Below are 144,179 nucleotides of genomic sequence, written 5' to 3' on the forward strand. Positions count from 1 at the left end.
TTTTTGAACTAAAGAGCTGCATCTGGGTCCTACCTTTCCACATCCCTGACAGTGTTCAAATTTGGCAAGTGCCTCTCACATCAATATCTTTAAGACTTTAAGATTTTTTTCTCCCTTTGTCTCAGTGATTGGTCAGTAAAAGGCATCGTAACCTTGTGTGGGATTTTCCACGCATTTGTTTGATAATTTTTGGGCTTCTAACACAGGAATCCTTAAAATACATGTTCCACATACAAACAGTTCCACTGCCTTTATTTGGAATTTGAATCCCACAACCACATACATATTACATGACATCACAGTAACTTTGGATCAGAAGATTATCTCAATGTTCTTGTATTTTCTTCATTTGACCTTTTTTCAGCCTTTTTGTTCTCAGACTTGCTGGGGTTCATTTAAAGTTGAAGATTCTACTGCTCTGTTATTGTGAGACCATTTCTTCACATGCTACCTATGCCCCACTACACTAAAGAAGCACTTTAGAAACAACCGATTAGACAACCCTGCACAAGCCAAACACTTTTGCCAACCAAAAAGGACTAAAAGAACTCCAGGTGGTGTTTTTTTAATTACTACAAAATGAGCAATGGAAAATAATAACCAACTGATGTACAATGACTTCCCCAAGTGGAGGAGTTCAAGTATCTCTGGGTCTTGTTCACGAGTGAGGGACGAATGGAGCGGGAGATTGACGGGCGGATCGGTGCGGCGTCTGCAGTGTTGCGGGCTCTGCACCGACCCGTCGTTGTGAAGAAGGAGCTGAGCCAGAAGGCGAAGCTCTCTATTTACTGGTCAATCTACATTCCCATCCTCACCTATGGTCACGATTTGTAGGTAGTGACCGAAAGAACGAGATCGCGAATACAAAGGGCCGGAATGGGTTTCCTCCGCACGGTGTCTGGGCTCTCCCTTAGAGATAGGGTGAGAAGCTCAGTCATCCGGGAAGGGCTCGGAGTAGAGCCACTGCTCCTCGCAATGAGATGAGTCAGATGAGGTGGCTCGGGCATCTGGTTAGGATACCCCTGGACGCCTCCCTGGGGAGGTGTTCCGGGCACGTCCCACTGGGAGGAGACCCCGGGGAAGACCCAGGACATGTTGGAGAGACTATGTCTCTCGGCTGGCCTGGGAACGCCCTGGGGTCCCCCCGAAGAGTTGGAGGAAGTGGCCGGGGACGTGTGGGTTTCTCTGTTAAAGCTGCTGCCCCCGCGACCCGACCCCCGGATAAGCGGTAGATGATGGATGATATACAATGCACAACAAAGACCTAAAGTAATAGCTCCAAGATAAAGTTAAAAATTATTTGTGTTATAACAGCAGCACACTTCAAAACTCTTAGTAAGTCTGACCCATGTAAAAAAAAAATAATAAACAGGTGAAAGTATCAAGCTTTAACAGGATTCCCTACATTGTTATGAGAAGAGATATGAACCATTTTCATCACCGTGTGACAACAATCTTCACGTCTAAACAGCAGTGAGAATACGGTGATCAAAGTGACATATTGACATGGATGAAAACCCATCACCTCCAACTAAACCTCTATAAAAAATAACTGAACTGCTTGTCTTCCCACCCAAACCAACCATACACCACAGCATCTGCATCCAAACTGAATCCCTATCACTTGCTCCGTCAAAGGTAGCTAGACACGTGGGTGTCATGATTGATGACCAACTGACTTTTAAAGATCATGTTACCCCCGTCGCTCGATCGTGCCACTTCGCATTGTTAAACATAAGAAAGATCAGGCCGAACCTAACCCAACACGCCACCCAGTTCCGGGTCCAATCTATGGTCATCTCCCGCCTTGACTACCGCAACACACTCCTAACTGGTCTCCCAGCTTGTGCTGTAAAACCTCTGCAGATGGTCCAGAACACGGTGGCTCGTCTGGTCCTCAATCACCCTAAAGGCTACCCTTAGCTGCCTGCATCAAATTCAAGGCACTGATGTTAGCCTACAAAGTGCTTAATGGAACGGCTCCCATCTACTCACTCCGGTCATCAAAGGATTGTCGTCTAGCAGTGCCTACACAATGCTCAAGACAGCCCAGACAATTCATGTGTCGTTCCACGATGGTGGAAAACAAACATTTATTTGTTGTAATAAAATTTCTTTGGGAACCAATAAGATATCATTAAATTGCATTTCTTTTTGAAGATATTTGGTCAAAGTGAAGCACTTGATAAATAAAAAAGATTAGTTCGTATATTAGTAGTGCTGAGGGGGTCACAAACAGTTGCACAATTCACAGCTATCTATGCAATATTTGAAGCAACATATTTGTCCATAAAGAGTGTGGTTTGTCTAATTTGATACATAACAACTGACTAAGTACTTGTGAATTTGCTTAAATTGAATGGAAACATTTGCCATTTCTTCTAGTGCAATATACTGTAAACAATGGATGGATATCAACCCAGCCCTAATGCTAGAAATGCAAGGGGGAAAAAGGGAAACAAAACTGTATTCGCAGGCGTGTCAATGTGCCGTGGACAGGGCGCCATCTTCATTGACTTCATGGTTGTTTAGCTATAACTAGAAATACTTTTTTTCCCTCTAAGATGGATGTAAGCAAATACTTGTAAAGATATGATTTACCTGAGTTTGATTTTTAATCAAGTTTAGAATAAACAATCACATTTCTCTTAGTGTCTTGGTTTTGTCATGGTTTTGTCATGTCATGGTTTTGTTTTGGCCAGTCTACTGGGTACGAAGCGTGTCATAATGTTTTGGTGCCCATATCAGCCGATTAATGATTATGTCACTTCTGTCACCAATACTCAGGTCCCAGCAGTACTCAGGGGAGAGTAGCTTGCTTGGTTTATAAAGCCAAAAGTACTTGTTTAGATGACTCTCGTCATGCCACAGAGCCTCCACGTCATTCAATTTATCCTCCATGATGTTCAGATAGCAGAAATCTGCCAAAGCCTTTACCTTTTCCAATGAACCTCCAAAGATGGCAGCATGGTAGTAGTAATCTCCTTCCTTCAGGTAAGCTTTGGATTTGGGGTTTCTGTCATAGGTGAACCTGTGCTTTGGAAGTTTGTAATAGTGGGCATGGAGCAGAGCCACAGACTCGCCAAGGGCCTCAGAGCCAAATCTCCCCTTGAATTCCTGATCGACATCAAAGCAGAAGACATAATGGAATCTTTCATGGAGCTCAGTCTCTATTAATTCGGATATAATCTTCATTCGCATCATGGAGATGTCCTGCCATCTGCTGTACTTCTCCACTGGGATGACTTTCATGTCTCGCTGAGGAGCAGGTTCAATTTTTGCTACCTTGTCTGGTAAATCAGTAAACACGTAATATGTCACAGGTAATCCCATCATAAAATGTTTCTCTGCTGAGATTAGGAAAGTATTGAGATAGGCATCCAGGTATCTAATTTAGAGAAAAACGAGATGTTAGATGAGAATTTCATTTTCTGTGCTTTACATCATTCTGACAGTAAAGCTAAGTTCCAAGAAGTTTGTAAATTTATTTGATTTACTGATCTGAATTCAAGAAAAACAGATAAAAGCAGCTAAGCTCAGAGTATACTAGTCCATTCACAACATTTATGGAGACAAACCTGCCCACAGCAAACACAGTGAGGGCCACGGTTGTATTTCCTTCTTTGTGCTTTTTGTCATAACGATTGGGGTCAAACATTGCCTCCCAGATGATAGGAGCATTCCAGGAAGTGCGTGTCTGAACTGCTGGCCTGGATCTGAAATACAGGAAAAAAAGATAGTAATTATCAAAAAGGATTCAAAACTTAAAATCTTCAGACCTAACAAACACTTTCTGTCACTGTAGATAACTTCAAGCTCTCCTCGACCAACCTCTTGCAGATCTTAAAAAAAAAAAACGATTGTTCATTTTGAAGGAAAGGTTGCATTTAATACTTAGGAAATAAGGAACTTATAAGGTTCATATTTACACGTGCATGTTAAACTCTAATCTTTATATCGTTTCCACTTGAAATTCTTTTTAATTTTACATATGAACCTCTATCTCTTTCTAAACCACAAATTCAAGATTGACTGACTGAATCCAAAGGGAACTCTGGATCGCACACCGACAGTCAGCACTGCCTTGTTGACAACCTGTCTGAGTTTTTTTTATACTCATTTAGTCAGTTTGGCTAGGCAATCAGATCTTGGAAATCCATTGGTGGGTGTTTATTTTTAAATTCAGACACTTTAATAACCATTTTGCAGGTTTATACACAATCCTCCTGATCTCATCGCTTGTTTGTCATTCTGATGAACATCAGAACATAAAACCCTTTGACAACTTATATAGACAGGTGTGTGCCTTTCCTTTATAGATGTGTGGACTTCAATCAGGATGTGGAAGCCCTGCAATGTCCACTGATGAAAGTTCAGTTGAAAGAGGATGAGCAAAAAGCTGAAAAACCTTTGTAAATGGAATATTTGTTTTAAATAGCTCTCGCCTATCTCGTGTATGTACAGCATGCACATCCTAAAGATACAAGCAAGTTCAAGGCTGCCCTGCAGACTAGCTGTCTGCCACCCATTTCTAGTAAAGATTATCAAAAATCAAGCAGATCACACAACATAGTCATAAGGAAGATGGACGTGTTGGATGGCACCTGTGCAGCCCTTTCAGAGGCAGAATCAAAACTTGACACCACAATACAATAACACTTCTTTCACCACTTTGTTTTGATAAATTACCTCTATCTTTGGTTTGTCTACATTGTCTGAAGCAATGCTGTTAGGCACTAAAAGTACCAAGGTAAAGAACTGAACCAAAACTACCTGGTTAGGGTTAGAAGAAGAATAGAATTCAAAATCCTCCTGAACACATTCAAAGCCACCCACAACCTTGCCCCTCCATATCTGTCAGCTCTCCTGCACACTGCCACCTCCTCCCTTTCCCTCAGGTCATCTTCCTTGATCCACATCACTGTGCCCTCCAGTCGTCTTAGCACCGTGGGGAAGAGAGCATTCAGCCGCCCTGCTCCACAACTACAGAATTCCCTCCCACCAGACACTTGTAATATTGACTGTCTCCCTCTGTTTATATCAAGACTCAAAACCCACCTGCTCAAGAAAACATGCTGTCTGTAATTACACTGCCCCATGTTTTCCCGCGACCCGACCGACAGATTAAGCGGGTATAGAAAAAGGATGGATGGATGGGCCCGCACTGACGCTATGGCAATTTTAGATACACCCACAGGAAATAATTGTAACCCAAATAGTGGTCAGCACAGTATCAAAGTTCTCACTTTTACAATAAACAAAATTTCATGAAAATCAGTTAAGAACTAAGCATGTCACAGTCGACACTGTGCTTTACCTTTACTCTTCACCTTAACTGATAAACCTCCTTTGTCTATGCGTGGAATGCTTTGTCAGGTAATTTGCAAGTGGAAATTGCATGTGGTAATATCTGTATGTCTTGGTCTGTGTTTTGGTTTATTAGTTTCTATGTCATGATATGGGTTGTATTCTAGTTATTTTTCATTTAGTTATTTAAATTAATCTTATATCTCAGTTTTCCCTCTTGTGTATTCTGATGAGTTCACTTCTGCTCTTCTTTCTCACCGAGTCTTAATTAGCAGAGTGCCACACCTGATCCTTGTTATTTCATCCCTCAGTATTTATCCTTTTCAGTATCTATCCTTCCTTTGTTCAGTGCCAAATCATTGTAGGTTACCCTTGCCTCCTTCCTAGTAATCCTGCATATCAGCCCTCTACGTCCCTCTACTCAATGTCCTTTGACAGTATTTGTCAAAACCAGCTTGTTAACGTTCCACTTCAAGATAATATCTTGCTCCTTCCTCTTATCTTCGTATCCTTGGAAAAGCACATTTCCAACACATCTGTCCTAAATATCAGTAAAATGTTATAAAAGACTTGTACCATAAAAAGTTAAACATTTACAGACTATATAGTACCTCTTTCTGCTATCTGAAAAAGTAGACAAAAGATAATATAAATGTTCTCAGGATCTTTTTCCCTTATCATGCAGCCTGTCCTCTCAGGACTAAAAAAACAAACAACCATAAAATAATTTTTGCTCCAAAATGTGAGCTTCTAGGGCACAAAAGCTCTGAGGCCTTCCCCCCATATTCTATTCATATTCTCCCTCTGTTTAAATCAAAATTCAAAATACATCTGTTCAAGAAAACATACTCTCTGTAATTGAACTGTCCCATGTTTTCCCAACTGTATTTTATTTGTTGCTTTATTGTGTCTTCTTGTCTCTGTTTTTATTATACAGTGTCCTTAAGTGACCTGAAAGGCACTTAAAGAGAATTAAATAATTATAATTATTATTATTAAAACCTTTATCAAACCATCATTCTGCGCAGTTGTTTTTTCCACTTTATGTGTGCAGCTTGCCTGGGTACCTGCATAGTTTGTTTTTTTTTCTTTCATGACCCCTCGTTGGTGTGCTGTGTGTATACACTTGTGTCTTCTGTTGATTTACTTATTTTTTAAGTATTGACTAACTTACAATAAACCTCTCATAAGTCCATTTTAACATCCTGGTATTTTTTACGTTACCTTCTGATGTCCATAGCAGAGCTGAATCATAACAAATATAGGAAGTAAGCAGGGGCTTCATGTACAAAGGGTGCGTATGCACAAAAAAGTGGCTTACGCACTTTTTCACGTCAACGATCAGATGTATCAAGAGCGAAATGACCATGGAAATGTGCTGTGCCTCATGCCTACTTCAGGGCTGACGTATGCACTTTTCTACAGCTGTTGATTCTTTGGCGACACTTAGAGATGATGTTGGGAAACTGTTAATTCCACATTGATTGGGATGTACACAGGAAACGTGCTTGGATTCAAGCGCACGCACAGATTCATACATCGAATATGTTTGTGCGTGGGAGGGCATTTGGGTTTGAGTGTACGCCGTGTTTCAGTAGGAAATCCACTCAAGTCTTTGTACATGAGGCCCCAGGTGATCAAAGATTCTACATATTTGGAGATATCACAGAGGCCGATATAAATAATCAGATGGGTCCAGATGACCCTCTGGCTATTTAAGATAGTGGTCCGAATAGTGGTCAGCACAATATCAAAGTTCTCACTTTTACAATAAACTAAATTTCATGAAAATCAGTTAAGAATTAAGCATGTTACAGTCGATTTTGGAGACCAGTTATATTGTGACAATGTACATGATAAAAGGTGATGTCTAGTTATTTTAAGTTATATTATAACTATATACTAGTATAACTCTGACATGAATCAAACTCTCTCAAATACCAGGACTAAAGTGTAGATTGAGAAGGACTGATTTTCCCCTTTTGCATGACCTTATAGATGGGAGAAAGACTATATTTTTTGTGAATGATCAATAAGTGACAGTTTAGTAAATAAATAAAAGTAAATAATGTTACAACATGCAAGCTACTGAAACCATAAAAGGTAAGCTGTAACCCCAGTTTCTAAATTTCTGATAAAAGGCTGATATTTACTGTCACATCTGTTAGTTTTGTTATGTTTTTAGTTCCTGGTTTAGTCTTTAGTTTGGCCATGTTTTCCTTAGTTTCTCTTGCCCTGCCATCAAGTTCATCCACATCACCTGTGTTTCTTTCCTCAGCTGCACTCCATCACCAATCACCCATCTCATTATTTAGTTTCCAGGTTTTCCATGTTTCTTTGCCAGATCCTCCCCGTCATCCATGCCATTGTCACTCATGTTATCAGGTTTGTCCTTGTCATCCATGTCAAGTTTTCAGTTTAAATATCTGCATCCGGGTCCTACTTCCACCATGCCACGCTCCCAACCACACCTTACCTGACATTTACCTCACTTAGAAATGAGGTTGTTAAATAATTAAAAAGTAATGCAATAGGAAACATTTAAGAAATCTTGACAAACATAAAAAAAAATGTTTGTAAATGCATCTGTGAATAAAATTAATAACAAAAATGAAATACAAAATGGATAATAAAATCAAAATAAAAAAATTAATTAATTAAAAGATTGAGGGATCTTTTAGGGTTTAGCCTGACAAATACTTAAGGTTGGGGAACATAGCTTCCTGGTCAGGTTTAGACACCAAAAAAAGTGTTTAATTCAAAGTTAACAGATTTAGGTTTAATTTCAACATATTCATACACTAGACTAGGTTCAAGAATAAAAAATAACTGGTTAGCACTTATCAGGGATTAGACTTATTTTTTGTGTATATGAACTTTATGAAAATGTCATCACCTGACAACACAAGCATCCCAAGAGCCTGTGTAGCATCTGTTTATTCAATTTCTTCACTCATTCCGGGAAGACAGAAGAAAAGGAGGGATGAAAAAGGAAAACACAACCTCATGCGTGCCTCTTGCTATTTTGCAGTGGGTCCACAAACCAGAGCAACAACAATGACAACTTTAAACTACTCTGACTATTCTTGTTTGTGAAGCCCTCACTGCAACATGTGATTTCATGCAGAGGAAGACTTCAGGGCGTAAGCAAATATTGCCAATATAATAGTGTCTTTCGGAATTAACTACAATGGAAGCCTACGAGCAGTAAGCAAACACTGAGAACAATATCTGTCTCTGCAAGGATGTTTTTTTACATGTGTCCCTCTGAGATTTTCTGCAGACAAATTAATTGCCAATTTATTCATCTATCTCACTCTCCTAACAGTGCAGATTTAGTTTACTGCAGAGGTAAGTCAGAATTAAAAGACCGTTATTTTACCCAAAGTCAAGCATGTCATCCAAGCTAACAACCGATCTTGTTGCTTCAGTGGTCACCAGCACACTCTCTGCATTGGAAATGTTCTTTAATTGCCTTAAATGGAAGAAGAAAAAACAAATCACCACCATGGAAAGGGAATAGAAAGATTTGAGATATGTTCTTGCGTAACTAAAATTGGCTTTTATGCTACTAATGAACTCCAAAACAGAAAATGAAATACCTGGTACTCACCTTACATACAAAGCAGTGAAACCTATGAGGAGTAGCACAATGCAACTGATGATTCCAGCATGTCTTGTCGCATTATTACATCCACTGGAGAGAAGCCAAAGTGAAGCAAAAATAATTTCACACACATAGTTTTATGAATGACTCATTTAGTTTATAACTTAGATGACTGAGAATGTATGATGTTTATGATGGAGAAGCATAATCGATCTGTATCTTGGAGACAGACTTTACTGAATGATAGCAAATTAACTTTGTCTGAAGTCTTTAGTGCCCTCAACTTGTAAGTTTCTCACATTTTGTTGGTGAGATTACATTAAAACTTTACAGCCATGTAATAAAGGATAAGTCCACAGCCATCTCAGTTTTGAATAGAAGACAAACAAATTAGACCAATCTTGTCCCCTGTCACATATTATTTTTGCCATTTTTTTTTAGATATGTATCTACTATTTCAATCTACTGCAAAACGTGTTTACTGTGAGAACAAATCTGGTATTGTTTCTACCTTGTAAGTCTGTTGTTTGTCTCTGAGTATGTTGCAGAAAAATGTGGTTTGGCAATACTGACAGTTACCACACATTGTAATATCAAAGGCTTTGGAAGAAGTAATCACAGGGAATGTTAAACAGACCAAATGGATCACATTTCTGAATTCTTTTTTTCAAGTATCATCACCCTGTGTCAAAGATAGTGTTACATTATCCACTTTTTTTGTTTAAATAATTTGTAACACCTTTGTTCGTGTCACTACGGGTCCATGTAGGTTAAATGATATTATGAACATAACAACTTCACATCTGTGACAGATTAAATCACAAAGCTTTGCATGTGTGAAGACGTCAGCGTCACCGCCCCTTCATTTGCATAATGAAGCAGAAATGCATACAGGGATGTATAAATAGAGACAAGGAAATGTAAGTAGAGAACAAAGAAATTAATGGAAATAACTAGGAATTGAATATGCAAATAAGATAAAGAAATTAATATTTTGGAGGGAATAAGTATCAGTATGATGTAAAGGAATGTAATCCATAAATGAAATACAGGAGTACCACATAAAGAAAGTAAAACATAAATATAATTGAATTCAATTGAAAACTGAGTGGCACAATAAATAAATAGCAATGCAAACACAGGCTTAAATGAATACAGTTTAAGATTAAAGCAGAAAAAATAATGTACTTCACATTCTGTATGATTATGTTTCCATAAACAATTTTAAATGTAGTTTCAGTTACATCCACCATCATACAAACATATATATAATTCTTTTTTTTTTTTCGGATTAGTCTTAGTCCCCCATAATGTGATCATCTTGCGCCTTCCCCTTATTCACTGTTAAGCCACACACTTTTGGAAAAAAAAATGGTCAAATACCTCATGGCTGAGAGACAACGAGTTTTCAGTTTTCCAAATCAAAATCTCAAAAGGTGAAGGCTCAGAGTGGCTGTGGACACACTGCACCTTTAAGGAAACAACGTTCATTTTCAAGTCTTTCTTTACTGCGTCAACCACTCCAGTCATTGAAATGTGTGGTAGATGACAGATGATGAAATTCCATTTATGCAATAATAAGTAATGAGCACAACCAAAAAAAAACTACTGCTTGCCACTGTGTAGACTTTATGGTCAAGAGTAGGCTGGTAACTGTACTATTACAAATTAAACTACAACTCTCATAATAAGCAGAAAAAAGATGTGGTCAAATTTTCAACATTCAAAAACATTCAAAAATGTGTTACAATCCCTAAAAAAAGTCGACAGGACTGGAAATAAACAACTCTGTGCGTGTTGACGGCAAAATTACAAAATGGAGACAGGCGCAACAATCGCCATCATAGTCGCAGTTTCTTGCTCTCTATAAAACAGAATAAAATGTTTCTGGCAATAAATAATCTATTCTCAGAGTATCGCCGTTGGTTGGGATTTATACCAGTTTTTGTACCCGATTTTACACAAATACACTGGCCGTGGCTTTCATATCAGTTTTTACTGTGTTCGTCTCTTCCACATGCAAACGGACATTGTGCGAGCATCTGAGTCTTCCTTCTTACATTACAGTTCCGATAATCTACACTAGTTTTAAATTAATTATATATTTCATAATGAAATTCATGAAATATCTATAACGCAGCAAATTTAACAATCGATAGCAAGCGCTATCTTTATCATTATCATTATTATTATTGTTGCATAGGCAGGTAATCCTTTGTGCCAGCTGAACAGTTCCGCACTAGTTACAAAACAGTTTAAGAGCAAACATAGTTATTCTGTCTGTCTTTGAAAAATCAATCTCTAAAGCCAGACAATTATATCTTTTGCAACATATTTTCAACAAAATACGAACGTTTTATATATATATATATATATATAAAACCAAATAACGAAAAAAAAAAACCAGTTAAAATAAGCTTAATTTTTTTTCTGGTAGAAGAGTTATTGATACCTCACCTTTGGGGTTTTCTCGCCCCCAGCAAAGTCAAACATTAACGGGAGAAATGCCTTTAAGGAGAACGCCTTGTCCCTTCTGGAAAGCTCAAAGCAAATTCAACTTCCCAAAAAACGCTTATACTTCTGGGAGGGGCTACCGCTGTGAGCTCTCACTTGACAAGTAAGTAAGTAAGTTTCAGTTGCACATTTATTAAAATAAAGTCTGCCTACACTCGACTTATCACATTTATGGTTTCCGTGCTTTGTTACACGAATAGCACAAATGCTAGTGATTATGGGTGAGTAACCGTGTAAAGAATATGTATATACATATATATTATGTCAAAATAATTATTATTAAGAATTTTGGCCAAATGAAATCAAATGTTTTATTTATTCAAACCCCTTAATTTTATACCTCCATCGTCTAACTTTTTTAAGGGACTGTCTCTTCGGAGCTCATAGAATACTCAAATGAAAAGGTATAATGATAGGATATTATATAGCGCTAAGTGAAATACAACAGACGGAACACTTCGCTTTTAGAGATTATGTAAACATCCTTTGATAGATGGTTAAAAAAGCATAAATTCATAAAAATTGGCATGTCGCTGCCTTACATTTTGATTAAATGTTTAGAACCAACTATTGAAAGGATACTGATAGCACTAAAGTCGTTTATTGTACGCAGGTACGCTGCATATAACCTTCAAGATCACGTTTTACGGTAGGATCACGTCTTAGTCAATTTCTACTTCACATAGCAAAACGATTAACTAAATTAGGTTCTGCCTCTGACAAAGAATGTTAAGGAACTGCGACACGCTATGTTTGACTTTAGACTTTTTGCCATATCATACCCTGTGTCCGTTGGACCCATCTGCTCCATTGCTCTTTATTGCTCATAAAAAGGACATGTGACCAAAACACGCGCGACCCATCCAACCGTCCTCCAGTCCAATTTAAATGAGACTAATCTGAACCAGATATTGCTGACAAGTCCGTAACTACCATTGAGGACACCGAGGTCGTGTCCTCGGTATTTTTAATTATTTTTTTTGCTTAACCCTTCTAGAGTATTGGTGACAAAAACGTGCACTAGGGGTAATTTTCCCTCTTAATTTGACATAACTTTCACAGTATTGCAGCAAATGGCATGATTTTTGGTAAGGAACAAAAATTTTCGCTAGGTCAATAATACACAGGAGACAAATTTACTACCCTTTCACTTCGTTAGTGGCTGTTTTCACTTTGACTGCTATAAAAATTTATCAGATAAATATTTTTCTCAATTTCTTTGTATAAATCTACTAATCAACCTCAGTTCTAATCAACACTACTAAATATTTTTTTAAAAATTCAAAATTTTGAATGCCAGTTCAAAAAATAAAGTCACTGATATAGGAAAAATACGCACAAAATGACCATTATATCCACATTTTTCTAACACTATGTAAATACAATTTTTACAGTCAAGGTGGTTAACCCTGTTCAGAAGGGCTCAAATTAGGTTAATTTCCTGTTGACCACCTGATTTACCCATATACCCATTACATAGGCCTAGTTTCTGTATTTACATAATGGAGTTTATGAGCATATTACTGTGTGTGTGTGTGTGTGTGTGTAGCAGTTTAAGTGGTAGATGACTGTGAGAAAAAAATGCATTTTCATGTGGAAATGTTTTTATTGCAGCTCAGTGTACTACTTAGATAGCAAGGAAACATGTTTAATTTAAGTTAACTCTGTCAGTACCGGTCGTCAATCAATTTCCACCGGTTGAGTCAACATTCCTTTTGCGATTGAAATTTCAGCGACGTTGTCTTCTATTGAAAATTAAACGTTTATTCTGTGTTGATTTCTCAATGTTGGATGCTGAACCTGTTATATATTTCTACCGGATGCCGGAGCACAACACAGCAACATGGCACAGTGGCACAGAGCAGATCGTGCGGGACAGGAAGTCGTGCAAGGAAACAAAATAAAACACCCGGTTCATTTTCATAATAATAATAATAATAATGATAATAAATCATTTTCTGTGGTAACTTGCCTTACTTCATGAGTCACCATAATGGTCCTTCAAAAAGCCTCAGAATGCTAAATTTTTACCATTTCAAAAGCTCTGCACCGCCCTAAAATTTTTTTTTAAAGATTTCTGACACATCTGAAAACATGATGTTGAAATGGCGTATTGTTTTAATTTCTATCAGTTTAGTATCTGACTGTGTTTATATTCTTCACTAAAGGGAAAACAGGATAGGGAGGAAAAGGCTGAGCCAAACCAAGCTCATCTTTGGGCCAAGCAGCAAGAAGAGGACCAGTGAAGAGACAGATAGAGGGAGAGCAGGCACTATAAAAGGAGGAGACTATATGCCAGAGCTGTATGCGTTTTAAAAGTCAGATGTATAATGCATGATAATTGAAGTGTTGTGTAAGATTACAACAGAAATGTGTTCAAAATCTGGTTTTCCTAACCAAGGCACTAACATCAATATGATGATAGTGCCTAATGGGGTATCTATTTTAAATACTGAAGGAAATATGAAGCATTTGTATATATTATCCCTCTGTCCCGGGACAGTTCATTCCTTTTTATTCCTAATCCATGACTTGATGAAATTCATTCTCCAGTTTTACAATGTAAGTCATTTGCAAATCATTTAGGATGAGGGTGATGTTCTCTGATAACAAACAAAACAAATAAGCCTAAAAGTCATTATGATGTTGTTTTTGCTCCTTAAGACTCTGAAAACGGCCAGATTTAAATAACGAAATTAAAAAAATTTCCGGGGGAGCATGCCCCCGAATCCGCCTAGAAGTTATGACTGATGACCTCAGTATTTTTTGGGCCCTGGTACGACACTATATTGCCAAAAATATTCAGTCACCCATCCAAATAATTAAATTCAGGTGTTCCAATCAATTCCACGGCCAAAGGTGTATAAATTGCAGCACCTCAGCATGCAGACTGCTCCTACAAACATTTGTGAAAGAATGGGTCGCTCTCAGGAGCTGAATTCCAGCGTGGTACTGTGATGGTATGCCACCTCTGCAACAAGTAAAGTCATGAAATTTCCTCGCTACAAAATATTCCACAGTCAACTGTAAGTGGTATTATAACAAAGGTGAAGCGATTGGGAACGACAGCAACTCAGTCACGTAAAATGACAGAGCGGGGTCAGCGGGCGCATAGTGTGCATGTGGTCGCCAACTTTCTGCAGAGTCAGTCACTACAGAGCTCCAAAATTCATGTGACCTTCAGATTAGCTCAAGAACAGTGCGTAGAGAGCATCATGGAATGGGTTTCCATGGCCGAATGATCAAAAATTCCCATAAACACACACCTGTGGGGTCATATTATGTCACTTAAGTTCATATGCGTAAAGCATGGGCGCACATGGCACTGGACATGTCCCCCCCAAGATTCATAGTGACCCTGATCCGTCCCCCCATCCCGTCTTAAGGCAGCAAACGTCGCCCAAACATTGACATTGTTCCCCCAGTTCAAAAATCCCATCTGTGCCAGTAAATGAGCTAATACTTTTGGCAATATATTGAAACCAAAACAGTCATTAATCATCACATCCAGTGGCGGTTTTTGGTAATGGCGAACCGGGAAGCCACCTCCACATAATATTCATAATATTCAATATTCATCTCCTCTATCAGACAACTAAGCCAGTCACCAAGGGAAACCTTCATCTGGCTTCATCTTCTGGATATATTGTACCTTATTATGAATAAATCACTTACCATTTTTACTTATCTGCCCCCCTCAGTCTTCTGTTGGATCCTACTAAAACACAAAACATTAGCAGATCTTCAAATTGACCTGCAACTTCCTGTCTTTTAATCAAATAATTTACAGTCTACTTACTTACTGCTTAGTTTGATCGTCTCAATTTGCACACACAATTATAATAGGGCTTCATGTGGTCTCACAGCAGATTGTTCAAGCACTTCAGTTTCCTCCCACTGTCCAAATAATCATGCAAGTAAGGTTAATTGGTTATAGCAAATTGACCCAGCATTTGACTGAATATTGATGGATGGATCGGTACAAAGCTAAAAAGTCAATTATAAGTCTATAATGTAACTGCTCACACACTTGCCCGTGTAGCACATGTGTTATTGGAGGCCTTCGTGAGGGTGCCGACTTGACCACTCAGACAGGAAGCTGCTGCCGGATTTACAGAAGCTCTCTGATAAATGGTAAATAGTTGAAGGTTATCATTTGACCTTAAGATCATGACAGGAAAAGCGACAGCTGCAGTATAATAGATGGTATGTGAGGCATCTCAATGAAGCATGGCAGAGAAAGTAAAGACATCCTTCGATCAAACTAATTTGACAGGTGACCTTTGACCTCATATGATCGATCAAACTATTTTTGACAGGTGACCTTTGATCTACACCCGGTTGTTGACATCTGGTCATGTGAGCTTTGACATAGATCTGGTTGGTCACATCTGGTCATGTGGCCTTTGACATCTAAGGAAGGGGGAGTTTATGGGTAGGGTTAAGATTGATTACAGCTAAGGTCAGGAGGTTGTGAGAAATATATTTGTTGAATGTTTAAATAAGAGAAAGGGTTAGGTTTACATTTGGTTATATCAGACTGACCAACTCATACCGTGAGGGGTCACAAGAATGCACCATACTGTGACACTGAAGGGAGGGTATTTATAGCAAATAGGGGTAGGTTTAAATTACACAAAAAGGTTTCCCTCTTAGTTTGCACCCATGATGCATTTGGTATTAAGGGCTGATCTACAGAGAATTCATTGTTACCTGTTCATTAATAGACCAGACTGCCCATAAAGTTTACATCTGGCTATAACAGACTGAATGAGGAGTGAATGAGAAGCCTGAGGCCCTATGAATGCATATCGAGAGCAATGGTGGGGGTGAAACAGATAAGTAAGAGACAGGGCATTCTGTTAGGGTTTACATCTGGCTGCAACTGATTGAATGGCTCATGCTGTGATGAGGAGCCTGGGGCCCTGTGAATGCAGTATAGTGTCAGAAACAGATTAATATAGGGGGATACTGTCTTGGCAATCATGTATTGTTACCTGTTCACAGACAGACCAGGCTGCCCATATGGTTTTCATATGGTTCTATCAGACTGCCTCAAGGGTCACAGGAATACACCATACAATGGCAGTCTGTGAACAGTTAACAATACATGATTGCCAAGACAGTATCACCCTATATTAATCTGTTTCCCCAGGCTCCTCATCACAGCATGAGCCATTCAATCAGTTGCAGCCAGATGATTTTATACATTTTCTATTACAGTGTTGCAGACATTGCAGTTCCCTGCCTAACCCATAGCAAGTTTTATGCTTTTCTCCCTCGTACTCAGCAAGTAGCTGCTTCTACAGTTATATAATCTAGGACAGGGATGTCAAACTCTGGTCAGATGAAATGGATCCCTTCAAAAGATTGTTAAGTTCTGCACAAGCCTGCTAATGAGGCATCGATCTGAATCAGGTGTGTTGGAGCAGGGAAACATCTAAAACCCGCAGGACAGCGGCCCTCGAGGACCGGAGTTTGACATCCCTGGTCTAGGAGCTGCTTACCAGGCTTACTGGCTAGCTAATTTAGCCACTGTAAGCCAACAATACATAACATTTGAATTAGATGGACTGTAAAAATGTCACTTTTACACAGCAATTACACTTACATGATCTTGCTTCATGCGAAGGAGACAGTCTTCTGACCACAACCTCGAAGATATATGGACAGTTGAGCATCCGCATTTTGAGACATGTTTATGTTTATGTATTTATCAGACGCTTTTATCCAAAGCGACTTACAAATGAAGATATAACAAGCTATATAAAAAGTTACCAATAAACTACATAGAAGGAACCCACTCGTCCGACTCTGTCAGAGGTGACAGAGTAGAGATAGGCTGCAGGCATAGAAGGAAGTGCAGAAAGATAAAGTGCAGAGATAGAGGGGGTAGGTAAGTACAAGGTAAGTGCTGGGATAGGAGATGCTCTCTGAAGAGCTGGGTTTTCAAGAGTTTCTTGAAGATAGACAGGGACGTCCCTGTTCTGGTAGCGAACATGACGACGGGTCATGCGGCGCCAAGTTTACTGGGAGAAGCATGAAAATAGGCCGCATCTTAAAATCATACTCTTGCATTATTTTGATACATTTTCACGTTATAATGTGAAAAGATCGTATCTTTTTTAGAAAAACGTTATGATATCAGTGAAAATGTCATATCTTGAAATAACGCAATCATTTCATGTTATGACGTGATAAATTTATTGTTAAAACGTGAAAAAGATATTATGATGATAAACTTTTCACACAATTACGTGATACTGAGCCTATTTTTTTTTCGTAGTGTGGCAGCAATAAGCTTCCGTAATACATGCACAGGTAAGCTTACCTGTCCTCCATGACAGATGTATGGTGGTGCTTTGTCTTATTTGCCGTCTGCACTCACTGGTCATCTCACTGATTCCTTTGCGCTGCGAGCCGTCCTTTTTGTTGATGCTGAGAGGCTGATAATAGGTCCTGTATATTTGTATGATGCACTGATGCTCATAGAAGCACAGATATCAACGTATTTAATAAGAAACACACAAAAGTTACTGGTGGCTTTCCAATTACACGCGCACATAAGATGGAAGAACGTGTACACTGTTTGCGTATGTATCACAGCAATCAAACTAAACAAAAAATGGTCAACAAAAATTACGGCTACCCAACTCGCCTCTCGTCTGCCATAGTGCAGGTGATTCAGCCCCTATTATAACCTACGGCTGTCATCTATTCCCATTTGTGACTCAATTCAAACCCCACATGTCACTGTGGCAACCAGACCAAACAAATCAAACCTGGTAAAATCATTAGGAATTATCATAGATCACACACTATCATGGGATATGCATATTAGGAGAATAATAACCAAAATTGGAAAGTATATGTTTTCTTATTTATTTTTGGTGCCATGTAATAAGTATGTATTATTTGTAAATGGTTTGTATTTGTCACAAATGGGTTTGAAAAGACCCCAGGAAGAATAGCTTTTGCTTGGCAAAAAGCTAATGGGGATCTTAATAAACAAACAAACAAACAAACCCCAAATAATGATGAGCAAAACAATATATGGCTCCTATAATATTCATATTGATAAACCCAAAGATGATTGTGATTTGGGCTTTTCTAGGAATATTTTATACCTAATTTCAAAGACCAACATATTTTCAAGGTTATGATGACTGGCCCTGCCCTTTATGATTATTTCATTTAAATATGACCATCCCTGCAGTTCTCAGCTCTTCCACCTGTCAATGATCTTGCAATGTTGTAATTCTAGATCTTTGGATGTTTGTAATGTCATTGTTCACATGGGGATTGAAGTTACCTTCACTGAGCAAAAAAAATCCCATGGAAGAATGTCTCACTGGTAAATGATCAACTGTTAGAAAAGCACGGAAGTACAAAAGTGACAAAGACCAAACTCCAGGTTAATTATGACTTTTTCAATTGTGACCAAACATCAGAGCAGTACATGCAGTTGAGTAACACATCAATAAACACACCCTTCTTTATCAGACACTTCTGACTAAACTGCATTGCATCAGTTTAACTACAAGTAATGATTCTCTTCAGTTTGGCCTTTATCTGAGGGGAAAGGGCCCTATTTTAAGCCTTTTTTTTCCTTTTTTTTATGTTTATGAAAGCTTAAAGTGGATGCCACTATAATACATAACCACAGGTTAATATCAAACTTATTTGCGGAACAAAGATTGAACAGTTGTTCTCCATCTACCTAATTAACTATTTATCCCTGGGGGGTACTTGAGGAAGCACGTAGAGCAGACATACAATACAAGACATTCAATGTCAAATAAAATAAGAATAATAAGATAAAATAAGTAGTAAACAAAAAACATTGAGGTAGGTACACTCAAAAAAAATAGCTCTTTGAATGAACTTAAAAAAATCATGGAAAGTATTTTGACATGATTAAATGGCTTTCTTTCAGCATTAATCAATTTTGTTAGTCCAACTCGATGCACTTGCATGGGTTCAACTTCAATTATAAGGGTTGATTGAACTCATTTACTAGGTTTGGGTCCAACTCAATTTAAATGTGTTGGGTCAATTAATTTATTAGGGTTGATTTAACTTGTTTCCTGGGGCTGGGACTAAATATAATAGTATTGGACCCACTAATTTGACAGTAGTAAAATTACATCAGTATATTAAGTTGATCCAACCCAAATAAAACAAGTTGGCCCAACAGAATTGCTTATTGCTGAAAAAAGCCTTTTAATCACATGGAAATACTTTCCGTGATTTAATTAAGGTCATTCAAAGAATACAATTTCAGTGTCAGCACTTTAAGGTTTGCAGTGAATATTTACTGTAAGTTTCAACAAGGTCTACACAGGCTGCTTGGTGTCAAGGGTAGAAAGAAACATAAGACAAACGGTAGATATTGCCATAAAATTGTATTTTCCAAATTAGTCTATGACTAACAATGCACTGGTAGTAACACAAATGGAATGACAGTACAACAATGTTTTACACAAGCAACAACACAAAAATTGTTTCTGTCAAACTGGTAAAACTGGACTCTACTAAAATTAATGCGATGAGCATTCCATGTCTTAAAAGTATGGGCACTTTGTGTGTGGGCATGGGTAGCGTTGCCTACGACGGTGCTGTAGTGTAATATGTTTTAGTAGCTCAAATCTACCGGATAGAGATACATTACACTCCTTACAACTCCACATCTCCTCACCTAAAGACATTCCCTCTCCACACCAGAGAAAGAGTTCTGTTTCTGTTACTTTGCTTTCTCACAAGACACAGAATTAATGACAAACATTTGTAAGTTAACCACGCCTCCGCAGATACTCAGTTCATTGGGAACTGCTGGGACCGCTGAAGAGGTGCGTTAAGTTTGTGCACCTGAATAGCTGCAACACACTCCTGGCCGATGAGAGTCTAATTGTATATATATTATTAGATACAATTTGATACAGTTTTTTTTTATCCAGCATATACCAGCAGTGTCTATCACAACTCAAAACTTCTGTTTAAATTAGTCTTCTCTCCTTAATCTGTGTCCCATTTATGCTGGATTTTAATTATACTATTTTTTTTAAATGTTTTTTTTCAGTATTTCATTATTACTACTTGTATTGTGAATTTCCAGTTGAAGAACCTGTTCAACTTTAAAAATATGTCTTAGCCCTATGGGGTCTGCTGACGTGCCTAATCATCCATGACTGAATATAAATGTAAAAGCTGCAAGAAGAAGACTTGCAGAATCTTTGTTTCAACATGTCTAAAAAGTCTGGACTTCAAATAGAAGTTGTGCATTTACAGAAATATATGTCATCGCGTGGTGTGGAGGGAGGATCCAGATGCAGAATTCAAAAAGCAAAACTAGATTTATTTTCAAAACGAGAACAAAAGGCAAATTCAAATGAATGGCTCCTTATCAGGCCACTGCAGAGCTTGATGACGAACTGATCATTTGAATCAGGTGTGGTGGAGGAGGGAAACATCGAAAACATGCAGGGCAGTGGGTCATGAGGACCGAAATTGAGAAACACTGACCTAATGTGACAGGGGAAAAAACATGACAATAAATAAACCTAAAACCTGAAAACAAGACAAGAGGAAAAACAAAACTCAAAATGTGACATGACAATATATATGTAAGGGATACAACCATGCTAATGGCTCTGCTAATCTGGGGCTGAGTCAGTATTTTATCTAAAACCTCAGCATTATTAGTTTGCTTACCTCAAATTTCACAAAGGGTTGGAAAAATGCTAAGGATATAATAGAGTACTACTGTTTATTACTCCTGCTCAACCGTCACTGTGGTGGGGGTAGTGCATGGGTGGAGCCAATCCTGATGACGTTGTAAAATGATTAGTGACTTAGCTGACATTGCCATCTAAAGCACATTTCTTTAAATGAGAAAAAAATCTTTTCCATAATCTTTATTAAGAAATAAAGTGAAAAACAATATAAGAAGGCACACATTTTACAACAGTGGATAACAGAATTTAACTTAAAAGAAAAATACGAAATTAATAACTTCTTGCTTTGTGACCGTAGCGCAGACCGTAGACGTCATCAATTTAGCTCGTCAGTGATGGCCTGAAAGCAAATTGTATATCTCCGAAAAGAAAGCAGCACAAACGTGTTTCAACGGCGCAAACCTGCACAAACGAAGCACTAAAAAAGTAGACCACTTTGGTTTGTTTTGAAGCAAGATGGGATATGGTGACCTTAGGATGACCTAAAAAATAATTCATATCTCAGAAACGAAAGCAGCACAAACGACCATTTTAACGGCACAAACCTGTACAAACGGAGCACTCACCATTCAGTCTATTTGCTGGATTTTTTTACGTGGGTGGGGTGTCAGCTTCACGTCACGTGTGAAATACAATCTGTACGTAACAACGCATGAACCCATATTAAGCTTTAATCAAAATAATAACACACGTTGCTGCGTATCTCTATGGTTGGTTTGACATCGATATCACCTCCTATAGACACACTCGTCGGGGACACACCGTCACGTATGAGACGCGTTACCGTAGAATAAAAAACAAACAGCTCCGCGTTTTCTCCGCCGGTGCGAGGTTTCAAACACGTGACCACCCGACACAAGCGAATGCTACTGGTGAAAGCCTTCTCCCTACTCATTTGCCACCGGAAGCCAAAACTCCTTATCAGCCTTACATCAGAGATGCATTCTTACAAAAACAGAGTGTGATGAAGTAGAATCAAGCCATTTCCTCCAATGTGGAGAAAGGTCCACCAGCCAAAAACATGTTGAACAATAAACAAACAAAAAATATATACCAAATACACTCTTTTGGATTCTTTAAATGTTTTCTGCGAACAAGACTGCAGCCAATTGAAAAACAGCAACTCTTAAGTATCAAATGAAAAAATGTAGAATGTTTTGAGCAACACTGCTATATTTTAACATCTTGGTAACTGGACTAAGTCATTGATCACATTAATTTATAGTATTCTTTTTATTCCATATTCATTAAATTGATCATTTTTAGATAACCACCCTAAAACAATACCTTCTTCTCTTACTTTTGGAAGACGTAACACCACACTTAGTCATAAAGCCTATGCTGGATTCACTAAGCTGTGTACAGTCACCCAACAAGTGTTAGAGCTTCGATAACAGCAGAAAAGTTGGCAGGTGCTGGTCTGGAACATTAGAGTCTGTCTCAAGAACCTTTTTTTAAAAGCTTTTTCAACTGGCATCTTCCCCACATCACTTTTCTTATCAGAGATAAGTTTGATCTTTTTGGGGACAACGGCATCACAATCCTCCTACCTCAGTCACTGAGTAATCTTGGCTTTAACACATGTGCACTTGTTTTTATTGAGTATGAGCCTATTTAAGTGCTAAGTCTGTTACATACTGGCACAGCATTAAGTGAAGAAGGGGAAAGGAAACCTATTTTTTGTGATGCTCATTGTGGAATAAAAACAATACTCTAGCAATGGAACCTGTAGTGTTGTAAATGTCATAATGGAATATGAACAAGAAACAAAGAGTGTATCAGCTCACACAAGGACAATATCAGTGCTATGGGGGAAACAATTCCTCATAGGTTTTTTTTTGTCCTGCAAACGGTAATCCTCCTTCTTTCACCTTGTCTACTTTAAATCCTCTGACAGGATGAATGAAGCCTTCCTCAAGTCTGGGTTTGGCCCCTTAGTTCCAGTGAAATTAACTCTGAATGCTTCAGCATACCAAGAGATTTTGGATAATTTCATGCTCCCAACTTTGTGGAAACAGTTTGTGGATGGCCATTCCTGTTCCTACATTAACTGTCAATTTGAAAGTTAGCAGGCGACATTATCACTGGAGTTTGATCCAGGCAGTAGGGGCATTACAGTGTTTTGGATGTTTTTTGTGTACGAATGTGTGCAAATGACACCAGCATAATAATGACAGGACACCAGTAAATCTGCATTAAAAATGTTTAAATTAAGAATAGTTCACAACTAAAAAAATTCAAAACAAAGAGAAATTTCACATACTACACACTGAATCAATACAATGTAATATCTATAATTACAGATATTAAATTATTATTCATATATGGCATATCTGTACACTCTTTGTATAGCCCCCACTGTAGCACATCTTCTCCTGTCGGCATATCCGGCTCTTGAGGAGATAATTCCTATAAAAGTATGTTTTTATCTTTTGATGCAAACACAATGGCTTTTTTTTTTTTAACAACAGCAGAAGAACGTTTCCTGTTTTAAGGTCAAAATGTGAGAACTGTAACAGGTGAGATGGCTAAATAGAAAATTACATTTCCTTTCATCAGCTCATCTCTCTTTTACAGACATTTAACCTTCTGGTAAATATACATCAGATAAATCATTCTGTTAGAAATCTGTGTTAGTGATACACGATGTCGGTAGTTTTTCACTGCAGAACAACTGTGCTGTACCCATGCTGAAATGCATAATTCTCTGTGTGTTGTGCACATTCACTGTCTTGGTGCCATCTCCATACTTTCTTTTTAAGTTAAAAACAGTAGCCTTGAATTAAACAGCATGAGTACAGCTCAGCACACAGAATGTAGTGGAATAAAGAGCAAATCACAGCAAAAAACATTCCTGCATCTTCATCTGCATTCAAACTCATTAAATGTAACACAAACCCAACGGCAATCCCTATAAATCTTGCGATGATACTCACTGAGGAAGGTTACAACGATTTGATGAAAAAGAGGCACTACTAGTGAAGATCTGAAGACACCAGAGTTTTGTCTTTGCTCTCTTGTTAGCACCAGTGTCTCCAATACCAAGAATCAGTCTCATTGAATTATCACTGCTACAAAGAAAGCATTTAATATTTCTGATGTGAAAACTGATGAGTTATTCTCTAAAACAGCTTGTGAAGGAGATTCTGTACATCAGACCTCACCCTCTGCCACTACGCAGCCTAACAGATGTTTTCCCACCCCCATTTAACATCTTTGTGACTGATTTAACATCTAGCTAGACCACACAATATAGAAGCAAAGTGTGTCTGGGATTACACTTGGCACATGGTGGGGGCTTCTTAGCCTACATTGCACTGCAGTGCCAGCAGAAGCAGCTGAAACGTTTGAGAAGAATAAGCCACACTTTTGTTTTTAGCATGGACAAGTGATGCACATTGCACTTCAGGAGTTTTAAATCTTTTTATTCTACCACAACGTTTCTACATCTACAATAACTGTGATACTTGGTAGCATGGGAAGTGTGACGCTGGATGTTGAAATTGGCTTAATCAAATAAACAACTATTAAAATAGTTTCAGACTAGCCAGCTGGCATCTACTTGATGAATCATCTAAAATTGAGATTAATGGCAGTCAGTTCACAGGGGTGTATTGCAGCATAAACCTAAGCTGTTCTTGTTTTTCCTACCCTGCATTTTGCGTTGTGCACAGCCCATACTGCTGTCAAACAGTACAATAGACCCCAAAATTAGAAAGACATCTTTATCTGGATTCAAAGCTGTGTCTTAAAGTGTCCAAATATGTGGATATCACCTTTAAATCAGGTGTGCTAAAATGATGTGTATTTCACTTGTATATACATCTTTAGTGTGAGGATGTTATCTCTGTAAATATACATCTCCTTCATGCTCAGACTAGGTATCTAAAGTCAAAGTCAACTCAACAGTTGTTCATTTCCCCAAACCTTTGCTGTTGTTTTCCTTCACTCAGATACCAGATACCAGATAAAGTACCAGATAAAGCAATCAAGTATGCCTTCAGTGTTGCAAAACCGGAAATAAATACACAAGCCAAGATAAGAGTTACCAAGGTTCCAGACACGTTTGTACTCGTTTGTACAACCGTTTCTACATTGCATATTGCATTTTCCTTCCAAAAACTCTCCTCCTTTGGTTCATTTTCCTTCTTTCTGCACAAAGCTTTCACAAAAGGGCCCCACACTGTCTTCGCTTGTTTGCCAAATGTGTTACGTTTTTGTCTTTTAAATTTAAATATGCCTGTCCTTCAGGCAACATTATGTTATGATACAGTGTACTTTACAGGGCTGTGGTTAAAGGCAGGGTCATTCGAGATAGATGTCCTCTGTAGGGCACGAGAACTCCACAAACTCTTTGTAGTACAACTGGAAGGCTTTCCTGAAATAAACAAAGGCACAAAATGCAGTCATTTTTCGACCTTAGTTGTATAAGTTACTTGTACTACTACACACATTTTTCTCCTAAACAAAAGCCAACTTTGAAATACAGTCGACATGCCATATTTGGCTGTAAAAACAACTGCTGAGAGTCAATAATCCAGCCAGTATTGAGCTGTGTTAAAGTCATAACGTAATAGATCCTTTGTCAATATACAAAAGAACCTGTTAAAAATGCCTTTTTCCATAAGATGATCCATCAACAGAAGCAAACACAGCACACCAACAATAGGAGCAAGCTACAAATGCAGATGGACAAACTGTAGAAAACACCAACAGATACAACAACTAAAGCGACTTCACGTAGCTATTGGAACAACTAGCGTGTTTCAGTCATGTCCAACACTTTAAATGACCAACTTACCCTATAGACTCTGCCAGAGGTTTTGTGGAGTTTTCAGACACAAACACATGGCAGGCAAATCTCTGGTCTGCTGGGTGCTTAGTAATAAAACCAAAATACCTGTAGAGAAAAAAAGACTGCACTCAGAACAACAAGTACAACACTTAATTCTGTCTGTCACATATCAATTACATCTGTAGTTTTGCTTTGCAATATCTTTAAATTCTGGACATTTTGGATCTCTGCAGCTGGACAATAGGGAGAAAGTAAAAGCTGTTTTCTTTCTGCTTTTACTTACTTGCTGTTTTTGGGATGATAACCGCAGAAGGAGACATTTTTTAACTGGAAGAAGTGGCTGCACTCGTTACTCTGTCAACAGAATGCAGAAAGCAGGGGCAGAATTTGAATTGTTTAGACAGAAATCTAGATTATTATTATCATTGAGATTCCAGTGAGCATTTTTGATAACTCTTACTATATCTAACTGCTGATTTTAAAATGATAACTACCGTAAATTCCAGACTATGGAACGCACCTGAATATAAGAGGCACCCTCTAATATTAAAAATAAAATCCATTTTGTACTTGTATAGGCCGCACCGGATTTTTAGCCGCAGGTGTCCACATTGTAACATGAGATATTTACACAGAAAGATGTTACACGTGAGGATTTTTAAACTTGTAATTAAATGCGTATGGTAACATAGACAAATACATACTGCAAATGCTTTTTCATCCTGAACAGTGCCAGTAACACCAATGGTTTTAACTTAAATACCTACCGGTAACGCAAAAATACTATCTATCTATAAAATCTATCTTAGTTGTCGCTCTTACAATCTCTTTAATCCTTTCATTTAAAAGCTGCATCATATGCATTTCTTCGTTTGTTTTCCATGTTGAGGGTGAGTACAAATGACCGATTTACAATAATTTAGCAGTGTATTTAGTGTGTTTGATTTATCGTACAATTTCATTGGATCACTGTGAACTATTCATTAATTTCATTGGTCTAATGTTACAAGGCAAAATGTTTTTGGCGGCATGAAAAAAAAAAAGAAAGAAACATATCAGCCGCACCGTATTATAAGCTGCGGTGCTCAAAGCCTGGGAAAAAAGTAGCGGCTTATCGTCCAGAATTTACGGTGCTAAAACTATACTGGTGGCCATCAGCTCACTCAAGTTGTTTTCTATACTACATATGCTGCTGTAGTTTAGAACTCTTCACTTTTATCCCTTTACCATGCACATGTAGGTTGCTAAAGTTGTGATCAAATATCCTCTTCTGTTTCTACTTCAAATTATATGTTTCTAATTTAATATTAGGTGTAATCTGAGTCTTACTCTGTCACAGGCATAGTAATCCTCTTGAACTGCAAGCTTGATGCCTTTGACACTGATCTCCAGGATGCAGGAGGATGGTGGGTTGTACTTCACTGTCATCCTTCTGTTGGTGGCGATCTGGAAAACAAATTTTCTAGATGATTACTAACATGCAAAAAGCTTGAAACTCTTAAGAAATTACCTTTGAACTATAATACAGTTAGTGTATATCCAGATCCATCCATTCTTTTTCAACTCAGGGTTGCAGGGGCTGGAGCCTATCCCAGCTGTCATTGGGCAGCCCATGTATAACTAGACGATAACATACTACATTATGTCTTCTGCAAAATTTTTCTGCGATACAGATTGTTTATGTTCTTGTGGCATCTGTTTGTCCTTTTGCATAAAAAGGTTCTACAGAGTCAAACATACACAAATGTGCACAACATTTGGGGATTCTACCTTCTGCATAGCTGCACACAGAACATCATTTCCCTTGTGGTAGGGTACTTGAACCGATCCCAGGAACTTCAGGCGGTATCTGTCCATCCATTCACTGCTCTTCACTGCAATAAGAAGATGGAAAAATAAGTTATGAGCAAAAACAAGAAATAACAGTCTAAAGCGACAAACAACACGACAATCTACAGTACATAGTAGTTATTTATTGAAACATTTAAACTAAAGTGAGATTTAAGCGGCTCCTTAATAGAGACACAAAAGGGTTGAAAATGCATTTCATTTTTAATTTTCACCCTAATTTTTTTAAGCATTTTTTATTTATATCCCTTTTACGTTATTAGACAAAGGACTTTCAGTAGTATGGCCCTTCAGGTTCACGTTAACTGCACACATCAGTGATCAGGCCAGATCATTGCTTGCACCGAGGGACATACGAGCCCTCTCAGGCTCTGACATACACAAAAATGACCAACTGTGTTTGTGAGAAAGCACAAAAATACCAGAGGTACTGCTTCGGGGAACTAAGCCTAGAAAATCTAGATCTACGTGGTTTCGATCTGAAAGTTATTCCTACTGCAAAAACCCTCTCGACTTCCACAACCTTTGCCAGATTGCCAAATTGAAAAGAACGAATGCACTTAAACTTATACTCAGAAATTGGATTTATTTCTACCACTTTAGTAGCTCATTTAACTAATCCATTTGGCCTATAAAAAGTGCTTAAAGCATTAACAGCCTAAATAAAACAGTAAACAGGTCTTCTAGGAGTACTCCAGGACTTCACTTTGCAAAAAAGACAGAGCCATATTTCCATATTTTAGCATTTCAAATACTTTATAGGGACAAAAACATTTCTGGTAGCGGTCGGTAGGTCATTCCACCATCGGACAAGAGTCCGAGCTCTGTTGAGCCATGTATTCCTTTAACTCTCAGCAGTGATGAATTCATGAGATTCTTCATCAATAAAATTGTTTCTATCAGGGAGAAGATTAATGGAATCCTTCCTACTATTATCACTGATGTATCATCAAGTAGAGCAGCTTTAGAAGTATCTTTCGAACCCGATTTGTATTTAGACAGCTTCTGCCCAGTTGATCTTTCTGAGCTAACAACAGCAATAGTCTCTTCTAAACCATCAACTTGTATGTTAGACCCAATCCCAACCAGACTGTTCAAGTTCTTAATTGACACTTCCATATTGGATTTGATCAATCAGTCTTTGTTGACAGGATATGTACCTCAGACTTTTAAGGTTGCTGTAATTAAACCTTTACTTAAAAAACCTACTCTTGATTCAGAAGTGTTGGCTAATTATCGACCTATATCCAATCTCCCTTTTTTGTCTAAAGTTCTTGAAAAAAATAGTTGCAGTTCAACTTTGTGATCATTTACATAGAAATAATCTGTTTGAAGAGTTTCAGTCAGGATTCAGAGTGCATCATAGCACAGAAACAGTACTGGTGAAAGTTGCCAATGATCTCCTCTTAGCCTCTGATAGCGGACTTGTTTCTGTGCTTGTCCTGTCGGATCTCAGTGCTGCATTTGATACGATCGATTACAGCATTCTGTTACAGAGACTTGAACATGTTATTGGGATTAAAGGAACTGCATTAGGCTGGTTTAAGTCATATTTATCTGATAGATTCCAGTTTGTTCTTGTAAATGAAGAATCTTCCTCACACATTGGAGTAAGTCATGGAGTTCCTCAGGGTTCTGTGCTTGGACCGATTCTTTTTACTTTATACATGCTTCCATTAGGTAACATTATTAGACAGCATGGCATAAATTTCCATTGTTATGCTGATGATACTCAGCTGTACCTATCTATGAAACCAGATGAAACCAATAGGTTGGTCAGACTGCAAGCCTGTCTTAAAGACATAAATACCTGGATGACTCAGAACTGTCTGCTTTTAAAACTGAAGTTGTTCTCTTTGGACCTGAGCGCTTCAGGGAGAAATTGTCTAGTTATGTAGTTACTCTAGATGGTATTTCCTTGGGTTCTAGTTCTACAGTGAGGAACCTTGGAGTTGACCAGAGTTGACCAGAATTTATAATTTGACGCACAAAACTGGTTTCTTCTTTCACCTTTGTAATATTGCTAAAATCAGGAACATCCTGTCTCAGGGCGATGCAGAGAAACTAGTTCATGCATTTGTTACTTCAAGATTGGACTACTGTAATTCCTTATTATTGGGCTGTCCCACATATTCTCTGAAAAGCCTCCAGCTGATCCAAAATGCTGTAGCCAGAGTTCTGATGAGAACTAACAGCAGAGATCATGTTTCTACAGTTTTAGCTTCTCTTCACTGGCTCCCTGTTAAATTCAGAATAGAATTTAAGATTCTTCTCCTCACATATAAAGCTCTTAATGACCGAGCTCCATCATATCTTAAAGATCTCATTGTAAGATATTTTCCTAACAGAGCACTTCGCTCCCAAACTGCAGGTTTAGCTGTTGTTCCCAGAGTTTCTAAAAGTAGAATGGGAGGTAGAGCCTTCAGTTATCAGGCCCCTCTCTTGTGGAGTAAGCTGCCAGTAAATGTCTGGGAAGCAGACACCCTTTCCACTTTTAAGATTAGGCTTAAAACTTTCCTTTTTGATAAAGCTTATAGTTCGGGATGGCTCAGGTAATCCTGAAACATCCCATAGTTAAGCTGCTATAGGCTTAGACTGCTGGGGGACCTCATCTGTCACACCTTTTCTCACTTTGCTCTCTTTTTCCCCCTGTTTAATTTCTCAATTGATTTTATGTACATGTGACATTATTGTGGTTATTAACTTGTTTTTCCCTGTTCCAACAGATATCCTTTTTGAATGGCGTTATGGTGTTTTTCCCCCCTCTTTTCCCTCTTTTCCGTCTTCTCAAACCCCAGCTGGTCGAGGCGGATGGCCACCCTTCCTGAGTCTGGTTCTGCCAGAGGTTTCTTCCTGTTAAAAGGGAGTCGTTCCTTTCCACAGTCGCCACAGGCACGCTCAGGATGGGAGGTTGGACTGAAGACAAGTTTCGGTGCAATCTGTTGGTTTCCTTAGCTAGGATATTATTTTTTGAATTGGCTCTATATGAATTAATTGGATTATGATTACAATGAATTGAATTCCAATTGGCTTGAATTGGACTATATTACTTAAGTGCCTTGAGATGACAATTGTTGTAATCTGGCGCTAGATAAATAAAATTGAATTGAATTGAATTGAATTGAATTGAATCGTTGAACGACACATGATAAGAGTCTGGATTATTTTGAGCGTGGACTAGGCACTGCTAGACGACAATCCTTTGATGACCGGCGTGACCGAGTCGTGTCATAAGCCTTTGCGAGAGCATTCGAGTAGATGGGTAACGTTCCATTAAGCACTTAGTAGGTTAACATCAGTGGCTTGAATTTGATGTGGACAGCTAAGGGTAGCCAGTGGAGCTCAACCAACAGAGGGGTGACGTGTGCTCTTTTAGGCTGATTAAAGACCAGACGCGCCACCGCGTTCTGGACCATCTGCAGAGGTTTTACAGCACAGCCTGGGAGACCAGTTAGAAGTGCATTGCATCAGTCAAGGTACAAGATAACCATAGACTGCACCAGGAGCCGGGTGGCATGTTGGGTTAGGTACGGCCATATCTTTCTTATGTTTAACAATGCAAAGTGGCACGATTGAGTGACGGAGGCAACGTGATCTTTAAAGGTCGCAATAGATAGACCTCTGTCCAGGATGCAACGAAGCAAGAGATAGGGATTCAGTTTGGATGCTGTGGTGTATGATCAGTTATGCCGGGAAATCAAGCGGTACAGTTTTTGACAGGTTCAGTTGGAGGTGATGGGCTTTCATCCATGTCGATATGTCAGAGAGACAGTCTGAGAGTCGTGCTGAGATCGTGTAGTCATCAGGTGGGAATGACAGATACACCTGGGCGTCAGCAGTGCTCCTCCGACAGCAGTGGTATGAGAAGGCATGTGATCGGATGATCTGGCCCCGTGAAGTTGTGTATATGGCAAAGAGAAGAGGTCCCAGTACTAAGCCTTGGGGGACCCCTGTGGCGAGGTGGTGTGCTGCAGAAGTGTGACCAAGCCAGGATACATTGAATGACCAGTGAGGTACGATTCAAACCAGGAGTGTGCTCTCCCTGTGATGCCCATGCAGCCGATAATTCGAGCAGGATAAGTACTGAAGACTTAGCTGTCGCTCTGGCTTTGTTTAAGGCTTCTGTCACAGCCAACAGAGCCGTTTCAGTCAGTTTTTCAGTTTTCAGGCCACTTTTAAACCCAAATTGATTAGGGTCAAGGAGCTTGTTTTGTGAGAGGTATTCTGTGAACTGTTTGAAGACCGCCCTTTCAATGGTTTTAGACAGAAATGGGAGGAGAGAGACCGACTGACAGTTCTCCACTTGAGTCGGAAAGAGGGAAGGTTTCTTCAGCAGCAATATATGAGCAGTATATTACAAGTGTCTGACATCAGGAATAGAATTCTTACTAAGAAAAGAATGAGTATTAAGTAAAGTCTTGCTCAAGGAAATGTCTTGATCTGAAATCTTGTGGAAAGGGAGTTGTTGCAAGAGAGCCGAGTTGTAAATATGAGTGGGAACAGAGAGACACATCCCGTGGAGTAATGTTAGAGAGCCTCTCTATTTGCTACATAACATCTGTAAAACTCCATACATAGTGCCTTGCACACTATTGTGTTTGCTGTGAACAGTTTGACAGGGATGACTACTGCCAGGAAAATAATTATATTACTGTGGACAAATATGTCTCCGAGAACAGTGAGACTGGCTGTAGAAAGTGTGGATTTAATTTAATTGGCTGCAGAAAAGTTCTTTTTTTGAAGATCTGATACCAGCACACACAAAAGGATGGCGGGATCATGAGAAAAACAAGCATTTTACCTCAGATTTTACAAATAATGCGTTTCACATACATACAGCCAAATCTCTTAGTATGTGAGCTGAAAATATAAATGATCATTTGTCAGCCTTTTTAGGCACAAAAAGTGCTTTACAAAAAAAAAAGAAAGATACTTATAGACACTTATATTACAGTTATATACACCTTGCTTTTATAATTTGAACAGGAAGAAAACCGAAATTGTAAATGTTTCAGTTTTTTTCAGCATCTTAACAAACATTTTCACCAAACAAAACCCTGGAAGTGTCAGTACCTTTATAGCTCTCAGTGTCCTTGGTCACCTCGACAGCATAGTAGGCAGGAAAAATTCCACGAGCACTGGTTCGCATGTTGTAACCCTCATACCAGTAATCCTCTCCTTGGACCTCCACCAACAATGGGTCATCCACCTCCAACTCCAGCTCATCATCGTGTCGAGGGACAAACCTGTTGAGTCATATGTTGGGAGTTTTTTTATGAGTCGGAAATTTAAAGTAGTTATCCTCTAGAATCTGGGAGGTTATAAATGTTATAAATATCACATCTTCACACTCATCACTCAAAAAACAATTCACCAGTGTCTGCTTTCAATAGAAAATTATCTTATACTCAGGCAGAACATTAAAGGTGAGGTTTAAAATGGATTCACAAATCAGTGTCTCCAGAATCCAACTTTTGGTTCAAAAGTTAAACAGAAAACAATCAATACAATCTGGTTTATTGTCCTGGTGCTGTCCATTCATATTTGTTACTGAAACACACTGTAACCTTCCTTCTACTTTCAGCTATGCGTGGATAACATCCCAAAACATCATATGATCCTGTTCTCATGACTGCCCTGCTCTTCTTTCTGTCCCTGCACCCACATGCATCTAACAGTCTGAAGTCTTTGGTAGCAGTTGGAAGTCCTCACTGCCAACTGGAGTGTGGCTGTTACCAAGGAAAGATGAGGAAAAAATGAAAGGGTTCAAGGTGGATACAAAGGCTGCATTTAAGTGGTATTCAAAGTTTAGAATGAATGGTGTTCGGGTGCAACATATTTTTTATTGCTAAAAAAAGAACAAAAAGTCTGATGCAACAATAAGATTAATCTTCGAGAGAAAGCTTAAGAATGCTTAAAGCTTTAAGCCTTAAATGAGTGTTTCAACTGTTAAAAGCCATGTTTCCATAAACTGTATTTAATGGGAAACAAAAAAGCATTAACAGGAACAATAAGTCATTGCATAGCAAACTGAGGAAAATCTGCAACACCACTGCTGAGTAATGTGACAACGACACGGATGTCATAGAATAATGCTGAAGCGTCTTTCTGCGTTTTCAAACATAAATATAAACAAACAGACAAACCAAAACCTGCTTTCCGGAAAGTCTTTTGCAATGTGTTGCACATGCTCAAGTATAAAAACATGATTTATACTGTAAATAAGCTCCAGCTATGTGGTTGGAGTGTGGATGGAGGGTTCACGGGGGTGTAGTTCTTCACCTGTATACGGCTCTGTGGGTCTGATCCTTCTCCTCCCCATTTATGACACAGGAGTACAAGCCAAAGGACTCTGCACCTTCAGTAACACAAAAGAGAACAAAAGATGGGAAAAACTGAAATAAAAAAGATAAACTGCGCTAAATGTCAGCTTCTGTATCAGGTTGATACAGAAGATAAAAGATTAATGAAGTTGAATTCAAATTACAACAAAGGCTCAACAGATTCAAACAATTGAGACATAGCTGGTTTATTTGAAAGTATAAAGGCACTCTTTAGGTCGCATTAATCACCCTTTAGTTATATGTGAAACAGAGGAGCATTGCGCATTTCTACCAACATTCCCGTGAGATCCCCGACTCCCCTCTGCACCATGCAGATAAACTGCTGTGGTGCTTCTAACAAGTCTGGAAAAAAAGGGAAAGACACTAAAGAGAACTGCTCATTCTCCGTGTCTTTTATGTAAATACTCCAAATGTCCAATACTGAATCATGCTTTATAAACATGTACAATATACAGCACGATATGGATTAGCGTTTGAATTATGCCACTTCCTGTAGTTTTTCTGAGCTATGATCTCTCAAATGAAGGTACGTCCTACAATGTGCCATCAAAGGACTCTCCTCTGCTTAGTGTCTATCAGCAGAAGCTCTTGCCTGTTGTATGTGACCACACCCAATGAAATATTAAAGTTACCAGAGGAGCTCTAATTTTGCTGACTGACTGATCTTTGAAACGGTTTGAATGTCCGAGGGTTGTTTTAAAGGGGATCCTGCTGATTCTGCATAGTTATTTTACAGACTTTGAGTGCTAATATGGATTTTACGCACATTCAATAAGGCATATATGTGCCCTAGATTTTCCTCTGCTACTCTTCACAACTTCCTATCTGCTCTTCTTCTTGTCTACTAGTCTTTGAGCCAATGAATATGCTGCTTGTCATTTTAAATCTTATTTCTTTTTATCTCTCTGTAAGACTCAATCGCAAATAACCAGCCTCCTCCCCAGCTCCACCTCTTTCTTTGGAAATCATTTCCTAACTCTACTCATCTACCACCATCGTCTAGGCTTTGGGAGTCCCATCCCATCCTTTTTTTTCCATCATGTCATGCTCCAAAATTATACTAAATCAGATGAGTCTAATCAACAAAAAAATAGCAATCCACTTCTCTGCACATCAATACATGTTGCACCATACTTTCAGTTGATCTCTGTAGCTCACTCCACACCTCTGCTTGAAGCTAATTCCTCCAGATTGCATTTATTACAACTCCAACAATAAACCCTATTTGATGTCAGCAGTGCATTTGTGGGTGCTGAATAGAATAAAGAAGGTGACCCAAGGTTCTGCTACATCCGTGTTTGCATATTTACAACATATTTTGCATAATCACATTCCCATTACCAGGCTGAAATGGCTCGAATCAAATTCTTTCCATTGATGCATTATTTTTTATATGTATGAGTGTATGAACACAAAAATCGATGATCAATTGTTATTTTCATATCCGATTAGTGTAACTTTCAGTATGCGGTACTAGGCTGATGTGTGGCTATGCATCATAATAGACTATGCTCATATTCGATTCCATGTGGCCTTTTGCTTGCACCCATGCGCTCAGCATTGCAGGACTACCGAAACCTTCAGGACTACTACTACCACTAGTAAAATCTGATTTACTTAAACTCCTCAGGATTATAACTTTAATCAACTAAAACATGCACAGCAGTGCTAATATTTACATGGTTCATCAATGTGGAAATGAAGAAAAATATTAAGAAATCTACTTGCTGCTTGTGTCATTGCCTCTTTTTCTCCTCAGTACTTCCATATACCATCTCCAGAACTGCAAATGCCAAGAGAAAAACTTATTTACGGTTCTTTGAATGTGGAGAGGAGAGGGTGAGAAGGCAACTCTAAGAAACGACAAGCTGTTTTTGGCTCAGAGTCCTTTCACTCAGCAGGCTCTTTGAATGTCCAGCTGGGTTTGTGCCCTGAATGCGGTGCTGTCAGAATGATGATAACAACATAAAAAAGGCAGCAAATACCCAGCTTTTATTGACCAGCATTAAGAGCAGACATGACCCTGCAACAAAATTCAAATACTGATCTAGAAAGTATATAAAAAAAAGATAAATTATTGCACAAGTCATCCTTGGTTCCTCCATTTGTAGTTTTAAGCTGAATCTAAGCCTGTCGTTAACCTACAGAACCTCAAAATATTAAAGTTAAAGCAGCCATGTAGATGATTATCTGTGCCGCATGAGCAAAATCTAATCCCTGAATAATATCTCTGTGGCTCTGGCGAGAACACCATCAGTACTATTCACTGTGGTGGTATTGTAGTTTAAGAAAATTAACAACATTTACTTCCTGGTTGTTACATGCATTATTAAATTCAAAATCTTCTCCTCAAGAAATAGAATCAAGTTTCAGAATTGTTCTAAATGAGTAAAAAAGGAAATACTTTAAAGCCAGCTGTAAAAATTTTATGTAATATGAAGCTACTCTATAAGCAAACTAGTGTCTTTGCATCCTTTGTCAAATGAAAGTCCCAACTAAGACTAAACACTTTGCAGCCCAATCATTTAGTTGAAAATGTTTATTTTGCAGCTGACTACAAACTTTGAAGAATTTGTGTTGTCATGGAAGAGACTTACTAGAGGAGCGAGAGCGACCATTCAGGAAGACGTTAAGGAACTTCTTGGAGAAGTGCAGGTCTGCCTCAGGTGTGGAGTCCTCTGAGAGACAAGCTGTGGCCTCCCTCCGTACTCCTCCTAACCGAGCATCATGCTCCTCGTCCTCATCCTCTTCTTCATACTCCTCCCCAATGGCTGACTCGTAGGGAGAGGAGACGCAGTTGTCGTAGACAGTTGCTGAGTCGCTGTCATCGCTGTAGCCTTGGTAACACTGTCTGAGACTAACAAGTTCTAGCTGAGCGTGCTCATCCACCACTAGTGTGTATTTGACCGAGTCGTATGAGAGGCCGCTGGCCTCTGAGCTCATGGAAGTCCTGAGTGGGACAGATTTGCTACCACCCCCATCTCCCTTCCGTTCCCCCTTTACCATCCTTCTGTCCATTATTATTCTGTCCACATCCTCATCCTCCCCACAGAAGCTTTCATCTGTGGCATCCACATACTCTACAGATGAACCGGCTCTCAGCATGGCCCCTGCCCCTGTCCCCGACCCCTTAAGGCTGAGGTCTAGCACAAGAGATGAGCAACCTGAGGCAGCCGTGCTTGGTGGTGTGATGAGAGACTCCACGCAAGAAGCATATGAAGGTGGGGGCACATAAACTTCGTCCTCTTCATAGATTGAGGGGTTGGTCCGATCTGGAAGGGGCTGATAAGGAGGTGGTCCTTCTGTATCAGAGCTTATGGACATGCGGCCTTGCTCAGTCTGCTGGGAGAGGAACGGCCGATCCTGCACATTGGGGAGTTCCAGAGGGTCAGCAGAACGCTGCACAGGAGTCAGATAAATCTCCTCCGTAGGCTCTAAACGAACATCCGTGTGGTATCGAATCCTCTCCCTGTGGTGCCCACTGCCATCTGCCTTACCTGTCGGGTACAGAGGAGCTGGTGTATAGTTCTGGGGTGGTGGGGGTGCAGGAGGCTTCTCCTGTTGCTTTGAGCGTGTCACAGTCCCTGCACATGAGCTGTGCGAATGGCCCGAGGTCTGGCTGTGTCTGCAGGGGGCGTCAGTCGAAGTTCCGCGGTCTTTGGTATGCGCTCCACCACCATGCACCTTGTCCTCATCGCTCAGACAGCTGTGCTCACGTGGAGGGGTGAGGTCACCTACAGGAGGAGCGGAGGCGAGCAAAACCATGCAGGCAGCAACACAAACAAACATACAGACACAGAAGCACAAAGAAAGGCCAGACACACACACAGAGTAAATGTACATGATGCAGATGTGGCCAGTACAGAAATGCACAGAAGACAGACATGAAGACGAATATCACGGCAAATGCACAGATCCATAAAGTAAAGCACAAAACAGGAAGAGAGACAAGTAGAAATGGTTAGGTAATGTCAGGATTACACAGTTAAATCCCCATTACTCATCAAAATTCTGAGTGCAGTCAGGGTGAGGTGACTGCTGAGTTATGTCATGTGTTGCATCATAATCCATTGCTAGAAAAGAAAGCCATCATATTATTTTTTAGGGTTCTTACACATTTCCCATTTCAATAAGCTGTACTTTTCCAGACTTAAATTCACAGATTCTACAGTTGATTATTTCATTTTTGACATCTGAGGTTCTTGTAGATGTTTTATAAAATGGTTCTGAAATCTAATGGTAAACATGTATGCTTTATTCTGACCTTGTATGCATTTTTATTGCCAAATATATGCTAAAAGATTAAAGCTCTACATGTTCGCATTTGCATATTCTCCCTGTGCATATGTGGGTTCTCTCTAGGTACTCCAGCTTCCTCCCACCATCCAAAAACATGCATGATAGGTTAATTTGTGGTTCTAAATTAATCCTAGGAGTGAGTGTGAATGTGCATGATTATTTGTCTCTGTGAGGTCCTGTGATGGACGGGGCACCTGTTCATCGTGTGCCTCGCCTCTTTCCCAGTGGCAGCTGGGATAGGCTCCAGCCCCCTGTGACTACGGTGACCAGATTCCAATTCACCATATGTGGGACAAAGACTATGTTTGTGTGGGATAATGTGGGATACTAATGCATCGAGGTAGTCTAAAATAACTAACAATAAACCTCTCTATTCTACCCCTTAGCTTGTAACATTACTATGCTTTGCCGTCTGGTTAATTCAGTAGCACATAACAGAATGCAAATAAAAACTTAACAAATATGTCTTATTTAAATACAACTTTTCCAAGTTCTCTCACATAAAAAAAAAACACAGTAAGCATGGAGCTTCCATACTATTTCACAGTGCCGTTCTGACCTGATTGCCATTGTTTTCTGCTGGTGGTTGTGCTCTTAACCTGCATCTGCGTTCCCGTTTGATTGACATGATCAAACTGATCAATGCCTGCCTAAACTCTCATTGCTTTCTCCACACAGCTATTTGATAAATGCCAGATTATAAAGCAAGCATTTCAAAACAATAACGGGACAACGTCTCAATTTGCACAACATGTGAAAAGTAATGAAAATGTGTGAGACACAAAGTGGGACATGTGGGCACTTTACCTGTGACCAGGAATTGGATTATGCGGGTGGTAGCTGTAGCGCAAAGAAATCAATAATAGCCAAACCATTGCACAGCATTTTATTCAAGATGCAATGGTAAAACAATGGGCACCATGGAAAAATTAATTGGATTTTATCTTTTAAAAAATAGAATAGGGAAAGCAGTCTGTAAACACATGTTTTTGTCATACTTTCGTTTTTCATTGCTATCCAGGCCTGGAAAATACCAAAAAGTATTCCATATTTTTCCATACTTTTCCAGATGGCATGGGATATATTTTACTGTGAATGATGCGGGTCTTGTATCTGCAGCCACAAGGCAGCAACCGATAGGTCATTGTTCAGACTGTTTTAGGGAGCAGACACATGAGACACATTGAGACAATGTAGTCCAATCTATTCCGAAAAGGAATTAAAGTCTAACTTAGAAAGTTACTCCCACAGACAGTATTTCCTACAAACTAATTCTTTCATATTCAGAGATTCCTTGTGGAGATGAACAGAGAAGAAAAGATTATCATTAGATAACACGTCTGCACTTGAAGCACCCCTGAATCATGCTCCTTGTTTAAAAGCCTCCCAGTACAGGTTTTTTCCATTTAATTCCCCAAACAGAAAAACAATAGCAGACACAGGTGCTGAACAGATGTTGTTATCTTTTTACATGACTCTGAATCTGAGACATCACCTGGCAAAATGGCTACAAAGCTACCATTCACAACTAAATGAGATCAAAACTATTGCTTTGCATTTTACTTAATCTTAATGAAGTGGTACAAATAGAAGGCTAGCAATGGTGTCACAGTTTCAGAGTAGGCAAAGTAAGTTTCAGAAAACTGATTAGTTAAAAAAAAAGTAGAGATAAGCAATAATTCACTTTTGCCAAATGTTGACGGTGAGGTCAGTTGTGTTTCACATGGGTCTCTAAAAAGAGTCGCAGCAATGTGCTATGCATCAACAGCAGCCTGCCAGCTACTATCCACAACACATTGCATTGGCTCAGCTAGCTCCCTTCTCCTCATTACCTAATCCAAGCCACAACCCTGTTCCTAAAGATCAGAGATACACACAGCCTGCCATATTGAATGTGAATCACAGCAGTATTTTGCAACTATGTCAGCCACACAATGACGACCAAGATCAGAAACTAGATTCTGGCTTGTAAAACACAGTTATCATCAACTAAACTTAAACATTCAGACAGTTGAAGCTAAAAATGTATCTGGTGTGAGAGAAAAGCTCACCTGTTTTAAGAGGCGATGATGAGCCCGAAACCTTATCCTGCCAGCTGTATTTTTTCCCAAATGAGTTGTTGTTTAATGTATCCTGATAAAAATAGGAAGAGAAAGAAAAGGAAGTGGTCAGAAGGAACAGAGATGGGGGGGTGGGTGGAGAAGAAAAAAAAGGGGAAGATCAGGGAGAAGTTTAGTTACTGAATTCTGGATCCTGACAAAAAGCAGACAATGTGTGTATGTGTCTCCCTCTCACTCTTTCTCTCTCTCACACACACAAACACACAAAAACCTTTTATTCTGATGAATGAGCAGGGTTTTCTTTTGTCTGTGCTCCGTGGTGTGCATTTAAAGGGACCAGACCTTTTATGCAAGCTGCTGGGAGTGCACACTCACAGTCGCAATCCCTTTAGCCTCATTTGGTGTAGTTGGTCATGATCGTGATATCATAATCATGGAGTTATTAAGCAGTGAGGTATAAGTGTGGGATAGGGTGTGGTCAGTACATTTCTGACAACACCCAACCACATCCAGTGTGAGCTTGGTGTAAAGTGATTCTTTGTTTATGTACGTTACGATTACAACTTTTTAAATGAGTCATATTTAAAATGAAATAATCTTAAGTGGGTTGTTCGTAATCATCAAAAGAAAAGAAAAACAGCAAATTGTGCCACATTGTAATACAATCATGTGAAAAATAATATACACTTCTAAGGTTTTAAGCATCATGACACAATAAAAAAAAAAACTGGTCCTGGTCCTTACCAGGTCTTAAAATGAAGTAAATACAACCTTAAATCAACAACACATGACATATTACCCGGTTTCTTTATCTTTAAATAAACTAAACCAAAACACAAAAGCAGTGTGTGAATCCTAACTGTCAAACAAGATGATAAATCTAAGTGCCATTTGAGAGTATCTGTCTGTAACCAACACTTTGTGTGACTTAGTGATTCAGTTAGTAAAACTGGAAGAGTGTGTTTTGATCTCCAGCTTTAGATAAGAGAAGATTTTAACAATTTGGAGGAGAACAGGAACTCCTGTGACGACAATGTGCTCCAAATAAGATCAAGTCTCCCTCCTCGCTCGACCCACCACACATGATTCACTTCCCATCCACATGCACCAGACTGAACTGTTGCCGTGGTAACGAGTGATCAGCATGTGGGAAAATATTCCACCATAGTGACAAGCAGATTGTTGCTCAGGGCAGTGACTCAGATATATTTAAATATTCTGTAGTTTGGGTTTGTGTGTGTGTGTGTGTGTGTGTGTGTGTGTGTGTGTGTGTGTGTGTGTGTGTGTGTGTGTGTGTGTGTGTGTGTGTGTGTGTGTGTGTGTGTGTGTGTGTTAATAACCACGATCTGCACGGACATGACTCTGATAACACATGACCTCATATAGACACGTCCCCAGATTTTGGTATAAAAAATGTTGAGTGTTGTTATATCTGATAATAAACTTGGTGGATTAATGTCTTTAAGTGAGAGATGTCTAAAGAGTATGAAACTCAGCCGTGATGGCAGTTCCTTGCTTGTCTAACCTCAGCTCCAACCAATGAACATAGCCAATTTGAATTTTCCTTAAGCAGCAAATATATTAAAAAGGAGGTGAAAGATAAACAAAGAATACAATTCGAAAACCCCTCGAAAGAAGGTAAATCACCCAGCAAATAATAAGTAAAAAGCATGTGTGCAGTTATAAGTTAGCGCCTGTGAAGTATGGACACAATCATTCATGCAACTTAATCTGTTTTATTTGGTCTGAGGAAGAAATTATGAGAACATATTAGACATGTTATTCTTAATTGAAGAATAAACAAATAATTATTTTCCCTCTTTATTCTCAACCCCACTTCTGTTGCTGGAATGCACTGTCCACATTGTCATCCACGTTGTCCTCAGTTCTGAGGTTACATGGAGGAAGATGCATGGGTGTGTAAATGGTCGGGGGCTCTCTTAAGGAGGTTTCAAGCTAATGAAGGTTTATGTTATAATCACTCTTCCCTTTCCAAAAAAGCAGCCATTACAAAAAACAAAAAGTAACGGCTACAGTGACAGTCAGTTATTGGTTCACTCCTGTATTACGCTGTCCTGTACAGTTGTGGATCAAACGATCTTGCTCTAGCCCTGATTAGGGCTGCTTTTATTCAACGAGAGAACTCTTGCTTGCTGCCAGTTGATGCAGAGCTAAGTGTGCATTTTGCATTTTTACAGATCCGCTGACCTGGAAACAGTCCAAGCCAGCGTGCCGTATCCCTCTATCTCTTTCTTTACAGCAGTCATTGTGAGGAAATCTGCCTGGACATCATCAGGAATCATCTCTTTTGAGTTTGTCTGCACTGTCAGCACTGTTTGAATCATTGTAGCTTCTCAATTTTAAATGTACTGGAGAAAATAAGGCACTATAAAAGGTTATCTTTGTGAAACCTTATTCACTTATTTGACTAATCTATCTGTCTGTATCAGGGTACGACAGAAGGAATAGACACAGAGCCGGGGCCCACTAATTTGCCATACACTTGATTCTTTAAAAATGATTTAATTCTTAGCTTCACTATTTTCATCATCTCAGAAAGTAATCAGAGAATATGGACACAAGCCTACCTAAGGAGACAAAAACATCAAACTGAAAAGGAGGCAGGTAAAAATCAAAAAGTTAAGGTGGCCTCTAAAATTCTAGTCTATTGCCTTTTCAATCCAAATATATCACGTTGGACACAGATAAGATCTTCTGAATCTATTAATTTTGCTATCATACTTAATGTACAAAATATATTTTGTACTTCAGTTGATTTAATCTCATTGTCCCATTTTATACCAGTAATTGCTCAGCAGATGTGGTTTGCTTCTTAATGTCTTCACAGTTTGTCTGCAGATATTTATCACAGACATCTTCACACATTTTACGCCAATAATCTGTATCTGGTTTGTTTGTTTCTTCTAGTATTTGCTGGATAAGATGAAAGAACAATAACCTGGATAATAAGAGACAGGAAGACCCAAAAGTAAAAAAAAGAAATGTTTGAATGCTGTCATTACAGTTATACAATATAGTTCTGAAAGCTAAAACAACACACACTAATCGACAAAGGAACACAAGCAAAAACAACAAGCTTATTTATAGCTCATGGAAACCAGACAAAGATCAAAGCACACAAATTTAGCTTCGTTGGTTGATCATACTGACAACCTACATTGTGAGAGAGTGTATGTGCGTCAGAGTGATGGGAAAACTCTTCATCGCATAAATTAATGTCTATGTCACAAAGCAAAAGTACCACTATAAGACCATTTACATTCCAATACAACCTGAAAGTATCAAAGGACAATTCTAGTGCCTTAAAATTATTGAATGTATTCTCTTGAATTAAATCTTCATGCGCTGAGAATTGAATCTCTCAATAAAATTCCCTTAAGGGGTGATGTAAGCAAACTAAGAGTTCAGTTTTAGTTTGACTGTAATCTGACTGAATGGATTCTCTTAATCTAATATTCATAAAGTTTTCACTATTAGAAGGTAAAACAACTACAAGTAATATGAAAGTGATTAAAAAACACAGAATTATCACAGACTATTTTATCTCATGGTTTAAATTACATAGCACATTAATGGCTCGATTCACTCACCACTTACAATTACTGATCTCTGCAACAATGCATATAACTTTTGAGCTAACAAGGTCTAATAAATCCACTTTATATCACCTGCCCAGCAAAAAGGACAAAGTTAGTAAAGTGTGACTGAAAGGGGAACATCCCAGGAGATCCAATCACAATGATAATCGCCTCACTTAGTGGGTAAATGTGACCAAACCTTTGACTCACTGTACCTTTATAGTGGATTTTTAGCCTTTGCATGGTTGTATGAAGCTCTTTGCTCTATATTTTTCATTCACCCATTCAAACGCACTCTCACACACCAATGGTAGAGCTGTTAAGTGCAAGCCTTCCATTGGAAGCAACTGGCGGGGTCATTGTCTTGCTCTAGGAAACTTTGACAGGTTGATGCGCTGGGGATTGAACCCTTGCAGCCCCAGTTGGCGGACAGCCGTTTTAACTGATCTTAGCAAAGCACCTGTGTTAACATAAACAGGATGGCGTTGGAGCCTGAACATCATCAGAGCAAAACTGATCTCTAAAACATTGCATTGATCTTTCATGTTTGTAGACACAAATTTATCCAGAAAGGAGAGAATACTTCAAGGTGTTGTTCTACTAGAACCGACATTTTTCATGCATACCTACTCTACATTGTCTCAATTCCAAGAACCCTTTAAAACACTCCACATTCGGCAGCATGTAACCCCAAGCCTAAACTGAAACTTAAAAATTCACCTCAAATAGCATTTCTGAGACAACATATCCTCCCTCTTGAGACTGGTTCTCACAAAGATTGACAAACTGGACAAACACACACACAGTCACGAGCTTGAGCAGCATCCAAGCACAAACAGAGACGGGCACCAAGGGAGTAGAAAAATGTGTCTTGACAATTGAAGCCCTTGTTCAATCCAGAAAACACATTCTTTCAGAGAACCAATTGTCGTAAATTCAGCAGTCATGTCAAGCAACATGTTCATTCCTATTACCATTTCCAAATGTAATTTTTGCAAGTGAGGAGAAACCCAGACAGATATACTCTTATCCACTGAAGCAATCTTATCAATATTCGGCTATATGCCAGACTATGTGTATATATGTGTGTGTGTGTGTGTGTGTGTAGATAAGGTTAATTCAGGCTCTACCTGCGTGCGTGGCACAATTGGAAAGAGGTTAAGGGTCGTGGGTCTCTTGGGTCGGTAAGTATCCATGGTAACAGGTGCTGCGGAGTCCTTGGTGACTGGCGGGATTGCGATGGCGGACGCCTTCGAGGACTCTTTATCACTGAGGTAACCGTCAGCACCGTCGATAAGGTCCAAATGCAGCATCTCTGCCTGAAGCTGGCTGACTGCTCCCAGTTCCGCCCTCCCCGATGTGCTATTGGTTCCTCGCTTCATACGGCCCTGCAGGGATTGGAGCGAGCACGCCGTCAGTCAAAGCAGGGTAAGAGAAAGCAAGACAGACACAGAGTGTGTGTGTGTGTGTGTGCATGGGATGAGGAGATTGAGCCGGCCAATTAGAAGCAGCTCTGTCTTCAGCAACAACACTGTCACTGCTAACAGTTGGCTGCTTAAAGAAGAGAACAGACAGACTATTTATGGGATTTGCTTCTCTACATGATAGTATTTACCTGGAATAATGAAGTGAGAATTAGAGCTCCCTCTGCTTCTCAGGTTTCATTGTCTTGGCTTTTTAACTCAGTTTCTTTCTGTTGGAGTTCTCGCCTTTCCTGATAATAAAACTGCCTTTACAATATTATTTTATTGCGGAGTCAGATATTTTTCATTCATGTTAACCAGTTTACTTAACCAATCAGTAATGACAGACACGCATCAGGCATGATATTCATTTTTGACGCAGTATCAGCAGCAGGGGTTTGTTGCTAGGAGCAGTAAACCAAATGTTCGTCATGTTAGACTAATTGTAGTAAGTGCGTTTATCTTATCAGTGTGTACTGCCATTTCTGCCCATTTCAGTCCTAAAGATGTTTGTCCTTCTGACTTTGGTGAACTCTAATCTCTTCATTAAAGAAAACTACGGCCACTACGTAGACCAGGGTGTCCATCTGTCAACTCACTATGAGGTAATGGCCTTTTTTGTTTTTCTCTCCTTATGTATTCAGTAAAACATCTTCAGTAGAGAGAAGCAAAATACTTTTCTTCATGCATTAATGGTTGCATAACTGCACGAATCCTACTGACTTTAGCATTCCCTTGGCTTTTACTCTACCAACATTTCATTTCATTTATAACATTTAACACTCTCTAAAACAAACACAATACTAAAAATGCTCTCATCTTTCCCACTTTGGGATCATGTTAATTATTCAACACATTCGCCCAACAAAATGCTAAGAAGTGCAACAATAAATTGCCGAGATATTTTGACAAAAACTCTGCAGAGTTCTTGTTTTTTTTTTTTAAAGTATAGTGATGAGACTCACTTTGATTGTCTTGGACATTTCTGCCCAAAACAAAAGAATCAACAGGCATGAGCATCATGTGAGAGACAGTAGCTCAAAGAGCAAAGAGCTAGTAAAGTCTGCCTCACTTACCATCACTATTCCTGCAGCACACACACCGCCAAATCCTTCTGCCGGCTTTGACATCAACACCAGAGTCACTGGTAAGCCTATTATAGTCTAACTGTCTTTTTACTTCACAAGCTCTGGATAACATTATGGTTACAGAGCACAAATAACATCTGCAATGTGCACAAGTCTTCATAACCACAACTGATGCATACTGTGAAATGAATGAAGAAAACAATGGTTACAGTCACTTGGAATAAGAAGCATATCAATATTACATTTTCTAAAGAACGTTTGAGAACATTAGCCTTCAAAACCATTGATTATTGCATCTGAAACCCATGAAGGCATTAATGTACTTATATATATCCATGGCAATATCAACATATAAACAGTTTATGACAATATAATATGAAATTCATGTATATTTTAAGACATTTTCTTGTACCAGTCCTAATCAAGAAACAGGAGGAGAAAATCCATGATAGTAAATCTATAAGGTAAACAAAAGCAAAGCTTAGTGGTCATCAACATATGTGTGCACAGCTGCAGAAAGTGGGTGAATGGAATGGGGGTTAATCCACTTCTATTGGCTAAGTGTTGCCTTCAAGCCTATTTGTATGCAGTGAGACACTCTTCCCAGATATCCAAGTGTCTTTCTTTATCTAAAGAAAGAAGGAAGCCTGTGTGTATGACAGAAGGAGTTATGAGTTAGGAGGTAAGAGTTATTCGCTCCTGTTACAAACTGGTGTGTTATCTTGCTTTTTTGATGATGATTATGTAAGAAGGTAGGCATTTTTGCATCAGTGCATTAAGCAATATATTTACTATGAAGATAAAATACTTGCATAAATACACTGCCATGATCTTGGGTTTTACTAAATTCAAAATGTCAATCCCCTTTGAGGTCATTTAGCAATTTCTTTACTATTTTTTTAATAATTTTTTCCACCAAACATTCTTGTATTCAACCATCTATCCCTGTCTATCCCATCATCCAACGGTCTACTTAGAATCCATCCATCTTGGCCATTGAATGCATCCATCCATTTTTGGATGCAACGTTCATCCCTGTGTGCACCCTTTCATCCACAAATAAATCCATCTCCATTTCCTTCCTACCTGGTAAACTAGCCATTCACATGGCTAATCATCCAGCTCTCAAAATGTCAATCAGCCATCTATTTGTTCGTTCAACCATCCATCCATCCATCCTGCCCACGCTGTTCATCAAGGGTTCATCCAACCATTAATTTACTATCATTTATGATCCTAGATTCATCTGTCTGTCCATCCATCCATTCATCCATCCATCCATTTGTCTATTAATTTGTCTATCAATCTTGCTTACATCTGTTCATTTATCCGTCTGTCCTGCTCATCTTGTCTATCAGTCATCCATCCATCCATATATCTGTCACATCTAATCATTCCATCCCTAAAACCCTACACCTAAATGTACCCTTATGTAACTAACCTATGTGATGAGCTGAGATTATTCTGTCAATCTTTCTTTGTTCTGCTGTATTTTCAGCTCCGCCACCACAAACTTCGGTCCGTGTTCCAAATCGCAGCCATCCTCCCACCTTTAAGTTTCTCCTTTTGTCTCCCCTCTGCTTCTCTGTTCACCTTTTCACCCATTAAGGAAATCAATACCTGTTAATGCAGTGGCCTCCTCTGTCACACACATAGAAACAAATTATGGCAGGCCCCTTTAAGAGAGCCCTGCCCCCGTTGCTAGGAGACAAGAGGCTCAGTGACGAAGAAGATGTTGCTGCCCTGAAGATGCTGTGACGCTCGAGTCTCTTCCAATCACAGCAGTCTAAACAGGGAAAATGTAGCCAACAGGCCAAAGAGAACACCACAAGAGAAGGTTGAAACTGTGTAAACACTCAAAACCTGCTGCTGAGCTGGAGAGACATGTCTAAAAATATCAATTGTAATAATGTGGTGTAAATTGGTGACGTTATGAAATCTCAATCATATACACAAACAATTTAAAACAAAGTTTTTTGTCCAAAATCGATATCCTCTAAAGTCAGAGTGATGCTAATTCTGGGATTTGCGTGAAAAACATGTTATGTGTTAAACAATAGTTTATTTAAACATGCTGAAAGGCCCAGAACTGCGTTTCCTTTTAAATAGATTTTCTGGCCAGAATGTTTACGGCAGGTCTAAAAATCACAATACCATGATGGAGTGGGATTGAGCGAGTAAAAGCTGACCCCACTCCTAGTTCTCAAACGTCATAAACAGGCCTATTGTGATGCATTAGCCTCAGACCAGCGACTAGCTAGCTAACTGTTCTGCCTTCATCACATAAACAGGCCTTCCAGATGCCAAGACTTGCAAAATTTAGGCTGCCTTAAACTGATGAGGAATAATGAGAATAAGCTAAACTGGATTAATTTTGTGAACAGCGAAGCAAAAAATGCAGTACCATCATGGACCTCACAACACGCCAGCTCATAGGCCAGTCTCGGTGTCACAGCTCTGGGAATCTCATTAATGCTCGGTGGACTGAAGAGCCAAGCTAATCATCTTGTAGTGCAGTTGTTATGGACTGTATTTGTATGTAATGGAGTTTCACACTGTGGATTTACGTTTTGAAGAGCATCATTAGCATGCAAAGAAGAAGCAAGAAACACCGAAAAAAAGATACCCTGATACTAATATCATAATACATGTTGAGAGGACACAACCCAACTGAATGCTAGTGTTGTTCTAAATCTGTTGTGTAAGTGTTGTTTAAAATGAATAAATATATTAATACTTTTTTTTTCAATTTAGCTTTCAGTGACTCTAAGGAAATACCAAATCATACAACTAGGCTTAGCTTTACTGCTAATCAAATCAATCAGTCTCAGTATTATGAGTTTTGGCATTTGTGGAAATTAATAAATGGAAATGACTGAATATCTATAAACAACAGCCTAAATTATTTTGTGATCTAAATAGGACCCTAGATAGAAAGGGCTTCTCCTGTGTCCATATGTGGTGACGAAGCAGCTTCCTCTCCACTGTTACCATGTGTGGAGGAGGTGGCGAGTGCAGTATCTATGGGGGTCGTGTGTATGTGTGTGTGTGTGTGTGTGTGTGTGTGTGTGGGTGGGGGGGGGGGGGGTGTGTGTGCTCAAACACTGCATGTATTTTAAGCTTTGACACGTCCAGTGGGTGAAAGAAACACTGTTGCTATGGAAATAGATCTCCTTTCCTCTAGTCAGCAATGTCATATATGCTTTCAAGAGTTCTACGACACATTTATGACTATGTTTAAATAAAATCTATCATCCCTACGGGCTCAAAGTTTTTAAAACAACATTGCAAAATGTGCATAGTGCATAAGAAATACCTGTTAATTCAATCTTAGGACTCTGTCAGAAAGTTCATAAGCTAATTTTCAGACAACAAATAAAGAAAACAAAGGTTTGCATACAATGATATTTATATATTTCAATTGGATATATTCTGGTTAATGGGTCAAAAACTGTTATAGACCACAGGACTACATGTTGGATAAAATAAGCAGAAAACAGCTTCCAAATGCAAGATGATGATAATACAAAGAAACATTTTAGTTAACATGGAGACAGTGGCTCATTTTCAATCCTTCCCTTAAGTGAAGTGACAACAGAGGACACTCTATAGATAGAATAGAAAGTCTCGATCCTTCTCACATATTAAATCTGTGTGTAGATGCTGTAGTTATATGTGTCTATGCAATCACTTAAATGTAATACTCATTCTCTCTGACCCCACCATAACATGTTCTCGCCAACCTTTCACACTCAACAATTGAATGCTCATTGAATCCATTCACCCATACACACATGTACATGCAAGCACTCTCCTCTCCCTCCCTGCCCCTGAGTGGTTTTGATGATGATGCATGTTGTCATTTCATGTCTCTGAGGAACATCAAATCTCTTTATGTTTTGTCTGGACTAGAGCAGCTACACATTAACCCTTCATGACAACAGCCACTGATTCAATTTGTTTTAGGTTTCTAACCACAAAAACTAATTTTTACCACATCTGAGAAATATCCAATTCAGTTATACTGAAATGAATGTGCCTTGTTTCCAATATATGAAAATATATAACGAGCTTCAACATCAAGTTCATGATTAAATGTATTTATCATTGCACAACCTTTTGTTGCATTGTGATATAAACTTTTTTATGAAAATAGTAAAAGAATAAAAAGAAAACAAGAAAAAAAAGAAGAGTAATCTGGATGAAGAAGCCAGTAAATATGGCCCAAGAGATCATAATGTAGGAGGGGTTTGAAGCTTCCAGGGATGCCCAGACTGTTTTTCTCCTGGAAGGGACATTGACAAGCATGTGGAAGTCGGGTGAAAGGGCTCTAGGTGTGTTCGTGTATGTTTGAACAAATAATAATTGCAAAAATCACTGGATACAATACAACATGACCCTGCTGCTTTGTCATGTGACTGCTGATGGCATCATATAATTCCCTTTGAGGACTTTTTTCTTTTTTTATTGGCATCAGGAGGAATGTAAATTGTATCAACATACACATTATTGAATCTGATGACCCATTGTGTGGTGACCAGATCACTGCAGAGATCAAGGCAAAAAGTCTCCTGTTAACTGTAGCTAAACCTCATCTTTTTCATCTCATCCATTACATTCTCCAATGGACAATGGAATAGCCACAGGTAAAGGCTAACTAAGCTTAACTCTTTTCCTGGCTGTCTTCCTTGTCTTGCAGGGTCAGTTGCTCCACTTGTATTGATATTGAGCTGATATGTCTGGCTGATATGAGGGTATGTTGCATTTAATACAATGCCTGAACTACCTTTTCTGGTGGTGATAAGTGTATCTATTGCTTAAGAAATCATTCTTAGATGAAAAATCTGATAATATGGCAAAATATAGGAAAATATGGAACATTTAGCTTCCGCATTTGCATGCAACACTGTGGCCATATTCTTTAGGTGTTTTAATGAACAATAATTGTTGAATAAGTAAGTGAAGCTCAGAACAGCCAATTCTAGATCTAAAATAGCTAACTCTAGAGTTAGCTAACTCTATATAGCTAACTCTAGAGTTAGCTAACTCTATATAGCTAACTCTAGAGTTAGCTATTTTTGTGAGCTATGAACTAAATTTGCTCACTTCTTTTATTAGAAATTCTAAATAACATTATATCTAAATAACATTTTCCAGCACAAAGAAAGAAGCATAGAAAAGTTTTTCTCACTCTTAAGAAAAAGCAGTGTAGATTTTAGGAAGTGTGCCTTGAATATCAAGTGTTTTTTCTTTTCAATAACCTGGTGGTTGAAATCAAGTTTTGCTTTTGACCACCTTAAGACAATTTTGGAAACATGTTTTGTGACTGAAAAAGTCCACAAGTAGTAGTCCCAGTTGAAAACTAATACTTTCACTATCCTTGAAAAGAAGTTAGACGGCCTAAAAATTGGAGTGACTACAACTTACAGATTCTTTAGAGCTTTAGTTCTGCTTCAGCAGCTCCTTACAAAGGTGTTTGTCATACAAACATCCCCCCAATGAGGCAGGCACAGCACCTGTCTGCACTGTGTGATCCTCTATCCATGTAAATTCATTATTAATACAAGATACATCCTGCAACTCCCCCCAGATGATGAACTCACACATGAGGTCGCCACTGGCTGCTGGTACATAAACTAGGGGCTAATTCCCAGTGCTCTGCATTTCAACTGACTTTTCATACATTTTTAATCATGCATGGCTTCATTCAAACAGTGTACATTGTTAAATAGGAGACTCTAAGGCAGGGAATTATGGCTGGATTTTGACAGAGAAGCAAACTAAGAAGCCAACTAATGAAAGCCCAACCCGAATTTTCATACATAGCCTAAATTTGCATGACAAAACTCAGATGGCAGCTGCACTGGACAGTCTTCATGACTGTATTTTAAAACGTAGTTTCACCCCATTACAAAGCAGATAGTGGTTAACGAAGCTAATGCACAACCGAGATGACATCATCCAATGAGTAACTGCATTAGACGCATTGGTTACCACTCAGGTTGAATGATTTGTTGCAATCTCATTTGCCACCACAGGTAACTGGTTGCTCACTGACCAGTACCAGCTTAATATTGGTCGGATCAGTAGCTGCAGGAATGTAGGCTACAAGTTTATGCCTCTACCGAGAGGCCAATGGCCTTATACTTGGCTCTTTTACAGCGCTATACTTGAGTGGCATCAAAATGTAGTACCAAAGTATGCTTTCTTATTTAGACAGGTTGACAATAATTGTTTGAGAACTGGTACCATGTTAGCATCATGTCTCTGTACCCATGGCTTTCATTACCAGGTGTCTACTGTACTCATCCTCTGCCCATTGTTTACACCCAAAAAACAACAAGAAAACAAGAAAATGAAGATAATCACTGCGGAGAAATACACCACCCCACACCTCTAACGGTCCATAAAATAAAATCAAAAGAATTAACATTTTTATGAGTAGGATTTGATTTCCGGTTTTTCAGTAAGACTTTATAATACACACCGTTGGATCACAGCATCTCTAGAAACACCACAACTGCTCACCCTACTCAGCTGTCACATCTAAAATGTGATGGGCAATGAAACAAGAAGGATACAATTTACAACAAACACACAAGATATGAAAGTTAAACAAACTATTAAAACCAACCAGCAGAGCTTGCTCTTTGCCTGCAAACCACCATTTCAAAAACCCTGAAAGATTCCTCTCGCCACAAATACAAAAGCCAGATGGATAGTTTTGAGACACTTAATAAAAGGTTTGTTTGTCTTATTTTTTTGCCATTCAAGGTCCCTTTTCAGATTCTGGTCTCTGTAAGGTCCCTGTGGATGAGTCATCACTGTTTAAACACATATACACCTCCAGCTGACAATCCTCACGTTTAGTAATCTGAACTATAACTAGCTCTTGAAAAACAAAAAGAGAACTAGCTTCTGAGCTTCAAAATATTCCCAGTCATCTTCAATATCAGTGATATACAACAATCAGGCCTATGCCTCACAAAATGATCAGATAATATTCACACATACATACAAGAGAAAGAGAAAAAAGCCACAGAAAAAAGACCCTCACCCCTCCTGTTGCCTAGGATACTGCAGCAAAGCTGACTGGAGTAGGAGGAGATGACGGTTGCACTGGGAACAGAGCAGGAGAGATCTGACAGAATAATAAATGTACCGCTGCCTATTTTCTCCCACCATACCACTCCACATCTCTCCTTGATAAATGCCTTTCTCACTTACTTCAGTTCTAACAACAACCCAATCATTTCAACACTAACATTGCTGATAGGTGCATATATATATAAAAAAAGGAATTCAACTAACAGTAAACCCCTAAGACTGAATTATTTCATTAGCTGTGACAGAGCACAGCAATAATATGCGCTCACAACAAGATATGGAGCTATTATGGAATATTTCTATGTCTGTCAGGCCTCTCTGTCTCTGGTCCGTTACCTCTGAAGAGAGGACAATAAAGAGAGGAAACTTCCACCCTCCTCACAAAAATGTATGCAATGAGGATTAACCACTACGACTGGAAATAATGTGCGCAACTTACATGGTATTGCAGTAATAGCACAAGAGGACAACAATAATTATAAAATTCAAAAGATGGAGCCCACTGCAGCTGGATAAAACAACTGTTGTGTGCAAGCATATATGACCAGTTTGTGTTCTTGTACTTTTCCTATGGCCAGAGTGTAGATGCTACACTTTGTAGCAACACAACCTGACCTAGTTTCCCAAATGCATGCAAATTGAAGTACTAATTGAAACTATTATCTATAGATGTAGATGTCTTATAGGTTTGTGTTTTTTTTTACAAAATTATATTTTCTTTTGTGCTTGTTTGCAGTTCTTTCAGTTTAAGGACCAACACTCTTTTGTTGGGTTTAGGTTTGCAGTGAATTTCTGCAGTTATATGAATGCAGATGAAAAATCCTCAGCCTTTTCACAAAAGTGATGATGCAGTCACAATCAGGGGCTCGTTTACCTTGTTAGCCAAGACAGTAGTGGAGAAGCTTGCTGCTTCATGTGGTACAGACATGTTAATGTTAAACTTTACATAAGTATGCCACATGATGAAGTGAAAATCACACATATACCTATACTAAAGGGCCACAGCATCTTCACATAACTGAGGAGGGAGAACAGAGACTTTGTAAAAGATAACACAGAGCTGCTATGTGGAGCACTTTGATAACATAAGACCCCAAAACTCAAGATCTATACAATTTTTTTGTGGACTTTAATCAGTTGAATCTAACACTAAAGCTATGGCTGAAGAGCTGTTCCATTTAATACACACTCCATCATTAGTTACAGGGAAAGACTTCCTCGTGTATTTCAGATATGAATAGAGCTAGTCTTTGTGGGGCCATCTTACCTTTATATCTGGGCCATTGCAGTTGAGACTCATTCCGCGTTCATCAGTGATCTCTGTAATCTCAGACAGGTCGTCATCCTCAAACTCATCCAGACTGATGTCATGAGTCAACCTGGTGAAAGGGGAGGATTAGGGTGAGGAGGGGAATGAGAGAGATGATGTGAAAAAAAAGACTGTTAATCCCTCGTCACTTCTCTGTAGCCACATCATAACTCAAAATGTCTTGTTTGCAAAATGATTTGAGTCATTTTTGACAGAATCTGTGTTCTTTGTTTTCTTCTGACATTTGAGTGAGAAAGATTTTTGCTCTTCACGTCAGCAATAAAGCTTTCTTCTTCTTCCTGTTGTATTTTGTTTGCCAATTCTGTTTGTACCTCCTCCTGCTGTGTGTAGACAACATTGTTTCACTGGAATCATTTCCTTCATCCCAAGTAGGATCAAAATTAAAACCAATAGTAAAACATTTCAGGTTTCCTTCCAGAGTTAGTGACAACAAAAAGGCACCCGGCCTAGTACCAGCATGCATGAAGAAACACACCAACAGAAGAAAATAAAGAATCATTGTAGAGTAGAAAGAGAAGGTAGGAAATTTCAATGAGACACAGATGCAGTAAGTAAGATGACAACAGCTATGACAGTTTTACACTCTCACCACTCTAACACAAACAGGTAAAGTTAAATGTGCAACTTTGTAAATGCTGTTACAAATAAATGCATCACAATAAACCGGGCTGCTTTAAAAAGGTGCAGTGGTACTAGAAAATTAAAAACGATGACTAAATCAGTTGCACTAATAATCTGGTACTATGTATACCCACTTCACCGTAGAGCCAATCAGGGCTGAAAATGTTTCTGTTAATAAACCAGCAGAAACATAACTTCAGAGTGGAGTGCAAAGTTTTGTCCAAGCTGAAACAACCCATTTGTTAAAAAGCATCACTATCAAACAAGAGCCCAGGCCATCGACTATCAGTGGGATAAATGCATTGATAAACATTTTATATTACTTTAGATATAAAAGTTATTCTTCTCCAATTACCTCTTCCATCCTAATATTTTTAAGGACAATTTTTTAAAAAAGGAATACGAAAAATGTATATTTAGCAGAGAGGAAATTTAGGTCTCATTGCTGTTGCATTAACAACCTTTAACATCCCTGTGTTGTCAGGCAGTGAGATTCAATTAACTTTCAGTAAACAATGCTTCAATTTTCCTCATCTACAATTACGACTGCATGTTATCTCTTCACCCTGCAGGGTTCTGGGCATAATAGAGCCTGATCAGGGAAATGTTATTAGAAAGAGAAAAGAGAAGATGGCAGAGATCATGAGGAGCACAAGAGAGAGCAATCAAAAAAACCTGCTGAACCTGGAGAGCTGCGATGTCCCTGCTGATGCATGACAGTACTGTCTTTTGTGGCTACAAGAACATTGCAACTTCCTCATCATACAAATTATACGCACAGCTGCGACAGTCTTTGGCCATCACGTGTCAGGGGATGTGTATGGGAGCTAAATAGCCTGAATAAAAGCATCTGTTTCCCTCCATAATGAGGTTAAAAAAGAGATAGTTGAGGATGGCAAAGAGGAAGGAAGAAAGTGAAAGAAAGAAAACCAAATCATCGCCATTTAACTGCTCACATCCAGTGAGCTCCAAACAAATGACCTAATCAGGCTTGAATGGTTTTCTAAAGAAAATTAAATAAAGTACAACTGAGTCAGGGTGTGTGATATCTGAGCAAATTTACAGCATAAGTTTTTTTTTAATGAAAAAAAATCTATTACCCGTTTTTGTAAAGAAATAATGTATCAGGTGTACCAATGTGCTGAGGAGAACAGGATCATTGATAGCTCGTTTTGGACCCTCTTAATAAAAAAAGTCAAAGATTATCATGACAAATTTTTTTAAATGCTTATATCAATCTCTCTTTCAGGTTTAGAATAAGGTGCAGTTTTCTCTTTAGTGACAGATGTCACTGCTAAGCAAGATATACCATTTTATCATTTCTTCTACTAGTAGTAGAAGAAATGATGCACCGGGAGCACAAAGTCATTGCAGAAGTTGTTTTACCAGCTAACTGCAGAGTTCCTCTCCATCTAATTTGTCTAAAGGCTTCAGTAATTTACCACTGTGCCATCTTGGAATTCCTACGCTCCTGCATTGATTGGTTATAGAAGTGACTGGATGGAGCAGGGAAGTGCTGTGCTTTCAACAATGGATCTTTGTGTGACATGGGATCAAGACCAAAGGAACACGAGTTCTATCAATAACACGACTAGTATTAACTAAACCACCTGTGTCACTTTCTGGCCTGGTCTGGTTCAGGTGACGATAACTTTACTTGGTTAAATTGCCTTGATGCACATAAGCACAACAAGTGTACTCTTTGAATGTAGTTATTGGCTGTATATATCCTTTAAGGAGGGTGGTTTCTAGTACAAATAACTATAAGCATGGCTTTTGTTGACTTACATAATTGCTTTACATCTTTGAAAGTTTTTTTTCTCTTTGTCTTAACTACTAGATTGCAAATAGATTTAGAAACACACCAAGCCATCATCTGACATATTGATTAATATTTTACCCACATTATACCTGCCTATTCAAGATTCAAGAAGCTTTAGTTATCCCGAGGGAAATTGCTGTGCAACAGTTATGATACAATAAAATAAAGCTAACATAAAATAACAAATCTGTGCTGATGATCTGTGCAGTGTGCAATTTAGCAGCCTCAATAAATTAAAATACAATATATAAAAACATACAAACAAGTTTTTGGCCCTGATTCTGGTCCTGATTTTTTTTCCATTAACTGCAACAAATGAGGTTGAGTTGATGACTTAAAACAAGTAATTAAATTTTTTTTTAATTAGTGTTACTGCATTTTCTCTCAACATTCAAAAGAGAGCTTAATGCATGACCATTATAGATTATTTTCCCATTACAGAACACATGCTTTAACTATGTGAACTGACATCATTGGACGTTTACAGAAGGAGGAATCTAAAATTTCCAGTTATTCTAATCTAATTCTGTACAGCCTAATCTTTCATTATTCGAGTCAGTATGTCTTCATGTACTTACCCACCAGACATGCCTGCCCTTGAGAAATGACATGTGGATCGCAGCACCATTTGAACTTATTTTTGGCTTGACCGAATTGCAGTTGACGGGCTTTGGTTTCGGGACACTCTTTACAAAACTGAATGCTTAATGATCCATTACAACAATGTAAAAGGAATATATCACTATCACCTAATCTACGAGAACAAGGGAAAGGATAGATGGGAGAAACATCGTCAGTCATAATGAAAGAATGCCAATCAGACACAGAGTGACATATATTTTTGACCCCTTAATTCTAGATTGTAACTGATAACTGGGTCTTCACAAGGACAAAAAATAAGCTACAGCGATGAACAAGAGACAAAATACATCTATGTCGTGACTGTAAATCAGTCCCTAAGACAAGCGCAAATAGAGGCAGCGGACGGTGAAAGGATGGAGAGAGTCATGAGGACAAAATCCATTGGTGGGTGAAGAAAATTAAGTAAAGAAGATAAACCACATGGACCGGACAGTGTGACCCCTTTGCTGCAGTGAATTGTGGGTAAGGTGGATGCAGGCATCAGAAAAAAAAAAAGCAACAGAGTGTATAATACAGAGGAAATTACACTGTCAGACATCAAACAGGCTGCACATTCACATTACTGTTTCAGTGCGAAATGTCTCGTAAAACTAACGTGACTATCCAGTGTTCCTGGGTCAAGGGTATAAATGAAAGTACAAAATAACAGAATCGCCTGCCAGTCTATCACAATAAAATCTCTAAAACGAGATCCATAGATTGTAGATTAACAAAATGTTTTCTGGTGAAATCTATGATATGCATTATTCTTACAAATATAGAAAGCAAATGCCAAATGCATTTAGCATAAGTGCTGGCTCCTCTTTGGACTGCTGGTCTATGGGGGTAGCCAACAGAATGCCAGATATGACGCCAACAGTACCGTCTCCTTGTATGTGCAACTTTATTTCACAGCAGATAATAGAAGTAACACCTTCATTGATTTAATTGAATCTAATTTAACTGGATTCTAATAAATTAGATTACACGAAATGTGTTTAGAACTGAACTCTCTCTGTTAAGTACTCTGGGACTGCTTATATTGTGAGTTGGCACTACATTCTTCAAACTGAAATAAAATGAGCAGAACAATCCCAGAGCAAAAGTTTCAAGCACACAATAGACTGAGAAGAAGGAGAAGGGCGAAGTAACTGGTAATCTGGGTGTAGAAACACTATTTAGAAGTAAAGTAGAGCATACTCATAGGCAAGCAAGGCATTTTGAATGTGGTTATGAAGGAGAGCAGATCATTAAGAACAATATCTAATCCAGAAAACAAAGAATGCTGTTGTCAACATACAAAAGTGATACATTCTCACTTTGGAAGGGAAAATAAAACATACAAAAAGTAAAAATAATCCCAAAAATCTGCAATGACACCAACAGTTAAGGCGCACCAGATCTATAACAAAAAAGTTACAGATGGCAAGAAAAAGTTCAATAACCCAAACATGAAAAACCTGTCACATATATCTCTTAGAAACACTCAGTCCCTGTACACACAAACACAGCATTTTAATAGCTTTAAATTTTTCTATGGGTTAGCACTTACTGACCACGTGCAAACACAGCACTGAAATCGAATTTTGTGGATAATGTCTTTGAAGGAGAAGATTTTCATTGGCTCTGACTGCAACATTTATACGTGGACTGGAACACCAGGGTTTTTGGCTCAGATTGTGTACCCCTATCTCCTTTGTATTATGCCAGAATATGTGTTAATATCCCCTTTATTTACATGGCAAAGGCAGACCTAGCCAAAATGGCATTGGTGCAAATGTTGCACATCGAGGCACAGTCCCTTATTGAGGAACAGAGGCATCAGAACTTGTTATAGAGTACACTTCCACACAAAATAAGACTCCAAAGACACAGAACCCAATTCCAAAGTTGCTGGTTTTGGATCAGACATGGTCGGACTCCGAGTTGGTGGAACCATTTTGAGAACAGGGTTGTTTTTTGGCTGAAGAATGTCGTAATTATTTTCATATGCATCACCTATTAGTCCTGTTAAACTGCATTACTCTGCTATTTTCTGCTCACATCACAGCTCATCACAGCCAAATAAAAACACTAAGCATAGTAGTAGCAGGTGGCACGTTCAATCTGTCGTATTTTATTAAAAAATTAATTTTTTTGTAGGAGCAGCTTTGACAACCACTGCTGATCCCCGTTTTGGCTGTTGTTTGGCTTTGGAATTTCAACGTATAATGCCAATGTCAATAGACAGTCATAAGAAAAACAGGATTTTCCACCCAGGTGCAACTAAACTCCAGCAGAAGAAGGGGTTTAAATAAATAACATTAACAGAGTGCCAGGCTAATCTCAAATGGTGGAAAAAAGAACAGGGAAATGCTAATGGAATGTGACATTTCATATGTGATTAGTCAGATAATGACAATAAGTGACAATGATAATAAATTATGCAAAATCTTTTAAATTACCCCAAATAATCACAATCAGGCAGTTATATACCAACTATGGCAGCCAAATATACAACAAAAAGAGATTTGAGGTAAAACCATCTTGATTTTCCCTGAAGAACACTGGATGGTTCTATCAATATTCTAGGAAGAGAGTTCCTCATTAGTTTCCTTTGGGATTGTTTTCCTGTACTACATATAGCCATCAACTCCCTAACACACTCAGAACACTCGCAGTGATCGATGAAAGCTGACACAGCAGACTGACTGGGCTGTCCAGTTCAGCGATCCCTGTGACACATTTTCAGTGTCATCATACACGCTGGTGAACTGAAAATGTCTAACACATAAAAAAAACTGCAGGAGATTTCCATATTGCTAAAGATGGGCATTGTGTGATACATTCCAACCTTACCCCAAAAGTCAATCCCTGCTGAACAAGAAAGTATGTCCAACCAATAGAGTGGCTGTACTGCAGAACTATGCAGAGGATATTGTGCACAAGATTGCCAAGAAAGGTAAGTATATAATAAGGACCACTTAGAGACATTGTTCACTCGGGTCATGCCACAATGCTCTGCTCTGAAGCAGGTTGTGAATTAGGTTGTTGTCCTGCAACCCTGAGTGCGTGTAGTGAAACAATGCTGACGTTGCCCTGAAACCTAATTTGAGAACAAAGTCACAAAAACTTTTTTAAGCAGTTTTTATCGTGCTGATACATGTGGTTCTTATGGCCTATCGACTGAAACTGCAGGTACCGTTCATTCCCCCATTTATGAAGATAATCACCTGGTCTTGTCCTGAAATTGCTGGAATAGCTGACGGGTTGGAAGACTTGTTTCTGTTAGGACTAAGGTAAGAATAATTGCTTAAAGCTCAATTTAATTCAGAGTCATGTTTTAATGAGGGATACATTTGAATGTACTGGCCATTACTTTCAAAATGTTCTGTCTGGTTTATGTTGTGAAAGACATCAGATGAAAACATCTCAGCAGGATTGATGTTTTACTTGTATCACTGAGGATTTGGGATAAGCTGGTGCATTATTCTGACAGCGGGAGGTGACAGGGCAGCCTGCTGACATTTTTGTGTCTTCCTGGCCTGCCTTTCTGCTTGTGTTGGTGAAGGACAGCACGACCTCACACTCAAACCACGATGGGCCTGAACGCCTCTTTAGTATCTCTCTGCATCCCGCTTTGACCCCTATGATATCAGCAGAACTGTATTCATCTAAAGCTTATGGAAAAAAATTGAAGTTTTTATTCACAAATACCTCACAAGGTCAAATTTATGTTCTACCCCGTAAATAAGGGTCACTATTTTAACTTAAACTGAGTTGTCATGACAAGCTATGATATGACTTCCTGTTAAAAATAGAAAGTTTTGCAGTAAGTGGAAACATGTCACGCAGACAATATTTTTGGCAACAATTTTGATTGAAAAAAAATCATGCAGAAAAAAAAGGGAAAAGAGAAAACTGAGCCTGACTATTAAATATTTGTCTGATTTAACACATTATTTGGTTAATTTTAGCCACACTACCGTGTGATGTTGTATTACGATTGCAATCAACACATCTTAACCAGCATTTACTTGTCACAGGCAGATGCAAATACATTCCCTTATTATCCCAACCCTATCTCTTCCCAGTAGTTCCCACATTTATGCTTCTGCTAGGTTTACAAGAGCTTAGATTACAAGAGTGCACAGTGTCATTCATTCATCAGCTTCGCCCTCCTGCAAGGGCAGGATGAAGACAAGCATCAGGATCAGGACTGTCCTGTCCTGTCAGATTCAACACATCCAGGTAAAATAACCCCCTCTCAATCAGCCATAACCAGAGCACAGTCTCATCCACATACTGCTTCTCCAGGAAAAACATTGCTAAAATAATATACTAACACTATACTGTAGGACGTTATGTGCATTTTCGCTTCTGTGGCTTCTCTGCTGCCAATTCTGGTCGATATAACCCTCTGCTGCATGCTCCATCTCTCCTCAAGCATAAACATACACACAGCCATATGCATCCTGTCTCCTTCAAGGGCATGCCTGCCAAAGCTTTACGATGCATAAAGAGATGGCATAGAACAAGAAAAGGGAATGTTAGCAGTTACACACATACAAGGTCGCACACAGCCCTGCTGCTGCTCAGTAGTAAGGTAAGAAAAAGCACAGAGAGAAGAACGAGAGAGATGCCCTACCATTTCTCCCACTGGTCCTCCATCCAGCCCTCTTCTCCTTCCCCTCCCGAGTCCATGCTGTAAGTGAGGAGGGCATCCACAGCCAAGAGGAGAGAAGGATGGGAAGGCACAAAAGGGTTAGAAAGTGAAGGAGGGTGGGAGAGAAGGAGGAGCGAACAGGAAGAGAGCTGGAGGAGAGGGAGGAGGGGTGCAGCTCGTCCAGGTCGATGAGAGGCGTCCGATTCAGAGCCCTGCTGCCGCTCATCAGAGTGAAGAGAGATAGATGGGGTAACTATTTGAAGCTGTGGAGCTGAAGCTGCCAGTGAGGAGTAGTGTTATATAATCTACTCTCTGCTGTGTGCATGAGATTTACTACACCACTGCAGAGAACTGCTGGTGTTAGCAGATTGTCCACAGACACGGGAAGCCCAAACAGGAAAAACATCAGCACAAGAGGACAATCCTCTCTCACTTCGTCTCTGCTAAACAGGGTAATGCTAAATTATTCATGAGGCTCTTGATCATGTTCAGCCTTCTTATTTTCCTTTTTCACTCTCCATCTCTCCATTCATATAGCTAACAGAATATTCTGGCTTATCATCATGTATCAGTCCTGCACTCTCCAAGCGTAATGTTGAGGTCTGGCTAAATCAAAGCATGAAAAAGACAGACTGACAGGTTGTAAAAAGCCTTACACTTTATCCAGATAACATAGATAACTTTATCCATCTAAACGGTTGGTAATAATCCATCATGGTTCAGTTACAGTTTGAAATATCCCATACAACACCAACATATTTGGATCCTTTATATTGATAACTGCATTTTAGCTCAATGTACCCTCCTTTCAATGCCACTACAACTTGACCAGAATCCAACAGGGCCTAATTATTCAAAAAGGCACCCACCTATCCATATAAAGTCTTACAGTTGATTTAACTCAAAGTGAAGGTCATTATCTGTCAGATCAAAAGACTTATGAGACAGGATAGTGATGTGGCACTGATATGGGGAAGAATACAAGAACATCCCTGCAGGATCTTGAGCTCAAAACCCCAGCAGCCTCCATCAGTCTAAAATGGAGGAACTTCGTAAATATGGACAGAATGCCCAGATCGGTCAAACTGATTCATTAGGGCTGAAGGATCTTGGATAAAACTAAACTACGACTAAGCTTGTAATTGGAGATGGGAAAAGGGCAATGTCTTTTAAAAGCTAAAAGACAAACTGGGAGTTTGTCAAAAGGCACTTAAGTGAAGAAAAATCATTTGATATAACTAACAGTACCCAACAATGAGGGGATAAAACAAGACAGTGAGCATCACTCAAGGTTCATCCCGAGTGAACCTTTAACAGTTCCAACTTCATGTTGGTCCAACAACCCAAAGCATTGAAAATTCGTCCCGTCTTTCTTTGAAAATAAGTTTGACTCAAACAGGGTTTTGTTTACAACCTGCCTGATCATACTAGAGGTCTGTTTCTAACCACTGGGCCCTTATTCATTAATCTTGCGTAGATAATGTTTGAATTTCTGTCTTGCAAATTAAACTTAAAATGTGCTTAAGGACAAAACATTTGTATTTATCAAACACGACACACCAGTTCTATGCACATTAGAAAGTCTGCACACAAATTGAAACAAGCAGCACATTCATAAAAGTGCAAGTAGAGAAGATTAAATATCATTCAGCTGTAAGCTCATCAAGATACAGTGAAAAAAAAATGGATCAACAAAAGAAAAAATGAGTGAAAGTGACAAGGGCAGTTAATGCCGTGTGGATCAGAAGATTGATCTCTATCAGCGAGCAATGTTGTTCAAAGAGGGGCCAGAATTTCACCAGATGCTTTTGCTGGCGTTAAGCCTCCCATAAAGCGGCCAGAGTTGATGGCACTCACTCACAAACAATGCCTGTGATTCCACAGTGGTGCGTTTCAGAAGCATCCCAGAACCAGTTCAGCCCTCCTCTAAAAAAACATGTATATTCATTACTGAGCAGATGAGCTTGGCAGGAAGTGAGACACAGGAGCATCATAGAAAATCAAATCAGGTCAATCTTTTTTTTTTTTTTATAAAAAAGGACAATACCAGAGAGAACAATGCATGGAAATTAAATACAGGAGTTTTGGTATTAGAAGGTGAATGACTTGGTAATTAAATACCAAAGAATTACAGAAATTTGTCCCACTGAATCAGGCATGTACAGTTCTGAAATGCCCTATGTGTGACAAAAAGCAACGGAACGAACGGAACAAAAGTCACAATTGGAAGTGGTTAAGTCCAATACTGCTCTGTGATCCCAAATGTCAGACATTTCCTACCAAATGATGACAAAGCCCTAAAATAAAAAAATGTTCACTTACCATAATCATATTAAAATATGTGCGAGTCTGTGCTTTTTAAAGCTGGGTGGTAAAGTCTCAACATGAAAACGTGTGTGGAATTGTGCACATGTCCATGCAGGGGCAGTTCATTAACCCCAATGATCATGAATCCTCCTGTTACTACGTCAGAGGTCTAAGCTTATGAACTGTACATGTGACTTGTCAGGACCAAACATAAGACAGGTTTATCTAAGGACCTCCTGGTCAACAACGAAAGGACTTCAAGCAGTAAAGAGAGTGTGTGAAGACCAAAGCAGACCTAAAAAGAACATATTTCTTTGACTTTTTTTTAATCTTTTGTTTGTTTCCAGTTATGATCTAAAATGACTTTTTAATATGCTAAAATATCAGCTTTCTGTCAGCTCATAGTGTTTATTCCACCGTCCAGATGCCCCAAATGACAAAGAAGGCAAATCACTCATCCATGTGTTCATAGATGCACTCATTACAACTTAACATGCATGAGCAAAAATAAGGGATTAAAGTTGGACTGTGGAAAAGCAAACTCCAGCCTTCATCCTTACACAGGTCAAAGACACTTCAGCCTTTTTTATTCCACACTGAGTCACCAGCTTGAAGCCATATGGTCACAATGAGCTTAGCAAGAAAAAAATTACCTGCAGGATGACATAAACGAAGAAAAAAATGCTACAAAACTAAAGATGCTTGATTTATTTTTACTAATGAATAAGCACTTATCAGCAAAGGTAAACACCCCCTACACTGAAAAAAGTATTACCTTGCTCAAATTTGAAAAAAATCATGTCCACATATGACATCTGAAATATTTGATTTCACAGAATCTAAATTGAGTCACTTGTTATGACCTGATTATTTTATGTTGATGTAAACAATAATACTGTACCTGACCCAACCTTAAATCTTTGCCTTTTTCTGAACATTTCAGTTGTTGAACCAAACTAATATAATGAAATTGAACCAACCTAATGTTTTTACTTTTAACTAAATTAACATGAAGTAATGTTTGCATTGACACCAGTTAATTCATTTACATAAAACCAAACTATAATTTTCACATTTAATTTGACTTTACTTAAAAAAACAACTTTTCCCATCTTATAAACTCTATTAAAAAAAGACACTTGGCCAACAGATTACTTTAAATGTATTTATTCATCTTTAACATAACCATTCATTGTCATAACGTTACCGGTAAGTGCCTTAACCAACTCAAACTTCAGCTAGCTAATATTAGCTAGCTAGCTAGCCAGCTAGTGTCAGCTACGTTCCAGGCAACCCGTAATTCGAGAAGGAAATTACGAGTCGTAACTTACGGGTTAAAGAGCCTACATGGAACGCAGCACAGACAGCTACCATTAGCAATTTTGACAACAGAAAATACTAAAACGTTGATTATCTGCAACTGCTTTGCTACTTACGTTCTGGGACTGGGACTTGAACATGAGCTTGATTGTGCAATGCGCATGCGCAATTCCCATTCTACTCTAACTAAAAATATTACCTGCAGGTCATGAAAAAAAATATGCTTTGAGAGAAATCAAAAACTTTGTTTTGGGTCCTTTGGACGTATATTTAGTTCAGTTTAAATCAAACTTGATGTCTCAAAATGCAAAAAGAATGAGTTACATAATCAAATCAATAATTTTATCCTGTTTTCAATGATAGTTATTAGTTTGAATGAACAACTGCATGTTACACTTTTTTTTTCACAATAGGGTGATAGAAACAATGTTAGCTCCAACCAAACACGGCACGTTTTCCTGCAAACTCAAAACTTCATCCGTATTAATTAAAAACCATGTAGTAACTAACTTCCAAATTTCCCTGTGGGCTTTTACTATGAAATATCTGCAGAAAGCAACACAACACTGGAACACTTCCTGTTGTTTTGTAAAATGCTCACAGGACAGATTAAGTTGAGAACAACATTTCCATTTCCAATATGATGAAATGAATCCCAATATCCTTATTATCATCTGCTTAAAGATATAAAAAGCATGGCTGCTCCATTATTGGGTATTACAACCAACTGTAAAACTTAAAACTTGATTTTTTGCTTAGGCAGAGGGGCGAATAAGGGGAGCATGCAGAGTTTTTGCAGATGGGTGGTGCCATCGATTCGAACATGTCTTGTCAGCAGAACTGAGAGACAGCAGTAAATAATCAGCAGAGGGGAACTGCAACCAGAGCAATTACTGTCCACTATGTCAGCTTCTTCTGGGGTGAAATTCAAATTAGCTCCCTTTAAGTTTCCACTCTCTTTAGATAAAAGAGATCTGGAAGCATCTAGCTTAGACAGCTAAAGAAAAAAGCTCAAACCAGTTTTTCTTTTAAAAAAAAAGAAAACATCAAACTCAATAAAGACAGATTTAGTGAATCTAGAAAACTGACTCTTCAAAATCTGCTTATCCTTCCTCATATCTCTATCAACTATCTCTCTCCCTCTCATATACATATACAGCTCCACACCCTGAGAGTGCATCTGTCTGAGCGGATCTTGTCACCAGAGTCATAGAAGCTGCAAGTTACAAGATGAAAAGGAAGGAATAGGTGTGAAGGGAGAAATGGTGAATCGGGGGGAATGAGAGATAAATCCATGTCAAATGCACAGTGTAAATAAACAAATGTCTACTGCTGGCAGATACTTCCAATATTAGACAGAGCTCTTCCTAATTTCACAAAACCAGACAGAAATTCCACAAAATACTGAGTGGCCTGTGTTAATCAGGCTATTAACATCAATCCTCTGCAGGTCTCCAAAAGAAATCGAGTCTGACCAAGTGTTTAAGAAGAAAAGGCATTTTGGTGATTAGGATTTCAATATCTATTTTTAGTCAAGTCTGGAACAAAATATTATCTCAGCTCTTCATATACACTCTGACGACAGTGGACATCACCCTGTAATTCACCTCAATGTTGCCAATTGAGTGCAAATCAAGTGACTTTTGGAACCCTTTTGCAACTTCTCATTTTTATTAAGGGGCTGGAGGTAAATCTGTCAACTTTTTGGACAAGCAGACAGCAGCTAAGGCAACATCTCCTTTCTACTCTTAACTCAGTTGCAGACAGGACTGAGCAATAGCACAAGTGATAAGCTGTTTCTGCATGCAGATATACGCTGTGTATGACATGCATAAGGGTAAGAAATAGCTTGTTCCCACTAGCTATTTCACTGAGGGAGTCATTTACAATATAGCCCAAAATGACAGCAAACTTTAATGTAAATTACAAAGTATTTTTTTGTTTTCTGAAACTGAAAAAGATTTGTTGGTCTCATGCGATATCCACCAGTGTGTATTTATTATAATCATACTTTAATATATAATCCAATGAAGGACAGTCAAATTTACTGAAATAATCATCTCAGCTGCAATTAAATTGTTACATTTCAGCTCAGACAGATAGCCAAATATCAAAAGGTATCATAGAATCTAATAAGAAAAATGTTGGGCCTCGATACTAGAACAAAATTAACTTAAATGTATATGCATAAGTGTAAGAAAAGACAACTGACAACAAGAGCTCTTATAATTTGTTTTTTCACTGTGTCCTTGTACCTGCTTAGAGTAAATGCTATTGCCACTACTGCCATTTTAAACACAATAAACACTTGTGTGGTATTTAGTTTGTCTCCAAAGGGACCTCTTATTTCATGTTGCTGCTATCATCATGATAGTAAGTTCCCTATTTAATGCACTGCAATCCTAAATATTCATGTTTGTTGCTCCACACATGCTGCAATGTTAAACACATACACAGATATTCATTACCAGATACGCCCTCTAGTGGCACAGATGATCAGTGCAGGCACAGTTCACATAAATGTACCAATCAGTCATAACATTAAAACCACAGAGAGATAAAATGAGCAACATGGCTCTTCATGTTGCAGCGAAGTGTTCTGCTTGGAAAACCTGCATCCTGTTATCCATATGAATGTTTCTTTGAAACTTGTGGCCTTCCTAAACATGTTTTGTTGACCAAATGTTTAATCGTGTGAGGAAATGTGCCTCTTTATTGAAGATTTAAAACTGGGCTTGATCAGAATGCTGAAGTTTTCAGCCAACAGCTGCCCTTCATTTTTGTGACCCAGCTGTTTATGTTGAATCAATGCTGTGCAATGGCATTCAATACGGTGGGTATTTTGAGCTTTACAACTACTGTACTTAAAGTCATCATCCTCTGAAAAATATGTTTAGCGAACAATAACTTCACTTGGATTCTCAGTGCAGAATGATTTCTGTGCAGAAACACTAGAAGGCTGTTTTCACATCCATCTGTGGAAGACAAAAGTTTCCAGAAGAACTAACAACAGCACACATTTAGGCTGTCTAAATGGTTTCAGTGGAATATTTTACAATCCCTTCTCAGAGTTCAGTCTGATCGGGGTGGCAGAAGGCAGCAAGTACACCCCCATTCTGGGTTGGGAGCTCTCAATTAGAGAGCAAAAACAGTGGTCACAATAAACTTGAACGAAGGTGTTCAGGGGCCTGTTCTAAGAAGCAGGGTAAGTGACTTAGTGAGGTTCAGCTCTGGGTTTTCAGTATCACTGAGCGAGTTCACTTCTTATTGGGATGCATCATCATGGAAAGTTATGCTGCAAAACTAACCTGCGCGAGAGCTTCTCTGGCACAGGTTAGGTTTCGAAATACGAGGTCAACATATATTAATGCACCGCCTCCTGATCAATCAATTCTTGCAGAAATTGGAAAAAATAAAAAGATCAGTGCGTGAACAGTGAGTGAGTCTGTTCTCTCTTCCTACGTTTTGGCTTTCACTAAGAAGCATCTTCATGAGAGATATGTCAGCAGAAGGGAATGCTTATGTAGCCTAAAATCAAAACCAATTACTCTAAACTCGTTAAGGCTTGGAACTAATACTGAATCTTTTTATTTATCAAAATATTTATTTTCTGTTTTCTTATATGATGTGTCCACTGGATCAAACTTGCCAAACTGCATCAAATGATGTCCATACATTCATATTCATATCAACTTCACTCTCACAAAATGTTTTTTTTTTTTTTTTATTCAAACCCCAGGACGATGTTCCCAATATCACCCCTCCAACCTCCCAATGCGAACTTTACTGCTGCTCTTCAATACAAACACCATGTCACAGTATATGTCTCCAAAGCTTCAGAAATGCTGCAATCATGAAACATAATGAAGAAATATAAAAAGGAAACTTTTGATCATAAATCTGGCTCATGTAGATATCCGTGTGTTATGGTTATGTGATGGATGGATGAGAGAAACAACAACGCTCTTGATTTAAAAAAAAAAAAACAAATAATAACAGTCTTAGCTTTCTTACAACTCAGAATTTTCTCTTTTGCTGTTCTGCTTGAGATGCTTACTAAATGACCATTTGCAGCCTTTAAAGATTTTTGTTTATTCTGTTCAAAACTGAAATATACCATCTGCCATCTGTTTCATGCAACTTGATTTCAGGTGCCTTAAAATGGGGTGTAATTAAAAATGCTAAAGAAGCAGAGGACCAAATCGAGATTTGAAGAGGAGCTGCTCCCAGTCACTGAATATCTCCACAGAAAGAGCCGTGAGACTGCAGCAGGTTGGGGAGAAATGGAGGATTTGACGGCAGCGTGGAAAGGCAGGAAGGAAACAGAAACAAACATGCCAACATATGGCTGCTCTGGGACAGAGCCAACCCTGAGCTTGTGGATTATCTGGCCTCCTTTCACTTGTCAGGCACAACTTTAAAATTTCAACTGGTATAGTTCAATCAAAAATAGCACATGAATAAAAAAGAAAGTTCAGTTTTTCAACTAAGTAACTTGGTTATTCATCTGTGTAGCCACTTCTGCAATGATAATCATCATTTTATTCAGCTGTTTGCTAACATCTTGTGATTCACTGTATTAAATCATCATCAGACTTTTTGTGCTACTAATTCTGCTTTTGTGTCAGTTGCTTGTTTTCTGATATTTTGAGACTGAGAGTATGAAGCTGGTTTTTACTTTATCTATCAATTTTCTGCTACCACAGGGATGTCCACATCCAGTCCTCGAGGGCCACTGTCCTGGAGGTTTTAGATGTTTCCCTGCTTTAACACACCTGATTCAGATGTGTTGAAACAGGGAAACATCTAAACCCTGCAGGACAGCGGCCCTGGAGAACCGAATGTGGACATCACTATGCTACACAGTAAAGACTACTGGAGCAACTCTGATGCCGCCGTAAAGACAGTGTTAAGAGAGATGGTTTAGATGCAGCTGTGTGCAGCACAGAAATGAAACAGGGACAGACTGAGCCTGAGGCTGGGTGTGTATCTGTTGCCATCTCACAGGGGAATATTGATCACAGGCCTTCATCCATTCAGTAACGGCACTCAAGGACCACAGCTTCAGGCAACACTGCAACATTTAGTCCCTCTGCTTCTCAGTAAGAACAAGAAATAGAAGATCTTTACATCAGACTATGACACAGACAAAAACGGACTGCTCCGTGTAGTCCTGAAATTATGCAAATAGGCAGAAAGTTTGCATTACAAGAAAGAGCTGCCATTTGGCTATGATGTAGACTAATTAATGTTTTTTTCAGTACAATGCTAAACTCCAAAGTTGACTAGAGGTATTCTAAAGCCGAGCAACTAACGCCGTGCAGTTCTTGTGATTGTATTCAACAGCATATTGTTGCAAAGAAAAAGGAAAAAAAGACGGGCTACAGTTGGCAGAGAATAATATCGGCTAATGTCTCACAACCCAAAGCTACGTAATTGGAAAAGCTACTGTTTTACAAACCTACAGGGATTTAGGGTTAAAGCAGATTAGAAAAAGTAGGCTATGCGACATGTTGTGAAGGTGCAGTGAGCGCATAGCTCCGGCTCAGTCCTCTGGAAGCAGAAACGCCCCAAAACAAAACGTGCCACTCTAACAGTAAACAGGGCATCTTAGCGGAAACAAACGCTGCTGCAACGGCTCCGATCAGCCAGCAGCAGCACCTTTCAGATCTACAGAGCCGCGATGGTCGCTCATACACACCCGAGCAGATACTCAGTCACCCACCCCAGGCTCCCGCCTCCAGGCCTCTTACCTGGAGCTGGCAGGAGACTTCACCTGAATGCTGCGGCCAGGCGGTGGGGTGGGTTTCCTCTCCTCTCTGTCCGCCATGCCGCCGCGCTGTCATTGCTCCACAGGCTCGGCTGGCAGAGACACCTGAGAGGTGCGGCGATGCCGTGATAACGTGGTGCGTTCGGAGACTGTGGGAAAACTGGCCACTTAATAGAAGTGAGAGCGAGGGTTCTTTTTTTATGAATCTGTCTAAACTGTGAGCGTTTGGAGCAACTTTTTTTAAAAGGAAAAATAAACAACACCATTATTTAAAGGAAAAGAGGAGAAATGGGTGAGCGCAGGGAAGCCTGGTATTGTAAGTTGGAACATCTCCTATTCCTTTATGCGAGAGTCAGAACATTCTGCTCAGTTAGACTGCCTCACAACTAAGGACTAAAGGTAGATGAGTTCAAAACAACGTGTTACAGGCAAATACAGTGTACTCCTTTCAATAGTTCCCATATAGAGTATCAAATTGTGATCTAACATATGTAGTATTTTGGGGAAGGCTTAGCTGGTATGGTATGTATAAATGAGAAAAAATAAGTGTTTGCAAAATAGTTCCCTTTCTATAATAAGTAGCTATTATTATTACTATTATCATAATTATTATCTTATTTTAAAATGGGAGTACAATGGCCCATAGTCTCATGAAAAAATAATATCATCTGATATATAGATGATAGTTCCATGATCTTCAAGATCTTGTCTGACTGTCCTTTTCATATGTTTAATATGCTTTAAGATCACATTCCAGGTAAGGTTTAGCTGCAGAGCAGAATATTTAACTGATGAAGCGTTGGCCAGTATACCGTGTTATTGAATGCAGCATAAAGACTCTTGTATAGGCTATTAAGGTACCATACAAGCAAATCATCACATATTGGAATTACAAATACCCATTTCCAGAAAAGTTCCACTTTTTTATTGTTTTTGTTTGAACTGCTATTTTTACACAAGTACAAAGGAGGTATTTTTATTGTGTGTTCACTCACCGGCGTGACTTTATTTAGAACATTTAAGCAAATCTGAAATATGATGCCAGCAATTCCTTTAAAGAAGTTGGGAGAAAGGCATCTTTACTATTGTGTTACATTTTATTCATTATATTTCTTATTCATTTAGGAACTGAAGATACTAATTGTTGCATGAATCTGTGTCTGATCCTGTTTGAATAAAAATCTCAGCTGTTTAACAGTCTGTGTTGGTCATTTTGCCAACTCCTCGTCCTTAGTTCTTCAGGATATGTTTCTATGAGTATTGTTTCTGTAAGTTAACATGCAGGGAAACAGTGACACTGAACCATCAGTTAATACAAATTTAGTTGCTAAACCTTTTTGGGGTGTGAAACAAATATGAGGACACCTGGGATTTTTTCTGTATGGTCAGAAGTTTAATCTGAGTAGGGAAGTGCAGTCTACTAAATTCTAGAGATATACAGTACATTAGAGTTGTGTTTATGTATGCAAAATTCAGAAATAGTGCACAATACTATTTATTTTCCCTGTAATTCAGTGTTGTTCTTACACACCGTATATCAAAGACAGAACCAGGTAGTCTTATCAGGTGCTTGAGTGGGTTCTTTATTGAACACAAAAGTCATCAATTTACACTTTTTCAACACTCAGAATTAAAGTAACTTTAGAATTTTATGATTTGCTTTAGTCGATTCAGTATTTTTGGACAAACAACCCAGAAGAATGAGGAAGAAGTTAATGTTGGCAAAATTAATTTAACTAGTCAATGCCAATTTATCCATCCATTTTCTATACCGTCAATCCGTTATTCGGGTAGCGGGTGGGCTGGAGCCAATCCCAGCAGTCATCGGGCGAAAGGCAGGGTACACCCTGGACAGGTCGCCAGTCCATCACAGGGCCACACAGAGAGACAAATGAGACAAACAACCATGCACACTCACACTCACTCCTAAGGACAATTTAGAGTCACCAATTAACCTAACATGCATGTTTTTGGACGGTGGGAGGAAGCCGGAGTTCAATGCCAATTTAATTAACAAAATACTTTTAAAAAAGAGAGCTGCAGAAAAACAACCAAGAGCAAAAAACAACATCTCAAAAATGCAGTAAAACTCATTGAATCAATCAATTAAAATAAACAGGCAAAAAACAGTTTAAAGCATTCCATAAAAACACAGCTGTAACGGAGAAGGTCAAGGTGTCAAGCTCTTCTCAAGTCAAGTATGAACAGTTCTTATAAGGATAGGTAAGTACTTCCACTGATCATGAGCAGCCACTGCAACAGCAAGTTCCTCCCTTTTTATGTTTGAATCCTGAAGCATCAACAAGAGCAACTAGTTGCTCAACCTCAGTGATCAAAATGCTTCCTCTTCAAAGTTCTTCTAGACTGTTAAATACCATAAAAAAAACTATCAATTAAAATGTTAAATTCAACACTGGTGTAATATGATTCAATTTTCTTGTTGATAGATAAGCTGCAGCATTTTGCAACTGGCATTAAAAACATATTCCTCTAATTACAATGAATAAGAGCCAAGATTGCAAGCTCTTGTAAACATGCTATTATAGTAATGACATTTACATGAACACTGTGAAGGCAGCACCATTTCCAGCTGGGTTAACACTGGTAGTCAGAATCAGACTGGACTAATATGCAGTATCCGACCCATTTGTTACATCTGTTTTGACTATACAATTCCTTGTAGATGTTTTCATACCAGCTGTAGTTTATTAATCCAGAGAGCAAATGCCCTTATACTATTAAACACGAAAGAAAACAAAGAAATAACATTGCATGCAGTATGTTCTGTTCGGCAACACCCAGTAGAGGTCGATATTGTACAAAGAAACCATAGAAGTTGTGTTCAGAAACACACAGAACATGTGATAAGTGGCTATTCTGATTATCGCAACAAAAAGAGAAATAAACTTAGATTTTACTCTTGAAGTCAACACCAAATCCCAGAGGTTGCATGAAATGATGCAGTATTTAAAACAAAAACATCAAACTGCAAAGTCAGCTGTCGACTTCATTTGGGTAGCTCAAATAATTTATTCACATTTACACAAATCATACACAATAGCTCACGAAAGTGCTACAGCATCACTAACCAGATGAGGGACGAGTTTGTGTGTTTTGTCCATCCATTGATCCAATTCCACTGAATGCCAGGTCCTTTGTCGCACCTCATTTACTTTTGTAAATCCCTTTTAGTGTGAGAGGAGAAGTGTAGCATTGAGTCTGTCATCATCATGATGCTGTATTTCTAAATTCTAAGGATATAGTGCTCCTCACTGGAAAGTAGTAACTGAAGTAAAAAATACATTTGTGATTAATCAAAAGTCAAAGTAAATAATCTTTTTTTTAATTTCACTTTCACTTGACTTACATAGATACAACTTTCACTTACCTTTCGGAAAAATCAGTTCTGTCCTTCTTGTGTGGCCTCCCTTACAAACTAGTTTCTCCTCTTTCACACTGTTAAAAAACAAAATGGACATAGAAAAGGGTGAGGACATGGTGACATCTGGGTAAGTCACAAGTCCATCTGTCACAATTTACTCCTCTCCTCTCGAGCTGTATCTCCAGCTCCTGTTCACATCTCCCAGGGTATTTTTTCAACTTATTCTTTCCAGATCTGCCATTTTTAGGTGTTCACCACACCTGAGTCCCCCACATATGCACACATCTGTTCCTATAATCATCAGTTCTGCAGTGACCTGTGTTGTCACCATCTGCACCTTATACGCCTTGCACTTCAAATATCTATTTTCTTTCTATATTTCTTACCACCATGTTATGCTGATGTGAGCTATGCTCCTTGGAGTCTTATACACAATAAGTTATTGGTTTTATAAGTGAAACTTTTGTCTGAGGCACTGGTTAGGTTTGAGTGCACAGAATAGATTTTTAAGGATTAAGCCACTCAGAAACATTTACAGAACTGAATGTGGATAACTAATCTTTGTTCTGGGCTTTTGGAAAGGCATGGAGGATTTAACTTTCAGTAAATAAATTGATGTGTTGCTTGGTAAATACAACCCTTACAGGTTGTAGAAGTCAGTGTTGTTGAGCTCCTGCAAGTCACTCCAGGTGAAGTAATGTGGACAGCCTCTCTCTGGACAGGGGGTGTGCACCTGCTGGGTCAGTCCGGGCCACTGCCTTGACAACACAAACAGCTTGGACATCACTGCCAAGATCAGATCCCACAGCTGTCGAAACTCTGAAGAGAAAGCAGCTGTCTGTAGTTTTGCCATATAGATCATGAGGTGTCATAATGAAAGAGATGATACAATTTTTTACCTTCATTTTTCTCAGGTCTCCTGCTACGTATCTCTATGAATGAATCTCCATCCTTTATCCTCTGCCTCATCACAGCCAGTCTGTTTCCACAGCAGAGGAGGCACTGCTCTTTCCCCACCCAGTGAGTTGGATATAGTGAGCATGTCTTAATAATAATTCTGATGGGTACAGACATTCAATATAGGCACTTTAGAGTTAATAAACCAACTCTTGTTTCTTCACAACCTGTAGTTGTAGATCTAACAGATTTACACTTCTTTTCTGTAGCATTTTGTATCAGATTGATATTTTTAACAAAAAATGATCAAATGAAATAATATGTCAGATAAAGCAGACTTCAGCGGTTTTCAAACTAAAGGAAAAGATTGCATTCAGTCAGTTTTTTATGGTAGACATATGAAATTAGAATATCTACATAGAGATTGAGCGGAAATAACTTTACCAGGACATCCCAAAATTGGCCTCTGTAAGCCCTGAAGGATACGCATGGCATTCACAAAAAGCCATAAAAAAATCCCCATTTGCCCTCTACTTTACAAATGAGACCAAGAAATCTGACTGTAAGGAACCATTGCCAGACCTGGTTTGCTCACACATTAGTGTCAGGTAAGATCAATCTGTTCTCACTGCAAATTTGTCACATACTGATGTTTGGTCAGATGCCCAGTTGAACCCCAAAAGCCTCACTTTTGGATGTGCAGGGTTTTCCGAGCTGCTAATTTGACAGTTGCAGGATGCATTGCAATGGTAATGCGGAAAATATCTTTGTAGCATTCTGCAAAATACTATAGTTCACTGTGTATATAAGACCTAACCCCTATGACTTCTGCCTTTTCCAAAGCTGGGCAAAGCTAAAGGATCAACAACAGTACCCCAGAACAACCCACATGTCAGATGGTTCCAAATATCTCTGAGACTGGACTAAACGGCAGCAAAACACAATAGCATGTTGATTTATGTTTGTAAAGTCCCAACTCAGAATGGTTGAAGAGCCGTGTTTAAAGCATAATGTGTAATGTAGCAGTACAGTAAAAGAGATTGTTGCTAAGCCAGCATTTTTGAATGTCCTGTCGCCACTCACCTGTCCGCTCAGTTAAATGCACAGTTGACTCGGGCTACTTTTAAAGCTTGACTGGGTTATTTAACTGCATCACTATCCTTGCCCAATTATACATGCTCAGGAGTGGAATCGAGTTATTGATTACAGTATATCTGACACTGCCACATTATGGAGTGTATGAGAAAAGGCATTCTGCTGCTTCTAACTTTCTCTGTGGGAGCTCATAAGCATAGCCAAATTCCCTACTGCAACGGTAGAGCAACCTCTGAGTTGTAAAGTGATGGGAAAATGGGTACCATTTGCATTGAAAAATGTGTCAATAAATGATGAGTCAGGAATAAGAATGTGCTGCTCCCATGGGTCTTCCTAACCAAATCCAACAGATTTTGGATGTATTGTAATCAATGCTCACAGTCCAATGTTCAACTTATAGAACAGATGGAAAACATGAAGGGTCACATTTGATAAAATGGCATGTTTTTGCTTTTCTTTGCTTTTTTTGTTGCTAGGATGAAACAATACCTCTACCTGTGGAAGAAACCGTGGGGAATCTCAGGAAGGAAATACATGTGGACAGTGATGTCATCTTGCTTGTCCTCCCCCCATTTGTAGCATACTACGAGGTCATCCTGGAGATAGACTGGAAAGAGACAAGCTCCATCTGGATCTCTCTTGGCCTCTCTGGTTGACTGCCACTTCTTTTTACCAGGAATGAACTCTGGTGCTTCAGGATTCATGGAACTTTTGACAAGAGTGGGGAGGCAAATCTCAAAGTACTGCAGTAGGGTGAGGATTATACCTTCCTCCTGCTTGGTCCCCACTACTTCTCTGACCAAGTCATCGTCATCGTCAACAGTTTTCTCCAACTCTCTGCGCACCAAAATGCGCATTGCTGCATTGTGCAGGGTGCCTCTGCACTTCAAGTCATCCAGCCAAGTGAACTTCTGTTTCACCAGAGCCCCTTCCTGCATGAGAAGGTCTCTGGAAACGCTCTCCAGCTGCTGCACCAGGTCATGTCTCACAATGGTCTGAATTTACAGAAAGAGATGGATAGACTGAGAATTTTTGGGTGTGAATTGTATAAACTTTTTTTAGGTGAATGGATATTAAGTTCAGCAGTTCTTATAAAAGTAGGTGATGTGCTGCAGTCTTTGTCTCTGTTACCTAACTGGCCTTCTATCAGTATATATTAACTGGGATGTTCCCTGGCCAAGAATCTTGAGTCAGATCAGTCAGGGATGAGTTGATCAATGTTAAACTTGCATGGTCTCTGTCTCGGTTTGCGTCAGGGTAAACTTTAATTTTCTTTGTTGTTGTTGCTAGCCAGAAAAAAACCCCCAAAAAACTACTGATAGATATACGCTGCACTATTAGAGGGAAGTACAAATACCAAATTACTAAAGGCAACACAGGTTTTTCCTGTTTAGTTTAAGTTCCTGTTCAGTTCAGTTATTTTTTTAGGTTTAGGCAATGAAGAAAAACCTGGGGTAAGCTAAAAGTACCTGAATACCTTTAAAGATATATTATTTGAGTTAGAAACAGGCTTACTTTCTCAAAGTTGACTGCGCACATTGCAAACTAACAGTCAAGTGCCACTATGGCCTCTTGACCAAATGCCCATGTGTGTTTCACATGTACTCTAATGGAAATGAAAAGCCATTGCTGACCTTAAACATTGAGATGAGGAACGAAGGATGAATAAACACTCTGTCGCTTAGTACATCAATGTCTTCATACCAAATGATCACCCCAATCCGATGCAGATAGCGTAAGAGGACATACAAGATAGACTGGAGATGCTCTCGGGTCTGTGTAATATGGTTTAGAATTAAATCACCCAGTTCTTCAAGTAGAATAATGCCTAAAATACAAAATAAAAAGATACATTCATGTATATTCATATACAAAGAAAACTTCCCATAATAGTTTCAATAGAGTATTTAGTCATTGAAGGTTACAAACTGACTCACCGTGTTTAGGAATTTCCTCTAGTGTAATAAGTTTATAAATGGCTTGTTCCACTTCTTCAAAACTGTTTGGCAAGGTACTCTCAGAACATAAATATGCATTCTCTGATTGTACACAATCCAAAATGTGGTGTTTGAGATTTGTGATTTCCTCACTCTTTGTGCAGTCAAGGGTTACAAGATCCAGAACCTAAAGAGGAGGTTAGGAGCAACTATTAAAGGCTATATAGTAAAGGCAAGAAAAGTTTATATAATAGCACTTTTTTCAAAGACTTTTTAAAATTTTTGAAATTGGTAGTAAGAAAAACAGAGGATGATTTAACAAGCAATAATAGATTAATCAACGACATAAAACACATTCTTTAAACAATATAACATAGATAAATTCATTACTACTTTCAAATTGTAGTCCAAAAGGCAATCCAGTTCATCCATCTGGTCCATATAGAGGGCGGGGTTTTTGCTTTCTTCCAGATTTTTCTTCTGCTGTATTAAAACCATCCTCCTGTTTTCCAGCATGGTTTTGACCTTCTCTTCAATGTCTTTCTTCTTCTCCATCACTTCATCCAGGTCTCTGCACTGGTCACAGTGTGTTCCCACTAGCATAACCAATGAGTCTGGCACGCGAAGCTGTATGTTGTTAATCCAGAACCCCAGTTGGTCTTTGAACGAATGTGGGTCGACAGTGCTGTATCTGATAGAGAATCAGAACCATAGCTTTCATCACAACTGAAAATCCTTCAAAGGAAACTCCATAGTGCAAAAAAAGATGCTGTTTTTTTGCAAATAGAGTGACTTGCTTCACAAAGACGCAGTATTTGGCTTCAACGCTTAAATGCTTATATTCATGAATTTGAAAATACATTCCTTTTCTTACTGTTCATGGAGGTAAGTCCTCCAAACAACGAATTAGAGAGTAGTGCTCTTTTAAACTTCCCAGCTCTGTTGTCCTGTTGGGTATGATGGATATCGTGCAAAGACTACCGGCAGTAATATTAATCTGTTGTGCATATATGATTCTGGAAATATTTTCAGAAAGACCACCCACGCACAGGTCAGAAAAGGGGAATCTATCAGTGCACCTCTTTGATGTTTTGGAGCCAGTGTTTAGTGAATGTTCGTAGAATTGCACTTCCTGGTTGGCTTCATTGTAGCGTCAGTTGATTTTGTACATTTATTATCTCCCATCCATAATCTATCATTGGAATCAAGTAGTTTTTATTCAGATTTAATTATTTAATTAGTTTTCTGATTTCTTGTACCATAGAAGCCTCTCACATTTTAAAGGTTTTTGGAGTTACCATAACCCTTAACTATCCTGTTCTACCATTTGGTAGAGCACATTTTCCACCAAATATCTTATCCAAATTGAATGCAAGCAAGCATAACTGAGGCATCTCTATCATTTGCTTTGGGTATGTAATACTTAATACTTGATCTTCCAACACCTAACGACACTTCTGACCAGCCTTTTTCCAACCAACAGTCCAAATATATCTGTTTTTTAATTGTGTAAGATTCTCAAACTAAAGAAAAAATGGTCATAATAAATGCAACATATGAAGCCCACTGGATTCTTCCTAAATTAAGGTAATATTTTTGTCTGTAAGTTGTTCTGTTTAACAAGAAGATTAGATAAGTAATTGGTTATACTGCACCAAATTAAAATGAGCATTAATTCGTCATCAACCAGGACTTAGTGGCAGGACAGGAAAAAAAAAGCGAGAAAGGGAGAAATGTAGATAGTTCCATTCTGCACAAATCATTATTGTGTCGTATGAACTCTGATTATGCAACTGAGTAATCAGATTTAAAAGATGACTGTTAAAAAGTTGTATTCACTCACCTGGCTAAATCGATGGTCAAGATGATGAGTGCACGTGTTGTGATGAAGACATGGTGTGTCAGGTAGTACTCTTCCTGCCCTGCAAAGTCCCAGAGGAGGAAACGGACCCCCTGAGCATACATTTGACTGATATCAATTCCCTCTGTCCGGACCTTCTCTGCCACTGCCACAGGCTTCCCATCCCTAAGGCTGCGGCACAGTGTGGATTTCCCTGCCATGGAAGAGCCCAGGAACATGGTCTTGATTGTCCAGGTAGTGTGTGTGTTTGGGTCCTCCTCTATTTGACAGAAGTAGCTCTGAATGTCCAAGACCCCTCCGGCACAGACTTCCTCTGGTGGAGACCTAAGTGGGTTCCCTGTGGCTTTAAACACTATCAGTTCACAGCTATCTTTCTGAAAGAGCTGAGATGGAAGCTCCCTAAGTTTGTTCCTTTCTACCAAAAGTACCTTAAGTTTTGGTAGACCAGCAAGTGGTTGGATATCTTGCAGGCAGTTTTTAGAAAAGTCTAGATAATTTATGCTTGTACACTGGTTTATATCTGAAGGAAGCTTGGCCAAACGATTTGTGCTGAGTTTTAGGAACTTTAACTTTATAAGATAAGGAAAGATTCCCTCTGGAATCAATCTAATTTTGTTCTGGTTCATGTAGAGTGTCTCTAGCTTGTGCATTTTGTGCATTTCCTGAGGAAACTCAATTATCTTGTTCCTGGAGAGATTAAGCTCTGTCAGGTTGGTAAATTTTGAAATGCCGATGACACGTTTCAGTTTGTTCCTCTGTAAATCCACACTTCTGTAAGTACACAAACTAACATGTGGTTCAACATCCTGAGGAATGGTCTTCAGGTTCTGTCCTGACAAATCCCAATCCTCCCAGCTGTGCCCTGTATGATGAATGAGTGGGTTGACAGCAAATCAGTAAAGATCTGGGCACTGTTTAAAAAAAACAAACCCGTAAAACCAGTGATCGGTCCATATTCCAAAAGACATATCTAATGAGACAGACAGGATCCAATTTTAATCCGGCGAGCTGAAGCTACAAGTCTGTAATATAGTACAACAACTTTCTTATGATGGCAGCAGTAAGGTAATTTCTTTGGAATTCAAATAATCCTACACCTGTACAGTTTTTAAGGCATATTCAAAAACAATAAATGAAAGCATAGAATACTGCCCCCAAAAAAAATCTTTTCAAATGATATTTCTGTACCACAGATAAGAATGGCAACATTCCAGAGAGTTACCACAGACCTCTCGATATTTAAAGTACAAAATACCATGCGGCTTACCATTTAACATGGCCATTTTCTTCAAATGTCTTCTTCAAATATTTGGTGCAGTGCGGAACAGTTTTCTGTTAAGTGATTTCATCAGGAAATGTGCTGAACAAAGAAATCTGACCACTCATGATGCAACAGACATTTCCTCCCTACAGATGCAGAAGTTAACTGCACAAACTCTGCAGCTTCCCATTTTTTAAGGGGTTAGCGCCCATAAAACATTAACAAAACAAGAATTGTGCTAGTGTAATGATTTGCAATACCTGTCACATACTTTTTATGTATTATCACATTACACACAGTATACACAGGATGTTGTGGATGTTCCAGTCAATTCTAATTCTAAACACATTTTGCCAACAGCCAACAACAGAAATGCACAATTTATCAGGAGACTTGAAAACCACAATTAACAGTAATTACATGAATGGTTCTGCATCAGTTGTGCTGTGAAAGGTTAGAAGTTGTATCCCAGAAAGTATTTGATATTGCTGAAAACTGTCCTGAAGATTAGATATAGATATCTTAGCATGAGCTTAAACATTTTGCCCATCCAACTGCACTGCAAACCACGTGCTATTGTGTTTGCTGTGAGTTTCAGTTTTCCTTAGGGAGTGCAACAAAGACAGTTGAACACTAATCAGTAATGAAAAAAAGGTTATATGGGAAGGGTAAAACTCGACAGAATGGCGGGGTCTAAAACAGGAAGTAACTAAAAACCAAGAAGGAAGCTAAAACATTGGAAACTCCTAAACACAGAAAAAAATAATACAGAATACAAAACACAAGGTTCATGAAGTAATCAAAGAACAAAAAGCAAGCCTCATTTAAAAGGTTGTTTGTACAGCAAAAAATAACAACAAAAAACGATAAAAAAATAGTGACAATAATTCAGGCAAATTATCAAGGATTAAAGACTTTCAGGGAACACAATCAGACACAGATGACCTGATAAATCAAGATGCTTTTCAGTTTGCTTGCGTATCTTGTTTCACTCTTCCCTCTTGGGATGTAATAAATGGATGCAAGGAAGGGATCCATCTGTGTTTCCTCACTCCACATTTCCTCCAGTGCGCATTTAAAGGAGCAATATATTACTGTTACATCCCTCTGCATCCCAACTGGCCTGGCAATGACAGTGTTACAAGTTTGAACCTTTAAAACTGTTGTCTGAGGTTATCAGGACATTGAATGTTTTTTTAGAACTTTAGGCTTTTCAATCATGCTTCTTATGTTCTTGAGTGTTTGTCATGCTACATCCTCTTTAACATAAAATCTGTTGTAAATAGCCCTTTCGCTAACTTCAACTAACTGGCATCTCCAGTTAGCTTTTTGAAGGACTGCATGCACACTTGCACACCTGTCTGTGTTAACTCAATACCCATAACCCTTCACTCTGCATGGAGTGATACTGACTTTCTATAATGAATGAACACTGGACTTAACTCATTTTGTTTTATGCTGCTTCCCCTAGATTTTCACATTTGTCGCTTCTTTTTATTTGTCGGAGCAATATGTCCCTAATTTTCTGTTTTAGGTTTCCACATTATCCACAAGCTGGGCAACATTCTCTGCACTGTAACTGGACTCATATGAACTGTTCACTGACTCTGCTTCTAATTTGATCTATGAAATACAATTTGATGGTGGGCAGTATTCCTAGTCTGCTGCCTGGTCAGATGTTTAGAATTTTAAGATGCCCTGAGCATGGGATATCATCAAATTTGGGTAAATTAATTTTATTTTGTTTCAGTGAGTTCAATGAATTTTCATGGTGTATGTATGGTTTTTGGTAAGCTGATGCTGTATAGCATGAACTTGGGGCTTTTTGGAGATGGTCTTATGTTTAATGAATGTGTTGCGGATGAGCAGTTGCCCATGAGTGTGTTTCTTGTGTGTTTGGCTTTACATGTAATTGTTGTCATGGAGTAACTGTGCATGTGACCATTTTGTGTTGTGGCTACATTGGTTTGATCTGTTGCTGCTAATGGCTATATTGTGCTAAGTTGAGCAACTTCATGGAATCTTAATGTTGCAAGGCATTCACTAGTTGGTCAAGTCCTCTTACTTTTTGAAAGCATTTGTTTCTGCTGTACATTTGTGAACATGCTAGCCAGATGCAGCTGCTGCCATTTAATGATCAAGATCAGCATGTTGACTAAGCTTCTGCACTGAAGTAAACTTGCTGGGCATTTAAAAGATTGATGGATCAAGACACTTTGCCTGTCAGGTGCTTCATCTAGGTGATTGGATTGTTGGAGTAACTGGGTGAGCAACAGATTCATGACCTATTGGTCAGTGGAAGCTGCGCTCAATGTGTATTATCTTTTAAGTCTAAATACTTAAGGGCAAGGCAAGAGAGGGGTTTTGTTCTAACAGTTTATGATAGAGAATTTAGAATGACTCCACTGGACCAAAAAAAAAGACAAAAAGAAGAAGTTAAAATCTAGGAGATAAGTTAAAAAAACATGCATGGTAATTTTCATCTGAACAAAGAATTAGACTTGATCATATAAATGTGGTCACTGAAGTCCATGCACCATGTGAGATTGTTCCACTGCCACTTGAAGGCCAGAAGGTATGCAAAGGTACATTAGAGTGGCCTTGGAATATAACACCAAAGTTATATTATGTCCGTCCAAAATAAATGGAGATAAAACAGAAAGCAGAACTTAACTTTCAGCCCTTCAAGAAGCCCCTACAGAGGATTTTTCTATGTTTGGAAAACAAGAGCATAACTGACACTGGTCTTATCCCCCTCCTCATAGAAGGCTTATTAGCCAAGGAGCATAGCTAAATTAGTGGGGGGAAATCTTGAAGTTTGCACACTCAGGGGTGCAAGGAAGAGATTTGTATGCACTAACATGTACACAATACTGGACCAATACTGTATATTTAACCTTTAAAGGATTAAAAAATAGTTTGGTCAGGTGAAGAGAAGACATGTCGAAACATAAGTAAGCACAAAAAAATGTTGGGCAGGGCAGTGGTGGAGAAAAGGGATGGGAAGTCATGTGACTGCATAAATCAGGAAAGATTTACCAAAGAAAACTAAAAACCAAGCCTGAAGCATGTTTCTATATAAAATAAATGCATTCAGTGATATAAATTTGACATTTCATAGACATTTTCTGTGACATGTCTTCATTTACCGTATTTTGCGCACTGTAAGGCTCACCTGATTATAAAGCGCACCCTCAATTATGGGGATAATTTCTGTACTCAACCCATACATAAGGCTCACCTGATTATAAGGCGTACGTATTATCTAATGTTCTCTGATTGGTTTATTGCTGCCAGCACACATAGTGTATGTATTACGTCCCAGTGTCAGCGGGAAATGGTCCGACGGTCAAGGACAACATCGTCGGTCGTTTTTACACTTATAAACTTATAAAATGCACATAGGTCTCCATCACCCATCTCAGACTGAAGAAAAGGCACTCACTGGGACATTATGGGCAAAAGCATTAATGATGACACGATTCATTCGCTAAGTACAAGCTCGATACAATCTTTGCCCCATTTAGAGTGAATGGCTGAGATCCGCCTAACCTTGGATTCACACCGAATGCAAAGCGAGCGACAGAAGTGGCCAGTTGCCATTCTTTTCCAATGTACGGGAGCGAAGAGGTGCAGCAAAAGTGAACGTGGCGATGAGCGGCGAGAAGGAAGGTGCATGGCCGTTTTTTGTGAAAATTTAAGGCTTTTAGATGCGCCTTATCGTGCGGAAAATACTGTACTTTCTTATTTTTCTTGAACACAACTCAAGTATCAAACTATTTTGTTTGAACTTGGTTGGACTTTCATTTGAAGACACTGAACACATTTTTATTTCAAAGCAGCGTTGTAATTCACACGATTAATTTCAAATAGTTGTAAAACGCTGTAATTTTACTTTGATTACAGTGTACCAGTCTGCATACTGCCTGCACTACCTGCAACATATAAATTACTGTCTATTGCTGGAGTTTACTGTCTCTTCAATGTGCAGGTTCAGGTTCTAGACCTGAGTCATGAATGATTACTGATTAAAGTGACGTTTGACTCCAACCAAGAAGCTTATTCTTAGCCTGAGGTTTTGGCAAGATAACTTTACAGCAGTAATCCATGCCTAATCTCTTTGGAACCTTTAGTGACCCTGTCTCCAAGTCACTTTATGTAATTACTTACAGTAGTGATGCCTCATAATGATGAAATGAGAAACTTTCATTCAAGCTCTAAGACATGCTGTGAGCCTTCCCCACCTGTCAGACAGGAAGTGGTATTCAAACTGCATACAATGTACTAGCAAACTAAAAATAAAAGGCCAATTAAATATATTTACTGCACTCGGACATAATCTTCTACTCGGAGAGTTCTAAAACTTCTAAAAAGGGACTTTTTTGTGTGGCCTGACCAACACCTACATTATGAGTTTTGTTCCCAAACAATCATATCATTTCTAATCTTTGCTGCTGAACGTGGTTTCTTTGCACATGTAATTTTTGCTTGTCAGAAACTTCCACCATTAATCTAATTATTATGCTTTTCACTCATTTCTTCTTGTTTTTATGCTCTCTTTGCCACCAGTTTGTTCATCTGCTACTGCTTCCTATTCTTCCTGTTTTGGCTCTGGGACTCTACTATGACTCATGTTTCATCTTGTAGTACAAAGTAGCATGACAGAAAAATCGATCTGACCACAAAGTACCTCAGCTGTGTGATCCAGACACATAGTAGATGAGGGTTCTGTATATGATGTTATAGGTGTTTTCTGCTGCTAAAAGATTTAGTTGAAAATTTAGTGTTTTAAAAAAATAATTTTGTCAGCTGTCTTTATAAGCCACAATAAGTTGAACACACTGCCAGATAGGGCTGAGCAATTTTATCGATACCACAATATATATCGATATTTTGTTTCCAGATAAAGTATCGATTTTTTTTGGCCACAAGTATCGATTTTCTTTCTTCTTTTTTTTAGCAAACTTTATTGAAAAGTCTGACGCTGCAATTAGTGAAAACACAGAACATTAACATAATATAAAACAATGCCAGGGGGGTCACATTATACAAAACAGTGATGAATTAGTAAAAATATTATATAAAGTGCATAGCTCAGTGGTTTTGATGGCTTTTCTGTTTCTAGAATGTAGGATTGCTGTAATTTATTGTTTGAGCTCCTTCTCAAAAATGAAAATAGATGGTTTGTGATTAGAGAATTTGGATTTGTGTATATGGTATTTAGCAAGTAAAACAAGCAGGTTGATGATGTAATATTCACAACATAAACAAGAGTCTGAGTACGCTGAAAACACGGTTGTGACATGTTTGTTTGTTTCAGTTTGTCTGGCGGTGTTGTCCTTCCGGTTCAAAGGACGGACCATCAGTCCAATCAGCGACGATTCATGTCAAATCACGCTGTCCCTTTAAAATCTTTCAGAAGATTATGTGTATTAAATCGTATTGAATCGAATCATATGAAATAGCTGAATGCCGTGTATCGTATCATATCGTATTGTGAGATTAGTGTATCGCTACAGCCCCACTACCAGATGACAAAGAGTTGTAGTTCTATTGGCATCTGCTAGAAACTACTGAACCTTGTAGCCTTCATACATTTCCGACTTCGTTTTATGTTTATTCTACTTGTTATTCAAATATTACGCTTTGTATATTTTTGGGAGTGGTTACGAAGCCGTGTATACACTTAATTCATTAGAGGTTTGCCTCCTGTTTAGGGCACGATGCTCCTGTTTAGCCATAGGAGGACAGAGCTTGTTTGATTAAATTGCAGATATCAGTTTACACACGAGTAGATCTACTTTCTAATCCTAAATCTGATGAACTTTACACATTTTACTAACTGGTTCTTTGAACTTTCTAGTCCAAGTTTTAGTTAGATTTTGTCCAAAGTTGGCTGTTCATGGTTGGTGAAGAGGTCTCCCTCTTTATCTGTAATGATGTACATGTATGCACCATGAGCAAAGAAGTGGAAAGCATCTTACCAAGATGCACCAATTATCAGCACACGTAATTAAGTTGGTGATAGTCATGAAAACCCCATGTGTTGCTTTGCAAATAATATACTGGCTCAATAGAGATTTTCAGGATTCACATGCAGTCACGTAATGAAGAATTCAGGACTTAAGTGAGTCTGTGATGCCTCAGCATTACATTGAAGAGTGGGGAAAAAATAACATAACTATGATATGAAAATGATTTTTTCTTTTAATTGAAATTAAAATCTGCATTTAAACAACAACAGGGAAGTAAATAAATATTTTTCTATTGTACTTTGATTCAGAACACATAGTCATGACATAATGTGTCGTAAGATCAATAAAAAACATATTGAAAGGATAAATTATTTACAGAATGACACTTTATGACAAGAAGGCTGCTGAGGTGCATTTGCAAACAATATTTATATATTGAAAATAAAGGAAATTCTTGCTTGAATGATATTTACAAAAATAGCATGATATTCAGCCAAAGATAATGTTCGTAATCACTGTATCCCTTTATCCCTTTACAGTACAAAATGCCAAAAGATGGCCCTAAAGACAGCTTTTGAGAATATAAAACTTGCATGCTCTAAGCAAGTATTGTGAAGATTTGATAAATATGCTTAATAGACATATCCAAGTCTGCTTAATTTCATCCAAAATTGTTCTCCCTCTGTTGGCATTAAAAAGGCCAATGTGCTTTGACTCTTCAGAAGTGTGCACTCTTTCTCCTGTGCTCCTGCACCCATGCTGCAGGGTTCATGTCTAACCTCAGCATGTTAAGCACCCACGGGTCCTGCTGGGCACCTTTAATGAACTCTTCCATGCTGATATGACCTGTGCAGGCAGAACAACAACAAAGCAGGATTGACGTTTTCTGTTTCCCATGTAAGTATCACAATACTAAATACTCACCATCTCCATCAGTGTCAACAGCTTCTAGTATTCGATCAACCACTTCATCAATTGTAAGCTGTGAATCATCCGTATCTGTTTTCGAGCATTTCTTAATTCGAGAAATGCTCTTGAAAAAAGATATAGAAGACATTATATTGGATTTCAATAACTCATTAAGTTTCAGGTCATTCACTTTTTTTAGCCTAAGTTACTGTAAAATTAAGCATAACACATTCAACAACTGCCCAGGATTTAAACTGATGCAGTGCAATGATATAATGAATTAGGTGGGAATTTCAACTTCAGCATTATGTTAACTTTGACTTTTAATGTAAATCTAGAATGGATCACTTTTTCATAAGGGGAAGAGGAACGATATTTTATCATTTATCATCAAAATACACTTTAAGAAACTGGCATTGGGAAAATCTCCTGATGATGATTAATCTATCACGTTACGTAGTTAAATTTTCAAAGATAATGTTAATTTAAAAGCTGCTGTAAGTTGAAAAAATATTTCCAGCAGTGTAAAAGTAGAACCAGTGAAAAAAACAAGGCTGTTTTAAATTTGAACCAGGGATATCATGTTCTTTAGATTAGCAACAGCTAATGATTCAGCATAATGAAGATGAAAAGTTGTCCCACAGTTAATACTTATGTACTCTACTTAAAGAATAGATAAAATAAATTAAAATTATTATTTGACTGAAACAACATTATTGACATGTGATGGTATTAAAAGTGCTTGTGGATATAATACAGTCATATTTTTTCCCACCCGTCAAAATCAAAACGTCAGCAATTTTAACTCTCACCAGTTACTACTGTGAGCTTAGCAATGTGGTGAAATATCAACATTTAAGTCATTTCCACATTTTAGATAGTGACCGTGAAAAATGGGAGCACAATCAAGTGAAGGCATGTCAAAGTCCATAGCTTGTTCATTCAATGAAATATACGCTGAACTGCATAATTTGCTGCTTAATTTTGAACCTGAAACTTGCATTCTGTTAGAAGGGGAAAAAAACCCAGAATCCTCAGCTGACTCTTAACTGACTTACATCAATTATTGACTTTAACTCCTTCCTGTCCACATAGCCATTGCCATCTTTGTCGTACACCTTGAATGACCAACGCAGCTTATGCTCCAGATCACCCCGAAAAACAAGATTCAGTGCTGCCACAAACTCCAGGAAATCAATAGTATTGTCCTACAAAGTAAATTTAAAGCGAAAAAACTTGGTCACATTTCAACACTTGTGAAGAAGTACAGCTAAACAGGCTGTGACAGTTTTGTTTTCTCACCCCATTTTTGTCAAAAGCTCGAAACATACTCTCCGCGTATTCAGCCGCTTCTCCTGTCGGGTCCACGCCAAAGAAACGCTTGAACTCGTGCAGAAAAAGAACGCCACTTGGGCACTCAGTGACAAATTTTTTATACATATCTTGAAGGGCTTTGACATCAATCTCTTCACAGCTCTCTGTTTGCTGTGTCTGCCCCATGACTAAATCACAACAGTCCATAGTCCATTAGATAGTAATCTCCATCATAGAGTGGCCTGACTTGGAATGGTGCATCTCTTACTCTCAGGTTTTTCTTTTAAAATAATCCTCTGGAATCCCCCTCTGAAATCCTCCCGTTAGAGCATGAGCCAAGTGATTACTGTAGCCTCAGGATTACTTTGGTGTTATGTAGGGTTTCCTCACATTGGCTTGCTCAAATGTGGGTCGAACCCAACTAAAAATAATGACAAGTGCACTCCAATTGCCAGGTACGACTAAGGACAGCATTACTTATGCGATGAGAGGGAAAACAAACTTCAAAGAAGAAGTGTGTTCACTTCACCAAGATATCGGTAACAACTAACAGGTTACCTGTCCTGAAAAAGTGTTTCCTCGCGAGAAGTAGAGCTTTTGAATAGAAGAAGTAGACAAATATTCCCCCTTCTTTACTACACTATGTGTGAAGTTAAGTAAGTGTTAAAAGTGTTAAACCAAGAGTGTAAAGTAAGTTTGTAAGTTTGCTCTGCACCAGTAATAGAAAGGAGCTACAATGGATGCAGAGAGTCTGTGTCAACTTGTGAACATGTCTGACAGGCACAAGGCCAATAAATGGTAACTTTTGTAGGTTACTTTGTCAAACAGAGAGACCCATGTCTCCATCCAAAGCCAACTTGGAGATATAATCATTCCAGTGAGTCTTGGGTGAACTCCTCTCCAGAATTTCCAAATCACCAGTCACTTGAATTTGAGATTAATTTCAGACACAGGAGAGCTAGTTTTAGAGCACATTCACACCGGGACTTAAAATAGACTCTACCCCTTCACATATCGGCAGAATGCTGTCTATCTTCTTCTTATTACACAATAATAAGTATTTGAATTTCTCTGGGTATCTACATTGTAATCATTGAATCTCAGTATTTTATTTTTTTGTATTACTGGTGAGCACACAGATTTAGTCTTGAGTTTAATATCAGTATGCATTAGTCTCCAATGTGTGGAGTCAATTGGTTAATAGGATTCATTCATACAGCTTACTGGTCACTTTTTTGTATCACCAAGAGTTAAAAGAACATGTATATATTTTTTGATTTTCATGTCGTAAAAATGACTTATTTCTTATTACTCCAACTCAGGCACAATGCTTTATAACCACAAATCAGTGGTATCAGCCTAACAGCTTATGCCAAAGTCTTTTGCTGTTCCTAATCAGTCTTAGTGTTGCCTCTTTTGAAAATAAGCCAAGAGGCTAAAGCGCTCAAGGTCATGCTAATCAGGAATTGTTATATCAATCTCTTTTAATTAGATTGTATTAGATAGGCTAGGAAAACAAACTCTTGTGCAATGACAGGGCTCTCGCTGTGGCCCACAACAACCGTCTGATAAATAGTTAACGCTTACTGGTTGGAGTCAGCATGATTTTATTAGTATGTCTCACATTTGAACTGAAAGAGTGTAGTATAGCTACTTCTTCATTCTTCCTGTGTATGTCACAAAGTTGAACCTATACTCTTTTTAAGTCTAATGATTTGTTTATAGGCTTAAGGAAAAAAGGCTTTTTTTTGGTTCTGTTGATTTTAGTGGAAATGTCATGTCCTGCATCTTTAGGTGAAGTAGGCCTGGAAATATTAAGCACCTTCTGCATGAGTTTGCGCCTGTCAGTTAGCCTTAGCTCCAGAGCAGAAGAACATAGCACATAACTGTAACCTCTTATAAAGGAGCAGGTTCACTCTACTTACCCATTTAGCCGCTAAACTGTTGCAGTTTTGATAACATTAGGAAGCAATATTAAACTTGTGATATTATTGGGGATAAGGTTCTTTAAAACAAAGCACACACAAAAATATTTTTGGTCCAGAAATTCAAGCTTTTTTTTAATGAGTGAGTGCTTAAAATGCAGACTCACTCTTTGAATTAGAGAGAATTTACTTCAACTTCGGGGAAAGGGTTTAGAATGTCAAAGCCTTTGCAAAACAGTAATAAAAAAGTACTTTGTGAACTTATCATAAAGATGTGCTATTTAGAACCAAAAAGCAGTCAACAAGAATACAAAATTAGGTCTCAGAAGACACTTGTTAGGTTTGGGCCTAAACAAGTGACAAGTTGTGTTCAACATACAGTATTGGCTCTGCCATTGAAAAATATTTCTCTTCTTTATCATGAAAAACTCCCGGTTTACACAATATGTTTTGAGTCTTTTTCATCTGAACTATAAAGCACCACCCAAATATATTTATATATATATATAAGATATATAAATAGATATATTATAGATATATAAGTCATATCTGAGTAGACATATCATGGTTTGTCCAGATGCTCCTGTCTGTCACATCATCATAAAAATCAATGCCCCAGCTGCAGCAGAAGTCATGCACACCCATATAATCACATTGCCTCTATTTTTTACATGTGATCCTAGTCTTCTCTAGTTCCTGCCTACAAAGTTCCTGCTCTCTCTCTGTTAAGTATATCATTTTGACAGCGGCATTTCTGCCTGTGTTGAAATATTTCTGAACTTAACTGTGCTTAGTCTGGGAATCTTTTCATGCTGATGTCTAATTGGTTTGTTGCCACTTCATTAACTGTGTTATCAACACTTAAATCCTCAAGGTGAAGGGAGGCTAATCTATCTTATCTGGCAAAGGAGGGCCACAAGAATGATGCCGATGCCTGTGCTTAAACTGTACCGAATACATTAAATAATGTAATAGAATGTAATAGCTTTTATGCATATAGTCAATATTCACTATAAATATTCTTAAAGTTACAGAAAAGGGTTACAGTTACTTTGTTCTTCTTTAAATGAGCAAATGCGAATGTATGAGTTTAATGAGAAGGGGAAGCTAACCTAATGTTTTTTTAACTATTCTTTTGTTGTTCCCTTTACATATTTTGAATTCAGTTATTAATTTCTATGACATTATCAAATAACTTAGGACTCCAGCTACCTCCAATAATATAGGACAAATTAAAATAGTCACTCTCTTATTCTGGCCATTTAGTTTTTATCCAACAGAAAAATGTTTCTATCATGTGTACTCATATCTGAATAGATTTTCTGAAGGAAAGGATATCAAAGGGCGTTGATATTTTTCACTGAAAGTGTTGTTTTCATTTTTATTGTTGGAGATTACAAAAAGTTGACCTGCCTTGAATACTCCATCTATCCAAAAATGATGGGATAATCTGTACATGTAACAACAGCATAAATGCAGCATATCACATGAAAAAAAAAACAAAAAAAACTTGGCCCTGTGATGGATTGGTTACCCGGCCAAGATCAGGCAAACAGGACCGCTATGACATTTTTGGATGTTTGAGTTGTTTTAGATGCTTCAAAGTTGCTCTTCCTTTGTCCCTGCTTCTGTAGCTGTTAACTTGGCACCATCATGAGAATTTCTCCTTGCTTCTTCAAACAGAGATTTCTCTGACTGCTGCTGAATGCAGATGAGATACTAACTATTCCTCAATACGTCACACAACCCCACTTAAAAAAAACTGAACTGAACTATCCCTATAAATGAATATAAGGCCAGTCTTCAGGGGTTGTCTAAATTTGCAACTGTAATGTCACTAAATTAAGGGACCGTATCAGAGGATTTACTGAAAGGTGTAATGGGATATTCTATCCATGACTTAAAGTTGCCAACAAAAAAAAAGCAAAAAGTAAGGAAAACTAAATTCATTAATTGAAATTTAAACTTTCTTTTTGGCTGTATCTAATTTGTAATAATCTACTACAGGACACTGCATGAAACAGTGTAAAGCACAGCCTAGACTACTTCACAGTGTTTGACTTTTAAGGTACTATTTATTTTTAATACAAGAAAATAAAACCATTACAAATGTATGTTGTTGTATGTGTAGCCAAATTATATATCGCCGACACACAAGGCACCAACAATATATATTTATAGCGGACACACGTAGTGTGATGTGATAAGATATAAGGATTTATCCGAAAGTTCTCACTATCTGAATAAGCCTTTAACCTCGTTTTAGGGCACCACCTTCAATCGAAGGAAAACGACAGAATCTCACGATGCTGGTATGTTAAATTAATAATCAATGATTAATTAATAACTAATAAATTCCAGTCTCATATAGTCGCTACTCGTGAATTCTCGTTTTGTTGGACTCACACGTACGTAAAGAACACATACACAAAAACCGGTTGATTTTATATATATATATATGACTATATAACTATTTATTAAAATGACATGACCAAAGACATGAACCTTAAGACAACAGGAGAAATGCTTTGAATATGGATGATTATATAAGAAACAGTGAATTGAAAAGAACTAAGGGGAGGGGATGGATGGATACAGGAATCATTCAAATAGTCTAGGTTTGTTACTATTTGAATTAAAAGACTAACAACTTGGGTTAGTTTATCATTTTAACAGCAAATTCTCTCGACACCCACCGCATACCGTCTGAAATGTAAGAACAGGGCAGATCTTAAGGTTAGGTCAGCTCCGAACCACAGGTCATCGCCAGCGGGTCCCACTGGGTCTCTCTCAGTTCCGCGTCTTGCGGCCTTCGTTGTGGTTGACTTTCAGGGACTGGACCGGTCGCTTTCCTGCGCCGGAGAATAAGCCTTCCTTCTGGTAGCTTGAAGACGAACGGGTGGTGTGTCTGAATTTTCCGCAGATAATGATAAAATTGTCCAAGGGTGGACTTGGCTTTGGTTGCTGACCAACTCTGATGAGGTGAACTTAAATTCACCACAGATTGACAAAAAGGTTGACAAGCTGAACGCTGGCTCCTTTTGGTGATGAAAAGTAGGTGAGGATGCTGCAGCAGCAGAGTTTAAAACGTGCTATAGAGAGGAGACGAGAGGAGATGACGGACGAACAAAAACGCAAAATGTATCTTTCTACTACATTCTTCTCTTTCTGTCTTTGTTCGGACCTTCTTCTTCCCTCTCATCTTCCTCTCCTGCCATTTTCACTCTCCTCCAGACTCTCATTCCATCAATTAGAGCTCTCTGCTCTTCATCTTCTCTACTGATCTGGACTTTCAATATTCTCTCACAATATTCCGTCCATGTTCTATTGAAGAACCCATGCGAACTGGGCAAAACTCATGACTTTTCCTCGCGGTTTCCGGAGTTTGATTCACGGAGGCGGGGCATGACGTAGGCCTACGCTACACTTTCAGCCAATGGTATGCCTGAAACTGTTGTGACGTCTGCCTGGGCGTATTTTGTAAGGCGACCTGCAAGGAGGTTTGCGTCAAAGGAATTCGACTCCTGCATTCCTCTGTCTCATAAACATTTGTTCAGAGGATTCTAAAACACCATAACTTGTTAAGATATAAAGGGTAAAGATATAGCGTAAACTTAGGATATAAAGACATCAAAAACAACATAACATAACATGATGGTTATGAGTCTCAAAATTCAGATGGATATCTGTAGAGTTATGAAGTATGAATAACGAACCAACCAATGTTATTTTCCTGTGTTAAACACAGAATACAATAAGAAACAGCTGATTATTGGTTAATAGTTGCATTATTCCATATAAATGTCACATGTCATATGCAAGTTGTTGATTAGTTTGGGTTTAACTATTCAGTACTATGAACCACTCGGGGGCAATGTGGCTCCATAAGCTGATTAGTAATTTTCCAAAATAATAATATCTTCCGTATCGTTCCACGTACGATCATGAAAAAGGTATTAAAATGCAGCTTGTGATATCACTGAGAACACGAAAGAACTTGTACAAAGATACAAAGCCCATTTAATACAGTTTCAAGATTCAGCTAAAAAGTGATTCTGGGTGAGATCCTTTTGAGAGGTCCGTGCAGCGTCTGTCTCTGGCTTGAGTAAGAGTCAGAGCAAACGGTCACCATCATTTACTTTGACCCATATAGGGTCGGAAGGGTCCTGTTCTGGTTTTCCCCAATACTCTCCTGAGAGGGTCCGTTGTTTGTTCAGCTTAGTTAGCACTAAGCTATTAATGCATTTATCTAAATTTATGGCACAGGTCTGTGGAAAGAGGGGCTGAGAAAACTCCCCCCAAAATGCTTTTGTGGGCAAAGGTTGTTGTAAATTTCTCTTCTTTGATGTAGAAATCCCCCATCTGGTATTTCCACACTGACCATCCCCACAAAAGAATGTTGCAGTCATTTAAAATCTTAAGTTTGTATTAAATTCCACACTTGGGTTCGCTACATATGATTATTATGAAAAATCAAAATATAGAATTTAATTTTCCAAATGTGCAAACCTCTGACAGGAAAGTACTATTTGTTTTAATTAACTATAAAAGTCCGATATGAAAAATATATACAATCTCAAATATTTAAATCAGTTACTAAAAAAAAAAGAAAAAGATCCGGCAACCAACTTCATCGGTAATTAGGATTGCATGGGTGTTGTATTTTGCTGGCAGTCCTCAATTATGTTGAACCCAACCGAGTCAGAGAAGCCAATAAGAAGATTACCTGTGTGAGAAAGGGAATCTCCTGTCATAGTACGTAGGTAAAAGTTTGCCTTGAAACCTCTCAGCAACAATAGCTTGAGATGACGTGGTTAATGAGGTTAAGTGTCTACGATATTCCTTAAACTATATCAGGGGATTTTGTTGCCTATATCAAACCAAGTAGCTTTGTTACTGTTATCAGTGATTATGGCACATATCTCATGAATGGATACTGAATGCCCTTAAATTTATCACATTTGCAACAACTTGCAAAGGGTGGCTGAAATAACAAAAAAAGAGATAGTCTACTTGCCTAACCATTACCAATCTAACTGAAAACTAGAAATAAACCGGAGACCTGTGTTTGACCCACATCCCAAACCGGATTTGATGTTCTTTACGTAGTGCCTCGGCACCCTGCCAGTTGTGAGGCTTTCTGGCAGAGTGCTTTGAGGCCAAACTTTTAACAGTAGTGTGATTACAAGGCAGTCAGATGGGGTGAGGGTGGAGACATGTAAAATGACTAACAATAGGCAAGAGGCAGCAGTATACCCTGGACATGCTATGAGTCACTCAGAGAGCTGAATCATTTCTTTTTGGTTATTGTGTAAGATATCGGCATAACAAATCTAGATCATTTTAAAGAAGAAATGGCAGTTTGGGAGGTTAAAGATGTCCAGTGATTTAAAATGTATCTTGGTTTGTACTGCTGTAGAAACACTGTATATTTACCTTGTCAGATTATTTCCTCTAGATGGTGACACTGGCGCACTATCAAAGCTGTCGGGCTGCATACTGTTGAGTGTGATTCCATTGAAATTATACAGGGAAACTATCTAGATAAACAAATAATTACACATCAAGTTTCCATTACACAACTGCAATAATGCAAGTCAGCAAATTCAAAGTTGCAATTTTTTCTTTTATAATGGACCGATTCATTCTCAGAGTGTTGAGATGCTCATTTAAAAATATTTACCGGTAAGCATGTTATCGTTGAGTCTTGTTTAAGCAATCCCAAGAGCTTAAGTAGAAGGAAACTGGAGCGCGTGGGTTCTCTCCAGGTCCTCTGGCTTCCCAGGTTAACTGGTGATTCTAAATTAGCCCAGGGAGTGAGTGTTACTGTGGCTGGATGCTTGTTCTTGTTCTATGCTCTATGTTACATTAAGCAGTTTGTTTTATGAAGGCTTATACTTCTTGGGTTTTAACTTTGATCGAGGTGAGGTCTTAGGTGAGAAAAAGATAATTAGAAAGTAAAGCATGTCCCTTTGCATAAGGAACCCATCCATCCATTTTCTAAACTCGCTTAATCTAATTCAGAGTCAAATGGCAGCTGGAGCCTATCCTAGCTGCATTGGACAAGAGACATAGTACTCCCAAGACAGGTCACCAGTCCATCACAAGGTCTGTTTAAGGAACAATGAGAAGTTAAAAAAAAAGCAGGATAAAACTGCCTAACAGTCATGTTCTCCTTGCATGTGTAAGATAACACAGATCCTCACATTATAAACACAAATGCTTAATCAATGCCATGCATCTTTCTGAATTACGTAAAACTGCTAAAGAAAGCTATGTTACTATCAACTAATTAGCTTTTCCCAAAGCTTTATAGGTAAATAAAGGTAAATTTGGTCATGTAATTATAGGGATTTTTGCCATAGTTTTGAAAATAAAACATTTTTCATTCAGTCACACCGTTTTCTGTGTTGGAACCAAATGTCATTAGAATGGTGAAAGTACTTAGTAAAGGCTAAGCTGAGTTATTTGTGTATACCTACAAAGATTTGTTTAAACACTTGGATGCTTTTGGCAAATTCCAGATTTGTCTACATTTTAATGTCCACTAGATGGTGACAAAATATCACACCCAAGGCAGCACCAGGGCTCCAATAACAAATCTTTCTTTAAGCTCCATTCCTCATATCTCATAAGATGCTGCCATCGTTGGATACTGCCTGTCCCCCCCACAGGAGTTCAAAGAAAAAAATTGTGGGTTTAATTTTCCTTGAAGTCAGTGTTCAATATGTTATGGAGACAAATGTATTCTTCATCCAGTTTAAATACACTGGACAAAATACATATGCTACATATGATCAACTGATTTTTATTTGATTTTCATTATTTAATATGATCTATCTATAACAATGATTTATACTGCAGCAATATAATGTCCCCTCAGGGAATGATAACGCATTGACTTGAATTGAATTGAGATATCGTGGCTTTGTAAAAACAAAATATTTTAGCTCTTTAATTTTCTGACTGATAAAAATTGCTTTATATTACATATTTTTTGCTCTTCTCTCCAAGTTCAGCACATTGTGCTGTGCAGCCATATACACCAAGACCAACACAAACACAGTCATCAGGAACCACCACAACGCAAACAGATGTAATGTCATCACTGTTCTTTAGTTCACTGTTTTACTTTTTATCTACTGGTCTGAAAAAGAAGCTCCTGCTGTTGGTTAAATCTTAAGTTTAGACTGTATGATACAGAATAGACTGTCCATTGGTATGCTGGATGATACATCTCAATGCAGAGAGCCTGTTCTTCTCTGGGCACTCATTGTATTCATTGACTATACTACTCATCTTTATATTGTTACTATTTTTTTCAGTGTGTTGTTCAGGTCCTCAGCTGCACAAATGCAGAACAGCCCAAATCCTCTTCTGTATTATATAACTGCATAGAATGAGTTATAATCCCTTTCTTAGTAATCACCATTGAAAGGGACATCCTGAAATGACATGGGGCAGGTATTCAATTCTCCCTCAAATTTCAGACGAGGAGATTGTTGATTATTTTCTTGGTTAGGTCTCAAAAGAGACAAACGCTAATTTCTAAATTTTGCTCAGTGGCCAGCTTAGTCTTTTTCATTTAAAAAAGGAATAAAGTCAAGGTTGAATCTGTGTTTTTTGAGTCTCTCTTTGTCCCTTGACATCTTATGATGAACAATCTTTAGAGGTCAGTAACACAGATGATAGGAGGACACATTGATTTGTACTTTTTCTTCACACTACTCTGTCAACATATAATCCTAATGTGTCCTTAATCTATTTCAGAGGCACACACACAAAGGATATCTCAAGGGCAGGACAGATGTTTCTCTTTTTTACCTGGGTTCCTTGGTTCTTCTTCAGTTTCCTATCTTTTGTTGATAAATAATAATAATTATTATATTTAACATGTTCAGACAAAAAATTGAAAACATAATGATAAAAAAAAACTCTCATTATAGTACACTGAGGTGTAATCATGTCCCCAGCAGGCCATTGCATTTATTGGCAACACTGTCATCATGTATGATGGAAAAGTTATACAAAGAGAGTCAAATTGTGGTCTGATTTCTTTCACAACAGAGGATGAATGTGCACACATGGTTTGTGTTTATGAGTAACAAATCTGAGCTGCCCTGTGACTGTCTAATTGCAATAGAGCAACAGTACCTTGTCATGGCAGTCTCAAGATGTGGACTGCTTAAAATGGCCATATGATGTTCTTACAGCGGTAGGTAACCAGAACAACAACAAAAAAGCTAGTTGAAGCTTGCTTTACTTATATTTCCAATTTAGAGTTTCTGACCTTCAAATACATTTAATACTCTCTAAATGTTGAATGCAGTTATTTTTGGTGGTGTTGTAACCACATGAATGCCCAAGAGGGTGTATGTATTTTTATTTGGCTGTTTTGTGCAAAGGGATGTTGAAGGGATAAAAAGCATGGATTGGGCTGAGGGCTATAGGAAATTCTGAATCATTTATACAGTTTGATCCCAGCAAAACAACAGAGCTAAAGTAAGAAAACACCCATAGGTGCTTGGAATAGGCTACAGAGAGACAAAACGTTGCAGCACTGAAGAAGAAAACACTGGTGAGTGCTGAACAATTTTGCAACATAATGCTTTGCTTGAAGGGTATATTACATTTGGATTAAATTTATTCCATCCTCTGATGGTCCATGAATTTTCCCTCTAGATTTAGCAATCTATGTCATTAGAAAAATATGTAAAGCAGAGGGTGATTAACAGAGCTCAAGACATGATTCAATTTGAAATAATTCTTAATATGTGATTGCCAACACGTCCACCAATTCAACTAAAATCCAGTAAAATTTGTTGGAGACTAAATATTGATAAATGGGAACTATAAGCAAAAGCTCCTTACAATTCAGGTCCACAAATATTTGTAAGTAGTTTCCATAGATTTTGGCTCTGTACACAGTCACAGTAAACACAGTAAACAGTACTTTAAAACTTTAAGCAGTTTGGCTCTTTTTTGATAATTTCCCTGACAGTACAGGGAAAATGAATAACAAAAATAATTTGTATCAGTCAAACAAATCATCTTTCACAATGATATCGACTCATAATTTCACAGTTGGTGCATACTTTTTTTTTTACAATTTGTGATGGCATCATCAGTTAGAGTCACTCCTTTTGATCAGCCTGGTGTGTACTATTTGATATGGCTAATTTCCGTCACCATGTTGGAAAGATGATGTGCTGCTTTGAACCCACGAGCATTGTCTCACCATCATTTTGATAAAAGGTCATCCTGGTCTAAACTCGTCTTTCGTCCTTGTGTGTTACCAGGTGTTTGCATGTTAAGGCAAACCCATCATGTACATGTATTAAGGTGCTTCGACTATAGACAAAGACACAGGATGTTGTGGAGTTTTTATTTTCCTCAACACTTGATTTCTTCCTTTTAAAGAGGTTCTTTCCTTCCATTAGTCCTTTTGGTGTTGGATCATTTATTTTCAAGAATTCTGGTATTTCTCTGATCGGATAACTTATTTTTCTCAGCCTAATAATAGCTTCTCTCATTGCATGTACACCTCTTCAAACTGCATAGAGTTCCCACGAACAGCCATTGAATGCAAAGTCAATACTTGGATTCACTTCCAGATACTTTCTCACCTTAATCTGTCAAACTGCTCATTAGGTAATTGTCCTGCAAGTTGTGTCGATGAAAATGGAGGGACTGCTCAAAACATGACTGTAATTCTTAAATACTATATGCAATATTTCTGTTAAACTGCCTTTACTTGAACCAGAAAGTCTACCCCTGCATTTGCATCTTAATCATCAGTCACTATTAGCATTTTCAACACAATAGCAGAACAACAACTATGCTCCAGGAAATAATTTTTGTTTTGATTAAAATATTCCCATGACCTTAAGCGTGGTCATTTCACACTATTTTTTTTCTTCTGCTATTTCTGTCTCTCCAGTTTGCTAATTCGTGCTCTCGAAGATTAAATTGACTAAAGTTGTGAGACAAATTTAAGACTTTGTGGATGAGCTCTGGAGTAGAAAAATGGTTTACTGCTGCTAGTTTCTCATCGAGGGAGTGAAGCAGGATGCCGTTAAAGAGGATTAAAGCCACCAGGGCTTCTAACTGGAGTCTGCTTTCACTGTAGTGCTGGAGTCTTTAACGTAGAACAGACATGTCACAGTAAAATATTCAAAGGAGTTTTTTCTATCCAGAACTCACACAATAAGAGATATTATCTTACCTACCTTGACCAATTATGTGCCAGCAATCCATATTTGACTTTTTTCCTGGATAGTGTAATTTTCATTTGATTACAGCAATTTTACATGACTACAAAGCTGTACTTTGAAAGAGTATGGGTATAGATATCTCAAAATTATACAAAAAGTTCAGCATAATTTTGGCTACTTCCAATAATTAACTAAAACTAGTTAGACCTTTAATGTCAACAGACGTAATCAGACATAATTATAATTTAAAAAGGCAATTTCATTCAAGATGGGTCTGCCTTTTGTAGTTTAGATGGTTTATTTGAAGCTATTTTAAGCTATTTTGGCTACAGTAGGGCTGTACTGTAGCCAAAATAGCTTAATAATTCAGAATATGGCTAAATGGTTTTAGTGAGCATCACCTCATGCAGTGATACTGATTATTCATATTTCCCAGTGCTACTTTGTAGCATACCCATTTTCATGTGACATGCCATATAAAAAGTAAAATATTTTACACCATGCAGCTTATTACTCCACCATTTGTAGAGATTCTGCACCTGCACCTCATTTGTCTTCTATTTCACTGTTAGAAATAACCTTGTGCGATAATGATCACATTTGTTTTCGTATCGCTCAACAGTAGTTTATATATTTGAAACAAATCAGTACTGTAAATGCTGGACTATAAGCTGCTACTTTTTTCCCAGGCTTTGAGCACTGCGGTTTATAATCCGGTGTGGCTTATACATGTACAAAATGGATTTTCTTTGTAAAATTAGAGGGTGCGGCTTACATTCAGGTGCGCTCTCTATAGTCCGTAATTTACGAAAGTTTGTAGAGAAAAGCTGGAATTTCATTATAGTTTCAAGAAAGTTTCAAGGACATTGTAGCTGGAACACTTTGGAGTGTGAAATCAAAAACTACTAATAAATTCATGCACCACAGGTTTACATTTGCATCATAACAAAATGTTTTAATAATAATGAAAGGAAAATCCACACACAGCCTCTGCACATCAATTATTGGCCCTGTTTGGCCATCTGTGGTGTGTTGCCTGTTTTCTGCCCTGGACTTAATGGTCACAAAACCTCACACGAGGGAGGGATGTTTTACCCCTTTACCCTCTCATTAACCTTTGTCTCCCTTCCCCAGACACAGTGACATGCACTGGTGAATATCGACTTCATGGTTAATCAGACAGAAAGGACAGCAGTGTGTGTGTGCGATCATGGTTGTTATCTGTAAATCATGTCCTTTGTCTCTAGAAAGAGCTTCTGGGTCAGTGATGAAGGTCACAGACACAGTCCTATTTTTGGTTCCAGCAAATGTTGACTATCCAACACCCTGCTGAAATTTCACTTGAAAACAAAGCCTAAGAAAAATGGGGAACAAATGTCGGTGTCATAACAATATTATTACTAAGCTCTGCATATAGCTGTGCTTCTCCAGTGGTTTCAACAAACATAAATGTTTTTGAACAGTTCTAGCACTTTCCATATGGCAAAAGTCTGTGGCGTCTTGTCTGCACTATTCAAGAAATTATCACAGTCACCCCATATTCTGATGATCTATTTCCTTTTCATGCCATTGTTTTATAAATTCATTATAATTTTTATTGTTTTACAATGTTTTTACTATGGATTTTGCTCAAAGGGGTTTTTCTTACAAAGTTACCTCACACTTAAAAAGTGTAACAACACCCTAAAAGTCTAAATGTCTTAAGGCTGCAGTGCAGTTGAGCTGCAGCCGGGATGCCAGGCTCAAGCACCTGGTGTGGACGTTCTAAACCAGGGATGTCCAAAGTCGGTCCTCGAGGACCAATGTCCTGCAGGTTTTAGATATTTCCCTGCTTCAACACTGATTCTGATGAAATGGATCTTTTTAAAAGATTGTTAAGTTCTGCACAAGCCTGCTAATGATTCATTGATTTTAATCAGGTGTGCTGAAGCAGGGAAACATCCAAAACTTGCAGGACAGAGGCCCTCGAGGACCGGATGTGAACATCCCTGCTCTAACCTATTAACCCAAATGAAAATAATTTCCTACATGCCCTGCTCCCAGTGTGAAGCTGGCGAAACAAACGGGCCTCCTATGAGCTTTTATAGCAAATCACATTGGAGGAACAAAGAGGAACTTGGGGAACCAGAATATATTATTATTGTGTACTTACTTTTTTACAGATTGTCTTATTGCTGTCAGCAAATAAAGACAGTTTAACAAAATATGAATATGAAATATGAAAGTCACTCTTTTGCAATTTCTGTAAACGACATTGCTTTTAGGGAACAGTATACTGGGGGTTAATCCTATTATGCAATCCAGAACCCTGGTTTTATCTGCTGCTGTCCAGATGCTTTGTGGATCCAAAACCATTTTATTTTTTTAATTGCTGTCCTGTGCCTTTCTTTGGTGCTTAGAATGGTAAAATAAAAAGGTTACAAAAAACAGCTGGAGGGTTTGTTTATTTCAAAAACAAAAAGCTGCTTTCTCATTGCATCTTTTATGCTCTTTAGAAAAATAGAATGAACATTAAAGAACATTATCAGATTTCACTTTTATGTGGAAAGTGACTCAACATTTCTTAAAATTGTCCTGAACTTAAATTTCTTTGTGTTAGCCTTATCCTCAAGTAAACAAAACTTTTTTTTTTCTATTTAACAATCGCAACGTGATCGCTGTGATCATAAGAGGCATCAGGATCCACGAAGGTCTGCATAAAATTATGCCCCAGTGCCTTTATTGGATGTTAATATAATTAATCTTCATCCTAATCCTCTGGTCATTCCCTTATATCCTCTTTATATATGTCTGACCTTTAAGTACAGCCAGTTACCAGACTGTCTTTGTACTGCAGTGGAATTCAACAAAGTTTTCCCTCTCTGCTCTTTGGTGCTAAGTTCAATTTCTTTGATTGTTTTTCTGCCACTGACCCTGCCTGAATTAAGTAAATAGTTTTTTCTTTTAGTTTTAACTGCCTTTATCCAAGATCCTGCTTGTAAGACAAATAAATAACCAAAATGCTAAGAAATGTGAAGCTGTAAAATAATTGGAAGGTCAGTAGGGTTTATCCACCAATCACAAAGGTTTGAAAAACATTCTTGGCAGCCTATCTAATAGTTGTTGACCAACTGGCACAATGACAATGACACCGCTGGAGCTTAATGGCTTAAAACCAAATTACATTACATTTTCAATGATTGTCCCTGATGTCATAAGTGGAGCCATTCAGTGGCCTGTAGAATTCATACGTATGCATAGACAGCTATGTGTTTGTACATTTCTCAGCCAAAGGAACCAGGAGCATCATGTATTAATGACTGTACAGTGTTTTATACTGAAAGAGAATTTAGTTACAAAATCTGTATGTACGCCCAGAAATGTCCTCATGTTTAAAACCATGTACATACCTGATCCTGCATACCTTTCTTTTATAAATTTCAATGAATACGAAATTGAGTGTACATGCACAATTCAATTATCCCACCTTGGCTCTTCACAAAAATTACTATGCATTATAACACGCCCTTCCTGTCACCTACTGTCCAATCAACAATGGTAAATTCTACAGAGTGTGGCTAAGGGCACATGAAGAGAGGGTGGCTGCGATTCTACATATAAAAATCAAAGTCACGCACAGTAACCAGGCTATACAAAATAACTCAGTCTTATGATAATGATTGTCAAAGATTGTGAAGCAGAAACTGGGGAGACCAGTGCCAGGTAGACCCCACTATGAGCCTATCTGATCCCCAAGTCATGTTTTTCATACCCTCCACCACAACTTTCAAAGTAAAGACACTGTAAAATAAAGCAACTGTAAACTGGAAAGTATGACACCGGGAGGCTTTTTGCAATTCTGTTTTTAATTTGTTATTAGTTTGCGAGATAGTCAGTACATTTTCACAACTGCTCAAGACTTTACGAGCTCTAAACTTAGAGACCTTTTTCTACATGCTCAGGGTTTATACGTGAGGCCCGTGAACAACACCTACAACGGTGCAAACAGCTGACTGGTGGGTTTTAAAATGGCAGATAAAGCAGAAACATCCACTCTCTCAGAACAACACGAAAACTAAAACATTGCAATTTCACAAATCTATAGCCTTTATCGTGACACTTTGCTGCTGACAAATGTCTGGAATGTTGGCTGGGATTAGAGCAGCATCTGTGTAATCAGTGATGGTAAGGTAAGATAAACTTTAAAGTGCCCGAGGGGCATTTCTTTGTGCAGCCTGCAGTCAATGAATAAATAAATACATTTATTTAGCCACAACACACATTCTATATGTTGTATACTCGGCAAACTAGGTAAACTTTCATAGGCTGTCTCGCACTGCAATGAAAGGAGAGAAGAATTACTCAAAATTTACAGAGCATCTAATGCGAAGTATTGCAGCAGTTCTATTTCAATTTACATTATCCTGTGCTTTATAATAGACTATCTCTCCTTCTTTCATATTTTTTGGTCTGTGTCATATTTAGGCAAACATAAGAAAATATGCACTCTAAATTAAGACAGGTGGAGCGTTTGCTTGGATGTACACGCACATGCACTGTATTCACATTGTTGTAGCAAAAACAGATTTTGGATTTGTTTACGTCACAGTCTTGCAGGGTCCATGTATGTTGATGACAAACTGTAAGTTGATGACAACTGTAAAAGGAGTTGAAGATAGTTTAAGATGAGATATTGAATTTTGTCATAGGTGTAGAAAGATCTATTGCCCAGTCTGTTGCAGTTTACTTCAGTGTTGAGTTAGTTTTTCTCTGCACAATGTTTTGCAGCCACACTGACATTTTGATATGCAATATAGAGAAGCCATTTAATGAACAATTCAATTAAAATGTAAAAACAATGAATTTGTTTCCAGCTTCTTTTCATGTGAAAATTATGTTATTAGGTCAGCTCCACGGCCTCTATTTCTACAAGATAAATGACTTGTATGTATTTGGATTTAAGGTTTACATGCATTCATTCAGACTTATTATGTTTTACAGAATAGCATTTTAAATATCCATCCCTTTTCTGGAATTATTTAATCCAATTCAGGGTCACGGGGGCTGGAGCCCACACCAGCTGCCAATGGGCGAGAGGTAGGGCACACCGTGGACAAATCACCAGTCCATCACAGGGCCACACAGAGATAAACTACCATATTCACTCACACTCACGCCCAGGGCCAATTTACAATAACCAATTAACCTAACAAGCATGTTTTGCACAGTGGAAGGAACATTTCAAACAATTAGGCAACAATTACACAAAATTATAATGTAATTATCAATGATCTCCACTGTCAGTTGAACAAAAAATTAATAATCAGTCTGACTCATCATGCATTAAGTGAAAGTCCCTATCCTTACATCCTTGGAGGTAAATTAAAAAAACCTTGTTATCTAGGTTGATTGCAGGACCCATTACAACTGATGGAAGGGTAAGTCTCCTTAGGCTACCCACAGATGAACACATTCTTCAGTGAAAACCTGCTCATTCACAAAGTTGTTCCACTAACATTAGTAAAAACTGGGTTGGGTCCAAATCTAGCTTGTTTGTGTCAAGTTCTGTGTTGTTGGAGAGATGTTTGTTGTGACAGTGTTCTTCATTACTTATTCTGATGCCTCCGCTACTAAATATAGTTGGTTTGGAAACTGTAAATGTATGCGAAGTATAGCAGTAGTGCTGTCCTGGACAGGTCTGCCACAGACCACGAATGGAGTGTCACATTTCATCAGTTTGGCTTCAGTGTCCAAAACTGCATTTGCATGTGGACGATAGGTGCAAAAGAGTAGAAAAACTGCATTTATAATAATAGCTGTTTATCTGTACAGCGCCTTAGTCTGTCCAGTGACACAGAGGAGCATAAATACTTTAGGAAAAAAAGTCAGCTTTGAAATGCTTTCCTCTTCTCAGCTAATCTCGCAGTTTGTCGAGGGTCCCTTAGTTTCCTTAGTAAACAAAGTGAAGTGCTGTAGTTCTTCCCTTTGGAATAATCTGTTTAAGTATCCTCAATTGGTTAAAAATTCCATGTACATTCCTGAGATTCAGATGTGCTCAGAACTTGTCAAGTGTGGCCCAAAAGGCACAAGGCCATGTGTAGTTGAAAGAGATAGGAAGAGATTTGAAAAACACCTATAAATTGGACTTCTACTTGCACCTAATCAAAACTGTAAATGAAAATAATCACGAGTCAGTAATACTGATGCTACCAAAGCTCTTGAATAAATCCATCAGTTTTAATCATAGTAATAAATGGCAGGTCCCTGTATTAGTTTGAATAAATGGATAAATTGGCAACCTGTCCACAATGTACCATGCCACTTGTCCATTGACAGCTGGGATAGGCTCCAGCCGTTCCAACCCTAAATTGTATAACACAGGTATATAGAAATATATGTGGATGCATGGATGGATACAGCCTCTTAAATCTGAATCTATTATGCTTGGAAACTAATAAATAGTGTTAACTGTTTTCATAACAAAGACAGTCAGGGGAAGGAGGAGGTTAATGAATTGATTGTGTGATTCCACATAAGCATACCTCATCATAAATAAAAAAAAAAACGCATCAGAAGCTTAGAAATCAGTGATGTAAACCACAAGTGAACCTCCAACATTTGGTTTGCATCCCTGATTGTTGCTGCTTTTGTTGTATTGGTTGGAGCTGGGGCCGAATGTTTTCTTTCTATCTGGGGGAAAAATAGACAAAGGTAAGTGAATAAATGATATAACCGCTTCAAAGTGTGACTCCTGGCTGTGTGGGGAATTATAATCTTTAAAGTTTTGCATAAGAGAACACCCAAAAGTAGAAATACAGAGGCACAGTCAGGAAACAAAGTGGATGCAAAGCTTACAACTGCTGTATGGCTCATGCTAATTTTGCACTATCTTCTGTTGTCGTAAACGACAAAGAGTATGTGTACTGCAAACAGCACATCAGTACAATAAAGTGCATTGTTGCAGCAGCTTTACAGTGTTCTTTTGACTATGGAATATTTAAGATGAACCCTCACTATATCAGATTTGTTTTTCTTTGTCACTGCCCGTTGCATCAGAAAGAGAGGCAAGTGACACTAAATCCATGAACATGAGCCTCAATAAAGTATTCAGTAGCCTCAAGTATTTTACCAATTTGAAACAGATCCAAAATTGAGCTGCTTTTTTTCAAAGAGTTTAAAATCCTAATGTATATTGGTGGGTAAAACCCTTCCCTCAAGGTTGAAATGAAACTAGCAGAAAAGAGTTATTTACAGTTTAGTCGTAAAATTCTATATGAATGAGGACAATTAGAAAAAAAATTATGTGTACAGCCTTTCCTACGCAAACTGTTATTTATAGGGAAAGAATGTGCTTTAAGAGTGAATGCATTATGCACACACACTATTTTAGAGCAATGAAGCCTGATGCGGTGATGTGAAAATTATAAAAAACAAGATCATAGAGTATGTTGACATTTTTCCCTCCAGATTTAGCTTTTTATTATTTTTATGATATACTCTTATTTAGCTGCCAGTGCTTAAAATAACTGCACCCATGCATCAATTATGGTTCCTCTGGCAGTCTCAGAAGACTTTGCTCATGCAAATTTAAAAATAAAGTAAGCATTAAGAGATTGTACTTATTTTTCTGGCAGAAGATGATTGTTGGCTTACATACTGCTTTAGGCTTCCAAAGGTTGTTTAAATGGCTCTTGGCAGAAGACAAAAGTTTGGAACTTTAAAAGTAAAACTATAGCTATAAATAAAAAAAATAAAAATTCAAAAATTCAAAAAGTGATACCAATGACATCCATATTCTGTGCAGCTGTGATGTACAAGAGAAAAACAAAAAGAGGAACGGACATTCCTTTATCATCACTTTGCATAAGTAGAGGGGACACAAGGGGAAGCAGTAACTGGCCCTGGAAGTAGCAAATGAACAAACTGCTGGTCTTGCAAATGCACATGTCCATGTTTTTCACACTCGATGGCAGTTTCATGAATTTGCTGACCAATCTGAGCTGTGGGCTCTTTGTTGAGTTGGTGCTGTTGTTCCTTTAGCTTAGCTGCACTGTGGAATAGGCCGAAATAAAAGTGGACATAGAGCTGCTTTGCGACAAAGTCAAACTAAGCAGAGAGAGAGCATACAAATAAAATGTTATTTGCGCACTGTTACTTTACTTAAGACAAATTAAATGGTTTAGTGAAGCTGTTGTCTGTGCTTTTCACATATGCTTTTATGCTATAGATGTTTTTGTTGTGAAAACAGTTGGCCCCTACTGGTTTTGGACATCTCGGACTAATTTATTGCCAATGAGCATTTGCTCCGTGTGTAGCATCATCTACAGAGTCCATGCGTTGTTAGCTTTTTGGAGGATTGTGCATCTCTCCATCAGCGACAGAAAAGCGACACAGATGTATACCTATGTGAAGGTACATAATGGCCGTAATAGTGAAAAGCACAGTAAATACAACTGTAGCAAAAGGTCCTGACAAGTAAACATTACTATATTCAGCAGTAAAGACCGAAGATGATAGAAAATGAGCTGAAACAAGAGTAAATATTGGTGTTGCGTTTTGTCAGAAACGGTGGTGAAGGCAGTTCTTCAAGTTAAAAAAAAAGGTTTATTCCAACTAAAAACAAGGAGCAAGAACAAAAGGCGCGGCAGAGCCGGATCTAACTATGTAAAACAATAAACAGGCTATGAAAACAAGACTATGAATAAATACTTTGAACAGGACTATGATTAATAAACAACAACAAGACTACAAGGCATAACCAGACTTAACTAACAACTTGCTACATGACATGACATGACATGTCAAACCTGAAAACATGACAAAAGACCTGAAACACGATTATTAAAACATAAACTGTGACACGTTTCTTCACTTGAGACAGCTGATGCAAAACTTGCAGCTCCTTTTATGAACTAGTAAAGAAAAAGATGGCACTATAAATATTATGGATGCAGCTAATATTGCAGTTGATTCCAAGGTGCTGGCTTGCTATTAGTATTGACGTGGTGCTGAGCCTCCTCTGTTTGGTATCTGTGAATTACCAAATTGGAACAGTGCCAGGTAACAAGAACAGAATTTTTTGTGTATACTTTTCTTATTTTTAGTTGTTAGTCAGTTATCTCTTGCTGTCATCTATTTGTTAGGGAAAAGAAACTACTTGAACACCTTGTCTGGTAAAACTCTGAAAACAAAAAATACTTGTAATTGTAAAAAACATTTTTGTTTTCAAAAGCTTATCAATAGCTCAAATGTGTGTGGACTTTAATGTGTTTTTTTTTAAATTTGTTCCTACTATGAAGCACTTTGTGTGTTTTTACTGTTTCTATTGTGTAGCACTTTGAGATTTGTTTTGCAAATGTAAAGTGCTTTATGAATAAAATTAATTATCATCGTTATCATAACTGAATTAGCTGATCACAATAGAATCCTTTTTTTGTGTGTGTGATTGCATCTTCTTTGCCGTAGCTTTCACTGTCACGTCTCCTTAGTTGTGGAGCATGGTTTTAATGAAAATTAAATGTGAAAGGAGGACGGTGTGCGCATTTATACATGGCTAAAAATGGTAGTTCAAATTAAGCTTGTGCACATGCTTTGAAATTGTTGAGATGATTGGGATTCATAAAACAGAACCATATCAAAGCAAGGCTTTATAAATCTTGAAGGCATTTACACATTTCTGCCTTTGTGCATTCACATGTTTTTAGTTATAAAAGTAGAGTTTTATGCAACTGGTCCTTGTTGTCACAGTGTTTATTGCAGGGTTTTTCAACTAAATTCATGCATTTCTAAAACTTTAAGAACCTTGAATAATAAGACCATTTAGACAATTACTGCATGACAGACAACCTCATTAGAGCTAGAAAAACATGCTGCAGGGGATCAGTCACTACTCAAGTGTGACTGTCTCCTCCTCAAACACAGTAGTGAGTGTTTAAAAATCTGCTTCTTTAGGAAGCTGTGACCGTGGGTGCTATCAAAACCCTATGAAATTTGATTTTCCGCAAATGATTATTCAGGAACCCTCCTGATATAATAATTGCTTTGGAGAATGAGCCTTAGCCAAAATGTTCATGAGATTTCTTTTGATTTTAGAAAAGCAACATCAATTTATTTAGTGTTTTAGTCCTTGTTAACATGTTATTCTGGTGTCTTTGCAATTGAATTAGACAACTATTACATTTCTGCTTAAAATATATCACTCATGACAGATAAATGCAAGACAGAAGTCACCCACAGTTCTTGGAGGGCAGTGAATAGACACTCAGCAGTGAGTCAGACAGCTGTAACTCATCCTTGGTGAGCAGCCATTCTGTCGCCTTGGGGCTTACAGAAAACCTGCGTCATTCATATTTATATGCAAGACTATAGCAAAGACCGAAGAGGCCTGCATTATGTTTAAAAAAAGAAATTCTACAAAAAACTGTTTTGTTTGTGTATTTGGCAGTTGAATTTCTTCACATGAATATTTTTAGGGCTAATTAACATTATACAAGCAGCATGCTTCTGTGCATGGCTGTGCTGATGTGCTAGATGGTCCACCTTGGTCCAAACAGATGACTAATAGCAGATGCATTACCATTCAGTGATCAGCTGTCTTTGATTAAAAAAAAATAAACTACTCTCAAGGCTGTCAAGTGATGCAATAATGTTTTAAAAAATTGGCTCTTTAACAAAGGTTGAAAAATGTGTGAATGCAAGTATATGTATAACTATTTACCTACAATCCTTTCAGCTGATGGTGGTACTGTAATGTCACACAGTGATGTTTACCACCCATCACATAAATAAGAAGAAATCACTGTACAGTGACTCTCTGTGTACATACAACTCTGGGATGTTTTATACAGCCACAGTGCGCTTGTCAGGCAAACTTTTAAGTGTACATTCAAAGCATTATAGTCATAAAAATGAAGAGCAATGCAGCAATACAACAAAATTCTGATGGCTCTCCCTGAGTTAAAAAAACAAGTGTATAAAAAAGAAAATAAGAAAATAATAAATTAAACATTCAGATAAAAAGGAAAGGGAAATCTAAAAACATTTTAGAAATTATGTAAAAATCCAAAGCTTCAAATGACTTTGTCAAATGACAAATGACTGATGTAAAAGCAGATAATATTAAATAAAGTGTATGTTATGCTGATAGCAAAACAAGTGCAAGTGTAAACAGTGTAATTTGTTAGTGAGTGTAGTTTAGGGTGTGGGGTTCGGCCATGTTCAACAGCTCACAGTCTTTTTGGCCTTGTTTTGTGTGTTTGTGTGTGTTTGCTGCCCTGTATCAACTGACAGAGAGGGCTGCCTGGTGGTGGGTGTGTTGGGTCATAGATGATATCTGAGGCCTTGCTCCTACACTGGGCCTGATTAATGTCCCCACAAGCCTGCAGCTGAGTCCTGATAATCTTCTAAGCCATCTTAATAACCATGTGTAGAGACGTCTGGTCTTTCATGGTGGAAATGGCAAAACACACGTTTGTTTTCCTATTCCTCCTGAGGTCTCACATAGTCTCTTAGTCTTCTTGCTATTGAGAGTGAGATCCTTCACTGAAAACTAGGCTGTGCAGTTTTTAAACTGATTTTTGTTAGAAATTTCTATGGCAACATAACATGCCTTTGTTCGAAAGTTCTGACTCAAAAAAGATTGGTAATATTTTTCACATGTTGTATGTCCACTCTGGCGAATGGCAAATATCATGAGTGTACCATAGCTCTCTTTCACTGTCATGTCTGCGGTTGAATTTAAGATTTTATTGCTTCTCTACAAGTATATGCAGGTCTAAAACTTTCATACTGCTCAGGTGCCTTTGCGAAAGGAGGAAAACAGAATTAAGATGCTAAATGTATATTTTACCACTGAAATAGTTAAACATGGATCCTGTACCTCTGAGATAGAAGTAACGTTTACTGAACATGTTTATTGAACACAAAATACCTTTTATATATTGTCTGCAGAGTGCTGCATTGATTCAAGTAGTGCAAACTGGTGACTAACCTATCTGAATGCAAGTGACGTACAAGCCTATATTTCTTCCCTTCCCTCTCAGTGCTCATCTACATGTCTGTTTTTTAACCATTACCTATGAGATTTTCTTGTCTCTCATTTGCAGTCTTGAATTTCTTTGGATTTGCTTCTGGTTTCTCTCTCACATAATTTATATAATTTCCTCTTTTCAACCTTGCAGATCAGCTTTAACAAGAAAGGCACGCAGATCCTTAGCCAAGGTCAGTGCCCCACTTTGTAATTTGAAAGAAAGTAATATGAGCCAGCAACATAATTTAATGATTTCTTCCTTTGTCCATGCTCCATCTGTCCACCAATTTTCATGGGATTCTGTTTAATACTGTTTGAAAAACAGGCAAAAATAACATCAGTAATCACATATCATCTCTCTTTTTGCTGCATCTCAGCTGCCTTTCAGTCACTTTATCATCTTAATTAGTAATAGGAAATAGGAACTAGTGTAGTGGTAATATTGCCGCCTTTGGGGTGACCTGAGTTCAAATCCCCTGCATTAAAAGTACTTCTGCCAGTAGCGGTCCGCAGACCCCCTTACACACTTACCAGCGTAAGTTACTTTAGATGAAAGTGTCTGCCAAATGCATAAACATAAATGTCTTCAAACTTTTGAGTTACTGAAATTTATTAGGCAGGATTTGTGATGATATGCTTAGACTGTGAAACCGTACAAAAACTTCATGAGATTTTCCACAGATAGTTATAGGTAAAGGTGGCACAGTGCACTGTCATTACGCTCCAAAAAGGTTAAAAACTTGATAACAGCCGTGCGCGTAGCTCCACCACCCATCCTCTTTAACTTCCAAAAGCAGTGACACTTTGTTCCTCGGTATGGTTATAATAACATTTAATAGCTCAGAAACAAAAAAAAAGCAAGCGAACATTGTGTCTGTGGAAAGTAATCAATGACTGAAGTTTTTGTGATTATTTCATGTTTAGTTGTGAGACTATGAGCATAATTAGGTTGTATTAGCCATCATTAAGCAGCAGAACTTGATAAGAGCGCCTTTTTAAGTCTTCCCTTACCTCACCATTCATTCTGACTTTCTCCTTTTTCCAATTAAATTTTTTTTTCTCACCCTGTTTCTAGTCTGCCACCCACTCCTCCCTCTTTGAATGCACTCTCTTCCCCGCTGTCACAGTGTGACAGATCGATGCTGTATCCTTTCGGCTTCCCCTTGCAACTGTATTCTCCTGGTAATTGAGCTCAGCTGGTCTCCCAGGGGGCTTCTGATTTTCACCGGCACTCACTCCTCTTCTGTCATCTACATCATCACTTGCTCCCTCGATCCAACCTCTTTTTTTGCAGTCTTTTTCCCATTTACTGCCACCACCTGTATAACCCCTAAAACCAATACCCCAAAACTGTAATTGGTTTTGATTTCCACCTGCAATGTCATCTCTTTCACCTTGTAGTGCCTGCTGAGCCTGGCCATGGCGGCTTGGAAAACTAATACATTACCCTTTAGTAATCCAAACTTTGAGATTTCAAACAATGAAGGGGAGTGGAATAATAACTTTCAGCTTCTTGTAATTGGTTTGCAGCTTTGTTGAACACTCCTTTAACCTAATAAAGGAAATTTACCAAGACTGCCCGCCATAGCTGTATCATTAATGATATCATGCTTTTAAGTTTGATGTTTTGCGCTTTGCAAAAGAAAGCACAAGATAAATTACATTTCACAATAAGCCAGTTTCACCTTGTCGGTGTGACATAAGCATGAAGATGGATGTACTGGCATGTGTCCAGCGGCAGAGACAATACAGGACTGTTGCAGAATTGATAAAAAGCCACAGTGACTAATCAAAGAGATGATAAATATGCAGACTGGCTTCATAAACTTGATGAACCCTTGTGTAGGATATTTTTTGTTCAGTGTGAGCTCTGGTATACACATGTCTGTGGAGGTGTTAATTAGACAAGCAGAAGAATGGCGTTATGCTTTCTTCGTTAATCTGCAAGTGTGAAAAATGACTCTCCTTCCTAATAATGTGGGTGTCAGCTTCAGGTATAATGAATGTTTATGGACCTTGTGTCCTTATTTTGTGCAAGTCTGGCTACATTACACTGTGTGTCCTTTCAAGTTCCTGGTAGAAAAGGTGTTTGGCGCAATACATTTTCTTTTTTTTCCTCATTGTGTTCTGGCATATGGCATCCATGTTCCAGTGATGTGCACACAAGATGAGACAAAACTAAAAGAGGGGAAAATGGAAGTTGATGCATTTTATTAATTTGGAGCAGAGGTACAACTCATCTTCATTCAAAACCAAAGTAGTGGAGTAATAAATGTGTGTACAGCAAGCTGGGTTGTGTCTATGTTGTGGTTGCATTGATGAGTGAGGGGGAGATATTCTAAAGATATTGTTTTGATTTTTGTGATTCAGGTGATTCACAGTGAAACATCTGGGAGGTAAGACAGAAACAGTACCGCCTGAAATAGCAGCAAACACACCAGTCACCATAAAAAAATTGGATTACATTTCTGGAAACAAAAACAAGTAGGTATTTCATCCCCCTCCTCCATCCACACAAATGGTAGATTAGGTTGCCAGTTAGGTTGTTAAAGGTATACATTGAGTTTATGCACAACATCTTCATGCCTCACATACCAGCTTTAATGAACTTTTTGGACACATAACAAATAACTTTGTTAAAATCATGCAGCCTTATCAACCAACAAAAATAACCTTTTTGGCAAGTGGGCCAGGGAGGAGGATGGTACAAACCCAACATTTCCGCTGACAGACCCATGTTCCACTTCAGCAGGAAACTCTCCTTTTATCCTTTTTTTTCATTTGAATCACTTAGCCCGGATACATGCATCGTACAGTTCAGCTATAGCGGCAGCTTGCCTACCTTTTCCCACTATACACACATGGGAGGGGAATCGAATTATTAACCAAGTATGTTGACCATTAAAGACTGCAGCTTCTAACTTTCTCTGTGAGAGCTCAACATAAATCTCAGTATAACTGAATTAATTGCAGAGACACTTAAATGGATATTTTGTCAGATGATGCTGTAATTATAAAAATCAGGATTTCCTTTGAGCAGAGCGACGGTCTGGAGATGTATTGAGCGACCGTGACTTGACACATAGTGTTCAGGGCTGATTTTCAGTCACAGTTTCTGATGTGTTTAGCCATCTGACAGAAGACACAAATATATGTGAATGCATCCAGCTTTATTGAGTACCCTCATTAAAAAAGGAGGATGAGAAAAAAGCCAGTTCAGAAGTTTGAGGCTTGAGTCTTTCCTTTGTAACCCAATTTTATCTTAGTGAATAGAAATATATACAGTGGCATTATTGTCTTGAGCGATTTTGCTGCTCACATTAGTAAAATATAATCAAGCAATATTATTGCTTAGCAGATAACATTAGCTATGTGCTTAGTCAAACTCAATGTATACCTCTAACAACCTAACTGGTTAAGTCCAATATGTTTGGTTTTAATCCACCGTGAAGTTGATAAGACCGAAGAACACTGATCATCATCATTTGTGTTTTCAAACCATTCTTCATAATATGACAAGGTTTTTTTTACTCAACAGACATGTTGAGTAGCAAAGACAATGTGGCTCATATCATATACTGTATAGTTTTAACACACCTGTTAACCTTACAAAGTTTATTTTCATATGTCCTGAGACATTTGTTGTGATTGGCGCTATATAAATATATAAATAAAACTGAATTGAAAATTCAATTTGTTTATTACACACATGCCATCGCAGAATCTATCTGTATTTACTGAGAGCTTCAACATCCCTCGAAAACACTGATAAAAAGGTAAAATAGCTGTATCAATATACACTCACTCTTCACTGTTTTTACAGAAACATGTAAAAAGATGGATCTCCGAAACATGTTTTAGAGGGGCCTAGGCCCATTTGAGTCTAGCTGAAAGTATACATGCTGAGGGGATTTGAACTGCAACTTTGTTATTTGGTAGCCTTATTCAGGTTTGAAGAGATTCAATTATTTATAATTTCAGTCAGACTAACATCTTTACATGCATTTTCAAAATGAAATCTGCTTGAACATGTGGTAAGCCAGTCTTTTTAAAATTCTCTTCAGTTTTACATGCACCCTAAGGATACCTGTACTTGATTAAATTGAGAACTTGGTTATCTTTATAAAATGTAATACTTTGTCATGGTAAGGGGCTGCACATGTGTGGTGGTTAGCCTCGCCGCTAAAGGGTTCTATAAATTGTTCTTAGGAGTGAGTGTGTGTGTGTGTGGTTGTTTGTCTCGTTTGTCTCTGTGTGGCCCTGTGATGGACTGGCGACCTGTCCAGGGTGTACCCTGCCTTTTCCCCGATGACTGCTGGGATAGGCTCCAGCCTCCCCTGCGACCCGACCGACGGATTGACGGTATAGAAAATGGATGGATGGATGGATTAATTGATAGATGGTTAATGTTAGGACTTAACCAAGCCGGACAATCAGAGGCTCCTTTGGCTCTATCTTAGCAAGGAGCAGTATAGGAAGTCATTCCAGCCAACAGTAACAGCCCAGATCAATAATAACGACTACTGACTAAGGCTATTATTTGATATTGCAACAATATAGTTTTCCTTTATGGAAAAATAAAGTACCATTCAACTCATGAAATACCTGGTGAAAGTTAGGACCTTTTTAGGATTAAGAAAAAATACACGGCTTGGATAAAAAACAGCCCACAAGTGCATGTCAGGAAAGATGTCATGCACATGTGGAATAAATGCATTTAAAAAATGTAAAATACCTTCGTATGGAATTCTCACATTGCACATATTTCTAGTTAATTGTAATTTTCATGGAGACAGGGAAGGGACAAAGAAATATGACAATCAATGTAAACGATAAATCAATAGAAGAAACTGAGAAAAATATGTGGCAGTCATGAAATGATGACAAGAATCTGAATATGTAAAAAGGAAAATAACATTTAGACTGACTTTTCCATGATAAACTTTGCCAAAGAACTGTCTTGAAAAGTAAATCCTGCTGAAATACAGAATAGCTATATTACTACCTCGGTGGTGTGTTGGTTGTCGCTGTTGCCTGATACCTGGTTCAAATCTCACCCGGGGCCAGTCTGAATGGAGTTTGCATGTTGTCCCTGATCTGCATGAATTTTTTCTTCCTTCCCACAATTCAAAAACATTCAGGTTAGGTTAATTGGTGATTCTAAATTGACTGTGGGTCTGAGTGTAAGCTTGGTAAATTAATACATTTTTCATGTTCATTGTATTTTAAAAACAGAGGAAGTTCCTCTGTGACAGCAACACTGAAAAGCTAAGAAACCATGTTTAAACCTGCACTTTTTATTGATAGTTATGTTAGAACAAATTTTAAATGGCTTAATTAGTTTGGTCCTCCTTTATGATCCAGACAATCCACATTTAATTAGTTTGCATTTACAGTCTAATATGTTTAGTAACTAGCTATTTGAGTGTTCTTACATAACACAGACCACACACTGATACACACTGAACAGTAGAAAAAGTAAAGAAAGTAAATTTTATTAAAAAAAATAGATGTCACATTCTCTACCAAAATATTTAAAAGCAATTGAAAAAAAACTGAAGCAAACATTCTTGAAATAAAGAAATCAAATAATTGTTGACAATGGCTGGAATGCTGCATCTAAACTAAAAAGCTGCCCAGATAAATCACCCACTGCCAAAACCACTGCTGTGTTCCACAATTTAACAGGTGAATCAAATCCAGCAACATTCAATAAGACCTTCGCTTGCTCAGACTTTATCTCTTCACCAGGTTTCATAAGATTTTGAAAGTAATCTTGCTGACAGACAAACAGCTTTGATCAAGTACCTTCAAGGTGAAGGGCTCTTGCTATTGTAGTGAAGTGAGCTGGAAACCCAGTTGCACTGCCAAAATCTGTAGGCTGAAATATACAATTTGTTGAATTAGAAAAGATACACACACATAAAAGCTGACAGACCTTGTGACTAGAATTCATAACAGTCATGGATCTGAATTGCTAAAAACACAATAACAGTGATCCACAAATTAGATACAGAGGCAGAAAGTTCTGGTTTTGAAGTTAATTAAAGTTAGAAGCATAGAGTGTAGCATATTGAAAAAGAAAGCTAAATTGAAGGAACTTCTATAAGTGTAAGATGATAAAAATCAAATAAAAGTATGGACTGAATAAAATAAAATAAGTTTAGGATGGAAAGTGAGAAGGAAGACAGAGCAAAAACTGAAGAGGACAAAAGACTTGCAGTTTGCAATTTGTATTAAAGCCTCAATTTGTGACTAATCTATTTGAACTTTTTGAAGAACCTGTCTTTGGTTGCAGATACACTTAATTTAGTGACATGTGGCACATTTATTTAGTTACATTGAATTTAGTAAGTTTCAGGCTTATTTATCCAAAGTTTAGGAAGGTAGGAACAACATACAAGCTTCAGTACAGTAAGAAACCCTGGCAATAGAATAAAGTGCTTCATATATTTTAATGACAGTGTATCTGGGTATAGAGTAGAACAGGTACAGAAGTGCAACAAAAGTGCAGGTTAGGTACGTCAGGTGTCAGGAGAGGAGACTTTCTTAGACAAAATGTATCTTTATAATTGTGGAAGAATAAATTCTTGCACTGAAGCATTGAGAAATGGCCTTAAAGTTTAATGTGACGTTTTATTCTTTTGTCATTAGATCTGGTGGAGTTGAGAAGAAACGCATAGGAGGCGAGCCACATCGTGAGGATTCAAAGTGATGAGCTCGGTGTCTAAATATGATAAAAACATGAAACAGAGCTGCATGGTGGTGTTATTTGTTAGCCTGTCACCTCACAGCTGGAAGGTTACCAGCAAGGGTTGTTCTGCATGTATGTTCTTGCCATGCATGCCTGGGTTCTCTTCGGATACTGCGTGAAAGGTTAATTGATGATTCTAAATTATCCCTTGCAGTGAGTGTGAGCACACATGGTTGGTTGTTTGTCTTGGTGTTGGCCCTGTTGTGGACCCTGCCTCTCACAAAATGGCAGCTGGGATAGGCTCCAGTGGCCCCCACAACCCTGAATTGGATAAAGTGGGTGTAGAAGATGGTTGGATGGATTATCCATTATAGTATCGTACATCTTGAGATAAGACTAACATAATTTAGAACAGTTTTAGTGATTCCAATTGCTTGCATACTTCGGCTGAATAACCAGCATAATCTTCCAGTCTTGCATTTTTTCTTGTTTTTCTTCAAAGTCTTGAGCTTTGTCCAGAAAAACTGCAAGTTCACTCTCCACTGTGTGAAAAGTAAAGAAGACTTTTCTGCCAGTACAACGTTTTCAGCAATGTTTTTCTTACACCATAAAAATGAAAAAGTGTTCTTCAGTTTGATGCAGTTGTGTACACCCTTCTCGCTCAAAGTCATACACAGAAGAAGCACCTGAATGGTCTTTTATATTTCGACATTTGTATGTCAAATGACCAGTACACTTTATCAGCTTTATTCTATATGACAGAAGGTGCTGATTCATGAACAGCACTTTCTTTGATGATTAGTTATCAGTAAGTAACTACAGCCAATATTCTGAACGTACACAATCTATCACATTATTAGACATTTTTGGAACCCCAGGCATGACTAACATCTCATTAACTTGGAGAAGTAACTGTGACTGGCTAACATCATGGACATGATTTGATTGTAAATTTCACAAACTCTAATGCCCTTCAGAGCAAGGTTAGTCTATTGTGTGTTTCAGCAGATTTCAGAACAGTTTTTAGTGGCTGGACAGCCAGTCAGTCTAATAGGGTCAGGCAGCAGTCTTTAGGCAGCGTCCTGTTGTATATCATTAACATTACTGATCTGAGAGCTGTTGAGCAGATGACGGATGGTGCCTGACATCATTCACTATTAATAAATGTTATCCAACAGCAGAAAATACTTTGTTTTGATTCATTTAGTTAGAAACATCTGAAAAAAAGACTACCCTATCTATAATCTACCTGTATTAAACAAAACATGCACGTGATGACAGAGAATAAGGGTGCACGGCTGCGAGTGTAGCTGAATGGAAGGTATGAGAGGCAACATGTGAAGGACAACAAAACATCCAGGGGCCTGTACCATGAAGCAGGTTGAACATATCCAGGATATCTTCTGGTTATCTGGCTTAACTAACCCTGACAAGGGACATCTCACTGGTAAGTATGATGCTAGCTATAAACTCAGTCAGGCAACCCAGGTTTTCCATCACTGGAAATGTTCATGTAGAACAGGCAGAGCTGGCGTCAGATGTTCAGTAACACTTGTATATTTCTGGCAGGCTGAAAAGCAACACAGCTGATACAACCAAGTAGGAAGGAAAGCTGAGTGAAAAAAACAAAGCTTAATATGTGATTGCATGAATGACTAAATTGTTAAACTGATCAATATCACTGCCATGTCATTAAAGCACAAGGAAATATGCCAATTGTGCATTTTTGTTAAATTAATGTACCTCAAGTGAAGCCTATTCCTGAGGCACGTGAGAAAACGTGAGTCTTACTGTGTCAGGTGCATTAATGGCCGTTTCATGCGTATTTTGTGTAAAAAAAAGAAGAAACCTTTTCTGTAGCTTTGTAAAATGCTAAATAGAAATAGTCTTAGTTGTCCAGTGATTCAATTTTTTTTTACATTGTATAAAATGGATGTAGATATGAATATAAACTAACATTGTTTGATGTAGTTTAATACCCTTCACAGGCATACACTATATGAGAAAAAGGCTATTATTGTTCAGCAATGATTTTCATAAATGAAAACAAATTATTCATGTTCATTGTAAATCTTTACAGATCAGTAGGGACAAGCTTTAAAATGACTATTTGCTATTTTAGGCCACATCAACTGCTCTGAAACAGTTTAGATCTCTAACATAAGATGTGGGTGATTCAGCCCAGTCAAAAGAGAGCCAGCTTTGTGATACTGGAAATCCAGAGTTGAACCTGAAGTAACCTCACTAAGCCACTAATCCTTACAGGCCCCTGGTCAGCAATTAAATATCCAGAAACTTAATGTTTTCATTGTCGGACCTATAGTCTACCCGATTAACCATAAAAAAAAACAACAACAAAAAAACATCTTGACAGCACATTGTGGTATTTCATGTTTTCTGTTGAACTGATATCGGGAAAGCAATTGCAAGAAATTGCAAGCAACTGCGTGATGCTATCATGTCAATATGGACCAAAATCTTGTTGAAAGTATGCCACGAAGTGTAGGCACAGGCAAAAGGGAGTCCAACCTTTTACTAGCAAAGTGTACCTTAATAAAGTGGCCGGTGAGTGTGTATATATATATCTATATATATATAGATATATATATGTATTGTGACAGCACTGAGTAGCTGTGCAGTGGTGGGTCATGTAATTTATAAAAAGACAGTTCTACCCTCCTGTTATTATTGACCTTGATTAACTTAACAATGAAGCTGTGAAGCTATAGGCTTATATGCTTTCATAATTTAATGTAACCACCTCATCCTCGCATTGACAGTAACCTTTTACTGGGTGGAATTTAATGATTTGCCTGAGTGCTCAACATCAGCAAGAGTTTCTCTAATTGGAGAGGTATGAATACATGACTTAATGTGAATAGGACAAAAACTTTATCATGTTGTTCGAAAGAATGTGGCATCACAAACAGCACAAATCCTATATCAGTGCCATTATCAAGGAAGCAAGAGCAGCCATTGGTCCAGAACAACCAGAAGATTGACTCATGTAGTAACAAGTGATGCAAACCTCTAAAATATAGACTGCTGGGCTTAAATCCATGTTCTACCTCAAGGGCACAGTCAGACCACTGAATCTCAACATAATTTACCATTTCAGTAATGATTCAAGACAAGCATTAGTGATGATAAATATACATTAACACACCAGCATCAAAATGAAGTATATTGCTATTCTCCACAACGTTACGTTACAGTACGATGGACAGCATGATCTAACAGTAACGGTCTAATAAATAAGTGACAGTACGAATTCTGACCAATCATTTTTAAGTTGTTGCCATTTTTTTTTATTGATGCATATTGATAGAAACAGACTTGGAAAAAAAATACTACAAAAGACTAAGCACATTTAACACCCCTCAGGACTAAAAATCCATGAAGCTTGACAAAGATGCTCATAACTTGACCACAGAGAACAGCAATAACCCTTTAGACAAGGACAGAGCTTCTTGTTGAGGGGCTGGCCGAGCTTTTCTCACACAGTGTCCAGGATTTCTTGAAAAGACGCTCTCAAAAAAGTATTTGTCAGTAAATCAATGCTAAAAATCTATCTGTTCTCATTCTAAAAAGTCAATAGCGACAGAACAAAAGCTAAAAACCAACTGCTACACACAATCAACCGAAACAGCAAGGCTCCAGCTTGAAAGAAAAAAAAAAAAAGCCTAATATTACAAATTTGAATCTTATTGGTTAAAACATATGACATTCAGCACCGTCTTCTCCAGTTATTTCAACAGCAGGAGTGATTCAATTGTGGCGCAGGAAGCTATGGGACAATTGGGAAAAAAAGTTATCAACCCCCCATTGCTCTGGACAACCCATGCAGTGTTACTTGAAGACTTTGCCATTGACTGTGTTATAATAATCTGTGGCATTAGTCTAATTATCCTGCTAGCAATTTGAGGAATCACAAGGTGCAGAAACAATTGAATAAATATGTAAAAATGTGCTGGAATTTCAGGCAGATCAGAGGTATTATGGTTATTCAAAATTTGTGGTAAAAATCAACTTAAATAATTAATCTTTTATTCAAACTTTGCAGGAATAATTGTCAAAGAAATGCCATTAAATTGACTAAATGAAACTGTGACAGTGGACTGTGTGATAACTACTCAAAGGTCCAAAATTAGCTTTGAGTTAATCTTTTTAAAGAAGCTATTTCAGAACAGAAGACTTTATTGAGTAGTTTTTCTGACAATAGTGAAGTCTATATTAAATTCCTGCAAGGTGTGGTTTTTGACCTCTTCATATATCCAGTCATTGATTTCTTAGTCAGATATCAAATCTGTGTTTTGCAATGAGACCAAATGTACCACCCCATCATGTCAAGCGAGGGTTTTATAGCTTGATGCCCGTCACAGTATGACAATGTTTATTTTGTTTCTCACACTGTGTTACAGCTCACTTGACAGTTCCTGCATTAAACTTTCCATGTATTATAACTAGTCAACTCCATATTTGATAATTAAGTGAAATAGAGGTCCTCTACGTAATTATTAGATAAACGAGTCATGGAAAGAGTGCACTTTGTTTTCTCACAGTATCATTGGTCATAAATCCAGGATTGTGGCCATGGATTGAATACCACCTCATCTCTCACATCATGGGTTGGTTTTCCATTAAATTTCTCATATTAACCTAAATAAGATGACACTATTGAAACTTAGTTTGAAACAACTTTAAAATGTGAGCATTAGCATGGAAAGGCTACCAACTAGGGTTTTTTAAAACTAGACCTTTCTGGCATGAAATACGTTTATCTATTCACCGAGAACAGTTTGGTGAAAGTCGGCGTCCTTCGAAAGCTATTGGGATGACTTCATCCACACGCCCCCCTGGAGCACAGTTTATTTACTTCTTGCTCTGTGACAGTCGGCTAACTTCACACAGAGTTTGCTACTGCTAGTTTTGTGCAAGATGGCAGGATATTTATCAGATTGAGTAAGATGGACGTTTCTTACCGGAGTGAATGAGCTGTGCTGCAGCCATGCGTGTAGATGAAGTGGTCCCAGTAGAGGTGTGTGTAGAATTCCCTCCATTAGCTGTCCTATAGCTGCAAGTAGCCACATAACAGTAGCTATGTGCTAACAGAGCTATAGTACACGTTTGTTCATTCATTCTTCTTAAAGTATTGGTGAAATAAAGACATCCCTGCCCCATTAACTCCATTATATGGATTTACGCAGATCGCGATAGCCGATAGCTTTCGAAGGGTGCCAAACTGTTCCCGCTGAGTTGATAAACATATTTCATGCCAGAAATAAGGTCCAGGTTTAAAAATACCAGAGTTCCCCTTTAAGCAGGTCATACCCAACCAAGTGAAAAGATACTCCCTTAGCTGGGCAATGGCATGGAGATGATGGCTTTTCAGGTTCGCAGACATCATGCCAAGACTTAAAGCTTATTAAATTGTCAGCTGCTTTGGTTACTAGCATGATGAAACTATCTGGATAAACTGCTGACTGGCTCATCCTCTTTTAAATTAGCCAAAGATTGTCTGGCCCTACTGCCACCTACTGTTTGGCTGTAACTGTAGCCTGTGACAAGGTCTCTTTTGCAAAATACATACATTTGATCTCATTGGACTTATTGATAAAACAAACAGAGAATATAATAAAACTTAAATAATTCACTTCATGCTTTGTATTTGTTAGGAAAAGCCAAAAGCATAAAAAGCCACAGTAGAAGAGTAGCCTAGGTATACCCTCCTGCTACAAAGTAAATAGGCACTGCCGACTGCTAATTAGTCTTAATTTTTACCATGTTACAGCATCATGCTTATTTTCTTTGTGTGTATATGTTTTGTTTTTTTGTTTGTAAACAAAATGTTGCTGTTCTGATGATGTCGTGGTGTATTGGGGATGGTAGAGGAAGAACACTGCTGACACAGACTTGGTCGAACACGGAAACCTTTTACTGTCAACCAAATCCATATCAGAATTACAGAATGATGCATCAAATCTGGAGAGATCTTCAAAACCCAAATGTCCGTGCAATCTCTGTCTCACTGTGGGTGCTGCTCCTGTTAAGTAGGATAAAATCTTCCCCTATTTAGTAACCCTGAAGATGCTGCGCGTCCCCGTCACAAGGCACATAGCAAGAAGATAAAGTATACATATCTGGTGAGCCTCCCCTGGATGCACTAACTGAGGAATGTGTTTTCTTCAAAATGTCCACGTTTGACTATATGCAACTGGGACACACACTTTTGCTGACGCTCTTTCGAACTCTTAAGTATCAGACAATACAGTGTTTTCCTATGATTTATTAGAATGTGTAATTTCCTCATCTTTCCTAAAAACTCTATGAATTAATACATTAATACGTACTGTCCATATCGACTCAGGCTGGAGCACATCTCCATCTGTTTTTCTATGCTATCAGCTATGATACGCTTTGACAGAGGAGATGTGAGCAAAATAATTTGTGGCCACAAAAGATAAATTTTGTTGAAGACATTGAATGATAGTCTGGCCTCAAACAATGTCATGAAGTAGATTTTGATTTTTCTACCTAGGCATAATGGAGTAGATCTTTGTGTTAGAAAGTTGTTCATTTCTACAAGATTGACTTGCTCTATTTGCTGCGAACCTCGAGATACTGAATGCTCTTTAACAGGATTTATATTTTCTGAGGTCCACACACAACAAAACATATTTAAAAAGACATGTAACAGGTTTTCTAAGTAAAGTGAGACTGAATTCTCAGTCTACTTCAAATATACACAGACACACACAAGGATAGTTGTTTCTTGAGTTATCTCCTGTGACCAAAACTGAAAAATATCAGAAGGAGCAAGTCCTGTTGCACTGTACTCGTGATCCCTGTCAGATTTTCTCAGTATCTCATTCCAGGCTGCAGAACTTGCTCTCTTGACCAGGCCAAATCAGCCAATCAGTGGTGGGTTTGAAGTGACCTCCTTTGCCCCAGTTGAGGCACTCTTGTGATGGCAGGCACTAAAGGAGTAATTGAATGTCACAATAGCTGACAACCTTATGTGACAAGTTGGAAACGCACCTGCTGGTGAGACATGTCTTGAAATTAGGATTTCTGAGAGGGACAAGAGCACAGAGCTTTCAAAATGAATCACACATTGCTTGACAGGGTGCTAGCCAGAAAGATGCATCTCCAAATACATGGATGTGATATTGTCTGTAACTATAGAAAGCCAAACTATGAAGCTAGCAAAATTTGTGTTTCATCAAGTTTTGTCATATAGTTTTATGGTATGTAGGTCAGAGCACCATCATCATAAATTAATGAAATCTCTGAGTCATGCAAAGTGCCTGTATCAACATTAGTGTTGTGTACATATTGTGCCCTGGAGATTGTGGTTAAAAGTGGATTACTCTGGTTTTAAGTGAGGATAAAGACTTAAGAGGGACTGACTGGGGATATGTGACGCTTTTATCCAAAGCGACTTACAAATGAAGATATAACAAGCTATATAAAAAGCTCACAATACTACATAGAAGGAAACCACTCGTCCGACTCTGTCAGAGGTGACAGAGTAGAGATACGGTGCAGGCATAGAAGGAAGTGCAGAAAGATAAAGTGCAAAGACAGGGGATAGGTAAGTACAAGGTAAGTGCTAGGATAGGAGATGCTCTCTGAAGAGCTGGGTTTTCAAGAGTTTCTTGAAGATAGACAGGGTAGTGCTCGGTAGGTCATTCCACCATCGTGGGACGACACATGAAAAGAGTTTGGATTGTCTTAGGCGTGGTGTAGGAGCTGCTAGACGACAATCCTGGGACGAACGGAGGAACCGAGTTGTGACATAAGCCTTTGCAAGAGCATTCAAGTAGATGGGAGCCGTTCCATTAAGCACTTTGTAGTCTAACATCAGTGACTTGAATTTGATGCGGGCGGCTAAGGGTAGCCAGTGGATTTCAATGAACAAAGGAGTGACGCGTGTTCTTTTAGGCTGATCGAAGACCAGATGCGCCGCCGCATTCTGGACCATCTGCAGAGGTTTCATAGTACAGGCTGGGAGACCAGTTAGGAGAGCATTGCAGTAGTCAAGGCGGGAGATGACCATGCCCTGCACCAGGAGTTGGGTGGCATGTTGGGTTAGGTATGGTCTGATCTTTCTTATGTTTAGTAATGCAAAGCGGCATGAACGAGCAACCGAGGTAACGTGATCTTTGAAGGTTAGTCAATCATGACACCCAAGTTTCTAGCAACCTTTGATGGAGCAAGAGATAGGGATTCAGTTTGGATGCAGATGCTGTGGTGTATGGTTGGTTTGGCTGGGAAGACAAGCAGTTCAGTTTTTGGGAGGTTAAGTTGGAGGTGATGGGCTTTCATCCATGTTGATATGTCAGAGAGACAGTCTGAGATTCGTGCTGAGACCGTGTGGTCGTCAGGTGGGAATGACAGATAGAGCTGGGTATCATCAGCATAACATTGGTATGAGAAGCCATGTGATCAGATGATCTGTCCCAGTGAGTTGGTGTATATGGCAAAGAGAAGAGGTCCCAGTACTGAACCTTGGGGGACCCCTGTGGCGAGGTGGTGCGCTGCAGAAGTGTGACCAAGCCAGGATATTTGAATGACCGACCAGTGACTTATGATTCAAACCAGGAGTGTGCTCTCCCTGTGATGCCCATGCTAGAGAGTATGGACAAAAGGATACTGTGGTTGACAGTGTCAAATGCAGCTGATAAGTCGAGCAGGATAAGTACAGAGGACTTAGCTGTCGCTCTGGCTTCTTTTAAGGCTTCTGTCACAGCCAACAGAGCTGTTTCGGTGCAGTGTCCACTTTTAAACCCAGATTGTTTTGGGTCAAGGAGGTTGTTATGTGAGAGGTAATCGGTGACCTGCTTAAAAATTTAATTGATGCAGAAGTAAAAAAAAAAAAAACTGACTGAAAAATTCACACCTGCGATAATTCACCTGCAAACTGACTGTTTTTTTTCAAATTAGATTTGATTAGTGCTATTTTAACAAGGATATCACAATTAAATTTCAACAGCAAAGTACAAGCTATGAATGTTTGTTTGATTGTACCTCAGCAACATTTTATTTACTTTTATCACTGGGTTGTGTATTTGTGATACTACTCTCTCAGACCCCCAAGAACAATCAATAATAGAGACAAGAGTGAATGGATCATGTTTAATCACTCTGTGAGCATGTGGGCATCCTCCACCTAGTTTGACATGCTTTTACTGTGTGTCTGGCCTGTTATTGCTTTTCTCCATCAACACACCAGGGGCCTGAATAAATAAGCATGGAAAGGTTCTGTACAGCAGGAATTGTAATCGATACAGAATAGTCATGTGCAGCTGGTTCAGCACCATCTTCTAGTCAAAGGCCATTTCACTAAAATCGATGGCTGTATAGGATGGAAAGATGATCCAGATGACAACATCCTGTTGTCTTAGCCATGGGATGTGTACTAAGACTGCTCGCCAACCCAAAGGACCAAACCAGTGGGTAAACATTGATTGATATATTAAAGAAGCTGTCAATTAAATCTTACAGGCATGCATGAACATGGCAGTGCTGAGTGGTTTTGAAGAGTATTGATAGTACACTGTTGATGCCGACTCCAGCTAGGGCCAAAACATACTTATGTAGGCTTTTGGTGTTGGGACTTTGCAGAAAATGTCTACAGGTTGTAGCATTTTCTGTCACTGGGGGGCAGTATCAAAAATAAGTAGATGATTTTGAGCGGTGGGCTGCTTGTTGGTGCTTTAGATTTGCTCTGCCTTGTTCAAGACCGTAGTCAAATTAGACAAAGATCAGCTATGTGGTGGAAAGAAATTGAAATGAATATTGCTGCTGTTGTCTGTGTTTTTCACCTGTGCCTCTTTATTATTTATCATTTTTGGCACTTTGAAATCTTCAGTTAGGTGGCACCTCCCTGCTCGAGCTAACTTTGAGCCAATCAGCATTCGATCTATGCATAGCGTCATCTTCGAAGTTTACGAGCTGTTAGCTGTTTTAAGGACTGTACATTTGCGCCTTTAGTCACAATAAAAGCAAGAGCAGCAGGAGCCTTAAGTAAGAAACACAAGGTGATAAGATGACCAGCCAGCAAGCTATATTTTTTAGCTTACCCAACTATATATGATGAGTGTGTTTTCTGCCCGGTTCAAAAGAGACCATCTGAAAACCATCTGAAAGTTTCTAACTGCTGTATGTAGAAAAACTGCATGCCCCAAAGTTAATGAAGCTAATGTAAAACGTCACACACTGTTCACACACAAACCTATGTGCTATTTCTATGTGCAAAGTATTTTCTCTTCTAGGCAGCCTCTATTTTGCTCATGATTATATGCAGAGTTCCAATTGTTATAATGCTGTAATTCCGAGGGGGTGGATGAAGGCCCTTAATTCTGCCTTGACAAGCTGCGGAGGCAGCAAATGACCTAACCTAATGGACATACACACTCAAACCTGGAGGTGTTCAACAATGCCAAGATGTGTTGGAGGAGGGTTTTTCAAATGACATTAAATAAGATTGTGTAGTACTTTAAATAATACTGCTTATCCAATACAGGTCAAGTGTCATGCTTGACCTGTTTATGTCATACTCACAAGATGACAGTGTTACAAATACACTTTCATGCCAATTCAACAATGTATGGATTTATTCCTCCTTCACTGTCTGAATTTATGTAAAACAAAAAGCTGTGTGACAAAACAATTCCACTTGAAGGCTCACTGATTGATTAGCTTTTCTGGGACTTGATTTCTTCATCAGCAGATTTGATTTGTAAGGTGTTGGTGAGTTAAAAGCTTTTTTCAATAATTTCTTTAATAATTTGAGAATAATAAATCTCCAAATATTAGATTAAATAAAGGCCCATATATACATTGAAAGTGCCATTGTTCACCTTCATTTTTCATTCTGTCAACAGAGATGCTTTCCAATGCGTTTTAATAACAGGTAACATGACAATTATACTTAAAACCACGGAAACGGCCATGCTGTTAAAATATTTATCTCACACATATTTGCCATAAAAACATTGTTATTGTGGGATTTCTGCTGTATGTATGTACAGGAATGTATGTATGTAATTAGGAATTGTTTTGGAATCATATATTTATGTATAGCTTCCCTTTGATCTTTTCTATTTTACTTCAGTAATAAAACTTATTTGCCATTTTCACTCCTTTGATGTCCTTAATTTGAAAGAGTCAGTTTAAGAAAAGAAAGATGGAGACGTGGAGAGAAAAGCAGAAATGTAAAGCGGGTTAGCAGATGCAGACCCGTTTTTCTCAGAATAAATCAAAATCTTGATGTCCATGTCATGCTACTAAGATATTGCATATTTCTGTTGTCTTTTGTGCCTTTCCAAGTGTTGGTAGGCAAGATACCACATTACCCTCAATATACTGATCAGTGTTTGAATGTGTGAAAAGGGACAAAGCATGCATAGAACACAATGCTATTATTAGTTATTTTAGTACTGAACAGATAAATACTTGCCAGCAACTTATAGAGTGAATAGAAACTGAAAGTTCCCTGCCTGCTTTCAACAAAATGAGATGCTTCAAGTTTTGAAGTTTTTTGCAGTCGCATCATCAGGCCGAAACGGCCATAAAACAGGGCTTGTTTCTCATCCAAAAAGGTAACATTTGCTCATGTTGTCAAATATTATTGTGATGAATGCATCCCAACACCGAAGTAATTTGTGTGCATCTCAAATATGTTTCTGGCACAACAGTTCACTGATCTGTTCAGTCCAGATACTACGCTTCAAGGATGCTTCATCAAAGGTTCTGACTCAGTACGAACTGAAGAAGTGCCTCTTAAACAGTTGATGTTATCACAGATAATCTTTCAATGTGACATTTATAATCAGCTTCAGTTCAGCCTATCAGCATTGTGTTCAAAACCAGAACATCTAATATTTAGGATGATCAAAGAGAATGCTAAACTGTAAAATAAGATAAATAAAGGCCTATGTTGTGTTAGCCTGCTTGTGAAATCCTACTGTGTTTGTAAAGCCAGAACCACTTCAGGAAAGAACAGGATAGGTCTTTTGTCTTCTGATGGTAAAGAGCAGCCAAACGCTACCATTCCCCCTCCTTTTCTGTCCCCATCTCCCTTCATGGCACTGTTATTTTTGCAGGTGCATATACAGTGATCTATTTTCTCTTCACATCTTTTAATGATTCATGCTTTGGGGATTCTCGCCCCCTCGTTCTAAAAGCACAGTGAAAAGAGAGAAGGAGAGAGGAATGGGGCGTAGAGGACTGATCAGAAGCATAAGTGAGCGATCATAAGGGTATGAACAAAGCGTAGGACTGGAAGCACAAATGATGAAGAGGAACAAAATATTGCTTGAAAAAAAGAGTGGCAGAACAAAGGCTTGTCGCAGAAGTGATAAAATGGGGTTTTGAAAGTAAGGCATTTGCTGGAAACACCTGTTCATCACTCAACTGTTTGCTTGTTCTGCCCAAAGCCCGTGATCTGACAACAAGAGACAAAAAAACTAATTTGGTACAAATTACACTGTACAAACTTTTATACATGTTTCTATCATGGCACATAAGTTACTGAACAAAACAGTTTCTTTATTCAAAGTCTCTCTGCTTTCACAGTAAAAAGTCAATAAATTATGCAGATTTTTCAGTGTGAACAATAAAGTAATATACCAGTAATTGATTTGCTGGAATGCAAAATGAATACCAACTGCTTGCTGTTGTTTGCCAGTGGTGGAGTGCAAGGGTAGTGTGCTCACCACACACAGTAATAACCATACATATATATTAATATCCTATCATTTTAAACAATTTTATGTATTTGACCCATAGTGAAAAAGCTTTGATCATTAGGACTTTCTTATGTTAATCATTTTGCATAAACTGTAGCTGTATCATCAGCTTGCACTTTGAGACAAATAGATAAAACATATAACAGCTACCAGAAAAAAATGCTCAAAAAACAATGATTTGAATGATTTACGATGACAAAGACATCTTAAACTGTTTTTAAAACTAGATATTTGTTCAACTTTTCTATTATTTCTGTTCTTTTATGTATCTAGAAAGTCCCAAAATGTCCACTGACAACACGATCCAAGTATTTGTACCCATTGTCACAAAACTAAAATACTACTAGATTGCCAGCAATTACACTTGAAGATTATGTGACCTCGTGATAGAAACTGCATGTGAATTACAAAAATCGCGCTGGTTATTTAAGTTTTGACCGCATTACTTTTCTAACTCTTACCTAGTTTTATTGACTATGCACACCCATGTAGTGAAAAACATGTTCTGCTATTCTGAACCAGATGACTGAGAAGCTGCACAGACAAGACATCCTAAGTGCTTCTTTTTAAAGTAACATTGTAACAGCAGCATCTGATGTCTTTGATGCCCTTCCAGGCAACACACTGAACACCGCAGTACCCTCAATATACTGATCAGTGTTTGAATGTGTGTATGTATGTGGACTGTCTAATAAACATAAGAATGTATTTAGGCCTGCTGTTGCATTTTTGTTTGAAAGAAAGTGAAAATATCGGGTCTCAAACTGGCTAAAATATTGTTAAAAGTATTGTTTGTAACGGAGCCATTCACTTTTTAATGGGTACAATTGAGAGTGTCATTTGTTCCGATCTAGAGACACTCATACGAGTCATAGTTGAGGGTGTAACAAATTCCCTTCATGATCATTTAGTTCTGGAATATGCAAGCTCTCTTGCCACATGTAGGGTCTTACATTTAGAGCACTTCCCAAAAAGGTTTTATTTAAGAGTACGAACAAATGTCCAATGAAGTGATATGGATATGGAGACTTTTTAGAAGGAAATCTTCCTTGGATACGATTAGATTTTGGTGTTTAAAGATCACAGCCGTCTCATCTGCATTCCAATGTCCAGATCACACAATATAAGAATGCCTGGAGGGGATTCAAGGATAAGCTGAACCAAATATGATCATTTAGAAAATTATTTTACCCAAGGCAAGAACCTGTCTGTGTAGCTTCTCAGTCATTAATATCATCCTGAGTGCGTCTAACAGAAGTAACAAGCTAATTTTGACACAATTTCACACAATATCTACCAGGGTAAATGTTACAGCAGGCAGCCTCCTCATCTGTGTTTGTAAACTTTCATGATGTACATCCTAATGATAAATGAGTCTCTTTGAGAGTGATACATGATAACGATGATTTAATCGGCTGATAATATTCTAAATATACTTATTAGACAGTCCACATAATCTGACACAATTTTAAGCTTTACTAAGAGTTTTTACTGCAAGGCTACTTAGAATTATTGATGATGAGCCGCTGTAGACTCATAATCCTAACCCTGGCCCTAAAAGAATGTAACTGCAGGATAGAGTCTGACTTGAGATGCCTTTTTGAGTTTACAAGGACACTTTAGAAAACCATGAACAAGATTGCTAAAATAATAAGCGCATATGCCTACAGGCTCCCGGTTATTCTTTCACCATTATTACATCCATCATGAGACAAAGTAATATAAAAACTGTATTGCTATGAGAGTATAAAGAAGCCTATAATTGCTAATTGATATTAGACAAAACACATAGAATGAGATTATTTATATATATATATATATATATATAAATCCTAAACCTAGTTATTCAGCAGTTTTGCATTTCAGATTGGAGAGAATCCATCTCGCCAGGCTCCAAGCTAGTTATGTGTTTAAGCTCAGGTCAGCCAGTGTTTTATGCTGTCAGTGTTTTATAGGTATGACAATGTTCAACAATTCAGTGTCCTGAAGTGCTTTGTGTGGGAGTAAAAGCAGCTGTTAAACTTACTTGACTTTGAATATTAACTCATCCGCTGTAATGTAAATCAGATATGCATGGATCATGTCTGTTATGTCAAATGATGAATTGTGTCAACATGTTACTGTGTAGCTTTCCTAAGAACCACACCATCACAGACACATGAGGAAATGTTAGGTCTCTCCAAACAAATTAATATAACAAGTTTAAAGAAACTGACTTATTTAAGTTTTGCCTATAGGAGCTGAAGCTGTTTCCATCCATCTTTTCTTCTTCTTTCTATCATTGAGTTAACCATAAATGTCAAACATTTCAAACTAAATGGATAATCAAGTTGCTCAAAGATAGCTCATTATTTTACACAAGACAACAAATGGTAGGGCCGCAGTTTTTTACTTATTTATTTAATTTCCTTTTTAGAAATTGTATATTTTATATACAGTATGATATAGATATAAAAATGCAATAGTAAATCAGCAGATGTGACTGTTGTTGACTGACACGATACAAGCAGATGTGAAATTAGCATACTACTGGCCTGTACATATAATGTACCTGCACGTATTCATAAAATAGTAAAGAAGTGTGTGTGTGTTTTCCTAACCAAGGAAAAGTAACTTCTTGTTGTATCACCTGTAATCTTTGGTAAACTGACACTTTTGGACCGTCACATATCTGAGCCGTCAAGTCATTCAACCATTGTGACCTGGACAGACATAAAGTGCCAGATGCTGCTGTCAACACACTCACCTGTTGTTGTGAATGGCTGCAGGCAAGCTTTGGGCATCAAGAGGCATGTCAAAATGTTTTGACAACAGTGACAATCTTCCAGACTCAGCTGGAATGTCAGCTTTGGGGTAAGGAGCAAGAAACTAAAACACGAAAATATGCTGGTTGTACACATTTTGTTTTCCCCAAGGGTGAAAAGACAGAAATTGGTATAAATAATCGAAAAGCATGCAGTGATTTTCTAGCTAACCTAACTGTAAGGGTACATGAGACAGACTGAGGTAACATTAATCACAAAACATTTAATTATACACATACAAAGAATAAATCAATGCGAGAATTTGTGACAACACGCTCTATTAATGAAGCAAATAGTAATAGAAAATAAATAGGAAATAGGGGCAAACATGATGTTTTCCCATGTAAACTCTTCTCTACTCTAGTCCCTTGTCAAGGCTGATATTTTCATGCTCTTTGGGCTGGAGCAGAAATTGACCAATGACTCACAGAGCGGGGAGGCAGAGTACATAGCAAACCCCAGTGCATCAAGAATGCCTGTTTGTTCAGAAATAAAACATAGAAGAAACAGAGTTGGTATATTCTACACAAATTTAAACTCTTTGTGAATTCTTTGTTGTTTTGCTCTTTAATATGCCTGAACTAATGCATATTATACATTACCTACTACACATAATTTCCCCTTACACTCACTCAATGTTTGTTATCCAAATGAGATCATTCACATAAAACTGATTTAAAATTTCACTGGGCACTGTCTTTGATGCTGTAGACTCCATTAATAAATAAACAAGTTCATTGTGTCATGTACACACTGTCTATGCTCCCCCTTTAAGCTTCATATTGTACCTTCTTTGAGCACCTCTCAGGAAAAGATGAAGAAAGAGAGGTGAAAAGATACATAAATGAGAAGGGAGACATAATGGTGTCTGCGTGTATGTGTATTGTGTGCTTGCTACAATGTGGACAGCGTATTTATTTGGACATAGGATATTTATGCCTGGAAAAAGGCTGTGTGAAAGATGGAGAATGAAAATGGTTCCACTGTAAGCACATTCACACTTGGGTCTTTTCTGTCTGTGCTGCTTATTTATATATATAACTAGCTTAACTTCCTCCTGTGAACCTTGAAATAAATTGCTTCTTCGAGTGTAACCAATGCTCCCTTGACTTTCTGAATGGTTGTGACTGTTCTGAAAGAGGGTAAGGTCAAAGAGTACTAGCCTGCTTGTCTTTGAGAATCTACTGTAAAAAAAACTTAATTTTCTCCACAAAAACTTTCTATTCCTCAGTCTTTGAATAAACTATTGAATTAATTAGTATTAAATCACATAAAAGTTTAAAGGGCAAAATATTCTCAAAGAACTGTGTAGTATCAGCCTGAAAAGCACCATGTTTTCAAAGCATACAAGGTGAAGAAGATACTGACCTTGTACGCTATGCTATTCTGCATTCAACAATCTTACAACTGTTTGTGATTTGAGATTATTTACAGCCGTTATCAGAGAGAGACTACAATATACTATAAACTGTAAATGATCAAATCCAGCAGGGTTAGGCTCAAGCAGATGACTACATACCACTGTAGGCTGTTTATGTTACACAGTAAATCATGGCTGTGCCAGACAGAGGTTGTCATTAGTCACTGACTGGTTTCCAGAACCTTAAGAGAGCTGGTTTTGTCCTTTCCTCGTAATCAATAAAGGCGCGCCCACGAAGCTACTTTTTCACTTATATCCTTTTTTTACCACCAGCAAATGGAAAACCCTTTAAACTGATCTGTGCAATAGCCAGACTATGCTATTTATCATGTATTTACTTTTTGTTTTTACATTTTGTGTTAAAGGTTCAGTCAGCTGTGTTTAAATCACACTCACACCTCCTTAATGTAGCCAACACAACAGAGTACTTCCTGGGGTCATACATTTTGATACAGAACGATTTAGAGCCTTGTCATTTGGTGTGATTTGATGTTGTCTCAAGCAGTTCATACATTTTTCTTTATTATAAATACTCATTTTCCATTCTCAGTTAAAATAACGTGACATTCAGATTTATGCTACAGCTGTTCTTAATCAATGTTTACACAGCCTCTTTTCGCTAAACACCTCTTTCTCATAAAATCCAATCATGTCTGGACATTAGTCTGATGATACCCATGATAGTGTTGGTTATCAAAATGCTATATTTGTTTTTACTTTGCAAGCAAGGATGGCAGGCTTATACTGTTAGACTTTTACTGTTGAATTTGAGCGGGATATTTGGATACAGCACGGATGAAATACTGCTTAAATAGTGTGCAATAATGTGACTCTATTCAGTCTGCATAGTGCTGGTATGCACTGGTGTAATAATGGTTTGGGCCTGCTTACATATTTAGCATTTTACAGCAACACCCTAGTCAACCAGGTCTTAAATGTAGAATTGGGCCATCGACAGGTTCATCCAGGAGGTCTGTGTGCTGATGTAATTAAATCTTTAACACTAAAATTGGCATCCAATCTGTGTCGGATTACCTCTTTCAGAGATAACCTCTTTCAGAGATTGCTGAACAAGCAAAATACAGTATATTTATTGATACTTAAATTTGAATGACATCTTTTCCAATTGTTGAAAGCAGTAGTATTAAAATGCAGAGAGCTAAACCCTGCTAATGGCACCAATAGCTGAAAGAAAAACTCTTTATATATTTAAACTTATAGAAAAATGTTATACTTGTGAGGGTTTAACTATACTGCAGTAACATCACAGCTGTTGAGAAAAATATGATCTTTTACTTACCCTGAGGACACCATCTCAAATGTCACCGATGTTGGTCAAATGAGGAGGCTCACCACCACATCCTCCACAGCTGTAAGTCCTCCTACAGATAGTTTTCTCTTAACAAATGTAATCATATTGATATACAGCCAGAAAGAGAACAGAAGCTGCAGCTGCGGCTCAGCCAGGTGCCTCTGCATGTGTTTGAGGTTGTGCTTTCTTCTATTTAAGAGGAAAAAGAAACTGGACAGTCACATGACATGGACACGCAAACAGAGAGGAATAGGCCAAATGCAGTCATATCTTAATTTTTCAAATTTTATTGGGACACTAGTTTACTGTTGCACTTATACATTTTGATATGATGGTAGGTTGGATGAAGGTCAATGTGTTATATATTGGTAGTTCATAATAGTAATTATACTTTTCAAGTGCATTGTCTGCTAGCCAAGACAACAGTAACTTTCACATATTTGAGTTATGAACAGTTTGTTCTTATAATGGCATTCTTATTGGCCCAAAGTGCAGCTTTGCATTGTTTTATTTACCTTATCTGAGCCTCTGAAGTTCCATTGATGACAGGCATAGGAAAGGAGGGATGTTTACCTGTTTTATTATGATCCTTTCAGAGTAGAAGCGCTTAGTCGACTGGGTTGGATCTGGTATCTGATTAGGATGCATCCTGGTCACCTCCCTTTGGAGATTTTTCCAAGCATGTCCAACAGAGAGGAAACTCATACCTTGCTGGAAGGACAAACATATCTCTTGTTGCTTAATAATATTAGGATGTTTTATACTCAAACTTTGTTTTTTTAAACGATATTTCCGAACAATTAAGTGCTCCCTAATTGACCAAAAAGATTTGTTGAAGAATAAACAACATTTAAAAAGGAACAAATACATCTTCAAATATAGCCTTTGTGTGTTTTTTATAGCCTTTAAAAAAAAATTAATTAATTAAAATGATAAACATTTTCATCATCAAAAAGAGCCTCAAAAAGGGATTCAGAAAGATTTAGGCAAAAACCACCTGCTTAGGTTCAGGAAACAAAAATATTTGACTTTGGTCAGGAAAATAATTAAATTTAAAAGATGATACAAAGCTCCATTCATTTTCATTTTGCCTGGATACTTTAAGAGATTGTGCATGACTATTCAAATGGTCTGTAACTATGTGTCATGACAGCAGCTTGAACAAAAGGAAAAAAATCAACTGTTTTCATGGGAAGAAAAGTGTCTTTCTCATGCACAAGCAATTGCTGTCAAGTACTCAGAACATTTTTATTTTTGGGGCCATTTCCTGCTGTCACTATGATTATACTCTCCTTCCTGACAAATTATGCTTCTGCGAAGAAGACAGATAATAGAACTTAGATAGATAATTGCTCCCACCTGCTGTAACAAAACAGAACTAAATCAGAATGCACTTGAGATTGCAACGACAGTCCATCTGAAGTGATGGCAGATTGACCTACTGTATGAGTCATAGAAAAAAATTAAAAAGAATCAGTAGTTTAATTTTGTGATTTTAAAGTGGTCAGTTAATTGTGGAGTAAATTTTCTATCACATACGTTTCTATCACATACGGGTGCATTTTCCCCAGGCAGCATATTTTCTCCCTATTCCCCAGGATTTTGTCAAAGGAGGAAACAAGTAAATTTTCAGACATTTCATGATTTACATCAAATTAAATGTTAGGGTTAGATGTCAGTCCCTTAGACCATGCATTGTTCTCCAGAAAAGCTATTTTTCTCCCATACTGAACTATCATAAATAAAAAAAAAAGATACTTTAAAGAAATGCCAGTGTCTCTATTGACACTAACCTCAATAAAGGAGACTGCATCGCAGCTGCCAAAGACATTTTTAGAACAGGTGTGACTCTCACTTTTCCCAGCTGAAACCAATATCATGCTTTTGTGTTTGCCTTTGTCTCTATCAAAACATTAAACCTCAATGAAGAATGATCAGACATTTTTTAAAAAAATCTCTTTACATATATAGATAAATCAAGATAATATACCATACTCCATTGTCAAATAATCTAATCACACCACAGAATATACATATGGACGGTTCATTTCTATGATTTGTTAGAACATTTTGGGAATATATATTTTAAAGCCTCACTACCCATCCACTTGAACAGGGAGAGAGTTTATAGAAATCCCATTGTTAGAGACTACAACCAACATCAAGGTCTTGCGTTATCATGAGGCTACCTTGTGCTATTCTTCTAAGAAGAATGTATATATATAGTCAGTGACATTGCACCTCAGGATTGTAAGTGTGCTACTGTAAACCACCTAATCTCTGGACCATAACAAGTGTCCTCTTTACTCCCAACATTAATAACCCAGTGGAAGCAGAGAGCATGTGGGGTATGCAGGAATAAAACAGATGTGGTAAGGGCTTTCAGCCAGGAAACTGCTGGCAGCTAGGTGTCAAAGGCTACTTATTTGCAGCAACAGAATGTGTGGGAAACTGCATATTATGTCTATGACTGTTAGGTCATTACATTAGTGAAGACAAGCGTTGATGCAGGGAGATGAGGTGTGACTGGCAATCCAATCAAAATATGTTTGATGATGTTTTTTTACACTAAACTCTGAACAAACACTTCCCTATGGATGTTGCTTATTCTGTAGCACTCCCTTAACGAAACAGCAGCGGTTGCTGAAAATTAAAATTATTATCTAACTATCATCACATTCTTGATTGGAAATTCATACAAAAGTACATGGAAGTATTTCCCTTTCATAGGACCTCTTACTCCACTACATTTCAGTCAGCTATACGTTCATCCAACATACAATTCCTGATTTATTGCATTCTTGTTGATTAAATTAGCCATTGTTATACAATATGGAGTTACTACCCCAGTTATGATTAATGATCAATGAAAATGAATATATTCTGTAATAGGTTCCTGCTTCTTCATCTAATTTTTACCTTTTTTTCTTTTTCTTGTTAGCTTTGTGATGCTCCTGTCCAGGTTAAGCTCACTTCTCACTCAGTTGGGTTAGACTTCATTATGTCTGATTAATCATGATGCTACATTGGTTGTGGGTGTGGCTGTGAGCATGAATCTTTCTCTAGTCATTAGCCAAGTGACAGGCTGGCAAACTTTCCATGGTGTGCCCCTGTGTCTCACCCAGTTATACCCATTGTAGCCTCTGTGACTTGTAATAGGATAGAAGAGTTATAGCTGACAGATGGGTGTTGTCTATTCATAGACTTAATATAAAATATTATCACAGTTTTCAAAATGACCACCACTACAATGATCACAAGGTTTGAATTCAGTCAAGGATATCATAATTACTAATGGGAAAAATTGAACAACTCTGTATCTAAAGACTGAATTGTGGCTGAGTGGTATTGCCCTTTAAGGCCTCTTCTCAGAACTAATGGCTATAGATCTAATTTTTTTGTATGTGGTCCATGCCACTTTTAATCATATAAAGAGTATGGGTGTTCATTTTCCCACCGTAAATGTATCCCTACTCAGACTTATAATCTAAGGTAGCCTGGGTGCTAATCTTTTGAAACTTTCTTACAGCATGAAAGGCACTTGCATAGCCCTATGCTAATGCTCCCATTAAAGATTCAGTATTACAGAAAGATTCTCTCTCCATCTTGAGAGTTTGATAAATCTTTCCTAGTTCTACACCATCACTGCAGATCTAAAGCTATACACAGGCCAATTTTGCATCATCAAGCTACTAAAGCATGAAATGTGGCTGTAAGAAATGTGACTGCACTTATTACAAGCAAAGAGTCAACAATGTGCACCCCGCTGCTGCCCTGGGATGTTTGAACATTGAGTAACTCAACCATCTGCTTCCTCACTAAGTTTTCTCTTGCCTTTTCTCTCCTGCACACATACTGACACACACCCACACGCACCCTTTCTTCAAGACCGTCGCTCCTTGGGGAGCATATGCGACGCAGCGATCCAACACTAATTCTACTGCCTCTGCTCAGTATAATCCAATCTGCTCTACTGGGAAAAAAAGAGGATGGGTGAAAAAAAGAAGAGGACCCACAAACAAATACATTTCTCTTGTCCTTCTGACAACTGTGTGACTGTAATATCTATTGCAAGCATAGAAAATCTGATTTAAATTGACCAGATGGATATGTGCAATCACACTGTCTCCAAGCAAATAATCTAAGGATCTATGCCCAATTTCTGTATAAGATACTATACTTAGATAAAGCAAAAACAGAAGTACTGATTGGAACT

At 38.2% G+C, this 144,179-nt stretch overlaps 4 protein-coding genes across 5 annotated transcripts; all 4 read right to left on the bottom strand.

Annotated features, from left to right (window-relative positions):
* Positions 1 to 2,689: 2,689 nt before the first annotated feature.
* On the bottom strand, positions 2,690 to 10,371 carry LOC140302368 (N-acetyllactosaminide alpha-1,3-galactosyltransferase-like). Its single transcript, XM_072381196.1, has 5 exons — positions 10,298 to 10,371; positions 8,921 to 9,004; positions 8,690 to 8,782; positions 3,579 to 3,716; positions 2,690 to 3,388 (listed from the first exon to the last, which is right to left on the bottom strand). The coding sequence occupies exons 1-5, from the start codon at positions 10,300 to 10,302 to the stop codon at positions 2,704 to 2,706; spliced, it is 1,005 nt and encodes a 334-aa protein (XP_072237297.1). The 5' UTR covers positions 10,303 to 10,371; the 3' UTR covers positions 2,690 to 2,703.
* Positions 10,372 to 23,351: 12,980 nt separating this feature from the next.
* On the bottom strand, positions 23,352 to 72,300 carry mapk8ip1b (mitogen-activated protein kinase 8 interacting protein 1b). Of its 2 annotated transcripts, none has more exons than XM_072379990.1 (12): positions 72,185 to 72,300; positions 55,033 to 55,144; positions 45,238 to 45,495; positions 40,500 to 40,581; positions 36,747 to 37,883; positions 34,088 to 34,163; positions 32,879 to 33,051; positions 27,728 to 27,831; positions 27,287 to 27,403; positions 26,241 to 26,311; positions 25,964 to 26,062; positions 23,352 to 25,540 (listed from the first exon to the last, which is right to left on the bottom strand). In XM_072379990.1, exons 1-12 carry the CDS (start codon positions 72,259 to 72,261, stop codon positions 25,468 to 25,470), a joined length of 2,379 nt encoding a protein of 792 aa, XP_072236091.1. In that variant the 5' UTR covers positions 72,262 to 72,300; the 3' UTR covers positions 23,352 to 25,467. The 2 variants fall into 2 exon arrangements, with proteins under 2 accessions (XP_072236091.1, XP_072236092.1); XM_072379991.1 differs by lacking the exon at positions 72,185 to 72,300 and adding an exon at positions 62,787 to 62,894.
* Positions 72,301 to 75,581: 3,281 nt separating this feature from the next.
* Positions 75,582 to 82,701, bottom strand: LOC140302369 (malignant fibrous histiocytoma-amplified sequence 1 homolog). The gene is made up of 9 exons (XM_072381197.1): positions 82,641 to 82,701; positions 81,356 to 82,235; positions 79,906 to 80,203; positions 79,513 to 79,699; positions 79,210 to 79,403; positions 78,071 to 78,570; positions 76,483 to 76,640; positions 76,228 to 76,402; positions 75,582 to 75,657 (listed from the first exon to the last, which is right to left on the bottom strand). The coding sequence occupies exons 1-9, from the start codon at positions 82,654 to 82,656 to the stop codon at positions 75,582 to 75,584; spliced, it is 2,484 nt and encodes an 827-aa protein (XP_072237298.1). The 5' UTR covers positions 82,657 to 82,701.
* A 6,626-nt stretch (positions 82,702 to 89,327) lies between these two features.
* On the bottom strand, positions 89,328 to 91,018 carry LOC140302370 (guanylyl cyclase-activating protein 2-like). The gene is made up of 4 exons (XM_072381198.1): positions 90,821 to 91,018; positions 90,577 to 90,726; positions 89,534 to 89,642; positions 89,328 to 89,455 (listed from the first exon to the last, which is right to left on the bottom strand). The coding sequence occupies exons 1-4, from the start codon at positions 91,016 to 91,018 to the stop codon at positions 89,328 to 89,330; spliced, it is 585 nt and encodes a 194-aa protein (XP_072237299.1).
* Between the last annotated feature and the right edge of the window lie 53,161 nt (positions 91,019 to 144,179).

This window comes from Leuresthes tenuis, unplaced genomic scaffold (genome assembly GCF_036924035.1).
Source record: "Leuresthes tenuis unplaced genomic scaffold, fLeuTen1.0.hap1 SCAF_2, whole genome shotgun sequence".
Lineage (NCBI taxonomy): Eukaryota > Metazoa > Chordata > Actinopteri > Atheriniformes > Atherinopsidae > Leuresthes > Leuresthes tenuis.

Coding starts and splice junctions, on each gene's coding strand:
- LOC140302368 (XM_072381196.1), bottom strand. Junction 8,783..8,920: donor TTCACTGCTTTGTATGTAAG/GTGAGTACCAGG, acceptor CTTCCATTTAAG/GCAATTAAAGAACATTTCCA. Junction 3,389..3,578: donor ACTGTGTTTGCTGTGGGCAG/GTTTGTCTCCAT, acceptor TCTCTAAATTAG/ATACCTGGATGCCTATCTCA.
- mapk8ip1b (XM_072379990.1), bottom strand. CDS start 72,261: ATGGCGGACAGAGAGGAGAGGAAACCCACCCCACCGCCTGGCCGCAGC. Junction 55,145..72,184: donor AAGTCTCCTGCCAGCTCCAG/GTAAGAGGCCTG, acceptor CCCTTTCACCAG/GTTGACTCATGACATCAGTC. Junction 40,582..45,237: donor CAATTGTGCCACGCACGCAG/GTAGAGCCTGAA, acceptor TATTTTTATCAG/GATACATTAAACAACAACTC.
- LOC140302369 (XM_072381197.1), bottom strand. Junction 76,641..78,070: donor CCCCACGGTTTCTTCCACAG/GTAGAGGTATTG, acceptor TGTACCCATCAG/AATTATTATTAAGACATGCT. Junction 76,403..76,482: donor GAGACCTGAGAAAAATGAAG/GTAAAAAATTGT, acceptor CTTTCTCTTCAG/AGTTTCGACAGCTGTGGGAT.
- LOC140302370 (XM_072381198.1), bottom strand. CDS start 91,018: ATGGGGCAGACACAGCAAACAGAGAGCTGTGAAGAGATTGATGTCAAA. Junction 90,727..90,820: donor GAGCTTTTGACAAAAATGGG/GTGAGAAAACAA, acceptor TTTACTTTGTAG/GACAATACTATTGATTTCCT. Junction 89,456..89,533: donor TGTTGACACTGATGGAGATG/GTGAGTATTTAG, acceptor CTGCCTGCACAG/GTCATATCAGCATGGAAGAG.